At 43.6% G+C, this 121,896-nt stretch overlaps 2 protein-coding genes across 3 annotated transcripts; one reads left to right on the top strand and one right to left on the bottom strand.

The window, feature by feature from the left end:
- Positions 1 to 405: 405 nt before the first annotated feature.
- On the bottom strand, positions 406 to 59,617 carry LANCL2 (LanC like glutathione S-transferase 2). Of its 2 annotated transcripts, none has more exons than XM_012438880.3 (9): positions 59,414 to 59,617; positions 39,127 to 39,244; positions 32,492 to 32,699; positions 31,057 to 31,204; positions 29,556 to 29,702; positions 22,004 to 22,186; positions 8,405 to 8,581; positions 5,569 to 5,641; positions 406 to 2,944 (listed from the first exon to the last, which is right to left on the bottom strand). In XM_012438880.3, the coding sequence occupies exons 1-9, from the start codon at positions 59,615 to 59,617 to the stop codon at positions 2,850 to 2,852; spliced, it is 1,353 nt and encodes a 450-aa protein (XP_012294303.2). In that variant the 3' UTR covers positions 406 to 2,849. The 2 variants fall into 2 exon arrangements, with proteins under 2 accessions (XP_012294303.2, XP_012294304.2); XM_012438881.3 differs by lacking the exon at positions 59,414 to 59,617 and adding an exon at positions 41,086 to 41,107.
- Positions 59,618 to 70,850: 11,233 nt separating this feature from the next.
- LOC105707828 (glutaredoxin-1-like) lies at positions 70,851 to 71,171 on the top strand. The gene has a single exon (XM_064366639.1). The coding sequence runs from the start codon at positions 70,851 to 70,853 to the stop codon at positions 71,169 to 71,171; it is 321 nt and encodes a 106-aa protein (XP_064222709.1).
- The last annotated feature ends 50,725 nt before the right edge of the window (positions 71,172 to 121,896 follow it).

The raw sequence follows: 121,896 nt of genomic DNA, 5'->3' as shown, positions 1-121,896 counted from the left end.
GGAGCATGCAGGGGAAGAAGGAGTGGGCGTAACTTAGCACCATGAGCGCCACGTGGGTCTGACCCGACTGTCCCACGCGTGGGCTGAGTGACGCTGGGCAAGTCTGGCACTGTGTCATCTGTGAGGAAGCGGTAGTAACAGTCCCCACTCCCAGAGCTGCTGTGAAAACAAAGGGCCCGTCATAAGGAGAGAGCTCGACAGATGTGGCTGTTCTTACCCAGGGTTCCAAAGGTCTTGCTGGAATCAAAAAGAATGCACGCATAAAAACCCGCCACTAGAACACGGTGCGGCGAGCAACTGCCACATTTTTAAGTGAAGAATCCAACCTTCAGAAGAGTCGCCATTGCTCCTAACCAATGTCACTCTCAAACACAGAGAAATGAAAACAAATGACAATTCCACGGGTCAACACAGAACTGGCTTTTACTAACAAAAATCAAAGAACCTCAAACACTTTTTGTGGACATCAAATTCTTTCCTTCATGTTTTAAAATGATACTATGCATGTACATATTTTTAAAATTTAGACACATTTTAGAGAGCACAATTGTGAACACAAATCCAAGAAACGAATGAGATATCTGGTCTGACTCAACACTTCTTTTAAACTGACTTCTGTCAATCCTCTGTCCTGTGAAGTGCGTCCCGTTTCTCCTTTGCCTGCAGGGACGGAGCTGGAATTACCGTCACCCAGCAGCACATGTGACAGACGTGAGGCAGGGATTAATGCAGAGCCACAGAACAGCACCTCTGTTGACATCCAGTGGATAAGTAAGAAGGCGTCAACCCTGGTGGCTTAAAAAAAAAATCTGTAAACAAAATCTCCTCTACTTATTCCACAGATTTTTAAAATCTTTCCCTCAGTGTGTTAGAAAGACTAGTGTTTTTCAAACATGTGCGTGGATGGACTCACCTGGGGAGACACCTGGACCCCTTGGCCACCCTTGCGGCTGCTCTGCAGACACCTGGCTATGCCATGAGCCGCCGCCTCCTCTGAGAGGGGCCACTCTGGAAGCCCCGTGCTGCCTGTGCTGCCTACTGGCTTCCCTTGAGAAACGGGCAGGCAGGACCTCACTACTGAGCTCTGTGATGTGTTACGTTTTGATGAGGTGGGTGGGGAGGATGGGAACAATGTTATCTGGATGAGACTGGACACCGTGTGAGGTCTTCCGCAAAGCGGCTGCCCTTAGCTTGTTGCCGATAGTATCCTGCCTGCAGGTGTGGGCTGCTGGACTGCCTGTGAAGCCCATCAGCAGGCCCAGGAGGTCAGGTAAAATAGGACCAGGATGATTTATATTCACAGAATTCATCAATCTAACATGAAAGAAAATCATCATGACTCAGGCGCAAGGGTGTCTGCAGCAGAGACTCTCCAGGCATCGTTTGGAAGCTGAATGTCACACATTTAGAATGCTGGCCCCACACATAACCACACACGTACAAAGGAGACTTTTCTCCTAAACTGACGTTTTTCTTTCTCCTTTCTGAGAGGGAGTCGACACAGGCTGGGAAGTGCTCAGAGCGCCCCCTGCAGACAAGGACTGGGCTGTCTAGAGAGTCCTCTTGTCTTTCATGACACAAGCCTTAGCTCACAACTTGAGAAGTACGTAGTCCCAGACCACGTGTTCCATGATGACAGAAAGCCTTCCAAAACCTGAAATCTACACGACAGAATTAATGAGTGTAGGCTAACCCAGCTTACTGCCCACATTTTTTAAAATTAAAAAATGTCAAATTTTAAAATTAAAAAATGTCACACAAATACCATAATGTTGTTGGTTACAACATTATGTCTCTCTTGTCTATAAATGAGGGCTAATACTTTTTATCACCCAAAAGTAGACAAAAAATATGAAATGCATTCATTCCAAATTTAGAATTTGATAACTTTCCAAAAGGTTGCAATAAGTTTAATTGCAGGGACATGAGTCCAGTTGAGTGTCTGTTCATCTATAATAACCCATCTGGAATGTATTTACTCTTCTTATAACACTAACTTATCATATTGATAAACTGAGGTGGAGCCTGTCTTAGTAACAGATACCTGGGGAAATGTTCTGTATCTGCCAGCACTCAGTCGCTGCTGCCTGCAGTGTAGCCACCAAAGGCTTCTTGGGAAAGCTCCCTTTGGGTGCAGAAGTCTCCTCCCCAGGGCTCTGGCTGCCCTGGACTCTACACAAAGCACCTGAAGCCTCTGCTGGGAACAGAGCCCTGACAGAGCTGCAGTGCACCGAGGCTTCTTTAGAACACTAAGGTGAGTGCACAGCCCAAACAGGAAGCGTTCAGCTGTGCATCCCAAACCACCCCAGCAAGCCCCTGCAGACTGGCTGCTCCTGTCCATCCTGGAGTGGTCATTCCCTCATGCTCATCTGGAAGGTGCCACGGAAAAGGCTGACAATGTATTATCACTAGGATAGACCCTAGATCATCTTTCTGATATACAAGATAGACATCACCTGTTCTCTCATTTGTCAATATGGAAGAAATCCCACTTTACACATTTTATATGGAAAAGTGGACACGGCCATACACTCATGCTTGGTCAGCTCCGAGTTCCATGAAGAGAAGGGCCTTCCACTTAAAACAGCTTACACCTGGAGACAACAAACACCAAGAAACATGCAAACACTACAGAGAATCTGGGTGTGAAGAAGTCATATTTTATACTGGTGAGGGCGCTGTTACAAAATGCTGATGGATGGCTTCGGTCGCTCATGCTCTAACAGAGGGGCCTGTGACGGTGTCTGCTTTTTTTCTCTTTCAGGATTCCCAGTTGTTTCTGTGTCAGGCACTAAGCAATCTGGTGGCTTTTGGTCCAAATGGGTATTTTAGTTGTCTTTTTGCACCTTTTAATCCCTCTTCGAAGAGTCAAGTTCAAATGCTGGAAACCGTGATGCCTCTGGTCCCAGGACATCGGAGAGAAAGTGAATAGCGCCAGCCATACCTGCAACGTAAAAGGAGGAGCCTCTTAGGAATGGCACAAGGGTAGTGTCTAAAACAGTGGCTTTTAATCATTTACTTTACCAGGGGCTGCAAGCATCTGGGAAAGGTGCTGAGGACTCTCAAGATGACTTCATTAAAAAAATGAAGATATCCTTTTCCTCGCTATCTTATATTTTAAAAATTGGTTACTGGGCTTTAATCTTGTATCTTGAAACTTTAAGGTGACATCACAGAATCGCTATGAAAGTTATGGATGCTGCTAATTACGATATTCCTACACACAGAGCTTCCCCTCAGAGCCTGTATATGCTCAAAGTTGCATTTTGTCTTCTTTATATTTGAAGAATGTTATTTTTAATAAACCTTAATTTGGTCAAAATCCCCACCCCAAATCATTGCAGTAATTAAGCAGTGGGTTTTCAACTAGACTCACAGCAGCATGGGAAGGGTGTGGGGTGGGGAAGGTGCCAGCCCACCAAGGCCTCCAGGTCTCCTGTCCCCACTCAAATCAGAACAATTTCCCTCTTACAGAGTTTTGCTTATAGTTTTTCTTTTGATGTAAAATTCACGCACAATGAAACACACAAATCCAAAGTGTACTTCTCTGAGTTTTGTCAAATGCATACACTGTGCAAACAAGACCCAATTAAGACCTGGAACGTTCCCACCACTCCAGGAAGTTCTGCGTGCCCCTCTCCAGTCCTCCCGCCCTGTGGTCCCCCCAGAGGTAACTGGCAGCCTGGTCTTGGTCCACCATGGATGAGTCCGGCCTGCTCTGGCACTCTCATGAGTGTGGCCACAGTGTACGGCTCCTGTATCTGGCTCCATCAGGGTTCCTGCGATTCATTCACATTCTATACGTGTTCGTAGTTGGCCCCTTCTTACAGGTGAACAGCACGTCACAAATTGTTTCCCCATTTTTCCTACTCAACGTCATCTGGGTGTTCCAAACCTTCTAAGTTTTTTTTGAAGAGAGGGTTCTAGAAACCTATTTTTAAGAAATTAGAAAACAACTGACCATGAGAAGTAAACAGGGACCCATAACAACCACAGGAAGCCCTACGGCAGGCCCTGTGGGGATGAAGCTGCCTTTCCTGCTTGGGTGTGTGGGCAGCGGACCCGCTGGGTGGCGCACTCACGGCAGGAGTGAGCTCCTTTGGAAGGCGTGCCAGGTGCCAGTGAGCCCTCCCGGTGGTTCCTCCAGCTGCCCAGTTTGCCACAGTGGGCTGCACTGCTAGGCACACAGCCTAATGATCCCTCTGCCCCCTGACGGGAATTTGCTGAGGGTTCTGTCTGGCGGGCACTGGCAAGGCACAGGAGAAGGAGTGACCTATTAACTTCCCGCCTTTAGGGAGCTGCACTGGAGCTCCGGACGTGCTATTATAAACTTGATGAACTCCATTTAGAGTTCAGGCATTCACTCGGTTACATCTGATGCAAATGCACTGCATTGCTATGACAGAGTACTAAAACTTTTATTCTAATAAATACCTTTCCTTATGATTCCTTTCAATATTAAAAAGATCATTTTCTGCAAAAGATCTGACACATGCTCTATTTTCTGCTCATATTTCTAAAATGTGATTTAAAAATATTGCCAATATGAAAACTGAAACAGGACATACCACCACAGACAATGCAGACATCAAGAGGACGGTGAGGGAATACAGCCAACAGCTCACACACATGAATTTCACCACATGTACACAATGAACCCATTTCTCAAAAACTACAAACGATGGCCACTCACCCAATGTGAAATAGGTAACTTCAACAGCCCTACAATTATTTTAAACATTGAATTTGTTTTAAAAGTCCAGAAAAATAAATCTCCAGACCTAGAAGTTTGTACTGGAGAATTCTACCAAACATTTAAGTTACATTGATACCAATTCTTCCACCAATTAACACACAGTATGTCCCAGAAAACAGAAGAGAAGATACTTCTCAATACGATTCATTAGGTCAGTATGACCCTGATGCCAAAACCAGATCAAGACAGCACAAAACAGAATAACTGTAGGTCAATATCCTTCATGAATACAGACGCAGAAACCAGAAAGCACACCCACAGAGAAATCCAACGAATAACTGGGTCTGTTATGGGACTTGGGTCTGCGCTCCTGTCTGACCTTCCCTTTGCTTGTCTGCAGTGGACTCAGGGGAATTCTTGTTGCTTTCACTGACTGTCTATCATTGCTCTTCTTTTCAGAACTTTCTTTAATATTCACACTTGCCATTTTTTCTAATTACTAATATTTCTAATTGCTAATATTATTCACACTTTATATTAAGTATATTCCTCTGAATACACCAATATTAAATACACCACATTACAGATGAAATGCGGAGGAGGAAACTATTTCTTCCATTGCTAACAGCAAGACTTCTATGTTCTATCTGCATAGACACCTCACAAAAGATCTGAGAACACTCGGAAGACATTCACAGGAGCAAAAAACAGGTAAGGTTGAGAGAGCTGACAGAATTTTCAGCAATAAGCTAATTTGCTGACTGTTACTTTACAGTTTGCAAATATTACTTGAGCAGAGCCGGTCCACAAGGACAGGAGGACCAAGTTCACTCGTCCAAACGTTTAAACCATAGCATTTTTCTCCCTCTTACCTTCAAAGAGCGAATAGGGTCTGTCAGGGATGCGGCACCCATGTGCTCCATAATCTAGACACCACTCTGCAAACTGAAAAGAAAGGGATTTCTTTTTAAGACTGGAGTTTCTACTTGGTGAAAAGGCAACAAATGAGAACGCAGTGTCTTCACAGCAATCAGGAAAGTGGGCCCCAGCTGTAGGGCATTCGGCGTGGGCTCCTGCGCCCCCTCTTCCGGGGCTGAGGCTCAGCAAGTCCCCTTGCCTCTGTCTGTCGCTGCGTCAGCTGTAGGTGGGGTCTGCCTTACGGCTGCTGGGAACTCTGAGGTGGGAAATGAATGACTCAATGACACTCCATCTTCCCTGGCACCTGCCTCCTGCCTCTTCAGCTAACGATTCCAGAAACAACTTGAAACGCCTATTCTATCCTAAACAAAAACCTGGCTCTGAAACAGCCCTCAGCAGCAGCCACGGGCTCCCCTGGCCCCAGCTGGGAAACAGGCAGCTTCAGCCCTGGCTGGGGCGCCTCCTCTCACCGCAGCCTCTCCGCCTTCACAGCCCCTCAGCCCTCTCTGCGCTCTCCTCTGAGCTCCGTGACCCTTTCTTCTGAGACCTCTTCACTGGGTGTTTCCCTATTGTTTTAATACACTTTCCTTTTTCGCCTAAGCTAACATAATTTGAAGGGTCATTCGTATGCTATGAATCCTCAGTAATAAACATGAGGAGTATCAAGTTCAGCACATGTAAAATGAAACTCGCTCTGCTTTTACCCTCCCAAGCCGCTCACTCTTAGCTTGTTTGACGGCGCACCTACCCAGTTTTCCAAGTCAGACAACAGGAAGACATTCAGATATTTCCATCTTCTCCACATTGGAAAACATGCTTTAAATTCTGTGGGCTTTACATCCTAGGTGTTTCTAAATGTCTCATCCGTTATCCCAACCAATGCTTTGGTTTATGACTCAACATTTCTTGCATTAATTACTAAACTGCAATTTGGGGAAACCCAAGCCCGCCTCATTCTTCCCACTGGGACCACAGCAATCTTTCTAAAAGAGGAGTCTGAATATGGATTCTAAACGCTTCCATGACCCTGCATCTTCCACATCAGTATCCAATGCTGGCTGACTATTAAAATTACTGGGGGAGCCTGAAAACTATTAGTGCTGAGGCTTCCTCATTTAACTGCTCTACAGTGAGATCCAGGCATGATTAGAAAGCTTCCCAGTGGTACAAGGTTGAGAACTGGCTACAGGGGAGGACTAACTTTCTCTGTCCTCTGCGCACCTGTCTGACTTCACCTTTTGCCACACCTTTCCTTCCTTTTGCATTCCAAAGGCTGAAGTGTCTGCGACGTCAGGAACACACTGAGCTGGTTCACGCTCTGCGGCTCCGCCCAAGCTCTTCTCCTCATCAGAACTGCATTCCACCTCTGCAGGCCACCCCTGCCTGGCCCACCGGAAAAACCCCTCATCTTTAAAAAACTGGCTGTGTCTCAGCCCTCGTGCGGTCCTCTCGCATTGCCCATGTTTGCATAATCATGTCCCATCATCACATCATCAAGGCTGGCCCAGGCCTGCGGAATCTCGCTGTTCCCTGCTCCCTGGCTCCTGTTCTGCCCCATCCCCGTGCTCTGGCCACAGGGCAGTTCGCACAGGCCCTAGGCGCTCACACCTCCTGGCCTTTGGAACAGCAGCATCTTCTCCTTCTCGCATCTTTCCTCATCCCCCTTCGCTTACTTTCAAGCTTTCCTTCAGGTCTTGTGCATTTTCCGGCACACCAACAAGGGGGAGCCCATTCCGCCTGGGCTGAGGAAAGGCTTCTAAAGTAACAGATGTTCGAAAGGGATAAAGAACACATCAGCTGCAGTGCCTCCATCTATCAAGGGCACAGTACACACTTTGGTGCATTTTCTTCCAAACTTTTCTGTGTGCACACAACTATATTTTGTGAAACGTGCAAATAATAAAAATACCAGCAAACGTTTACTAAGTCCTGCTCTGTGCCATTCATCTTGACATGTCCAGTGCACGTTTACTGAGTTTCTACTCGGTGCTATACACTGCTCCAGGTGCTAGTGTAGAGTACTGACCCAGACAAACAAGATCAAGGGGCTTATGTTCTACCAGCCACACTCAAGAAACAAGCAAAAACATGCAACGAGCAACTGGGTGACCACCCACTTTGGGGGTCTCAAAGGTCCCTCTAAGAATGTCACAGTTCTGATCGGCATGGCAAGGAGCCACCTGGCAGGGGAAGAACACTCCTGCAGGGATGGTTAACGACAGGCCCAGCAGAAACAGGAGTGACAGACTCCGTTCTTAGAGGGGTGGCGTGGCTGTAGTGTGGCGGGCTAGGGAGCAAGGTAAGGTGAGGAGACCGGGTGGAGACGCAGACAAGGTCTGAGGGGCACAGGGCTCTGTCAACCCGGCGGAGGAGCGCGGGCTCTGTCTGAGTCGATGGGAAGCCACCGGCGGGTTTTGGCAGATTAGCTCAGCTCTGCTTGGAACACCCTGGGAGGTGGGTCATATTTTTTTTTGTCTGTACAAATGAGGAAACTGAGGCTTGAGGAAGAGAAATGTCCAAACTCATAAACAAATAAATGGCACAGGTGGTAATTCTAGTCAGGCAGTGACTCCAGGACGCATTTTCTTCAGAAGCCATTGACATGTGTGCTCCCCATTCCACAGACAGGGACCCTACGGCCCAGAGAAGCCACGGACAAGGCTGTGCCGGAAGAAAAAGAGGAAGCTACAGAGTTGGGAGAAACAGGCTAAAAGAAGGAACAGGAGCTGCACTTCCGGACTCTGCACACTCGGCTTTGTTCGGAAGCAGTTCCGACAGAGCCGCCCTCACCTTGCAAGCTCGGTAGAGGTACTTCTTATCCTGCGTGAGACGGTAAAGGGACAGGAAGGAGTAGCCGTTGCCAGCAGTCCCGTGGCAGATCCCGTAGCCCTTCCGCAGCAGACCCCGCTGCCAAATCACGTCGCTACACTCCATGGCCTCTTTCAGGTACTTCTCCTCCTTAAAGACCTGGGCAAATTAAAAACAAAGCAATGCTAAGAAGACGGCTTCGATGAAGAGTTTGCAGAATACTTTCCTTTTCTGATTAGAACATGGCATGATGTTAGGAAAACCGAAACGGCACTGGGGGCTAAAACAAAAAACCCACCAGCAACACCGTACATAGAATCTCACAATTTCAGTCCATTAGCCCAGCGGTCTCCAATCTTTCTGGCACTAGGGACTGGTTTCCTGGAACCATTTTCCCACGGACCAGGAAGCGGAGTGAGGATGCTTTCGGGATGAAACTGTTGCACCTCAGATCATCAGGCATTAGTTAGATTGTCATAAGGGGCGTGCAACCTATATCCCTCGCATAAGCAGTTCACGATATGGTTCACTCTCCTATGAAAATCTAACGTGGCTGCTGATCTGACAGGTGGCAGAGCTCAAACGGTAATGAGTGATGGGGAGTGGCCGTGAATACAGACGAAGCTTCGATTGCTCACTGCAGCTCACCTCCTGCTGTGCAGCCCGGTCCCCAACAGGCCGCGAACCAGTACTGGTTCACAGCCTGGGGGGGGCTGTGGACCCCTGCATTAGCCTATCCCCCTTCTCCTCCTTCTGTTTCAAGGTTTTACTAAAGTAATCCTAAAATTTAGTTTCTAAAATTAAAATTAAAGCTGCCATATCTTTTTGGTAAAATGTTTTCCTTCTTTCTTGAGATGTACATCCCACAGCTCTAAAACTTCTGCTCTTGGAGAAGGCAATCGAGAGAGTGAGGCCCTGTCAGCAGGGCAAGAGTGTCCAACACGGTGGTCAGTACACGTCAACAGGACCCGAGGACTTTGCACCACCAGGCTGGCAAGATCCATCTTCACCCATCCCAAGGAAGCTGGCACGAAGCTTTCTGGGGTCCAGGAGCAAATGCTGCTTATATGGTCAGCTGCGGGGACAGGCAGGCTCAGTGAAGGCAAGACATGGCAAGAGGAAGCTGTGAGTTTTCACCTCTTGAGATTCCCTTGTGCGTTTTCTTTTTTCTCCTCACGTGCCAGGTACTGTTTTCCTGATCCTTTCTTCAGAATCTGTTCTTAGTTATCCCTACCTGCTGCACTCATCCCATTCTAGTGCAAATAGGTTTTGGACAATGAATCAGATCCACAAAGGTCATCACTACTTGGGTGGCAGGTCAGGTCTCTCTACTTGTGACTGATGAGCTGGGCACTTAGCTGAGAAGGGCTCTGAGGCTGCAGGAAAAAGGCGGGAGTGGGGGTGAAGAGGGAGACCCAGGCTTCTCAGATCAACTTCCCCTTTGACTATCATGCTGCATTTCAACAGAAGAAAAGGTTGACCGACTGGCGCCTCCGGTTTTACCTTCCTGTAGGTGACAGGCTAGGCCTTGGGGAAACTCTCCAGAAGGCACTATTTGTACTTAAAACAAGATCAAACCAGAAACCTTTTCACATGTGAGTCCTAAACTGTAAACCGGAACCCTTTCATATGTGATTCCTGAAACTGTAAACAGAAACCTTTACACATGTGAGTCCTAAAACTATGAACCTAAGATTCTTCCACGTGTAACATCTAGAGTATAAGCCTATATAAAGGCAGAACCTTCCTTTGTTAGATGAACTGGGTTTTTGACAAATTACTGCCTGGTCTCCTGGCCGAATAAACTCCTCCCTCCTTTATTCAGTGTTCGAGAGATCCGTTTCCCACGGCCACTCCTGCTACAGGAGGACAGGGCACAAACTGTGACCAGTGTCTAGAGACGGCAGAGCAGGAAACAGAGGTGGAGCAAATCACCAGGGCGATTAAATGTTCCCAAAGTTAAGACTGTTAGGGAATCAGAAACAGGGCCCCTTCTGTCAGACACAAAGGCAGCTAAGATGTGGGCTCTGGGGTCAGACAGCCTGAGCTAAAGTCCCTACTGTCACCATTTAACTATGTGACCTTGGATAAGTCACTGAATCTCTATGTCTTAGTTTTCTCAACTATAAAAGGATGACATTCCTTCAGCTCAGTGGCTTGCTGTGAGGATTAAAAGGTGATCACATCCATGGAGCTCCTGGAACAGTGCCCAGCAGGTGGGGAGTGCTGGCTATTGCCCAGCTATGATTGACCATTACTCTTTCCACTTTATCGTGCCAGCACACATACCTCACCCTGTCACTTGCATCTTAAGCCTCTGAAAATGAACTGTAAAGGAAAACCTGTTTTCCCATCCTAAGAAATATTTGGTCAAAGCTAATGAGTGAGAAGATAATGTGTTAGAGGCTGTCCTGAAATCACACAGAGTGAGGCCAGCCCCAAAGTGAGCTGGAGCTGCCCCTGCTGGTGGGAGCCTGGGTGAGTGAGGGTCCACAGGGAAACTGATCAGGGTTGCTTCATGCTGTCCCTGTGCTGTGAGGCTGAGGCTGCTGGAGCCATGCCCACAACAGCGCCTACCCTGCCGCTTCTCGGCACCAGCAGCCTACCACGCCTGCCCCCGCCCACCACATACACTCATGCTCTAGGCAAACAGCTACTTCTAACAGTGAGATATCTGAGAATCCAGAATTATGGAAAAAAGCTCCAGGACTTAATCACAGATTCATCTTCTCCACACTGTATTATAGCAATCCTACATGGGCTAGAAAATCCATGTACCTATCCACATTACCTCTCCCAAATGGGAAGTTTCCCTAGGCAGTGTAGGACAGAAAGTGTGGAAAGACAGCGCGATGCAAAGGAAAACCTGAAGGCTCTGGAGTCGGAGGACAGGACTAGGGTCCCTGTTCCACCACGCCAGGCTGTGACTCTAGGCTAGCTGCCACACCCTGCCTGGGCCTGCGCACCCACGCTACAAAACAGATGGATCCCGAGATGACCCAAACGTCAGAAACAGAGACAAGGGTTTTAGGCAGTTGTTAGAAATATCTTCACAAATGAAAAGGGAACTAAAATCATCATCAGTGAACCCTCAGAAGAGAAAGACAAGGTAAGACTGAAACAAATGGCTATTCTGGACCTAGAAAAACATCAACAGGTAAAATTACTAAACTCGCTGGGTGGGTTTAAGAGCAGACTAGACATAATAGAAGAAATCACGAGTGAATACAAAGCCAGGGAAATAGCAATCATCTGATCCGAATTATAGAGAAGAACGAGAAATCTGGAAAACAAAAGCCTCAGGAACCTGTAGGAAAAGAGAGGCCAAACAGCCACCCAGGTACTAAAAGATGCACATTACAAGTTCAAGTTCAATGGATCTTAACCACGATACATACAAATACATCTAGGTATGTAACAATTAAACGATCGAAAGCCAAAAATTAAGAGGAAACCGTGAAAGCCTCAGGAGAAAAAGCAAACGTTCCATCCAAGAGAACAGTGCAAAGAATGCTTCAGAACATCAGAGGCCGACAGCAATGGAACACTGCCATTAAAGCACCTGAACGAAAATAAGTCAATCTAGAATTCCACACCCAGTAAAAATGTATTTAAGAATAAAGGTGAAATAAAGACAAATTTAAGACAAATGAAAATCAATTTGTTGTCACCAAATATGGACTACAAGAAGTGCTACGTAAAGTTCTACAGGATGAAAAAAATAATACCAGATAGAAATCAGGATCTTCAGGAAGAAACCAAGACCACTAACTAAAAATGGGAAATATGCAAATAAATATCAAAACTGTCTCTTTTGCTTGTATCAATTAAAATAAAATATTCAGGGCTATTTAAAGCAAAACTTCTGGCCAAGCACGGTAGCTCACACCTGTAATTCCAGCACTTTAGGAGACTGAAGCAGGAAGATCACTTGAGCCCAGGAGTTCAAGACTAGCCTGGGCAACATAGTAAGGACCCTGTCTCTTCAAAAACAATTTTAAAAAAAAATTAAAAATAAAGCAAAAATTCTAACATTATTATTACCGGTTTACCACATTTGTAGATTTCATAAATATGGTAGATGGAGCACAAAGCGCTGGACTAAGCAGAACCACCTTCCTATGAGTTTTCTACAGTTTATGCAAAGTGGCTCTGTGTTAACTCTATAAGGAGATTGTGAAAAGCAAAGGATATATATTACAATCCCTACAGCAATTACTAAAAAACATGTGCAAACAGATACAGCTAAAGAGTCAAGAGAGGGCCAGGTGCGGCTCACATCGTGATCCCAGCACTTTGGGAGACCAAGGTGGGTGAATCACCTGAGGTCAGGAGTTCAAGACCAGCCTGGCCAACATGGTAAAACCTCGTCTCTACTAAAAATATAAAAATTAGCTAGCTGGGTGTGGTGGCATGTGCCTGTAGTCCTAGCTACCTGGGAGGCTGAGGCAGGAAAATCACTTGAACCCAGGAGGCAGAGGTTGCAGTGAGCTGAGATTGTGCCACTGTACTCCAGCCTGGGTGACAGAGCAGGACTACATCTGAAAAAAAAAAAAAAGTCAACAGAAAAATTAAAAGAAAATCCTAAAAAACTCTCCCCACCAAAAAAAAAAAAAAAAAAAAAGGCAGGAAAAAAAGGAGCAAAAACACAAAATGTAATTGAAAAAAATTTTTAAATGGCAGCGCTAAAACCAACCACATCAATAATTACATTAAATATATATGAACTAATTCCAATTAAAACACTGAGATTATTAGACTTGATATAACACAAGTCCCATACAGGTTGAAAGCAAAAAGATATGTCATATAAGCAGTAATTATAAAATGCTGGAGAAACTGTATCAATATCAAAGTAGATTTCAAGACAAAGAATATTACCAGAGATAAAAGGAACATTACATGATGATAAGAGTCAATTCATACTTTGGGAGGCCGAGGTGGGTGGATCATGAGGTCAAGGGATCGAGACCATGCTGGTCAACATGGTGAAACACTGTCTCTACTAAAAATACAAAAAATTAGCTGGGCATGGTGGCGTGTGCCTGTAATCCCAGCTACTCAGGAGGCTGTGCCAGGAGAATTGCCCGAACCCAGGAGGCGGAGGTTGCGGTGAGCCGAGATCGCACCATTGCACTCCAGCCTGGGTAACGAGCGAAACTCCGTCTCAAAAAAAAAAAAAAAAAAAAAAAGAGTCAATTCATTAGGAAAACATAACCATCATAAACATGTATTAAGACAGAGCCTCAAAATACACAAAGCAAAAACTATGAAAATTAAAGAGAAGAAAATAAACATACAGTTAACAGCTGGGAGACTGTAAAACTCCTCCTCCCATGACTGAGTAAACAAACAGGTAAGCAAATCTGTGAGGGTCAGCAAACCACAAGCCCACACAGTCTAATCTGTAAACAAAGCTCCCTGCGAGTGCGGCCGAGCTGGGTCATTCACACACTGTCTGTGGCTGCTTTTGTGCTACAATGATAGAACCGAGTGGCTGCAGAGATCATGGACAATAAGCCTAAAATATTTTCTACCTGGGTCATTACAGGAAGCTTGCTGACCTCTGTAATTGAATATCTGAACAATACATTCAACCACAGGCCTAGCAGATATTTCTAGCCCTAGCACGCTATGCCTGACAACTAGAGAATATGCATTACATTCAAATGCATGTGGGATATTCACCAAGACAGACTAAATACTGGGCCATGAAATATGTCTAAGTAAATTTTAAAAGATCAAATCGTACATGATATGTTCTGTAACAACAACGGAATTAAATCAGAAATCAATGAAAATATCTACACAATTTATCTGAAAAATACACAACCCACTTCTAAATAAACCATGAATCAAAAGAGAAATCACATGGGTAATTAGGGAATATCTAAAAACCAAATGAAAATGAAAACAAGACATAAAATATTTGGGAATGGAGCTAAAATAGTGCTTAGAGGAAAATGTAAAGCTTTAAGTGTTTATATTAGAAAAAAAGAAAGGCAAAAATTGATTCCTCTTTAAAATGTTAGAAAAGAGCAAAGTAAATCTAAAGTTCATAGAAAAAGATTTTTATTTATTTTTATTTTTTATGTTTTTTGACACAGGGTCTCACTCTGTCACCTAGGCTAGAGTGCAGTGGCGCCACCATGCCCAGATAATTTTGGATTTTTTATAGAGATGAGGTCTCACTACGTTGCCCAGATTGGTCCTGAACTTGTGCCTAGCCTCTACCTTGGGCTCTAAAAGTGCTGGAATTATAGGAATGAGCCACCGTGCCCAGATCCGTAGAAGGAAGTTTTAAAAAGAAAAGGAGTAAAATCAATAAAATAGAAAATAAAGCTAAAATTTATAAATTTATTTCTTTGAAAGATCAATAAAACTTTAACAGGCTGCTATCTAGACAGATGAAAGAGAGAGAACAAAAACATAAATTACTAATATCAAAAATAAAAGAGAGGCTGGTCTAGTGGCTCACACCTGTAATCCAAACTTTGGGAGGCTGAAGCAGATCACTTGAGGTCACGAGTTCGAGACCAGCCTGGTCTACATGGTGAAACTCTGTCTCTACTAAAAATGCAAAAATTAGTCAAGCATGATGGTTGTGCCTGTAATCACAACTACATGAAAGGCTGAGGCAGGAGAATTGCTTGAACCTGGGAGGCAGAGGTTTCAGTGAGCCAAGATCATGCCAGTGCACTCCAGCCTGGGAGAAACAGTGAGACTCCATCTCAAAAAAAGAAAAAGAAAAAAGAATAAAAAAGAAACTATCACTCAGACCTTACTATACATTAAAAAAATGAGATAAGAATAACATTATGCCAATAAATTTGACAACTCAAACGAAAAAACATATAGAAAAATACAACTAACAAAACTGATGCAAAATGATTCCATTAATAAAACTGAATTCATAATACAAAACTTTCCCACAATCATTTAAGCAAGTAATAATACCAACTGTACTCAAAATCTTTCTGAAAATAAGAGAAAACACTTTCCAATTCATGTATGTGACCAACATAATCCTGATACCTGATACCTAATAAAAACAAAGATTTTATAGAAAAAGAAAATATGGACTAATAGAGACATAAAAATCTTTTTTTTTTTTTTTTTTTTGAGATGGAGTCTTACTCTGTTGCCCAGGCTGGAGGTCAATGGTGTAACTTCGACTTACTGCAACCTCCGCCTCCCGGGTTCAAGTGATTCTCCTGCCTCAGGCTCCCGAGTAGCTGGGATTACAGGCACCTGCCAAAATGCCCCGCTAATTTTTGTATGTTTAGTAGAGATGGGGTTTCACCATGTTGGCTAGGCTGGTCTCGAACTCCTGACCTCAGATGATCGGCCCACCTCAGCCTCCCAAAGTGCTGGGATTGCAGGTGTGAGCCACTGTGCCTGGCTAAGACATAAAAATCTTTAACAAAATATTAGCAAGCTAAATCTAGCAATATTAATAAAAATAAAAGGATAAAAACCACGTCCAAGTGAGGTTTATACTAGGAATACAAGGTTGACTCAACTTTTAAAAAACCAATCAATGTAAAATCATCATATTTTAATAAAACAAAAGAGGAAAACCACAGGAGCATTTGAATAAATGCAGGGGGAAAAATGACAAAATTCAACATCCCTTCATAATAACCAGTTAAAAAAAAATGATGTCAGTTAGTTCTACCCAAACGGACCTAGAAATTCAGTAATTCAATGCACTCTGACTCATAACTTCTTCAGTCGGATAAGCGGAATCTAAGAAAAACGGTTAAAGCTTATTTGATGGTGAAATATTTAATTTTTTTTCTATGACTGTGTATAAAGCAAAGATGTCCACTCTGACCACTTCAATATCATACTATAGATCCTAACCAATGTAATAATGGAGGTAAAGGAAGAAGAAAACTCAGAGATATGTGTACACAGAAAATCCTAAGTAATCTATAAAAAGCTACTAGAACTGATATGTGAATTTAGCACAGAATATAAAGTCAACATACAAAAAGCAGTTGTGGCCCGGTACAGTGGCTCAAGCCTATAATCCCAGCACTTTGGGAGGTCGAGGTGGGCAGATCCAGAGCTTGGGAGTTTGAGACCAGCCTGGGCAACATGGCAAAATCTCATCTCTACAAAAAATAGAAAAATTAGCCAGGCATGGTGGCACACGCCTGTAGTCCCAGCTACTCGGGAGGCTAAGGCAGGAGAATATCTTGAGCCTGGGAGGTAGAGGCTGCAGTGAGCTGTGATCATGTCATTGCACTTCAGCCTGGGTGACAGAGTGAGACTCTGTCTCAAAAAAAAAAAAAAAGCAATTGTATTTCTATATACTGGCAATAAACAATTGGAAAATGTAAATAAATAACATACTTAGGAATAAATTTAACAAAAGATGTGCAAGACCTGTGCAGCAAGAACTATAAAGCACTAACAGAAATAAAAGAAAATATAAATGGAGAGAGATATCACATTTGCGAGCAGAAAGACACAACATTATTAAGATGTCAGTTCTGGCTGGGCACAGCGGCTTATGCCTGTAATCCCAGCACTTTGGGAGGCCAAGAAGGGCAGATCACTTGAGCTCAGGAGGTGGAGACCAGCCTGGCCAACATGGTAAAACCCCCGCCTCTACTAAAAGTACAAAAACTAGCCAGAAGCCGGGCATGGTGGCTCGCACTTGTAATCCCACACTTTGGGAAGCCAAAATGGGCAAATCAGGAGGCCAGAAGTTCAAGACCATCCTGGCCAACATGGTGAAAGCCCATCTCTACTAAAAAGACAAAAAATTAGCCGGGCATGGTGGCAGGTGACTGCAGTCTCAGCCACTCGAGAGGCTGAGGCAGGAGAATTGCTTGAACCCAGGAGGTGGAGGTTGTAGTGAGCCAAGATCATGCCACTGCACGCCAGCCTGGTGACAGAGCAAGATTCTGTCTCCAAAAAAAGAAGAGATGTCAGTTAGTTCTACCCAAATGGACCTAGAAATTCAATGATTCAATGCACTCTGACTCATAACTCCAACAGGCTCCATTTTTAGAAGCTGACAAACTGACTCTAAAACTTATATGAATATACAAAGGACCTAAAATATTCAAAGTGATTCTGAAAAAGAACAAAGTTAGAGGTCTTAAGTTACCTGATCTCAAAACTTACAATAAATGCAGAATAAGAAAAACAACATGGTAATATGACATAGATAAACAGGCCAAAGTAACTCAATGGAGTCCAGAAACAGACCCAGGCTTATTAGGTCGTTTGATTTTTGACAGAGGAACCAAAATCAACCAAACGGGAAAAATAAATGTCTTTTCCACAAAAAAAATGTGGGAAAAGTCAGATATCCCTATGGTTAAAAAAAACCTCATTTGTTACCTCATGTAATATATAAAACTTAATTTGAGATAGATCACAGGCCTAAAGGCAAAATCTAAAACAATAAAGATTAAAGGAGAAAATTATATAACCACAGTGGCTCATGCCTGTAATCCCAGCACTTTGGGAGGCTGAGGCAGGCAAATCACCTGAGGTCAGGAGTTCAAGACCAGCCTTGGGAACATGGCGAAATCTTGTTTCTACTAACACGAAAAATTAGCTGGGCATAATGGTATGCGTCTGTAATCCCAGCTACTCAGAAGGCTGACATACGAGAATTGCTTGAACCCAGGAGGCAAAGGCTGCAGTCAGCCAAGATAGCACCACTGCACTCCTGCCTGGGGGACAGAGTAAGACTGTGTCTCAAAAACAACAACAAAAAAGATATACATTTATTTAAGTGATGCTTAAAATTAGGAAAGTGCCGGAATCTTCAGTAATGAGGAAAAGAAGTATATATATATATTTTTTTGAGATGGAGTTTCGCTCTTGTCACCCAGGCTGGAGTGCAATGGCATGATCTCGGCTCACCGCAACCTCCACCTCCAGGGTTCAGGCAATTCTCCTGCCTCAGCCTCCTGAGTAGCTGGGATTACAGGCACGCACCACCGTGCCCAGCTAACTTTTTGTATTAGTAGAGACGGGGTTTCACCATGTTGACCAGGATGGTCTCGATCTCTTGACCTCGTGATCCACCCGCCTCGGCCTCCCAAAGTGCTGGGATTACAGGGTTGAACCACCGCGCCCGGCCAGAAGTATAGTTTTAAAAAATCTTTTCATGTAATTCTGATACCCCTTGAAAAACATTCCATGTTTCAAATAACCAACTTGCAAACAAGCTTTGGAAACAGTTTGTATGAAAGCATTTTCTGATATATGCCACCGTTGACCACCAGGGGGCACTCCCAATGCAGTTCTATCGGGGCTTCCCAGGGCAGGTGTGTGGGCGCAGCAGGGATGCTGTGGCTGCTGCCACATTCAGTTCAGCATCTAAGGACTGCACTGGTGTCGCTCTGGTGAGGGTGTTATATGGTTTTCTTGGACAACACATTTACCTTTCCAAATACGATCTCATTTAACAAATGTATTTGTTTACAGTGGCTAAACCTACACAAATTGCTCATGCCCTAGGGCTCAAAACATGAATAGAAAGAAGAATTTGCCAGTTACCCATAATTTTTTGTCAGATAATCAACAGCTGGCTGTAACTACTCATCCACATAGCTTCCAGTTACAGGGTCCACAGATGTAATTTGTTAGAAAATCATTCACAATAAATTCCCAATAAAGTGTAAAATACTGTTAAAACCTTTCCTTTCTTCTTTTCTTTTGAGGCAGGGTCTTGCTGTGCCACCCAGGCTGTACTGCAGTGGCTGGATCACAGCTCACTGCAACCTCCTCCTCCCGGGCTCAAACCATCCTTCCACCTCAGCTTCCCAGGTAGCTGGGACTACAGGTGCATGCCACCACACCCAGGTAATTTTGTTTTTTTTTTTTTTAGTAGAGATATGGTTTCACCATGTTGCTCAGGCTGGTCTCCAATTCCTGGGCTCAAGCAACCCTCTTGCCTTGGCCTCCCTAAGTGCTGGGATTACAGGTGTGAGCCATGGCGCCTGGCCAAACCTTTACATTGTAAGGCCATCTAAGATACCATATAACTTTAAATTAACAAGTAATACATGTTCCTATACAGAAAAGCACACCTACTAAATACTAACACATTCATGAGCATCTACAGGGAGGGAAAATAAATCTTGTGATTGTGGATTGAACTTATGGTTTTCTTTGAAAAGGATAATTAATAATATTTTTGCAAGTACTTGGACACTTTACACCTTCATAAGCATGCCTGAACAACTTAGGACTTCATATGCCAGGAGAAGAAACTGTTAGAGCTTGTTATTACATAACATTTGAGCATTCCCTAACTAATTTTAAGAGACAGTTTTAATAAATGGAGGCCCTCTCCATTTAACTGTAACTTGAGAGAAAATAGAGTGTGGAGCTGTGCTTTCCTAGCTTTGTCTCCCCCACCACACCCCGTGCCTTGGTCAAACACAAACCCTGCCCTCTGCTCAGGGACGCAGACAGATATGCAGATGTGCCCATGGTCAGTTTCCCCGCAGGCAGGGAGTTTCAGTCTACACTTATTTTCTGCAGTTTATACTATGAAGAAGATGTAGTTTTACCCCCAGTCGTAAGACCATATTACATATGCTTTTTCCTTTTTAAGTTTTTCATTGATACATAATAATTGTACATATTTATGGGCGCATGTGATATATGTGCACACAATGTGTAATGATCAAGTCAGGGTATTCAGGATGTCCATTACTTTGAACATTTATCATTTATTTATGCTGGGAACATTTCAAATCTTCTCTTCTAGCTATTTTGAAATATAAAATATATATGCTTTTTCAAATTACCACTGATGCTTTCCTGCCCCCAGAAGATTCTGATATTCCTCCTCATTCCTCATGTTCAAGAATCTTAATGTAGAGGACACAATTAAGTTTTAAAGACTAAGTATCTTGACATCTTTGGCCCTATGCTTTCTGGAGGAGAGAAATATGTTTTGGAACCTGCAGGGCAGGGCAAGGTGTTCGAATGGTATTCTGTGCAGAAGTCCTGCTGGAAGGAGTCGGCCACAGTCCCCTGCAGCCTCTCCGTGGCAGAGCCGGGCTGGCTTCCTCCCGAGTGACTAGCAGTGGTGGAAACAGATGGTGGCCACTGTCAGCAGAACTCATGAAAATGGAACTGCCCCGGAGGAAGGGTCCCCACAGGATAGCCTGGTCCTGGCACCTGCTTGCTGTCCACAGGACTCCACTGTTGAAACACAGTGGAAAAGCACACCCAGTAGCAGAGATCAGCCACCAGGAACACCCAGCTGTGTCGGCTGAGCCTCTTTAAAGTGAAGGGAAAAGGAGTTTAACAAAAAGCAGCTTCCACATTTTAGCGGTAACACGTCTGTTTTGAGTATCAGTGGGCTCCTGTCTGTATAGTCAATATTATGCTTACACATTATTGTTGGACATTTACATTACATATGTTCCTCTAAGACATTGAAATTATAAATGCTCCAAACTCTAAAAAAGGGAGGCAGTGATTTGAACAGAATTATGTTTTAATTTAAAAGTGGGGCTACTGTTAGGAAGATACATCTTATTTTCAGAGAATACATTTCATTGTGTCTCACTCTGACCAAACATCGTAATATTCTGAGTTGTTTTCTCGAATGCTCATATCTGACTTTTATATGATTTGAATATTTTTGGTATTGTTGTAGGACTAAAAATTTATGAGAAATTAGCCCAAATCACAAGAGATCATTCTCCCCAATTTTTCTAAGTAATTTATTATGGTAGCTGTAAAGGAAAAATAAAATTGACTCAGGTACCAGTTCTTCTGTTATTTCCAGGTAGAAATATGAGTTCTGCTCCATTAATTCCATCTATCTATCCAAAACAAAGAGACCTTGCCAAAATACTGTGTTGAACAGGGCAATCATTGTGTTATGGTTGTATACTTCGATATATAACTCCAACATCAACTACTACAACATCAACTACTATAAATAAAGATGTATTAAATAAAAAATAAAATTGCAAAAGAAGCATCATTTGTTTTCAACTTACATGACAAATCTTAGTCCAGGACAGAAATCAGTAGTGTTCTTATATTGTGCCTAAATATATTTAGAGCCTAATAGAATTAATCAGTGAGGGTATGGCATATTTTCCTATAGTATCCCAGACGTACACAAATTTGAGTACCACCTCTCTCTTGTGAATAACAATTTTAAACTCAAATTTAAAAGCTCTTGGACAATCATAATTATTATTATTAATGATACTCAAGCAAGAAAAAAAAATGATGTGAAACGAACAAAAAAGCACTTTGGTTATAATCCTGCCCGCTCCCTTACTGGATACCCATACTCATTAGAATGAAAATCCTTTAATCACTGCTCTGTCATCTAGCACATTAATATAAACCCTGTTAACATACATAATCACACACACCACACACACACACACACTTGTAGCACTAATGACAGTGGTGATGAGCATAAAATACAGAGACCTTATTTTGTAAAAACATTCATTCTAAAAGGTTTTTAGTGTACAGTCAAATGTCCTTACCAAACCCAAACCGAAAACCTGGTGGTGAAACCTGGCTCCCTGCACAGGGGATGGCTGTGACGGCGGAAGCACTGACCTTGTACGCCTGCATGAGCATGTGGATGACCCCCGGGGCGCCGTGGCACCAGTGCACCAGCCGGTCTGTTTCATTGCTTAATGACGACGGGTAATTCCCAGATCGAAATTTTTTGTGGCGCACGTAATCAATACTGGGTTTCACCATTTCTGTCAAGGTTTCTTGGTCCACTTTTGCTGCTGGCTTTAAACAAACAAAAATAAAACACAAGTTATTTTTTCTGAAGTTATTTCTTGTAATGATCGTATCGTGGCTAACATAATAAAACATAAATTACTTGGAAAACTAAAGAGCACATAAAATTAGAATTAATTCAACTATCCGCTCATTGAAGATTTAGGCAGAACTTGTTTCAACTTTTTGAAATCTTTCTAAAATATCTTAGTGTTCTAATGTCTTTTGTCTCTTTGGTGGATGAGGACCACCCTCCTAGAGAGTAGTAAAGGAAATGACTGAATGGCAGGTGAACCTAGGAGTAAGTGGGTTTTGTTTCGTTGATTTGCTTTGTTAAAATGTGAATACTTGATTTCATTCCATGTGACTCATGCCTCCTAAAAAGCCAGGTACCCTCTTTTCCCAAATCTATATACTGGCTTTGTTACTCAGCCCAATTATTTAACCTCAGTTTCTTTATTTCTAAAATAGGATAATCATAGTACTCAGCTCCTAAGGTGTTTGTAAGGAAAAGGGGAGAAAAAAATGCATGCCTCACTCCTTCACCCAACAATTTGTGGCAATACCGGCTTTTACTAACTGAAGGCACTCATTAAATGTTACCTACTAGAATTTACTGAGTCTGTGTTAAAATTTTACTACAGAGACTAAGACTAAAAACACTCTTCACAATATTTGCTAATTTTGAGGCATTTTTTTTTTAAAATGACTTAAAACATTCAAAGAGTCTCAAGTTACTGTACAGATTCCCATGAAAAAACCTGGTGAGGAGTCAGACGACAAGGCTGGGCTAAGTGAGTATCTTAGGGTGACATGCTAATGCCACAAATGCCTTTAGGGTAACATGTTAGCATCACACAATGTCTTAAGGTGACATGTTAGCACCATATGATAGCCTTAGAATGACAAGTAAGCACCACAGAACATCTTAGGGTGACATGTTAAACCCACATGTGTTTAGGGCACCATACTGGCACCACATGACATCCTTAGAGTGACATGTCAATGCCACACATCTTTAGAGTGACAGGTTAGCACCACACAATGTCTTGGGGCGACATATTAGCACCACTGAACGTCTTAAGGTAACAGCTTAATGTCACATGAAGTCTTCAGGGTGACATATTAGCAACACACGACATCTTCAGAGTGATAGGTGAGCAACACACAAATGTGTTAGGTGAATATTAGCACCACAGAACGTCTTAGGGCGACATATTACCAAACAATGTCTTTAAAGTGACATGTTAGCACGACATAAATCTGCATATTGGTAAAGTCTGAGATAGAGAACCCGTCTCCGGCCACTGATTTTTCATTTGGCTTTAGTGGCAAATGTCAGGGGTGATGTAAAATACTCTCATAACTGAAATAAAATACAGTATTGCTTTAAATTCTCATCATTCCATTAGCATCGAAGTCTACAACATGACATCTCCTAAAGAACAAAATAAAAACCTAATTTCTTCAAAAAAAACTTAATTTTATTAAAAATGAAGGAAAGATCATTTAAGGAATATCAATACTTCCAAACTTCACTGAAATACAACTATATTTACTCACTAGAAAATCTTTGGGTGTTTTTCCTGATACACATTTAAAGAATGTATTAGCTTTTAAAAAACTATAGGTCATGAAGTTTATTTCCAAAAAGCTACATGGTACAAATTACTTTCATACAGGTAATACATAACCAGTTTAAAGTCAAAAAATGTTTAAGAGCTTATGTCAAAGACCAACAGCCCGTGTCCTTCCTAGGACACAGCTGAGTTCCTTTCGGTTGTGGTGGTTGTTAACCACTTCTTCATATTTTGGCGATATGTGTGAACAGCACATGCATGGCTGTGCCCTGAGCTACTGATTTTAGGCCTCCCCTTGTGGCAGATCACAGACACTTTCCTTCCTCTAATCTTCCCAAGAGAATTTCACTCTGGTCATCATTTTTAGTTATATCCGTATTCCTGTGTTCTTTATAGACTATAATATGCAAATACTGTTTGCTCTTGAAACAGGAAATACACTGAATTACAGATACTCTTTTACACCTTTTAGTTTTTCCTGGAGCAACTTTCTCACTTTTTATTTGCTTAGTTTTCTTTAAACCAGTACCTAAGCTTTCTCGTACCCACCAACAGCTCTGTAAAAAGTCTCTCAATATGATTTTCCACATGATCAAATCTACTATGACTTTGTTTCCCCTGGAGGTGACTCTCCATAATCGGCTGCTTTCCAGGTCTTCTGTGCCACTGCTGTCCTGGGTCTTCCACGTGCCAACTCCCTGGGGATTCTACTCCCCTCTCTTGTACGGGATCCCCTCTTCCCTGGATCTGATCTTCTTTCTTAGAACGCTCCCTTGTTGTGGCAGACAACACACTCCAGTAGCTTACTGAGATGGAGTACAGGGGAATTAAATTTGGGGGACTGGATGTTTTAAACAGTCTTTGCTCTACTCCGCATTTAATTAGTAACTTTCTGGGCAGAACACAATGGAGCTCATTTTTACTCAAAACTTGGAAGTCATTTCCATGTATCTTTTAGCATCAATGAAACTTTGCAAAGTCCAATGCCATTTCTGGACTTTGTATATAACCTGTTTTTTCCTCTCTAAAGTTAAGCACTGTCTCCTTATCCCTTATCTTAAGCTTTCACAATGATGGACATGATGTGGGTTTGCCTGTCTCTACTCACTGTGTGGGAACCTGCTGGGTCTTTCCAATATGCAGCTATGTCCCTCATTTCTAGAGCATATCCTTGTGTTCTTTTCCTCTCTCCCTAGGTCTCCCACTAGTCAGATGCTGGACCTCCTGGATTAATCCTCTTATTTTCTTACGTTTTCCTCTCCCACTGTCTAGTTCTGCCTGCTTTCTAAGATATTTGACTTTGATTTCCAAACATTTTCATGAATTAAAAATTCAGCTATTATATTTCTTATTTTCAAGAGCTCCCTCTTGTTCCCTCAAATGTTTCTTGTTTCTTGGAGGCAACAGCTTCTCTTATTTCCCTGAATATATTAACTATGAATTATTATTTCTTCGACGCTTTCTTCCACTTCCCTGCCTTTCCTTTGTTCTTATTCCTACTTGTTCAGGTCTCTGTCTTTCAAGCTGGGGCTTTTCTGCCATGTCTGTTCATCTCCGGCCACTGGTCTGTGCTCACGCACAAGGCACAGCTCCTGGCTGCCCTCGGTGCACAGGAGGGGCTGCAGATCAGTGGCAATCACTGAAGGCTGGCTGGATGGGGAACTGCCAGCGGTCTCCAAAGAAGCAGACCAACGGGATGTGTAAAAGTAGAGAAAGAAATTCACTTCAAGGAACTGGCTGTAGAGGTCTCAGGAGTCCACAAACTGCCTGCGGGGGCCAGCAGGTTGGAGACTCAGGAAGGAGCTGCAGCTGGAATCTGAAGGCAGAGCGCTGGAGAATCCTCTCTTGCCTGGGGTTCCAGCCTTTTGTTCTAGTCAGACCTTCAAGTGACTGGACAAGGCCCCCGCATCCTATGGGGCAGCTGGCTTCACTCAAAGTCCACCCGCTTAAATGTAAATCTCATTCAAAAACACCCTCATAGAAACAACCAGAATAACGTCTGACCACGTCTGGGCACCAGGGCTCAGCCAAGTTGACACATAAAATTAACCATCCCGGATGGCAGACTAACTTTTTAATGGGGGCTTTCAAATATCTGTGCCTATGAAACTTTTATCTGAGCCAGTTGTTTCTCCAGAAAAAAGACTTCAAGCTCCGAGTGGGGTGGAGGTGGCGCTGCCCCTTGGGGTGAGGGAGAAGTGACGGTGCCTGAAGCTGACGGTAGTGGAGGGGCGGTCTCACCCTGGACCACGGACACTCACTTCCGCCCCGTTTTTAGTTCTGTGCTTCACTCCATCTGTATTCTACATCTAGCTTTGCTGAACTGAAAGAGCCTGCTCAGGTTTGCCAGACCTAGCTCCTTTAGTCTCCAGCAGGAGTTGAAGGATAAGCAGTTCCCTCCCTGTGCTGGATGCAGGTGCTCACGGAGGTCCAACTGCTGTGCATGTCCAAAGAAGCCTCCTGTGCCAGAGCACCCCCGACGCCCATGCGTGGCACTGCCTGCTGGGGACATGGCACTTTCCCGTCCTGAGTTTCGGAGTTCTGTATAACAAACTGGCTTGCTTCTTGCGGGCACTCTCCTGTCACACACTGACGCCATCTTCCGTCCCCGCAGGTCAGCTGTCATTCTCTCGCCTGCTTCAGTTCACAGGTTTGCAGCTGGGGCTCCAGATGTCCCGTAGCTTCATCAAAGAACTTCGGTTTCTGTTTTGTTGTTTTTCTGGTTGTTTTGAGATGATTTTCAAGAGAACTGTTTTTATTCTGCTATCATGAAAGTGGAGTTCTGTTTAAGCCATATTTTAAGAGTTTTTGTATATATCGTTCTGACAGCCTTCCAAACGACACCGTCCGGTGGAAACACTACCTTTACACAACTAAACTACTAGACAATGAGAAATAAGAACCAAACTCTAAGTCCCCAAGTCACTGAGCAGACCCTTTCTTGGCCAAGGGGGCCCAAGGCAACCATGAAGCTAAGCTCCTGGTCATGATGGGCTAAGAGGTGGGGCTCACCTCACTCCACCCCTCCTGTGCTCACCCCATGAGGCTTTCCGCCCTAAGGGTGAAGCGGGTACCAGCCCTTTCAGCAGACTCCGCAAGGGCAGCGACAACTGCCTGACTGCTCTCCCACCTTCTGTGGTTTCAACAACCCAAGCAGCCAGCACTTGTTCCTGAGAAGGCGCCAGGGAGGCTCTGGCCAGCCTACGGAGAACACCCAGGGAAGGGTTTTGTTCCTGTTTCACCTTTTGATTCAGAGGGCGGAAAACACTACCCTCGGATCCCACTCATGCCGCCATTTTCTGAACATGGGTCCCAAGAAGGAGCATGAAGCTCAACTGTGCAGGCACACACTTCCCCTCTCACAAAGATCCACTCCTGCAGCTCACCGAGCACAGACATTCGGCCACGTGGCTCGGCATGTGTTCCTGCTCCCTTTCCACTCCCTCAGAAGATCTGTTTTTGGCTTCTAGCCCAAGGCTATGATTATCAGCCATCAGAACAGCCACCCTGCAGGCTGCAACCCAGTATGAGAAACAAAGCCCTCCTTTCCACATTTCTGAACCGTCATTCTGCACTGACAACCGCCATGACCTGTGCAGCCGGGAAGAGACGCAGGCAGCTCCCCAGCAGGCTCCACCACACCACTGTCTAAGGATCTTGAAAGAAAACCTGGGTCAGTCTCTAAGTCAAATACTCACTACACAGTGTTCCACGTTCTTCACTTTAAAAGCAGATCAGTGGAAAATTTTATGATTTGTATTCCTCCCAAGGAAGTCCCTATTATACAGCAAAATCAGCCTAAACACATGAACCACACTGGCATGGTTCTTACATTACTATGTTCCCCTAAGAGAATTCACATTAAAAAAAAAAATTTCAGCCCGGTGTGGTGGCAGAGGCCTGTAATCCCAGCTACTCAGGAGGCTGAGGCAGGAGAATCGCATGAACCCGGGAGATGGAGTTTGCAGTGACCCGAGATTGTGCCACTGCACTCTAGCCTGGGCAACAGAGTGAGACCCTGTCTCAAAAAAAAAAAGTTCCTGTACCACTGTTAAAACATTTTTATGGGAAAATAGAGAAGACACTATGATAGTTAATTTTATGTATCAAATTAAACATGGTGTCTGGGTGTGTCTCTAAGAGTGTTTCCAGATGAGATTAACATTGAATGGTGGACTCAGTCAGGCAGAGGCCCCTCCCCAAAGTGGGTGTGCCTCATCCAAACCATCCAAGGCCTGAATAGAACCAAAGGCGGAGAAAGAAAACATCTGCTCCATCCTGCCTGCCGGCTTCAACTAGAGGAACAGTCTCCTCTTGCCCTTGACCTGGGGTTTGGCTACTGTGGGTCTCAGTCTTCTGACTCAGAGTAGAGTTACAGCCCTGGCATTCCTGGATCTCCTGCCTGCAGACGACAGATCAGGGGGCTTCTTGGCCTCCATAGCCGCATGTGCCAATTCCTATAAATCCCATCTCATATATAATGTTTATCTCCTACTGGTTCTCTGGAGAACCCTAACACATGTACAAAATCTAGCTGCTGAGAATAACAGTGCCATTTTTAAATAAGGTGTGGGATTCTGGTTACTTTGGAAGCGTGTACTTACATCATGAAGAAAATTCACATGCCTGTAATCCCAGTATTTTGGGAGGCCAAGGTGGGTGGATCATCTGAGGTCAGGAATTCGAGACCAGCCTGGCCAACGTGGCAAAACCTAATCTCTACTAAAACTACAAAAATTAGCCGGATGTGGTGGTGCACACCTGTAATCCGAGCTATTCGGGAAGCTAAGGCAGGAGAATGGCTTGAACTCAGGCAGAGGTTGCAGTGGGCGGAGATCGCACCACAGCACTCCAACCTGGGCAATAAACCGAGACTCCATATTAAAAAAAAAAAAAGAATTGAACTATATGCATGTTTTACTTTCTACAACAATCAACAAAGACAAATAATAACTAGAGAAAGAGAAAGTCTTAGTCTTGTATAGATATGAATTTCCTAGTTTCCTTTAGTGAGTAGGAACATGATATAGTAGGTTAGACATAAAAAGAATCTGAAGTAAAATTTTAAAAACTAATATTTGGGTTTTCCAGTCTAAGATATCTAAATTCTAATCCATATCCCTTGACTTACTAGTAATTTTGTAGAATAAAGAAAGGTTTAATTTAAAAGAAGGAGGAGGAGAGAAGAGGAGGAAGGAGGGAACAGTGGAGGAGGAAGAAGAGGCGGCGGCGGCGGCGGCTGTGTGCCTGGCAGGGAAGAGAACCTACGCCACAGGCTCGGCTGAAGCCTATGTTCAGGCCAAGCACAGGCTGAAGCAATGTTTAGTGTGGGGTCTCTACCAGCCTGACAGAAGAGTCAGTACTTTATAGGTGTCAGGGATGACTGAGAGACAAGATCATAACCACAGCAATAAACTCATTAAAAATATAAAGACAACTGACAGCAAGCAAGGTTATCAGGACATGACAAAGTCTCTGCCTCAGTTGGGTTCTGCAGGCCCTGTTGCTCCCTGAAGATTTTTCCCCATCAAGAGTTCCTACTGCAATCAGCAAGAGGACAAGCACAGAAGAAAAGTGTGCAAGAGACAACTAGTCTGCTACAAGACTCCATACCAAATACACTCAGGAATTCACTGCACTCTTAGAATTCCACTGCCTGTGGTTTATGAGGCAGAGTTAAGCATCTGCGATTCGAAGTAAGGTATTTCAATCCGGCCTGCTTTGTTTGCATGCAGGATTCATTTCCCATTTCATGTTTGATCGAATATGCTGCAGTGTGTAAGAATATTCTTACCTACCTGCATTAACATATAGTAGATTCCAGCCATGCCATGGGCTGCTCCAACGTACTGCTTCCGGTGCCACTGGTACAGCAGTGGGCAGCGCTCTGTTTTTCTTTCTTCCCTTGACAGAGTCTTACCCGATTCAATAATAGCATTGACTACCTACAGAGATAATGAGACAGCATCAATCTAAAACTGTATATGTACCCTGTTGTAGTCTAATTAACAGTGTGTCATATATATGACATAGAGAGAGAGACAGAAAACTTAATCTAAAAGTCTTTAAGCAGTTAGCAGCTAACATAGTTATTTATTTATTTATTTTATAAGTTAATAAATGAGGGCAGAAAGAAATCAGAAGCCAATGTCAGAGTAGGAAAAGATATTAAGTTAAGAAATAAAAAATTCTTTGTATAAAAAGTCAACCAAAAATCTAGAAAAACTTGTTATAAAAACTGTTCTGGATTTTTTTTTTTTTGGAGACAGAGTCTTGCTCTGTTGCCCAGGCTGGAGTGCAGTGGTGCGATCTGGTCTCACTGCAATCTCCACCTCCTGCGTTCAAGCTATTCTCCTGCCTCAGCCCCCCGAGTAGCTGGGACTACAGGCGCACGCCACCACACCTGGCTAATTCTTTTGTATTTTTTGTAGAGACGGGGCTTCCCCGTGTTGCCCAGGCTGGTCTCGAACTCCTGAGCTCAGGCAATCCCCCCACCTCAGCCTCCCAAAGTGCTAGGATTACAGGCGTGAGCAAACAGCCCGGCATGGATTTCTTAGTTGCTCCATAGCTGCAGTATTTTTCCAAAAAGAGCAGCACATACACCTACCAGGAAAGGCTAGAGGAACTGCTTTATTTATGAAAGGCTAATGATATGAGCTCTGCTGTGGCATGAAGGATTTCAGTTAGATCAAAAGAATAACATGTCTGGGATGACTGTTTCCTCACGTCTATCTCCTCTCATCCTTTTTGGGAAAGTATTCCAAGTTTTAGCTGGGCATCTGGCCCCCTAGTTGGAGACAGCTGAACACAGACGCTTGATGAAGTTCTGGCACTGGGACGGGAGCAGAAGTAAAGTGGGCAACTTGGAGACGGAGTCTCTAACAAGGAAGCTGTGTCGCCTCCACCTCCTCTTTTCCCTTCATAGGCTGAGGGGCTAACTAGCTTTGGTGCTGCAAATAAGGGTATGCACCTAGCATAAGGCAGAATGAGACAGAAGAAGCTGGTCCCCACTCGTACCAGCCTGAAATGCTCAGACATCTCATGAAAGAGAAATAAATATTCTAACTTTCTAAAGCTGCTGTTGTTTAGCTTCAGTAAAAACAGATGAATTAATAAAAGATGAGAGAACAGATTTTTTTGTTAATGTCCCTAAAAAAAAAAGCTATTTGTTATTTTTAATGAGTTGCTTTAAAAAAAGTAATGCTACCTAGAAGCAGAGTCCAGCTATTAATATAGCTCAATGCTAGCAAATAGGTTTGAATGACAGACATGCCCACAGTTGCCCATACCCCACAGTACCTCTTTAATAGCTGACTCACACACAGTGCCTGGACCTATCTCCGTGTTCAGGTACAGTAAGGCATACAGATAACCTGCCCGTCCATAAAGCAGCTCATCAGGAAGGTCTGATTCTTGGCAGACAACCGCTTTCTGGAGCTGTAAAAGTCTAACCAACAAGAAAAATTCATTTTTTTTTCCCAGGGGAGAAGTCTAAAGTACTTCTTCCTGAAACACTTACCCTATTATTTATTTCAAGTTTAAAACTATGATTTTTAAAAATACTTCCAAATCCAGAATACAACAAAAACGTCTCCAATTCACTAGTCCCCTTTTGAATGTCAAAATTAAAAATCAAACATCATTCTGTTATTTTCTACCTTTACATCTATTTTAAACCATAAAATTTTATTTTGAAATCCAGATGTAAAACAAAGTGATTTAAAATTTAAATAAAAATGGTACTGTAGGCTGGGCATGGTGGCTCACGCCTATGATCCTAGCCCTTTGGGAGGCCGAGGCTGGTGGATCACCTGAGGTCAGGAGTTCAAGACCAGCCTGACCTACATGTCTACCAAAAATACAAAATTAGCTGGGTGTGGTGGTGCATGCCTGTAATCCCAGCTACTTAGGAGGCTGGGGCAGGAGAATTGCTTGAAGCCAGGAGGTAGAGGTTGCAGTGAGCCAAAATCACATCATTGCACTCCAGCCTGGGCAACAAGAGTAAAACTCTGTCTCAAAAAAAAGGTATTGTAATATCACCAATGCTTGGGAATTAGATTGTCATTCTGTCTTTTTCTTTCTTTTTCGTTAGAGACAGGGTATTGCTCTGTTGCCCAGGCTGGTATACAATGGCAGGATGATGGCTCACTGCAGCCTTGAACTTCCGAGCCCAAGCAATCCTCCTGCCTCAGCCTCCCAAGTTAATGAACCTACAAGCGCGTGCCGCCATACCCAGAAGTTATTCTGTCTTTCAACAAACATTAACTGACTGGCATGTGCCAGATACTCTACCAGACCCTAGGAATGAGCCCTCATTTCTGTTTCTTCAAGAAACAATGTAAACCAATAGGTGCAATAAAAGCTTACGTTCCCTAATTGTTCCATCATTAGCATATCTGATTAGTTACTTAAAGGTTGACTCTAAGATCAGTTTCATTATTATGGTGAATCTAAAGCACGTAAGCTGATTTCCATGCACTGAAGGGAACCCAAAATTGCTTATGAAAGATGGTGGAAATGACTCAAAGAAACATATTTATTCCTCCCACAACCACTGCACACACATGCTTGGATAAGAAGAGTGCATATGATCCCTATGCTCAAGATTAACATTTGGGAGAGACCTGTTTACAACAATGGATGAACTAAAGAATAATTTCCTTTTTGAATATCTTTCTACAGCAAAAGCGTCCACTGGGAATTGGGAGAAAATGTTTCCAGTTCTAAAACTCACTTTGTGACGCATTCCTGGGACTCACAGTCACTTCTGAGTTTGTGATAAATCACAGCTCCAACAGCCAGGGGCCCGGCATCCCCACAGAGGAAGGTGACCCTGCGGCCATTCAGATTCCGAAGGGTTCTTTTTACATAATCCAGGGATCGGAGCAGGTAGGTCTGGTCACATGTGACGCGGTACAACTGCAGGTATAAAAGGGCTATGCCTGGAATAATTTCCCACCCCAAAAGAAAAGCATGATTATCTTTTCCTTTTATCTTCAGGACATTATTTGTAATTACATGAAATACCTTCTTCTACATACATCTTATGTTTCCAAAGGGGTAACAGCAAAACAATACATATCATACATTTCTTAAAAATGAATAAACAAAACAAGACCAAGACAGAGAAATTAGGGAGTAAAGAACAGAACAGGTTTGTACATGTTATCCTGCTACTTGTCCTGGCACAGTGATTTAATACCTCTTACAGACAAGGAAAGATACATCACTTCCTACTCATTGTCACTTACTTTTCATTCATTCCAAGGTTAGATTCATTCTCCCTTGTACCTTCGGCTAACTTGGATCTTCTTTTACTTCTCATAAAACCATTTCTCCTATGTTATCTCAAATGATTATTTTTCTGAACTTTATACCCTCTATTTTTTTTTTCTATTTTCCCCAATTTTTTAATGTTCTTCAGTGAACAACCCTCTAACGGACCAACCAACTGGTGAGTGCACTTGCCACTTCTGGGGCAGTCACATGGTACAGAGTAAGACGACTAGTACAAAGGGCACATGTGGTTCATCACCCATCAACCTTTCCATTCCAGATAAAGAACAGACTCAGATCTTCAAATGAATCCGAGAATCGCCAGAGAAGGGCCTATACGGCTTCTTAATGAAGCATATTCTTATGTCTGGGTTTGAGAAGACAATATGACAGCTAAGTTAAAAAAAAAAAGATTCAGTATAAATATGTATTTACTAAAGTCTTTTATAGGAAGAAGTATTGACAGAGATGATATGCTGATGAAAAGGCCAAACGAAACATTTCTTTCATATTTAAGTTGAGGTTTTTCAATATTCTAGTCTTTGTCTAATATCCTACTCTGATTTTTACTATTTTTCAATTTGCTTTTTAAATTTATCTATATATCTAGCTGCTTCTTTCTTTGATTCTTCTATTCAGGGTATATCACTTCTCTTTCAAATTAATCCTTAACACTTTTTGAAGTCTTTCACCATTATCCATTTCTTTAAAGACGCTGAGTCAAACAGATATGAAAGTTGCATATTTGGAAGCTCTGAAAAAAATTCTTCTGCATGAGTTGCTTATCATCTCCTTGAGTGATGTTTTCTGTATTCGAAAAATATAAGCATACAGGAAACAGTAAAAGTTAAATACCTATAAATTTTAGACATAATAATCACTATAAAGGCTTACAAATGAGTATTCCCTGATTGACTCAGAAATCTGTAAAAATAGGATGCTGATCTGGTAAACCCATGAACCTAAAAACCAATAGTTATATATACTTAATGCTTCAGTATTTTAAAGTAAATGATAACAGGTAAAGTAAAAAACAAAAAGGGTGATCATGCTTTGTCATTTCTTGTTGGCAGGTGTACACGTTGCACTAGGTAAAAGGAGCTGCAGCGAACAGGCCTTAAGGATGTGGTGGGAGGCTCTGGGGAGTGTGCACCTGTGAACAGGCCATAGGGATGTGGTGGGAGGTTCTGGGGAGTGTGCACCTGTGAACAGGCCTTAGGGATGTGGTGGGAGGTTCTGGGGAGTGTGCACCTGTGAACAGGCCGTAGGGATGTGGTGGGAGGTTCTGGGGAGTGTGCACCTGTGAACAGGCCTTAGGGATGTGGTGGGAGGTTCTGGGGAGCGTGCACCTGTGAGCAGGCTCAACCTTCCAGCCAGCCTGTGCCTTTGGACTGTGAACTACACCAGTGCCTCCCATCCCCACGCCCTCAGTTGGCTAGGATGGCTAGTGGGAGCTGCAGCTGATTATCTCCCTTTCCCAATGCTGAAAGCTACAGCCAGTTGGAGTTGGGCATCTCCCTTGCTCTGGGTAGGTAGGGTTGCAATAAACCCCTTGCAGGAGAGGATCTGGTAAAGCAGTTTCTCCTGAGGGCAGGCCTTGTCAAGAACAGAAGGCTCTGATGGAATTCAGTATAGTTCTTTCCCCCGAACCTACTAGAAGAATGAGGGGAGTTTTCTCTGACATTCACTGCAGCCTCGACTTCCTGGGCTTGAGTCATCCTCCTACCTCAGCCTCATGAGTAGTTGGGACTACAGATGTTTATTACTGCACCCAGCTAATTTTTTTTATTTTTATTTTTATTTTGGTAGAGATTGGGTCTTGCTATGTTGCCCAGGTTGGTCTCAAACTCCTGGCCTCAGACCATCCTCCCACCTCTGTCTCCCAAAGTGCTGGGATTATAGGTATGAGCCACTGTGCCCAGCCTTCTTCTTAAACTGTACACACAGTTTAGGGGAGGTATGGGTCTATGTGGATTCCATGAAGACCTGGTGGAGCTCCTAGAGGTAAAGTTCACAAAAGTGTGAGAGCCCCCGTGACTGGGTCCCCATGGAGTTTGGTCTCTCTGGCTTGTCCACACTGAGCCCCTGCAATTCATCATTAGCGTTTCGGTCTCCTACCCTAGCACTGGTTCCCACAGCGCCTGCTGCTCCTGTTAGCTGTGCGGTCACATGGGCATATGGGATTGGTCAACAACAAACTGCATACTCGGTCCCGCAGAACATAATCATAATAGCATGTTTTTCTGTACCTTTTCTATGTCTAACTGTGTTTAGATACAAAAACACCATGTGTTACAATTGCTACAGTATTCAGTGCAGTAATGCTGTACAGCTTTGCAGCCTAGAGCAACAGGCTGTATCACAGAGCATCAGGATGTGTAGCTGGCTGCACAATCTAGGTGTGTGTGAGCACCTCTACGATGTCTGCATAATGAAACTGCCCAACGATGCGTTTCTCAGAACGCATCCACAACGTGAAGCGACGCACGACACTGATTCTCGGCATTCACCTGTTTCGCCAGTTTTTGGTGCAGCAGTTTGCCCCTGTGACCTCACTTCTCTGACAGAGCTAAGAAGAGCTGTTAAGTTTTCACTTTGTTCAGCCTCTTATTTGCTAGGATGCAACAGCGACTTCTAAACTCCTTATATGCTAGACTGGAAGACTGAAGTCTCTCTTTAACTTATCTTTGTTTCTTTTTCTTTGCTTTTTTTCCTTTTTAGTTTCATTTAGTCACTTATTTATTAAGCAAGCATTTATTGAACCCTTCCTAGACAAGGAGGACACTTTGCCCCTCTGCTTTCTGTGGGATCACCTCTTTCTTTGGCTCCCTGCACTTTGGTCTCATTTCTGAAATAATTTTGTATTTTCCTTAAATTTCTTTTCTTCGTCTGTCAATTCTCATTTCACACACTCTTATTGTCTAGCCATCTCTTCTCTGAGTTCCTTTACCTCTGCTTTGTGAACTCACTGCTTAGCTAAGTTACAAAATGAATGTTGAAAGTACTGCCAATTTGTCTCCACCTTGTAGTGACGTTTTCCTGGTGCGTTTTCTCCTTCCATTGAGAAATGTTGATTTTTCTTTTTCTTCCTTATATTATGGATACAATAATTATGTTTTTTCTTAAAATTGAATTTTTCTATATGAACTATTAACAGGACAAATCCCTGGAAAGGGAAAATGATTAGGGTAGCTTTCCCAATTTTTATCCCAACAGTGTCCTCTTGCTAAGTGGTAACAGTGTATTTAACAAGGGGATTCTGGTGGCCAGATCTCCTGACTCTCAGACCCTTCCTTGTTTCAGGAGTGCCCATCGTTGCTGCTTCCTTTCTTTCCTAGACCGTCAGCCGGGGCCAGCAAGGGTGCTGCTCTGTGTTGCAAGCTTACCCCACCGCTCTGCAAGTCATGCCTGTTCTACAGCTCTCCAACCTCATTCCCTGTGCACTTTCCATGCCTTTATTCCTGGCTTCTCCTGGTACTGCCTGTCTGCTCGGCACTTGGATATGCCCACAAAAGTTCCCACTGAGACTGGTGCCCACTCCACCTAGAATCTGATTCTGGAAGGATGGGTGTGGTCGGGAGATTTGGCCACGCCTGGATCCACGCTTCCTCGCCCACACACTGTGGCTCTCCACACTGGTTCTGAATGCTGCTGGTTTTTTACCCAACATGACTTGTGTGTTTTCTCTGTCTCAAAATTTTGTTAAAGGGATAAGTTGTGGGTGCTTCATTTATTCTTCTTCCATTTTCTTTTGTTGACACACGGTATCACTCTGTCACCCAGGCTGGAGTATAGCAGTGCAGTCATGGCTCACTGCAGCCATGACCTCCTGGCCTTGAGCCATACTCCTGCCTCAGCCTCCTGCGTAGTTGGGACTACAGGTGTTTACCACGGCACCTAGCTAATATTTTTTTTAATTTTTATTTTTGTAGAGACGAGCTCTGGCTAAGTTGCTCAGGCTGGTCTCAAATCCCTGGCCTCAAAGCATCCTCCCACCTCTGTCTCCCAAAATGCTGGGATTACAGGTGTCAGCCACTGTGCCCAGCCTACTTTTTATATTGTACACACAGTTTAGGGGAGGTATGGGTCTAGGTAGATTGCATACATCTACCTGAACCCCTAAACCCTATTAATTTAAATTACTGAAACCAAATACTTCTGTGATTATTCCCAGAGACAGCAACAGCTAGGGATTTTTTTTTCAAGCCAGTCAAATTTTCAAGCAATACTGATTTCTGGAAGCCCCGTCTAGAGTTCCTAATGTAACTGTTCTGGGCTGGAGGCTGAGAACTGTAGTTTCTTACAAAGCTCTCATGGTAATTCTGATCCACAGCCAGTTTGGGACCTAATAATCAGGGGTTTAAAAACCCCTTTTCAACAAATGAAAAAGCTGTAAACAAAAGGCTTTTTAGGTGAAACCGTGCAACTAATAGCGATGCTATTTTCCTTCCAAAATATCCTTATTCTTTGTATTTTACTTCAGGTTAACCACAATTACCTAATTGTATTACACTTGAAATATCTTTGGCCCCATAAGTGAACTGGCTCCATGTCTTTCTGTGTTTATAAGCCAGCCTTCCCAGTAGCTAGAACTATAAGCACACGCCACCACACCCAGCTAATTTTTGTATTGTTAGTAGAGACAGGTTTTACCATGTTGCCCATGGTAAAACTCCTGGTCTCCAGTGATCTGCCCTCTTTGCCTCCCAAAGTGCTTTGGATTACAGGCTTGAGCCACTGCCCTGGTCTATGCTGTTTATTAATTAAACTCTAAGAATCCAGCAAGAAATCACTCTAAATGTGTATATAAATTGCCATTAGGAATTTAGTCAGACTTCTGTCTAATCCCTGAGAACAAGGTCATCTTTTATATTCTTTCTACTCCTCAAACAGTTATTAAAATATTCTGGGTACCTGGTAAAATAATAAGAATGCAAAGGTTAGTTAAGGCAAGTTAATTTTTTAATTACACTTTTTGATGTGAGGTGTATTACTGGTTGTTTAACCATTATCATTAAAATAAAAAAAAATTTATGTGCACAAATGAATCAAATAAATACAGGCAGTAGGGTAGATAGTCTATATCACAGAACAGAGAGACCACTCACCACAGCCTGTCACAATGACCAGAGCAGCAAAGAATGCTTTAAAACTGACCCTAGGGCAAGTTTGCTCTTGACAGTTACACATTTTCACAGACAGCTATATATTAGGTTAAATGAATAACCTAGTGTTATTTATTTATATAAAAATATATTAAAAAAATATAACACACTAGATATAAAAGTTCAAACTTCAGGCAGAAAGCCATTTCTTTAGAAATAAAATTCCAAATAATCTCATCATTGAAGACACAGACCAAGACTTCAATTAAAAGGCATAAAATCAGTCAGGCATGGTGGCTCACGCCTGTAATCCTAGCATTTTGGGAGGCTGAGGCAGGAGGATCTCTTGAGCCCAGGAATTTGAGACCAACCTGGGCAACATAGTGAGACTCCGTCTTTACAAAAACATAAAAAAATTAGCCAGGTGAAGTGACACATGCCTGTGGTCCCATCTACATAGGAGGCTGAGGCAAGAGGATGGCTGGAACCCAGGAGGTCAAGGCTGCAGAGAGCTGTGATTGCACCACTGTACTCTAGCCCTGGCAACAGAGTGAGACTCTGTCTCAAAAAAAAAAAGGGTATAAAATCTTTACCATTTTATTTTATTTTATTTTATTTGAGATGGAGCCTTGCTCTGTGGCCCAGACAGCAGTGGCACAATCCTGGCTCACTGCAACCTCTGCTTCCTGGGTTCAAGCGATTCTCCTGCCTCAGCCTCCCAAGTAGCTGAGATTACAGGTTCTGACCACCATGTGTAGCTAATTTTTGTATTTTTAGTAGAGACGGGGTTTCACCATGTTGGCCACGCTGGTCTCAAACCCCTGACCTCAGGTGATCTGCCTGCCTTGGCCTCCCAAAGTGCTGGGATTACAAGTGTCAGCCACCATGCCCAGCCAAATCTTTAGCATTTTAAAAAAGAAGAAAATTTCAAAGTCAGGTCTTATATCTCATAATCTAAGAATCAGTGACTTAGACCCCACAGTCTCACCTGTCCAGCCAGTATAAGCAGAGCAGTCATGGGGATCAGCTGTCTTCAGCCCTTCTTCCATTTGCTGTAGAAGATCTTTAATTTTGGTCTGGATCCGTCTTATGAAATTATGAATGATCTGAGATCCAAAAGAAGAGATAACTTTAACTGCACAAGAATGGGTCATGCTGTAATAAATAGTTTAAAGTCTAAATTATACACACGTAACAGACAAAAGTTACTTTCTTCAGTGCATCATTGGTTGGAGTCTACCTTGGTTTTTATAAGGTTACTTTTTAAAAAATGAGATAATACCCTATCTAGACTATAGCTCATAAGCAGAATCACAAAAAACAACTTGCAGAAATCAAGTAATTTAAAAAAAACAGAAAATTAAAAAGGATGAGTTTAACTATACAAATATTTCAACTTCTATAAGATAACATCAGAAAGATGGTTTAAAAATTAATGACAAAGGGGATATATATACAATATAAGCTATAAATCAACAATAAACATAATACGTAATTACATCCCAAATTATTAACCTCTTCATACAAAAGAAAATGATAAGCATATGCAAAAAAAAAAAATTCACTCAGTGATTAATGAAATGCAAATAAAAACAAGTACTATGGTTTTCTTTCCAGATTAAAAAAGAATACTACAGAAAAAGAATTAAGTCCCAAGGCTGCTAAGAGCAAACAAAACAGGTATTCTTATTCATTGCTGGTAGTCTTTCCCAAGAGAAGTATGTAACATTCTTAAATAATGTAGCTGATAGTGTTGTTAAGATCTTTCCAACCTTTGCTGACTTTTTTTTTTTTTTGAGACGGAGTTTTGCTCTCGTCTCCCAGGTGGAGTGCAATGGCACCACCATCTTGGCTCACTGTAACCTCCGCCTCCTGGGTCCACGCAATTCTCCTACCTCAGCCTCCTGAGTAGCTGGGATTACAAGCTCCCACCACTGCACCAGGCTAATTTTTGTATTTTTAGTAGAGACGGGGTTTCACCATGTTGGGCAGGCTGGTCTCAAATACTGACCTCAGGTGATTCACCCGCTTTGGCCTCCCAAAGTGCTAGGATTACTAGTGTGAGCCACTGCGCCCCATCCACCTTTGCTGATTTTTAAAAATCTACTTGCTCTATCAATTGCTCAGGAGGTATTAAAACCTCCTGTTATTATTATGGAATTGTTTATTTCTCCCATTAACTCTCTCTCTTTTTTTGCTTTCATGTATTTTGAAGTTCTGTTATTAGGCACAGACAAATTAATGACTATTACGGCTTCCTGACAAACTGACTCATTTTCATAATGAAATGTCCTTCTGTGAGATGTAAATACTTCTAGGTTTCTGCACAATTAGGACTTTCAGAAAAAATTCTACTGAAATTTGGGATTCTTGACTAAAAGTAAACCTTAGGAGCAGAGGTGTGCAGAGTGTGAAGTCCAGAGAGGTTTCCTTAACCCTGGATGTACATGTTCGCATTTCAAAGTGTTTAAGGCCCCAGAACCAGGAGACATTTCTGACTTGTAAAACTGAAGACAATGGGCTCATCTTTTCCATACAGAGATTTATGTACATTATGAAAAGATTAAAGAAAGATAGTTATCTTTCTTTAAAGACTCTCTCAAAAAGGTAAGGGGAGACAACTGCCTTTTTCCCTTTTATAAAAAGCACAGAACATTTACTTTCCTTATCTACAATACAGGCTTTGCTGATGAAGGACATCAGACCCTGCCTGCACTGCATTGCACCACAGGTAAGAACTGGGACCCAGGAATTGCCCACTGGTTATTTGCTGTCAAGTAAACAGGAAGAAATTCCTGATCCAAAAACCTTTTGCTACATTCAGGACAAAATTAATTAACATAAGCATCAAAACCGAACACCCTCTTTATCTGCTCGTCCTAAGAGCTAATTTATGGGACATTTCACACATAGTCACCAAGTTTTCAGATGCCCGCTACTTGCTTACTTGGTCATCCATTCACTTTCAGCCTTCCTTTTTATATTTAAAGTGCATCTCTTGTGTAGCATACAGTTAGGTCTTTGTTAATTTATTCTGATAGTCTTAGAGTCCCTCAGTGGACATGAGCAGAACCCTCTTCATTGGCAGGATGCCCTAAGAGAAAGTGTGGTTCAATTAGCCCTGAGTGGCACATTTTCTAGTCTCACTGTGGAATGAAACCTATCTATTCCTGCAGACTCACCTCTAGGCTGTATTTTTTAAAAACTGGAATGAATTCAACCCCTCAATCCTCACTTTCTTGTGTAATACAGCATGGCTCCTATGCAGAAAATCAACAAATTTGCTTCCTCAGTCTTTTATAACCAAAAGCAGAATAAGGAGGACAAGGGGGGAAAAAAAGAAGAAAAGAAAGAAAAACACAGAAACAAGAGGCACAGGCAGGCTGAACCGTTGGCTGTTGTAAAGCCCCCAGCCCCCTCCAGGTTTCCCTGAAGATACTGCTCCAAATGACTGCTACCAGTGAAGGAGGCCAGGATACTCAAAGGCAAACTGCCCCCAATGAGATAAACACGAAAAGCCACACCCAACTTGTGCCCTCTGCCACCGCTGAGATCCGAGGACCAAAGGGCTCCCAGGACGGAATCCCAACCCCTGAAAGCCTTGAGCTGAAGGGGCTCTCTGCTCTGGCTGAAAACAGCTCACCTTAAGTGGTGACTTCAGGAGGCAGGAAAAATTCGTCTCGCACCATGTAGGTCTGGGGTGCCAAGGCTCTCCCTGACTGAGGGGATAAAGCAATAAAGGAAAGTAGTGAAGGGGCTGGCCCCACACCTTGCAGTGGCTGGATGGTTTATAAGCTCTCCTGTAAAGCTTAACTCTTTCCTCTCTATTCCTTTCTTCTCTTTTCTTCTCTTTTCCTTTCTTTTAAAACAGAGTCTTCCTCTGTTGCCCAGAATGGAGTGCGGTGGCACCATCTCGGCTCACTGTAGCCTCTGCCTCCTGGGTTCAAGCCATTCTTGTGCCTCAGCCTCCCAAATAGCTGGGATTACAGGCATGCAACACCACATTTGGCTAATCTTTGTATTTTTAGTAGAGACAGGGTTTCACCATGTTGGCCAGCCTGGTCTCAAACTCCTGGCCTCAAGTCATCCACCTGTCACAACCTCCCAAAATGCTGGAATTTCAGGTGTGAGCCACCATGCCTGGCCCATTCCTTTCTTCTCTTTTCCTCTTTATCTGTTCAATCAAGGGGTCTAGGCTTAAAAGAGAAAAAGTCTCTAGCATCCTAACCCCTGATTTTGTTATTCTCTTTAAAATTCCAGCTGGTTACATATTATGGTCCATTTTTGTGCACATTTTAAACTGATGGGCAAGCTACAAGAGAAATTCAGAGCTCAAATGGTTAACCTGCAATGTAGAGTTCAAAGTGGAGTCTTCTAAAGCTCTCTTCCCCTCTTTGTTTCCTGACTGCTTTAAATCTGCTGTTACTGAGTTGCTGGTGCTAAGATAAATCTCATTATTTATGGCCCAACTAATATGTAAACATTGAAAACTCACTAAAAGTTAAAGAAGAAAAGGAAAAGAAGTATTTTTATTAAGGAAAGTTATAAAAACAAATTTTATAGAAGAAAGAATCTTGTAATGGTAAATTCTTATCTTAAAGTAAGGTAACCAGTTGTAAAAAACAAACAAACCAAAGAGATGTTTAGAACAAGCAAGAAAGTCCAAGCATGTCATAAATGGTCTGTATAAGTCATGAAAAAGTTCATGAAGGAGAATCTATAAAAGGAATTTTGTATAGTGTTTCTAACATTAATCCTCAATGTTAAAATAAGGTTTTCTTAAAGTATTAATCTGCTCTTAATAAAACTGCAACATATTTTACTTAGAATTTTATAAAAATTTTAAAAAACTCCTCAGAATCATATCTCTGAAGTTCAACATTTGCTGTGTCCCACTGCCTTCAGCTTCTTCTCCCTTGGAAAAGGCCTAGGATAGTAACTCTCTTCAGTCTTTGTCAGTTCCTTTAACTTTTTCCTTCAGTCCTGTTATTGTGGCCTAATGCTAAAATGTTTCATCTTGAAAGTCAACATTAACCAATGTTTTCCTCTAACATAATTCTGTACTCCTGGCTTTTCTTGATATTGATCTAAATTCTGAATGTAATCAAAAACGTCTCATGCTGTTCCTGTGAGTCATGTGTTCCCCTGCTATACTCATAACCTCATAACCCTAAACACACTCTTCCTGTGTCTAATTAAATTCAAACACTTTTTCATCAAGTTTAACTTCCAAGTTAACTAAATGGACACCCATCAGAAAAAAAGTCACACTGGAAAAGGTCTTTCTTTGCCTTTTTGGAACTGGCTTTAAAAAAATCCCAAACTTTTATCTTCTAGAGATCATAAGTTTCACCTTCAAATGATGCTGCAAATGACATAGCAATCTCTCCCCAATAATGGCTGCTACCTTTACGAATATCCCCAGGATTCAGCTGAACACCAGTTTCATCTTAACATAATCCCCCCTCTAAAGAGTCCCTTCTTCCAGTAAGGTCCAATATCCTACATCCCACAATCCAAAACAATAACCTGTCCAACTTCTCGACCAACTAATAATCCTAAGTAGGGCCAGCTCTACAACCTGGTCAGCAGGAAGCAGTTGGAAGATGAGACCTTCCTCCACATGCCAAAGATCTGTCATTGTTGCTCTGTCACAGGGGAAATGTGGAGTCCTAATTAGAAAAAGGAAGTCATGCTGGTGGGAGCAATGGGAAGCCAAAAAAAAAACCAGATAAGCTAAAGGTCCAGAACATGTACCTCTCCTGTGCTCAACTTATGAGCAGACACCTACAAGTTAGCTCACTGCAGCCTTGGCATTATTGGTACTGCACAAAGCTCTCCAGCAAATCCCATAGCACCATTCTATAAAATCTCCAGCAATCCTTTGTTTCCTTACAGTCAGCTTCTCTTCACTGGCCTGCCTGTCACCTCCTTGCAATGTCTTTTCCTTCTTTCTCTAATAAATCTGCCTTTCTGTACTTACAACTGTCTTGGTAATTTCTTGCACCCCCATGCCATCAGCCCAGATAGTTGCCACTCACCCATGACAGTCTCCATCAGATATCAACCTCTGTTGCTTTTTTTTCAAATAGGGTTTCACTCCTGTCACCCAGGCTGGAGTGCAATGGCATGTTGTTGGCTCACTGCAACTTCTGCCTCCCAGGTTCAAGCGATTCTCCTGCCTCAGCCTCCCCAATAACTAGGATTACAGATGCATGCCACTATTATAGGAGTCATTAAGAAATTATTTTATGCAGATACAGAGGATAAAGGGTCCTTGGTAAGGTTTTTTTTTTCTCGTAATAAAAGGAGCTCTAGAAATGTTTCTTTTCTAGCAGAAAAACAGCTTGAAGGGCCAGGCTGGCAAGTTTTGGTATGCTAATGTGGATTTAAAACTAGGTCTGCCCAACATGCTGTCCCCAGATATCTCTACCTATGCAGGACATCATAGTGGCCCACATTTGCATATTAAAAGGCTAGGGTGGGCCACCCAGTTATTTCGAGGCCTATGTAAATGACATACCTGGTCAAACCAATCCCTTGGGTCCTGCGTAAATCAGACACCACCTCCTCCAGCTTCCCAATATAACCGACCATTCCTCCCTACTCACCACATACTGGGTTTCCTCTCTCTGCTTGGAGCCTCCCTCTCTCTGTCTCTGTAAAAGGAAGCTTCTTCCTTCTTTCTTGCCTATTAAACTCTCTGCTCCTTAAAACCACTCCACGTGTGTCTGTGTCATTTTTTCTAAATCGGTGCAAGACAAAGGACCCTGGTTCCTGGTTCCTCCAGTCATCAGAGCCATATCCACTACATCCAGTTAAATGTTTTGTATTTTTAGTAGAGACAGGGTTTTGCCATGTTGGCCAGGCTGGTCTGGACCTGACCTCAAGTGATCCACCCACCTTGGCCTCCCAAAGTGCTGGGATTACAGGCATGAGCCACCGTGCTGGCCAAGAGGAATTTCATTTATGGTTTAACTTTGAAACAAAGATAACAGCCCTTTCCCAAAACAATCCCCCTTCTTGCCTGGGGACCAGACTGCCTTTGTAAGACTAACAAATTTAGCCACAAGATTAGAAATTATGGTGTAGGAGTCATGCAACCAGAGGCCACAAGATTCCAAACCTCCCCAGTTGCTCCTCAGGATAACATCACCATTGTAAAACCTAAGAATGGTGCTCGAGATATTTTTTGAGACTCTGCATTCTGATGTACCAGCTGGTGCCATCCAGACTGATAATCTGGCTCAACCAGTTCTGTGATCCCACCTGGGAACAGAAGACAGCAAGAAAAACCCTCTTTGACCACCTATGATTTCATCTAGGATCTGACCAATCAGTACTCCCACTCCCTTGCCCCTACACGCCAAATTATCTTTTAAAAACCCCAGTCCAAGTTTTCAGGGAGACAGATTTGAGTAAAACACTCCGGTCTCCAGTTCAGCTGGCTTTGTGTGAATTACCTCCTGCACTGTGATTCCATTGTTTTGATAAGGTGACTCTGTGTGGGCAGTGGGCAGGCAGAACCCACAGGGCACTTACGGTCTTCTCCATTCCCCTGCTAAGGCCATGCAGTAACTTTTGACTGTCAGATAGTGTATTTATCAGTTCCAAAATAACCATGAGACTCTTTTTTAATGGTCTTTACTTCCCTACTGAGATTTCCTCATTTTTCATTAATTGAAAGATCGCGCCATTGCACTCCAGCCTGAGCAAAAAAGAGCAAAACACCGTCTACAAACAAACAAAAAAGAAATTCACTACTCCTCCAATCATGCACTGTAACGTACTCTATAGAACCTCCCTCCTCCTCCAGTCATGCACTGTAACACGCTACAGAATCTGGATATAATACAAAAAAGCAATTACATTCTGGTCTGCTTATTCCCTGGTGACTTTGAGCAGTTGCTTTTTATATTATATCCAAGATTTACATTTGTTTTATACAGGGAGTCCTCCAGCAGGATCTTCGTCCAGCATTAAAATACAAATTCTTTAAAACACATTTTACGTTTAAAAAAAAAAACCCAGTACATGTACCTTCTTTTGTTGTACTCCAGCTGTATATTATGCCATAAAACCCCCATCCTTGTTCACATTTTTTTTTTGAGATGGAGTCTCACTCTGTAGCCCAGGCTGGAGTGCAGTGGTGCAATCTCAGCTCACTGCAACCTCCGCTTCCTGGGTTCAAGCGATTCCCCTGCCTCAGCCTCCTAAGTAGCTGGGACTACAAGTGCGTGTAACCATGCCCAGCTAATTTTTTGTATTTTAGTAGAGACGGGTTTTCACCATGTTGGCCAGGATGGTCTTGATCTCCTGACCTTGTGATCCACCCACCTCGGGCTCCCAAAGTGCTGGGATTACAGGCGTTAAGCCACTGCGTCCCACCTATATTTTAAAGTCTTTGAAAGTAACAGGTGAGCATTCAGAGATGGGCAAATCGATTTTAAGAACAACCAACTGTGACAAAGAGGATTTAAATGTGGATATTTACAAATATAAATTTTTGCTGTAACACAGGTACTGAATATGACTTTCCCCTTAGACATTATATCTATTAGTTGCCCAAGACTAAAACAGGTAGGCAAGACAACAAATTCTACTAAGTGACTAAAATACAGCATTAGCTTTCAAAATTGTATCTTTTCATTAAATGTTATTCAAAGTAATAAGTACATTACAATAATTCCTACTCAACCATGGTGGTAAAATGCCTTCTCTTATAGCAAAAGCTAAGTTAGAAATCTAAGGCCAAGGAAAGCTTCATGAAAATCTTTATAATTACGCTCACCCAAACATAATGATAAAGATGGCACACCAAAGAACATAGTATCAACATTTCACCCAACTTAAAGGTGATATAATGAGTTAACTAGACAAACACATTCACTAAACAATCTTTGCTTACTAGCAATGCTTTCCGGATTTGCCATTTCCTGTGGTTTGGGTGATGTGCTTGTAAATGTATTTAACTTTGCTTCTGTTAATGAATGCACCAAAAAGAATAACTGTCTGTTCTCCATCCAGCTTCTTAAGAACTTTTTGACTCCACATTAGTAACTTAAGCCTCCTGTGTCTTGACCTTGGGTTTCTACTATAATCAAAGAGATGCAGAATCATTTACATGAGAAGGAATAAACAGGGTATACCTCTTTAACACCTGTGGTGGCAGAACCCATAAGGTAGTCCCTAGCCCATACTAGTCCCCATACCCTTCTTTCTTGTAAACAGAAATCTGATTATAATTCAGAATAGAGAGAATACAACCCCAGAAGAGACACTTGGTTTTCCCGGCCCCGTTACGCGCAAAGGTGGCCACGTGACAATGAGACCTAAGTGCAAGTCTTCTAGGAGGTCCTAGAAGGTTCTTATTTTTCATGATAAAGAAGAAAGAACTTCTCTGATTTTTCCCCCTGCTGCCTGCTGATTAAAGTACCTCTAAGTTGAGTTTTCCAGGCCTAATGCACACTCATATGCAGTCTTAGCTCTATCATGATTACCTAATTCTAAAGCATGTGCTATTAACTCTTCACTCCTCATAAATGCTACTAGAGTATATTTTTAAGATTTAATGATTGCTTCCTCCAATTTGCCAAAATTTCATTGCAAAAACTATTCATTTCTCTGCCCTTTGCCATAAGGAACTTTTTCTAGTTCCCCTTTTCCTATTTCTCATAAAAGAGGCTTCTAATTTGTTTATACTGAAACCAAATTCTCATGAATATGCTGTAATTCTATTTACATTTGATGGAGATTACCGTACCAGGAGAAATTTTAACAGGTTTGCCTCATTTAATAATGGTATTTTTTATATATATATGCACATGCGCGTATACATATATACATATACATATATGTGTACATATATATATATACACACACAAACTTTTTTTTCCTTTTGAGACTGAGTCTCACTCTGTCATCCAGGGTGGAGTGCAGTGGCACGATCTCAGCTCATGGCAACCTCCTACCTCCTGGGTTCAAGTGATTCTCATGCATCAGCCTCCTGGGTAGCTAGGATTATAGGCATGCGCCACCAGTCTGGCTAATTTTTGTATTTTCAGTAGAGATGGGATTTCACCATGTTGGCCAGGCTGATCATGAACTCCTGACCTCAAGTGATCCGCCCACCTCAACCTCCCAAAGCCCTGGGATTACGGGCATGAGCCACTGCACCTGGCAGTATGGTATTATAAAGATAACTAACAATTATTGAGTCCTTACTATTTACCTGGCACTACGTGCTTTACATATTTCAATTAATCTTTACATCATTCAGTTTTTTAGGTAAGAAAACCAAGGCTTGAGATTTCATGACAATGAGAGATGAAGCTCTTAGAACTCTGTCTACTTATAAAGTTCCTGGGCTTTGCATTCTCTGCTTATTGTGAAATTTTTTGCTTAATTCTATATTTATATTTTACTTTTGGATGTTCAGGACTTAAAGCCTTCACTCAATCATACTCTATGAATAGAAATATGTACCTGCCACATAGCCTAGAAACAGCAGGAGCAGTTAAAGACCTTTGGAGGTTTTATGTCTTGACCTTGAGATTGATTTTTAGCAATTACATTGCAATCAGGAAGAAAATGTTCTTTTCCTACATGTTGAGTAGGCAATTTTCCCAAACAAGAATGCCCAAGTGTATTATAAAGCAAAAATATACTGGAGTAGATATTAATCACTGGTTGTAAAACCCCTTGTGAAGTGTCACTGCATCTACTATTCCAAATGATACACAATGCATGTTTATAGCCAAGATTTATTTCTCTTCCTCACAATGTTTTCATGGTAATAAATCTTAGAATCGAACAAGAAAGCTTTTTTCTTGGGGAGGGGAGGGTGGGAAGAAGAGACAGAAGAGAAAGGAGAAGGGGGAGTAGGGGAAAGAGAGGGAAGGAAGGAGACAGAAAGAAGAGAAAGATAAAGAGCAGATAGACACTGGGTGATATTTACGCGTACAAATTACTCCAGTTGTGTCCTTGAAAAATGTTTCAAGATATTAAATTCCTCTTTATTTGTGATATTTTTCCATGTACATCACAGGAATAATTGATGGGAGTAATTTATTTCCTAATTTGTCATTTGCTAGAACATATTCTGTACCTCTCTGCCTCAACTATAGATTTTAGACAAGGTATGGGTTCAGATCAGTATGTTCATAAGCCACATTTTATATTGCATATGGAAAAAATAAAAGGCAGATTTTACAAATTTTTATAATTTTACAAGTATTTTAGATGATATAATCAACACTCTAACAGCTGTTACAGGAAGACACAGGATGAAATTTTCTTTATCTTGGCATAAAGCTTAGCAAGCATAATATAACTGGCATATTAACAACTTCATATATGATAAAATACTCAGTGATATGATATTATGTATTTCTGTAACTTTCAGATACTTTTGAAATAAATGAGGAAGAAAGAAATAAAATGTAGACGATTAGCAAATCATGGGTATAATACTATTCTTTAAAAAAACAAAGTCAATGCTTTCCAGGTACCAAGCACTGTTATTGGGACAAAAAGCTGAATAAGATTGGATACTTCCCAAAATCTTCCTGGTCTAATGAGACAAACATAAAAATAATTATACGGACTATATTATAGTCCATATAAGTGCCTGACTAGCAATATACAATATGGTATATTCAAGAAAATATATAAACATATGTAGACTGATATCTGAAGACAATCTTACTTCACCCTTGTGGAAGGCATTCAGGAGTTTACTGGGATTGTCACCAGATGCCCGCTCACAGAGGCAGGCAAGTGTGTAGCTGGGGCGTTCAGAAAAGTGGAAAGGGAATGGAAAGGCATCGACGACCACTGTAAGCCCAGCAGGGGGCTTCCTGGTGGACCCAGGAGAGTCTTTCTTTGATTAGGGAGTATCATCAGTGGGGCACTGTGTGGACTAGAAGGCCCTAAAAGCTTGCTCCTCAATGAGCTAAAAGCTGAGAAGCTTGCTTTGCAGGGCTGTCCGTGTGGAATCTGGTGGATCCTAAGCCCTGTGAAAGGAATACACTGACTCTGTGTAAGTCTGTTGTTGCCTTTCACTGCCATCATAAATACTCTATGGTGAAACTACAACTATTATCCCCATATCACAAACGAAAACTATGAAGCAAAGGAGAGAGGTAAAGTAACTTGCCAAAAGTGATATCAACGTTAAGGGGCATACTGGAGTTTTGAGCCAGGCAGCCAGCTCCAGACTACAAGCGCTAGAAACATTTATGGTAGGCAAAATGGCCCCCAAAGATATCCTGGAACCTGAAACAGGTCACAGACCACAAAATAGGGGGAGGATGCTGGATTATCTAAGCAGAGCCCATCTAATCCCACAAGCCTGTAAAAGGAGAGAACCTTCACCTACCAAGTCAGAAATACAGGAAAGAAGGTGAAATCAGAGAGATGTGAAGTGTGGGAGAGACTTCATCTGCGGGTGCCGGAAGGACCGTGTGGAAAGCATGGACAGGGCTCAGGTGGCACTGAGGAGCAAAGGCCAGCTAGCAGGGAAGTGGAGAACACTCCTGCAGCCACAGGGAATTGGATTTGGCCAACAGCGTCAATGAGCCAGGAAGCAGATTTGCCCTCAGGGCCTCCAGGAGAGAAGGCAGCCTCGAGGATGCTTTATGAAATTCTAAGCAGAGGAGCCAGCAGAGCCAGACTGTACCTGGACTTCTGACTTCATTTTAAAGATAAAGAAATAGGTGCTGTTTTAAAATGTAAAATTCGTATTATTTATGGCAGCAATGGAAAAAGAATATAACTTTCTTAGCCAATCCTTCAAGTGGCTTTGGAATGGCCAAGCAACAGAGTCTGCCTGGACAACTCTGAGCAAGACCCTGGAGGAAGAAGCCTCTCACAGGCATCTCAGAGAAAGATAGGAGCTCACTGTGCAGAAAGCTGGGGGCATTCTGTGCTGAGGAACAGAGATATTTAAAATGCATTTAGGAGAAAGTCATGGGATTCCTGAAGAAACAAGTCATTCCATCTGAAAACTACGGAATATGCAATCCTTCTCTTTCTAAAATACTTGTGTTCTTCTGTACTCTTTATGAGAAATTTAGTGCTAGTTTGAGGAAACACAACTGTCTTATATAAAAATGCAGAAAACTTAAAAAAAGATTGACAAATAACTTGTAAAAAATTATATTAACTTCAAATAGAGGAGAGTGAAAAGTCTAAAAACAGGTGTTCAAAATGCACATAATAAGTAACTCCTAAAAAGAAAAAGGTATGTTTTGAATAGTTATGCATAAATTGAACATTTAGGTATGAATAATACTTGAAATGCACCAGGACAACTTAATAATAAAATCTACTACACTCCTAATAAATGGGGTATTTGAGACACTTAATCTAATTTAATCCTCTTTATAATCCTAAAACAGCATTATCATCATGGTACACATGCAGAAACTGAAGCTAAGAGAAAATAAGTTGCCTACATTTAAAAGATGATAAAAATAGCTTTTTGACTCACGTCTTATATATGTGATGATGTGCAAAATTTGCAAACTGTATACCAGAAAGTAATTCTTTTCTTAGGAAAGATTTTGACAAACCTGTCTGTTGAGGAAGATGGGTTGGGGAAACGGATTTCCTAATTCAGCTCTCCTATGCTAATGATCACTTGTAATGTCAGACAAATGAAGATAACAATGTTATACCTAGCAAGAGTATGGGCTTTTTTTTTTTTTTTTTTTTTTTTATAACACTCCATTCTGCAAACAAAAGGAATAAAACAAAAGTCCCCCAATCCTTACCTCAAAGCTAATTACTACAGGGGAAAGGTAGGCAGGGGTGGGGAAGCTATAGCTTCTGATAGTAAAGAATTAGATGGTAGTGAAAGTATCTACCTTCATTGGTGGTTATTTTCACTAAACAGGTCGTTACCTAAACTAACTCTATCAAGATAATGCTATTTTGCTGAGGTGTCTGAAAATAGTTTGTTCTGCTAAAAATAGTCATAGATTTACATAATCTGGTCTCCTTCTGTTTTCTTATTTCAAACTCAGTAATATAACAGAAAATATTCTAGATTACATATCCTAACCCACACACCTTAATCCAATTTTGATGTGTATCATAAAAATTCATCTGCTATGTATGCTTTGTAGGGGATATATAGCATTACCACAAGGAAGTTTATAAGTGCAATAAAGAACCAAGGACAAACTGCTAAGTGACAATATATTAATAAACTGCACACAAGGACTCAAAACATACATATTTACACTTCAAGGGACAAGGAGTCCATGGAGATAGTGGGATTTTGTGGTCAAATTATGTTTAATTATGGAAAACTCTCAGTGAAAAGTTAGGTTTCATTTTGATTAAACAATTGCTGCATGGTACTAACTAAAATCTATAAAAGACAGGAAGCTTTTCTGAAAAAAGAAATTCAGTTTGTTACATTCAACTTAATTCAAGGAAAATTTGCTCAAAACCTAGTCTGGCCCTAGCCAGCTGCTAGTTGCCCTTACAGAGTACACTCCTCACCAGGAACTCCCAAAGCATATTACACAGTTCTTGACTTACATACAATAGCCTGGAAGGTTATCTAAGAGTCCAAGATATTAACAATGTATACCTAACATTCTAGAAACAGAATAGCTTTTAAAATACAAAATTACATCGTTAAATAATATGCAAAAAATGTTTCCCATAAAAAATAACAATTTTTAAAATTTCAGTAGATTTATTCATTCAACAAACATTTACTACCTACTGCATTCTTATTTCAGTATCAAGCAGTGAGAATGTTTAAAAATAACTCCGTGGGTGCAATGGCTCACGTCTGTAATCTCATTGGGAGGCTGAGGCAGGAGAGGAGAATCACTTGAGCCCAGGAATTCAGGACTAGCCTGGGCAATATGGCAAGACCCCATCTCTACAAAAAAATATTTAAAAATTAGCTGGGTATGGTGGAATATGCCTGCAGTCCCAGCTACTTGGGAGGCTGAGGTGGGAGGATCTCTTGCGCTTGGGAGGTCAAGGCTGCAGTGAGCCATGATTATTGTACTCCAGTCTGGGAAACAGAATGAAACCCTATCTCAAATTATTGAGACACATCTCAAATAAATAAATAAATATTTAAAAAATTTAAAAATAATAACTCAAGTATATTTAAGAAAAAAATCCTGTTCTCAAAAAGCAAAGTGGGAAGAGAAATAGAAATGAATTACAGTAAGCCCTTGGTAATCATGAATTAAATGTTTAGAACTCCTGTTTGACGTTTCAAGCATAAACTTATGTATCTGGAGACCCAGGCTATGAGAGATGACAATTTTCAATCTTGCTGAGTCCCAAAGGCGCACAGCATGAGCTGGTATGTTCTGCTCTGGGTAGAATTCCCAACCTCCACATTTCCAAGTGGTTTGGTTATTCTTTATCATCTTACCACTACCATCAACAGAAGTTCCTGCCCCCTTTCAGAGACGACGAGAATGAAGGAAATACGTGTATGGAATTCAGAAATCTGGAAACTGTTGGCAAACTGAGGATATATCCATATGAATATTGTACATCTAACCATATTTTTCTTAGAAGGAAAAGGAGACAAGAATAAGCATTTCTTTAAGAGGCAAAAAGTAAAAGCTATGTAATTTTTATCTGTCATTCCATTGAAAATATATAAAGAAATTTTTCATTATCATATTTTATACTCTAATAAAAATAAGCTACTCTGTAATAATGTTAATAGCTATCATTAACTGAACTCTTACTAGTCACCTATATATCAGTAACTATGTGTACCTAGGTACTAACTGTACTCAACACCGTTCTGAATGTTTTATGTATTAACCCAATTAGCCATTACAACAACCCAGTGAGGACGGGGTGGTTATATTACACCTACATTATAAAAAGTTTTCACAAATACATTACAACTATGTTACATTAAGAACCTCAGCCTTTCAATTTAACCATTTACATCAAGTTGATGAGGTAAGAAAACCAAGGTTCAGCGTGTGATTAAGTTACTTGCTCAAAGTCTACAAGTCATAAATGGCAGAAAAGTAGGAGTCAAACACAGGACTATTAAAACTCTTACCTGCTCTATACTACAATTTATTTCCAAAAGATGGAAAATGCTCATGTGTATCTTAGTCTCTTCTCCATAATCTTATCATTACCCTTCTACGTCAATCTCTTTCCACATCAGGAACTGAAAATTGGCTGGAGGCTAATTAAGTTCTTACTGAAAGAAAACTTAACAAAGCTGTATGTAGAACAGTTTTCCTCAATCCATCTCAAATTTATGAGTACTCTGGCATGGAGATCGTGTTAAAATGCAGGCTGTGATTCCTTGGGTCTGGAGTGGGAACTGCATTTCTAACAATCTTTCAGGAACTGCTGATGATTTTGGTCCACAAACCTCAAGTTTGAGAAGTGGTATATTCTCCTACCTGACACACACACACACACACACACACACACACACACACACACAATTTAGTTCACTTTGAATAAAGAGAAAATTTTCTCTGGGTATTAGGGTAGTAATAATTTCCTTATGCTTCCATAATACATTATGATGCTGAGCAGATTTTAAAGTTTCAAAACAAAAATATGGAAAATTAAATAATTATAAACTACATTATTTCCCATAGCCCAAGATTATGTCAAATTATAGAAAAGTTTTCCTGATTTTTTTCTGAGGAAGAAGTTGTAAAGTTCTTTGGATTGACCAGAAACTATAAAACTCCTAGAAGAGAACATGGGGAAAAACTCCTGGACACTGGCCATAGCAATAATTTTTTGGTATCACATCAAAAGTTCATGCTACAAAAGCAGAAATAAACAAATATTACTATATCAAATTAAAAAGCTTCTGCACAGCAAAGGAAACAATTCTTAAAATGAAACAGCAGCATATGAACTGGGAAAAATTCCTTGAGCCCAGGAGTTCGAGACCAGCCTGGGCAAAATGGCAAAACCCTGTCTCTACAAAAAACACAAAAATTAGCCAGGCGTGGTGGTACCTGCCTGTGCTCCCAGCTACTGAGGCAGCTGGGAGGATCACCTGAGCTCAGGAGGGAGCCACAATTGTGCCACTGCACTCCAGGCTGGAGAAGCCTCCAGAAAACACCTAGCAAGCCTGACTAACAACCATGTGAATGAGCTTGGAGCAGCTTCTCCTGCCCCAGATTAAGCCTTAAAATAACAGCAGCCCTAGCTGAGAAGTTGAGTGCAGCTTCTCCAGAGACTATGAGCCAGAACCTGCAGCTGGATTCCTGACTCTGAGACACTGCATGAGGTCCTAAGTGTCTATAAAAATGCTAAGTGTTGGGATAATTATTACACAGCAACAGAGCTAATCGCAGGGGCCTTTACTTGAGTGCCCTCTCAGCCCTAGGGGTGGGGTTGCTCCTTTTGTCTGCTATTCCTATACTCTTCAGAGTTCTCTTTCCTTCTCATGAGGCAATCTCTCGTTACTCCAGTCTCACAGTTAATAACGATTCTTTATGTTCAACTTTCCCTATTAAACTCTGTGTGGTAGCCATCTCCTGGTTGGACTTGAACATCAGATAAAGCTGCTGCTGCTGGTCAAAAAACTACACTTTGAGAACCACTGGCATAGACTAATCATGATCCAGCTCCTGCAGCTGGGTTCAATTCCCCTTAAGTCCATAGGCATAACAAAATCAAGTAAAAAGGAGGAAATGGTTGTTAGGTGAGTAAGAGTGTCTGCTTCAAAGACCTTCCATAATTAAAAACAACTGCTACTACACTGGTTCACTGCTTTTCACAATATTTGCCCCAATATTGTAAAAAATGTTATAAACACCAAGTTATAGAAATATGGTTCAGGGAAGTAGACTTGAGTGGTTCTAGAATTGGAGGCTAATTTTATTGACTGATCACACCACACATCTAGGCAGCAGACCTAAAATGAAATAAAGTAAATGACTTAAAGAATACTTAGTAATAAACTGTTACAGTGTGTTTGTAGATTTTTGCAATTTTTACTTAGTAACAGCACACATCATGGAGAGAAAATTATTCAATGCTTAATTTACAAATTAACAAGTTACCCTATGAGGGCCACAAAGTTCCACAAACTGGGTGGCTTAAAACCACAGAAATTTATTTTCTCATAGCTCTGGAAGCTACAAGTCCAAAATCCACATGTCAACAGGGTGATGCTCCCGTCAAACCTACAGAGGAGAATCTTTCCTTGCCTCTTCTGGCTTCTGGCGTTGGCTGGCAATTCCAATCTCTGCCTCCATCATCATATGGCCATCTTCTCTCTCCCTATGTTTCTGTCTTCTCAATTTTTTTTTTTTAAAAACAGACAGAGTTTCACTATGTTGCCCAGGCTAGTCTTGAACTTCTGCCCTCAAGCGATCCTCCTGCCTCAACCTCCCAAAGTGCTGGTATTACAGGCATGAGCCACCACACCTGGCTCTCTTTTCTTCATATTAGAACACCAGTCATATTGGATTAAGAGCCCACCATATTCCGGTATGACCTCATCTTAACTAATCAGATCTGCCATGACCTTACTTCCAAACGTCACATTCTGAGGTTCCAGTGGGTTAGGACTTCAACCTTCAGTACCTTTTTTTTTTTGGTGGGGGACACAATTAAACTCATAACACCCTCATTTTCATGTCTATCAAAAAAATGCATAATTTTATATCCTATAATTGCATTCTTAACATATTTTTAAAATTAAAGTTTTTTTGAGACAGAGTCCTGCTCTGTCGCCAGGCTGGAGTGCAGTGGCATGATCTCGGCTTACTGCAACCTCCGCCTAATGGGTTCAAGCAATTCTCTTGCCTCAGCCTCCCAAGTAGATGGGACTACAGGCGAGCACCACCACGCCCAGCTAATTTCTGTATTTTTAGTAGAGATGGGGTTTCACCATGTTGGCCAGGATGGTCTCGATCTCTTGACCTCATGATCCGCCCAACTTGGCCTCCCAAACTGCTGGGATTACAGGCATGAGCCACTGTGCCCAGCCAATTAAAAATTTAATCATCTGTCAATCATACAAATATTAATAGGGAGGATAGTGGAGTTCAAATCATATTAATTGTATCTGATGACTTTCCAATAACCAAAAAGCAGTCTTTCCACCTTTTAAAACCACTGCCCCCTCTTCCTTCAATGTGCTCTCATTTTCACATTCAAGAACAGTATGATGTCCACTTCTCCCTTTCTTTAGCATATACTCATAACCACTAGCATAGGTCTCCACCGCAACTTATCATTTCATTGCAGAAATATCACAAGCCCTATTAGTTACCTGTAGTCTAATTTTCTTTTAAACATAAATCAGGTACATAGCTGAGATCAAAATCACATTTATCCAGATAAAAAGGGTAAAAAGAAAAATATGCAATTACAGAACTTTGAGTTCAATTAGTGTTTATCTCCTGTGAGGTTGCAAATGAAACTCACCTGCTTCTCATGTCTTTATCATTACTATTGTATTATTATTATTCTCATATCAAGAGTTCATTTCACTCATCTTTCACTAAACATTGCAGTAACCTACTTACCCTAAGGATGGTATTGAGATGGCAACTGGTAATAAGAATGAATGATGGATAGTTTTTTCAATGCTTGCCAGAGATTTGTCTTTGTTATTAAAAAAATTAAACACTAAGTCACAAATGAAATACATATTTGTATGTAAAAATAGAAGAAATCCAGAGAAAAACCAATATTGACATTTGAATTCCAAACTGAGTAACTTTAAATCATCAAGAGGAAAAGGTTAATATTTATTGAGACCATGCTTAAGGTAACATATCAGGCAGTTTGCTAGGCAATTTATACATTTCATCTAATTCAGACACATCCCCATGAGTTAGATGGAGTGCAGTGGCGCGATCTCAGCTCCCTCAACCTCCCAGGTTCAAGCAATTCTCCCTCCCGAGTAGCTGGGACAATAGGCATATGACACGACACTCAGCTAATTTTCGTTTTTGTAAAGATGGGGTTTCGCCATGTTGGCCAGGCTGGTCTCAAACTGCTGGGCTTAAGCAATCAGCGTGCCTCGGCCTCCCAAAGTGCTGGGATTACAGGCGTGAACCACTACACCCGGCCTGTTTCCAGCTTTTAACCACATTCAAGAAAATAGAAATCATTTGCCTTAGATACTATATGCAGACCAAATGGCTCTTTCAAAATTACCTTGTTTTAGCCACCTTGTCCCTCTACAAATATGAAATACACGGGGATCCAGGGAGATGAAGTGGACCTTTGAACACGTACTTCAGTGGATAAAGAAAACATGGTAAAGGTACAGTTTTACCAAGCACGAAAATAGTTGTGCTGATAATCTTCAATTCTGCTTTTTGTCTTCCCCGTTACATTTTGTTCAGATAGACCGTGAAGGGTGACAGGGTATGCCACCCCAAAAATACGTCTCTCTGGCATAAAGATTATTTTGAGCTAAAAGCACTTGAAAAACAGAAGAGTGCTCTAAACTGCCCCCTTTTCTTCCTAAAAGCAGGAGACAAAACTCCTGTAAAAAATGGCCTCCCTACACCAGCAGCGAAGAAACACTGGGCACCAGAGCCGGGCAGTCAAAGCGGAGATTTCTACCCAGACGCGGTTCAAACGGTTCCATCTTCCGCTAGTCTCCCCGCACACCTCAGTTACTGTCCCACAGCTGCCGCTCTTGGTTCCGCCTAGCATAAAAGCATTTGGGTTTTACCACTTATGTGTGTCTTTTTCACATAAACCATATGCAAGAGATGTGCATGTTTTTCTCCTGTTAACGTTTTATGTCAATGTAACTCTGGTCCAGCTCCGGACCCTCAGAGGGTGAAGTTTGGCCTCTCCTACACCCGCTTCCTATTCCTGGGCACACAGTAATGAATCTACAAGGACAACGTTTCTGTGACGGCGGGGGCCCAGGGACCAGACATGGCCAAAGAAAGACAGCCTCCGGGCCAGGTGTCAGGAGCAGGTCGCCCTCGGAGCGCTCCGCCGCTCAGGGGCGGGGGGTGTCCGCGGGCCTCGCAGGGGCACAAGCCTGCACCGCTAACCGCCGCTCGGGCCTCGCAGTCACCTCCAGGCGCCAAGCTGCGGGAACGCGGCTCATGCAGCTGACGCCCACAGTCCCTGAGCGCCATTCACCGCGAAGACCCGAAGCCAGGCACCGGGCGCTACCGTCCTGCGCCCTGCCGCCCGAGGCCCTCTCAAGCGCGGCGCGCGCCTGTGACGTCACACCTGGCGGAGAGTGGACGCTACCACCGCTGCGCTCCCCCTCCGGCGCCAGTGCGTCCCCGCCGCCGACTCACCTTCCCATCCTGATGAAAAGGGAGGCCGGGCTCGTCCGTGGAGGCCGGGGGACGAACATAGCCTGTCTCTTCGGCCGCTCCGGCGGCAAGCAGCGCCCCGGCGGCGGCCTCGTAGTCCGGGAAAGGGTTGGCGAACGCCCGTTCCTCCATCTCTGCCTCCCCTCCCAGGTGCAGCTTCAGCCTCTTTGACATGGTCTCGCCCATCTCCGCCGCGGTACGGCGCGCGGGCGGGGACAAACCTCCTGTCCCGGCGCTGCGGCTTGTCCCGCCGCCGCCTCCTCCCGGGGCTCGCGCTGAGAGAGTCCTCTAGGAGGAGCGAGGCCGCGCGCTCGCGGGGGGAGCGGGGCCTCTGCGCGGGGCCTGCCTAGTCGCGGGCGGCTCGCACATCGGGTGGCCGCGGAGGCGCGGCGCGCGTGTCTCTGCCCTGCGCCCGGCGGGGAGGAGCGGGCTCACGGGAGCGCCCCGAGGCTCACAGCCCGCTCGCGCCTCCCCGCACCTTCCCGCGGCTCGCAGAGCCCGTCCGCGGCGGCGCGCACCGCCCAGGGCTGTAGTCCCCGGGTCGGGATCGCTGCGCCCGGCCCCTCTCCTGAGGACGAGCCCCCTCGGCGATTTCCAGAGAAAACCGAACGGCTGCGAGGGCCACGCTCCCCCAGGGAAAACCTGTAGAGAAGAGCTTGCTGTCACTCAAGGTGTGTGCGCGTCGCCGATCGGAGCGAGCGCAGCCGCCGGCGCGCCATCGTCAGCCTGCATTTCACCGGCCCCTGCTGCACCAGCCCAAAGGAATAGCAGCAACTCTGTTTGATATTAAGAAAAAAAAAATCTCTTCTAAAGAACAGAATTTCAAAACAGCCTAAAACACTGCAAGGCTAGTCTCCCGGGGGTTGGGGGAGGGAGACAGTCCCTCCTATTCATCACTGTTGGAGGGGGGTGTCTGGGAGGAGGAGCCACAGGCCCTTTTTTTTTTTTTTTTTCTTTTTGTTTTATGTTCAGTCCCTTCGTTTTGAATAAATGGACATCTTTGGTACCGGGACATAAAATGAAAGCATACTTAATTATCCAAATATGTTGTTGACCAGAAAGAGTCCTCCAGTGTTAATTGACCAAGAGCATAGTATCTATTATAAAAAGGACACAACCAGATCTTTGCATTTATATAATCGTGATGTAATTTACTTCACTCTTCATTGGTTCTCTTTATTTTCATTATTTGTTTAGAACCAAGTACATGTATTGATTTCTGCTCCTTGAGGAAAATGTCTTATTCCCGTTTTCTTCCACTCAATAAACATTGATTGGGCGCCAAATGGTACTAAGTGATGAAGAAATAGATTAAAAAGATAGTTTTTGCTCTCTGGGGATTCCCAGTTAGTGGGTGAGAAAAGCAAGGATTACAGCATAGCCGATATAGGTGCTTTTCTGGAAGCAAGCAAGATAAACGTTAATGTAATGTAAAAAGTGACATGATGAAGAAAAACACAGTGCCGAGCACAGGGAAGGCTCAGTCCCTCTTGCCTCCGTGACCTCAGTGGGGTGGTGTGGGGAGGTCTGGTGTCATCCCACTACCTCTTCTAGTGTCCCCCAACCCCAAAGGGCTGGACATGAGAAACACACCTTTCCAAGAATAGGACCATGGGAAAGTACAGTGTAGAAGAAAATAATTTTAAAAGGGTTACTCAGCATAACTATCTTCAAAGTTCAGGGAAACAGAACAGATACAACAGGATGACTATTACAGCAGCATCCCTTTAGTTCTACTTTCCTGCTTCTTTCCTCTTTCCCGGCATCCTATCTCCCACCAAATTTTCATACCTACACGGTGTAGGAAAATCCAGTCCAGGAGCTATTGATGTGGACATGGCTTTAGGAGCCACCCCTCTCCCACCGCAGGGACTTAACTAGACAAAATAACCCCCAGTCGATGTCTCAAAGCCTCAGTTTAGACTTCCACGCCACAGCGGGCTTTGTTAGGCTAAGCCGAGTGATCTCTGAGCTCTCCTACCCGGAAGGGAGGTGAAGACAGTCTCTTTTTCCTTCAGTCTGTTGGTGGATAATGTGTAACTGTTGGCAAATACACAAACCTGCCCTAAAGAAAATCGAGATTTTCAAAAACTGAAAAATCGAAACCGAATTTAAGGAATCGGCATATTTTCCTAAATGCTGTCTGATCGGCAGAACCCCTGCCCTCCTGGGCAGCCACTGACACTATTTTATGGAGAAGTGGCAGGTTTCCTTTTTTCGGCCTCCTGTCTCCCGGGGGCTTTTTTAATGCAGAGCACGTGGGATCCCTTCTGCGGCCCTTTCACACCCAGGGCTATCTTCCCCCATGGCAGCTCTTGAGCTCTTGAGTAGTACAGAGACCTTGGTCAGTGCCTTGACATTATAACTTTATTTTCCTTAGGTCAAGCCAAATTCTTAGGACACCCTCCCCCCTCTTCTGTGTAAGACAAGGGCAAGAGGACATACATGCCGGCCCAAAACACACCCGAGGAGTCGTGAGGACCCCTGGCACCCGACCTTTCTCTCAAAGACAGTCAAACGACACGTTGTGGGAGAGGGTGGCATCGTGGCACCAGGTTGAGATCTGGGGCGCCACTGAGGCTGCGGGCGCGGGGCGGAGCAGCACCCGGGGAAGCTGCCGGGTTCGGAAGTGGCTACCAAGGGAGGGTGTTCTCATCCTGGAAAATCTGAGTCAACATAGGCAGTGTCATCCTCTTCCATTCCCCAGCACCGAACGTGGCTGCCCCAAACGCCGCCGAGCGTGAGCTCGGTTCTAAAGCGACAGCAGGCAGCGAGGCGGAGAGGGGCCCGGAGGCGGGAGGTCACTGGGGGGCGCGGAGGGGTGTTTCGGGGCGCAAGGCAGCGGTGACCACTGCAGCGGCTCCCCACCGAGTGGGGCCTGAGGAGGAGGGGCTGAGCTGGGCGCCTCCCTGCGAAACACCACCCACCCCTCAGGACAGCTTATCTGGATTGCCCCAAATGTGAGAGACAGGAAGATGATGGAAAACCTGGGACGCGGAAGGCTCTCACTGTGGGGTTCAGCCATCGCTGAGCCCTGGGGCCCCGCAGACAGCCCCGGCTCTTTTCTTCATCCCAGAGTCAGGCACTAGCCTCTGTCCCGGGAACCGAGCCTCAGCTGCCTGCAGGGCTAGAATGCTGTGATGCTGAGAACTGCGGGGCGCTGGGTGAGAACCACGTGGGGCCTGTACTATGTATTTCAAAACTTCATGCTTCCCTGCAGCCTCAACACCAAAAACAGGCAGTGAGCATCCGCTACTTTCCCCCAGCCCAGGTGGCCAGGTGCCCCAGCGTGGTGAGCTGGCCCTGCCACAGTTCCCCTTCCTGCCCTCCCGGATTGTAACCTAATGACAGAGATCCTTTGCTCTACCAAACTAGTCAGGTTCCTGAATCTTCTCCAAGGCCCATCTGCACACTTTCTTATAAAATCCAGTTTTAGCAAAGAGCCTTGCTAAGTCACTTGAGCAAAAACCACCCCCTAATATCTGATCACCCCTATTATTTGACAGATTCCCCATCCGTCACCCTCCCCTAGGTGATTTCGGATCAGCCTGGCCTGCGTTCAGCAAGAAGCCTATTAGATAAGATTAGTCAGAACCCACCTTGCCCCTCATGTTATCTCTTAGTAATTTTCCATGCAGTCACCCCCACCCTGCTTCTTGGCTATCCATTTCCACTTGCAATGGGAATTAAGCTCAGTCTTTCTCCCCCGACTGCAAAATCTCATTGTGGTGGTTTCCATACCTATCACCATGGACCTCAATAAAGTCAGCCTTACTGTGTGCTGTGAATGCTGTGAATATTTCTTCTCTCCAAAAGTCATGTTGAGACTTAATCTCCAATGTGACAGTAATCTATTCGTGGATGAATGGATTAGTGGGTTGTCCAGGAGTGGGAGTGTGGCTCTACGTGAAGAACAAACACCTGAGCTGGCACACTCACCCTCTCGCCGTGAGGTGCTCTGTGCCACCTCGAGACTCTGCAGAGACTCCCTCAGCAAGAAGGCCCCGCCAGGTGTGGCCCTTTGACCTCGGCCTTCTCCAACTCCAAAACTGTAAAAAAGAAATTTCCTTTCTTTATAAATGACCTAGTGTTGGGTATTATAAGGAACAGAAAACAAATTAAGATCCTTTGCTTTAACAATTGTCATTGAATAATTTTCCTGTAATATTAGTGACACTCAACACACCACTGAAGGCCTGCCTGCTCTTTGCTTGTGTCCACCCTGACCCCCAGTGGCAGCACTGGCCCGCAGTTCCCCACTCCCTCTGCTCTCCTCCATGTGGTGGAGCCCCTGGCTTTGCAGGGTGGCCCCTTCATGGTGCACAGTGACTGCCTTTCTAGGACCTGGAAGCACAGTCACCTGTTTTTCTGTGCCTCCTTGATGTCTCCATTGTGGCCGCAGCTGACTGGTCATGAAAGACTAGAAAACAGGGTTTCTGTCCCCAGTACCACCTGTGGAGGGGTGGTAGGAGAAGAGAAGGTAGTCATGCTGAGTGAAGGAACTGCTCTGCCAATAACAGTGCATTTTCCCCCACCTCTCTGCAGACCACATGTGCGGGGACTCCTAGGGGTCTGGTGCTGCGGCTGTCATGCCTGTCAGCGTGGCAGAGACAGTATGGTGCCCTGCAGAGCAGTGGCAGCACTCAGGGAGTAGACTTGCTCATGAACGTACGACATATACCAGGACGACGTTAAGATTTGGGAGGAGACTGGTTTGCAGGTGATGAGCCAATGAAATATGAGTTACTGTGCTACTGTTCGCATGACTGTATTCGTAGGTTAGCGGAATCCACTTTACCTGGCACAGAGAGCAGCTGCAGAGGTCAGATCTTTCCTCTAAAACATACAAAAGTATTTTTCCGTAGCAAGTGCTATAAGGTACCATCTCAGGTCTCAGTTTGCTGCTTCTGCCATTATCTATGTGATTATTTTCTTACCTCTTCTCCATGCAGAGAAATAGCCTTCTTCTGATACAACCTGGACTTCATTTGGTGTGGCTTCTCCTTTTATAAAGAATGTGTTGGCTAGCTACTTCACTACCTGGCTTCTCAAGCAGATAATAGCACAGAAGCCATCCCCCTCTCTGCCATGTGTCCATCTCTTATGGGATGTCGGGCTTAGTGTGAGGCATTTTGACATTGTTGAGACTATGGGTAAGGCTGCCCTCTACGAATGGGTGGGATTTCCTCTTAAGTGAGTGGATGTCTGTCTTGCTAGTCTCCCAGCTGGACCATATAGACAGGAGTTGGGACTCCCGCCCACTCAGAGCCCCACCCTCTTGGTCCAGACATGGAGGAATCCCGTTGTGTCTGGGGAAACACTTGGATGCCCCTTGCCTCGTGGAGGCAAGCCTGCAGCTAGGCTGGAAAGGACGGGACCCCTGTTTAAGGGGAACACATTGTGCATTTTAAACCACATTATTATGTAGATGCTATCTTGATGGGTTTCCATTTTCCTTTGAAGCCCGATGGAGTTTGACTTCGTGTCCCTGCCCGAATCTCGTATTGAAATGTAATCCCCAATGTTGGAAGTGGGACCTGGTGGAAGGTGATTGGATCGTGGGGTGGCTTTCTCATGAACAGTTTAGCATCATTTCGTTGGTGCTGTCCTCATGACAGTGATTTCACGAGATCTGGTTGTTCAAAGTGCGCAGCACCCCCGCTCACTGTCTTGCTCCAACTCTGGCCATATGATGTGCCTGCTCCCCCTTTGTCTTCTGCCATGATTGTAAGCTTCCCAGGGCCTCCCCAGAAGCCAAGCAGATCATCATGCTTCCTGTACAACCTGCAGAACCGAGAGCCAATTAAACCTCTTTTCTTCATAAATTACCCAATCTCAGGTATTTCTCTCTAGCAATATGAATACAGACTAATACAAGCCTTAGTGAAGTCTTATTTTAACCATTTCAGTTTGCACTCACATCACAGGAATGGAATCCATCTGGGGTCGGAGCATCAAAGAGAGGGAGCTCTGCCCAGTCTGCCATCAGCAGGGGGTGGCTGTTGCAGGTTAAGAACCCCCAAGAGGGTGTCAATCTTGGGGAACAGGAGTTGGAGACACAAGATCCAGTTACCCTCCCCATGTGGTACTTCTCCATTTATTTTCATGTTTGGAGGATCTGTCCTGGTTATTTCAAGGATACAGTGAGTTCCTTAAATTTCCTAAGAAGCTGTCCTGTGACTGTAGGTCCTAAATTGTTCTGTTCTTATAAAGACGCAGTGGGCCACCTAGGAGAAAAATATAAAAGGTAGAGACTCCATGTCTGGGTATATGCCCAAGAGAAATTAAAACATAAGTCAACGTGAAGATTTATACATGAATGTTCATAGCAGCATTGCTCGTAACAGCCAAAAAGTGTAAACAACACCCATGTCCCTCAACTGATGAATGGAAAAATAAAATATGGCACTGTATGTCTCTACCAGAGAATGTTATTCAGCACTGAAAAGGAATGAAGTATTGATACTTGGTACAACATGGATAATCTTGAAAATATACTAGACAAGTCAGTCACAAAATGGCAAATATCGTCTGATCCAAGTTATATGAGTTGTCCAGAATAAGCAAACTAATAGAGACAGAAAGCAGCTTAGTGGTTACCAGGGGCTGGGAGGAGGAAGTAAGTGACGGGGAGTGACTTCTTTTTTTTTTTTGAGATGGAGTTTCGCTCTTGTTACCCAGGCTGGAGTGCAATGGTGCGATCTCGGCTCACTGCAACCTCCGCCTCCTGGGTTCAGGCAATTCTCCTGCCTCAGCCTCCCGAGTAGCTGGGACTAAAGGCGTGCACCACTGTGCCCAGCTAATTTTTTGTATTTTTAGTAGAGACGGGGTTTCACTGTGTTGACCAAGATGGTCTCGATCTCTTGACCTCGTGATCCACCCGCCTCGGCCTCCCAAAGTGCTGGGATTACAGGCGTGAGCCACTGCGCCCGGCGGGGAGTGACTTCTTAATGAGTCAGGGTTTCCCTTTAGGAATGACAACAGTGTTCTGGAACCAGGTAGTAGTGACGGTTGCATAACATTGTGAACAAACTCAGTGCCACTGAATTGTACACCGTAAAAGATTTTAAATGGTGAATTTTGTGTTATGTTTATTTTACCACACAAAAGGGAATGCAGTATTGAGACACACAATAACATCAATGAAAGAAACTGGAAAACATTGCGTTGGGTGAAAGAAGCCAGTCATGGAAGATCACACATTGCATGAGTTATATGAAATGTCCAGAATAGGTTAATCTATTAACACAGAAACAATAGTCAATATCAGGAGCTGATGGGAGTGTCCAATGTCCATTGTAAACCGATGGCTAGCAGCTGTGGGGTTTCTTTTTGTAGTAATCAAAATGACCTAAAATGGGTTACGGTGATAGTTGTACAACTCTGTGTACACTTAAAAGGAATGAATCATACGGTATGTGAATTATATCTCAATAAAGCTGTCACACACACACACACACACCAGTACCTAGATAGCAGGGTTCCATGAACCGCCTCTCAAACAATACAGGTAGAAAATACGACTGATCTAGCTTGCATAATGCTAGGTGAGGTGGAGAGACTCAAAACACCTGGGATCCACACTAGGACATAAATTTTCTACTAATTAGAGGACAAAAAGAAAAGTTTGGATGTGGGCATTGGATCCTTCCCTCAAATGTGCTGTGACTTTTTCTCCATGAGACTTAGAGTGCTGGGCAGAGGAAGAAAGAGAGAAGGACAAAGAGAAACAGACATGGATGGCATAATGTCACTCTAGGCTCTTCCTCAACCATGTCCAACTTCTTCTCCCATCCCTGGGATTGGCCAAGCCTGGCAGTGCCAACTGGGTGGGATGCCCCAAGCCCTATGGAACATACAAGGGTTCGTTCCCATTTCTTCTCTTTGGAGAACTCTCCAACCCTCTACCTCCTGCCTGTAGATACCCCAGGAGCTCTAGGACTTGTATCTCTGGAGTGTTCCTGGGGTATCTGTGGCTGGAACTTGTGGGGTTTTCCAGGAGAGCAGCCTGGAGAGAGATCAAGACACAAGCATGCTGCAGTCACACTGACTTGGGGTGATGCGAATTGTTTATGTAAATAGCCACCCTGCAAAACATTATTTGTCCCAGGCCCTACACAGCGCAGGGTGCGTTCTCCCCAACTTCATAAATAATGCCAGTGGGGAAGGAAGAAGAGTATGTTTACCCCAGTGGCTCTGTCACAGGCAAAGCCCTGCTGGTTCTAAACCCCTCGGTAACCATTTCCCTTTCTCCTATGTGATGCCTGGCGTTAGGAGCATCAGAGGCGCCTACTGAGTGGGAGATGATGAGCCCCATCAGTGATGAGGATGCTTTGAGGGGAAGTAGCAGGTGTGCAACCACAGTTATGATTTGAATCAGATGAATTTAATTGTCTTCAGCAAGTCAAATAAAACATTTGCTTGTGTTCCTATTATTTATGTTTTTCCCGATTATTAAGTGTTTATAGAGAAGTATTTGAAAAAGATAGAAAGGCACGAGAAGCAAATGAAAGACACCCATAATTCTACCAACCAGACACAACCTCCTGTTGACCTTTCCTGTTCAGATGATTCACGATATCAAGGAGAATTGCTACTGGAAAAAGTCTACAAATTCAATTATATCGGGATAAAAATTTCATCAATTGTTTGATAGAGACTTTAATATAAAAAGTTAAACTAAAACTTGTGAAAAATATATTATATTTATATTAAATTTCACATAAGGTGGTAGAAAGTGCAGCTACATTCTAATTCCTAGAATGAATAAAGATGACTTCATCACGTTCTTTGGCATAAATGTATAACAGCGTAAGACGACTTTGACTTCACACTTGTGCTGCACGTTTTAAGAGTATTGTGCAAAGTATATGAGGCCTTTAAAAGTTTTTCTAAAGCCCCCTCTTAATTCTTAGATATCAAAATTGTTTTCTTTTGCTGCCTATTTTATTGTTATCCTATTTAAATTGTTTTCTCTTCTTCAGGCAAATGCTTCAGTTTGTGTCACTATTTGCATTTCCGTCAGTGAGCACTATTTCTTTAGGCAGTTCAATCAGGAGTGGACATCTGGGGGGATTGTAGCAATTTCAGGAGCGAGGGTCAACATAAGGGCCAAGTGCAAGGTGTACAGTCATGATGTCTGGGTACTGTGGGGACCCTGGGTTCTGAGGAGTACTTGGACTGCACTTGACAGCACTGAAGTTTCTGGAAGCAAACCTCCTGTATGAGCTGCTGGCCAGAGCTGTGTGCTCCATCTCCTGGGTAGAGTTTCCCTTTCAACTCTTCTCTCTCAGGCTTCCATTCTCACATGGCTGCTCCTTTCTGGCCGTTTGTCTGGAAATATAGATCAACCTACAAAACAGCAGATTTCCAAGACATCTACCCTGAGCAAGGCTTTGCTGATTTTTCTTCTTGCCAGCACCATTTTGCACCTTATGTATATGAACAAACTTGGCTGAATAGTTATTTTTTTTGGGACAGAGTTTTGCTCTTGTTGCCTAGGCTGGGGTGCAATGGCATACTCTCGGCTCATTGCAACCTTCACCTCCTGGGTTCAAGTGATTCTCCTGCCTCAGCCTCCCAAGTGGCTGAGATTACAGGCATGGGCCATAACACCCAGCTAATTATTATTATTATTGGTATTTTAGAGTCAGGATTTCACCAAGCTGGTCAGGCTAGTCTCGAACTCCTGACCTCAGGTAATCCTCCTGCCTTGGCATCCCAAAGTGCTGGGGTTACAGGTGTGAGCTACTGCACCTGGCCTGAATAGTTCTTCTCTTAATTGGGATGCAGGGGATAAGAAAAATATTTTTATCTTTTTCACCTAGATAAGAGTTCTCCAGACATGAATTCAGGAATACATGAAATTCTGTCATATTTACACAAAGTCACTACAGACTTTGATTTTGTATTCTGGTGGAGAGCCTAGGAAAAATTTCTTTCCATCCTGTTTGAGAACCACTTTGTAATGAGCATTTATTTAATAAGACCTCTGCCTTCCACTAAATGTCATTGTTTGTCTTCCGAATAAAAAACACCATGCTACTCTTCGAAAGAAAAAAAAACTAAGCTAAAATTTATATGAAACCCAAAAGGACCTCAAATTACCAAAGCAATCCTGAGGGGTTAAAAAGAAAAAACCAAAAGCATCACACTACTTGACTTCAAAATATACTACAAAGTATAGTAACCAAAAACAGCATGGTCTGGCATAAAAAGAGATACATAGAGAAATGGGATAAAATAGAGAAACTAGAAATAAATCCGCACATTTACAGCCAACTGCGTTTTGACAAAGGCATGAAGAACACTCATCGGGGAAAGGACAGCCTCTCTAATAACTAATGCTGGAAAAAGTGAATATCCACTGCAGAGGAATGAAACTAGACCCCTACCTCTTGACATATATAAAATACATTCAAAATAGATTAAAGGCTTAAACGTGAGACCTGAAACTGTGAAACTACCAGAAGAAAACATAGGGGAAGCACTTCAGAACATTGATGTTGGCAGAGATTCATGGAAAAGACCTCAAAAGCACAGGCAGCAAAGAAAACGATCAACAAAGCGGAGACCACCAGCAGAATCGGGGAAAATATTTGCAAACTCTTCATCTGACAGGAGATTAATATCCAGAATAAACGGAACTCAACAGCCAAAGACAAAATAATCCAGTTTTAGAATGGGTAAAAGATCTGGATAGACATTTTTCAAAAGAAAATGGCCAACTGGTATATGAAAAAATGCTCAACATGACTAATCATCAGAGAAATGCAAATCGAAACCTCAGTGAGAGAGAATCTCACTCTAGTTAGAATGGCTATTACCAAAAAGTCAAAAAATAACTTGCTGGTGAGGATACAGAGAAAAGGAAATTCTTATAAGAGTGTATACACGCGGTGGCTCACGCCTGTAATCCCAGCACTTTGGGAGGCTGAGGCGGGTGGATCACAAGGTCAAGAGATCGAGACCATCCCGGTCAACATGGTGAAACCCCGCCTCTACTAAAAATACAAAAAAAAATTAGCTGGGCACGGGGGTGTGTGCCTGTAATCCCAGCTACTCAGGAGGCTGAGGCAGGAGAATTGTCTGAACCCAGGAGGCGGAGGTTGCGGTGAGCCGAGATCGCACCATTGCACTCCAGCCTGGGTAACAAGAGCGAAACTCCGTCTCAAAAAAAAAAAAAAAAGAAAAGAAAAAGAAAAAAGAGTGTATACACTGTTGGTGAGAATGTAAATTGGTACAGCCATTATGGAAAATGGTATGGAGATTCCTCAAAAAACTAAAAATATAACTACCATGTGATCCAGCAATCCCAGTACTGAGTACTGGGTATATGGTTAAAGAAAAAGAGGCTGAATACCCCCAAGCAATACCTGCAACTGAGGATTCTTCCCGGAGAGACCCACAGCCCGTCATTATGGCTCAAGAGTTTGTGAACTGCAAAATCCAACCTGGGAAGGTGGTTGTGTTCATCAAGCCCACCTACCCATACTGCAGGAGGACCCAAGAGATCCTCAGTCAACCGCCCATCAAACAAGGGCTTCTGGACTGTGTCGATATCACAGCCACCAACCACACTAACGAGATTCAAGATTATTTGCAACAGCTCATGGGAGCAAGAATGGAGCCTCAAGTCTTTATCAGTAAAGATTGTTTAAGCGGACGCAGTGATTTAGTCACTGTGCAACAGAGTGGGGAACTGCTGATGTGGCTAAAGCAGATTGGAGCTCTACAGTAACCACAGGCCCCATGCTGATGTCCCTCCTCAAGGGCTGGATGGCATTGCAAATGATGACAGCACTTCCCGGTGGATGAATTTGGGAGAACGAACAGCGTTTATCTTCTTTCGGCTCAGTATTTAGACGTGGATCAACTTTTCCTAACCACAAGGCCAAGAAGAAGGTTAACAGGCTGTCTTGGTTTTTTTCTGCATGCGCTCTTTGGTTTTTGGAAGACTGTGACAAGTTCTGGCCTAGGATTCGCTCACTGACCCTCAATTGTTCTTTCTCTGTTGCACACTTTTCTTACTGTTCTCTAGTGTTTCTCAGCTACGTTTATCCAGACTCCTTCTCCACAATGATGAATCCATAGCTGTTTTTCTGCTACTGCTCATTAGCTGAAATCATTTTGCTGCTTGACTTTATGGAGTCTGTGTTATGAAATCAGTGGGTATTTTGAATGTGTGTTTTCAAACTACATGAATCTCTCCACTCAACCCCACCCCATCCCATCCCACCTTGAGAATCACTGCTCTGAACCAGTGTTCTCCAGCTTGTCCTCTCACAGATCTTATAGGAAATGTTCCACAATTCTGTGAAAGGTCTCAGGACCCAATTGGAGAAATCATATGAAAAGTTAAGCATAGTTGGTCTTCGTGTCACATGGATCGGAGGCACAAGTGCAGACGCTGTGGTCATGTGGAACACTCTGATATTTAAGGTGGACATCCAGATAATCCTGAACACTGTATTTATTTGATTTAGAGTACCGGCAAAAAAAAAAAGACACAAAATGTAAAACATCTGAGAATACCCTACCCTAAGAGTGTATCTGTGGAAGCACCCCCACCACACTTTGAAAACAAGAATCCCTGATGAAGTTTGCCTGTTCTAGGATTGTAAGATTGTTAATTTCCTTCTTCAGTCTTTAGTGAGAATGCTTAATTTCTTTTCTAATTTAAAAAAACATTTTTTAAAAAAGAAAATGAAATCAGAATTTCAGAGACAACTGCATTTTCATGTTTATTGGTGCATAATTTACAATAGCCAAGATATGGCCCCACCCTCTGTCTATCAACAGTCAAATGGTTAAAGAAACTATACTACATATACACAATGAAATACTATTCAGCCACAAAAAAAAGAACAAAATCCTGTCATTCATGGCAACATGGACAAGCTTGATGGACACTATGTTAAGTAAGATATCCAGGCACAAAGACAAATACTGCATATTCTCACTCCTATCTGGAAGCCAAAAAAGTTGATCTCAGGAGGATGGAGAATAGAATAGTGGTTACTAAGAGGCTGAGAAGAGTGGAGGAGATGGGAAGAAGTTGGTTAACAGATATAAAATTATGGCTAGATGGGAGAAATAAGTTCTAGTGTTCTATACAGAAGCATAGTTATCCTATGTTGTCAACTCTACTTGACAACAATTTAGTGTACATTTGCAAACAGCCAGAAGAGCAGATTTTGAATGTTCCCCACACAAAGAAATGATAAATGTTTGAGGTGACAAATACGTGAATTATACTGATTGAATCATTATACATTGTATGCATGTATCAAAATATAACACCATACTTGGTACATATGTGTTATTATATGTCAATTAAAAAGTTTTTAAACTAAAAACAATAAATCATAACTAAAACAAAAACAAAAGCAGGGTAGCTATTTCTTTACTGGCATATATGTTTCTTTCACTCCATGTCCTTCATGCTATTTTCACCTAGTACAAGCTGGCTTCATTCACATTGAATTTTTGTTTTGAAATTTTACTTGTATTTTACCATATTTGTAAAATAAAATTTCTACCATATTTTACTTGTATTTTGAATTCCGTAAGAACTATTTCAGTAACTTCTGCCAGTGGATCTAGACTGTGAAGATGTTGGGGAACAGAAGATGAGGACAGAAGCTCAGGTGGGCGGGAAGGGTGAGTGCAGACCAATTTCTTCTTTCTTTTTTTTGAGACAGAGTCTTGCTCCATCGCCCAGACTGGAGTGCTGTGGCATGATCTCAGCTCACTGCCATCTCCGCCTCCTGGGTTCAAGCAATTCTCCTGTCTCAGCCTCCTGAGTAGCTGGGACTACAGGCACATGCCACCACACCCAGCTAATTTTTGTATTTTTAGTAGAGACGGGGTTTCACCATGTTGGGCAGGCTGGTCTCGAACTCTTGACCTTGTGATCCGCCACCTCAGCCTCCCAAAGTGCTGAGATTATAGGTGTGAGCCACCTCACTCAGCCAGACTAATTTCAAATGTAGTCAGTTTATTAATTTTTTTCTTACATTGTGATTACTTTTACTTCCCTGCAAATATGGGGCTCTTAATAAATTTATATTCTTCTTTTCCAACATTTTTTCTGTACATGTATATTTGTAAATTTGGGACCATAGCATATATACCTATGCATAGTATATGTGTAAATACTATGACCTACACCTCGTATAGATACATATATGTAATATGACCTCAAATTTGCAAATATACATGTATAGAAAAATATTGGAATAGAAGTACCTAATAAATTAATAAGAAGTGCATACAATAGCATAGATATGCTATTAAACATTATATTTGTTATATATTCCCAACGTATTGATGTTTGCATTATTGTGCAATGTCTCGAGATAATTCTTGACTTGAAGTCTATTTCGTCTGATATTGTGATTGCCACTTCAGCTTTGTAATGTTGTTTACATAGCGTATCTTTTCTCACGTTTTGACTTTTGACCATTGTGTCCTTTGCATTTAAAGTGTGTCTCTTGTAAAACTTGAGGTTTAGTTCTGGTTTCTTTGCCTACTTTGGGAAAATTCTTTGACTTCTCAATGTATTTGTATTGCCATATATAAATAAAGGATATTGGACTAGATCAGTTCAATCACATGTTATCAAACAGCTGCTCTATCCTTGGTACTGTGCAAAATGTCCTTAGTACTAGGGGCTTTCACAGTGACTTGTCAGTGCCCTTAACTAGTTACAGTTAGAAAATAAACATTTAGTAGAGCTCTGGGCCTGACTTCTATTTAATTAAATTGCCAGATTCACTGTTATTTCCCTTTTTCTTTTTCTTTTTATTTTTGAGACGGAGTTTCACTCTTGTTACCCAGGCTGGAGTGCAATGACGCGATCTCGGCTCACTGCAACCTCCGCCTCCTGCGTTCAGGCAATTCTCCTGCCTCAGCCTCCCGAGTAGCTGGGATTACAGGCATGCGCCACCATGCCCAGCTAATTTTTGTATTTTTAGTAGAGACGGGGTTTCACCATGTTGACCAGGATGGTCTCAATCTCTTGACCTCGTGATCCACCCGTCTCGGTCTCCCAAAGTGCTGGGATTACAGGCGTGAGCCACCGCGCCTGGCCTCTATTTTCCTTTTTCTTTATAAACATACTGAAAATAAGTGGTGGGCAGATTATAAAGGATCTAATATGGTATATCAAAAAGTTTGTACTTTATTATGTATTGTATGAAATAAACCACTTAAAGTTATCAAAAATTAAGTGTGTCTCTTATGGGCCTTGCTGTTTTATCCATTATCAATCATTTAATTGGAATGTTTAGTCTATTTATGTTTAGATAATTATGGATATGAATGGATTTAGGTATAAAATTTTGTTGCTTTTATTTGTCTTATTCACTTTTTATTATTCTGGTCCTCCTTTTATGTCTTCTTTTGGGTTAACTGAATTTCTTTTTTTTTTTTTTTTTTTTGGTATTCCATTTTAATTCCCCCATAGGGTTTTTAGCTATGCCTCTGTGGGTTTTTTGTTAGCTTGTTTTTTGACAGACTTTCTCACCTTGGCATCACTGACATTTTAAACTAGATCATGCCTTATACTATGAGGAGCTGTACCATGCCCTGGAGGACAGTTAGCACCATTACTGGCTTTTACCCTCTAGATGCTGGTAACAAGCTTTCCTCCCTAAATTCCCCATCCCACAGCTGTGACAATTAAAAAAAAAGTCTTCGGATAAATTTATTTATTTATGTATTTATTTATTTAGAGATGGAGTTTTGGATATATTTATTTATTTATTTTTAGATGGAGTTTAGGATTTATTTATCTATTTATTTATTTTGAGATGGAGTTTCACTCTTGTTCCCCAGGCTGGAGTGCAATGGAGTGATCTCGGCTCGCTGCAACCTCCACCTCCTGGGTTCAAGCAATTCTCCTGCCTCAACCTCCAGAGTAGCTGGGATTACAGGCATGCACCACCATGCCCAGCTAATTTTAAAATATTTTTAGTAGAGATAGGGTTTCTCCATGTTGCTCAGGCTGGTCTTGAACTTCCGACCTCAGGCGATCCACCCTTCTCGGCCTCCCAAAGTGCTGGGAGCCACCACACCCAGCCAAGTCTTTGGATATTTCTGACAAATGTTGCCCTGGAGAGAAAAATTACCACCAGATGAGAACCGCTGCCCGAGGATTACAGCATGCATCTTTAGTTTAACATAGTCTACTCAAGTTAATGTCCTCCTTCACATAAAATAAAGGCATATAGCTCAATATACACCTTCTGTAAATTGCGTTGTCAGCATATACATAACATCTACCTGTTCTAAACATCACAATGCACTGATAAAACTTTACTTTAAACATGTCTTTTAAAGATATTAATCAAATAAAAAAGAATTCCAAACCTCTGTGTCCCCTTGACAGAGTTGCTGTCTTTGATCAAACTCTAGATAATCTCCTCTGAGTTCTTTTTGGACTGAGACCCCAACTGGGCCTTGTCCTCGAGAACCCAGTTGCAGCATGAATCAAGTCACTTTACTATCAAATTCCTCATTCTCCACCAATTTCCCTGTGCCCTCTGATCACCCTGGCCTGCCTTCAGCAAGAGTCCTGATAAACCTCTGTAACCAGGACCTTCTTGCCTCTGATGCTTTTTCTTAACACTTTTCCACCCACTGACCTCCACCCTGCTCCTTGGCTATGTACACCAATAGGCATCAGAGACAAGGCTCAATCAATTTAAAAGTGTATTCTGCCGAGTTTAAAGATATGCCTGTGACACAACCTCAGGAGGTCCTGACAGTATGTGCCAAGGTAGTTGGGCTAAAGCTTGGTTTGATACATCTTAGGGAGACAGAAGACATCAGTCAATACATGGAAGATGTACACTGGTTCTGCCTGGAAAGGCAGGACAACTTGAAGTGGGGAAGGGGGTTGCTTCTAGGTCATAGGTAGATTTAAAGAAGGTTTCCTGATTGGCAATTCATTGAAACAGTGTATCTAAAGACCTGGAGTGTCTGGGTTAGGAGAAGGGATGTGGAGACCAAGGCCCTTATTATGCAGGTGAAGGATTCTGGTAGCAGGCTTCAGAGAATATGTTACAAATGTTTCTTATCAGACTAAAAAAGCTGCCAGACACTTCGATAATTCTTTCCTGGATCAGGACAGAGACCTGGAAAGGGAAGGGGGTTTTCTACAGAATGTAGATTTTTCCCCACAAAATACACCTTGCTTTTCAGGCCATTTCAAGATATGTTGAAGAAATATATTTTAGGGTAAAATACTTCCATTTCTTTCGGTGGCTGCTGTCTGTCAGGCGATGCCATACTAGAGTCAGGCTGGAATTTGGGATCTTATTGCTACAAAAAGTATTAAGATCTCTGTTTTAATGTTAATGCTGGTCAGTTGTGCCTGAATTCCAAAGGGATGAAGATAATGAGACATAGCCAACCTCCACTTCCCATCATGGCCTGAGCTACATTTTTAGGTTAACTTTGGAATGCCCTGCGCTAAGAGGAGGAGTTCATTTAGATGGTTGGGGGGCTTAGAATTTTAATTTTTAGTTTACAGCTGTAAATTCCCACTTGTCTTTGTTGTATTCAGACGTGAGCCCAGTTCTATTCTGAGGCCCCTTTTCCCCTATTGCAATAGTTCCTGAATAAAATCTTACTGCTTTAACTACCATCCAGCTCAAGTTTTTCTTTAACAACCTGAAGTGGGAAGTAGATGAAATCTCTATTCTTTTTTTTTTTTTTTTTTTTTTTAAGACAGAGTCTCGCTCTGTTGTCCAGGCTGGAGTGCAGTGGCACAATCTCGGCTCACTGCAACCTCCACCTCCTGGATTCAAGCAATTCTCTGCCTCTGCCTCCTAAGTAGCTGGGATTATAGATACCCACCACCACACCTGGCTAATTTTGTATTTTTAGTGGAGACAGGTTATCACCATCTTGGTCAGGCTGATCTTGAACTCCTGACCTCATGATCCACCTGCCTCAACCTCCCAAAGGCGTGCATGAGCAACCCTGACCTGCCGAAATCTCTATTCTTTTAGTTTTCATTTGTTACTTTTTTGCTGTCCCCATGGAGATCTTCCCCACATTTATGTAGTGAGCACTAAGCTCTGATTTTTCATCTTGCCCAAATTTTTACCTAAGGGGTCTAGGGAGTCATGCCCTACAACCATACATTCTCATCAGATTGGTTTTATTGGACCCTATATATCATGACTTACTTTTCAATTTGACTCTGGCATAACATTATAAGACAAGGAAAAAATATTTAACCCAAAATATATTTCCCTGCTGTACCTTGAAATTGCCCTTCAATGTGTCTTTTGTGGGAAAAGTCCACATCCTATAGAGAATCCCCTTTCCCTTTTGTTTTCCTTCCTTTCTTTACAGATCTAGGAGATAATCAGCTAAGAGCCTGGCACCCTTTTAGGTCTGATAAGAAACATTTTACAACTTGCTCTCTCTCTGAAGTCTGCTATCTGAGCGATTCCTCTGTACAATAAAACTTGGTCTACACAATCCTTTATCTTTTTTTTTTTTTTTGAGATGCAATCTCTCTCTGTCACCCAGGTTGGAGTGAAGTGGTGCAATCTCGGCTCACTGCAACCTCCACCTCCTGGGTTTAGCCTCCAGAGTAGCTGGGATTACAGGCATATGCCACCATGCCCAGCTGGCTAATTTTTGTATTTTTAGTAGAGATAGGATATCACCATGCTGGCCAGGCTGGTCTCAAACTCCTGACCTCAAGTAATCTGCCTGCCTCAGCTTCTCAAAGCATTGGAATTACAGGCGTGAGCTACTGTGCCTGGCCCACAATCCTTCATCTTCTTAACCTGAATATTTCTTTCCATTGATCCCAGGTCTTCAGATAAACTCAACCAACTGTCAACCAGAAAATGTTTAGATTTACCTATAGCCCAGAAGCTCTCACTTGGAGTTGTCCCACCTTTCTGAACCAAACCAATGTATTTCTTAAATGTATTCGATTGATGTCTCATGCCTTCCTAAAAATATGTAAAAACAAGCTGTACCCCAACCACGTTGGGTACATGATGTCAGGACCTCCTGAGGGCCATGGTCACTCATTTGGCTCAGAATAAATCTCTTCAAATATTTTACAGAGTTTGACTCTTTTCGTCGACTGTAGTTTACCAAATCAGCCCAGAATTTGGGTGAAGTTTATAATCAGATGTAAGGGTTTGTCCCCTCTGTGGTTTTCTCCTTTCCAGGATTTCTTCATAACTTTTCAGCTGTTCTGCCAGCCTAAAGTTTGTCATCTGACACATCAAGCCAGTAAGACTGAGGTTTCCAGCTGCACTGAGCTCTGTGTGGATTGCCAGGGACCTGGAGGCCAAATGCTGCACGTGGCAAATCTTACGCATGGTCATTCCTGATTCTCATGGCCTGACTCCTCTCTAGTTACTGCCTGCTTTTGGTCATGCTCCAGTGCCTGTAATCAACCTAAAATAATAATAGTAATTAAAAGGTCAGACTGTAGTTTAAAGAGAGTTTATTTAAGTGCGAAGATTGAGAACAGGCTACCCAGGAAGCCCAGATTTCAAAGAACAGAAGTCAGTGCTCCAGAGTGTAGACGTTCGGGATCACTTCCATGGACAAAACTTAGGGTGGTTTAACAAAATTTCAGTATCTTTCTATGGAAGACTTAATGTGTAGTTAAAATTCAATGATGTGATTAGTCCAGGTGGTATGTTTCTTTCAGAGAAAGGTGTGTTTAACATTCCACACTGAAGCTGTAACTGTCGTGGGGTCTTGGGTGCCGTCTGGTCTGGGTTAGCAACTGGATAATAAAGACAGTTACTCTATAACAAAGATCAGTGGTTGGAAGGGGGAAAGTCTGGTCTCTGGCCTCTCCTAGGCATTTACAGGATAAAAGCAAATACAGTTAAGCTATAATCTAAGAAGCAAAATTGCAAACATGCTACTGTCTCTAGGGCTTAACTTCCTCCTTTGGCAAAACAAATTTAGAGCGTTCTGAAATTTTATTTTACACTATGCATTTTTTTGTCTTTTTAACTACTATGATCAAATTTTATCAGTGTTCCTAGCAATAAATCACGAATGCTTTTCTGTCATTAAATATTCTGTAACATAATTTTATTGGTTGCATAGGCCATTGTATGATCTATGAGAATTTACTTTACCTATTATTAGACATTTAAGTGTTTCTGTTTGTTTTAGTAAATAGTGGAAAACAAGAAGATCACAATGGCTACCAGGTGGCTGCCAACTGCCCGTGTGGGCAACACTTCCGTGCATGGCTCTGGCAGCACTCACACTGGATTGTGCAGGAGCACCTCTGGGAGCACAGCTGAGGATATGTGTGGTGCTCCCCATGCTGCATTGTGCTGTGGCCATGGCTGGCAGCCCCTGGGACCCTGTCAGGGAAAAGGAGGACATGAAGTGCTTTGCTTGTGTGACCAGAAAGGGGTCCCACTCCAGACCCCAAGAGAGGGTTCTTAGATCTCAACAAGAAAGAATTCCAGGCAAGTCTATAATAGAGTCATGGGAAAGCAAGCTTTTTTTTTTTTTGAGACGGAGTTTCGCTCTTGTTACCCAGGCTGGAGTGCAATGGCGCGATCTCGGCTCACCGAACCTCCGCCTCCTGGGTTCAGGCAATTCTCCGGCCGGGCGCGGTGGCTCACGCCTGTAATCCCAGCACTTTGGGAGGCCGAGGCGGGTGGATCACGAGGTCAAGAGATCGAGACCATCCTGGTCAACATGGTGAAACCCCGTCTCTACTAAAAATACAAAAAATTAGCTGGGCACGGTGGCGCGTGCCTGTAATCCCAGCTACTCAGGAGACTGAGGCAGGAGAATTGCCTGAACCCAGACGGCGGAGGTTGTGGTGAGCCGAGATCGCGCCATTGCACTCCAGCCTGGGTAACAAGAGCAAAACTCTGTCTTAAAAAAAAAAAAAGAAAGAAAGAAAGAAAACAATGGCTACTCATAGGCAGAGTACCATGTAGCCAGTGCCTGGCTACATATGTGTATATATATATAAGTATTTTATTTTTTTGATCCAGAGTCTCACTCTGTCTCCCAGGCTGGAGTGCAGTGGTACTATCTCGGCTCACTGCAACCTCTACCTCCCGGGTTCAAGCGATTCTTCTGTCTCAGCCTCTGGAGTAGCCGGGATTACTCCGGATTAGCTGGGAGGAGGTGTATGCCACCACTCCTGGTTAATTTTTGTATTTTAGCAGAGAAGGAGTTTTACCGTGTTGGCCTGACCTGGTGATCTGCCTGCCTTGGCCTCCCAAAGTGCTGGGATTACAGGCCTGAGCCACAGCACCTGGTCTTACTGGCCATTTTTATGGTTGTTTCTTGATTAAATGAGGGGTGGATTATTCATGAGTTTTCCGGGAAAGGGGTGGGCAATTCCTGGAACTGAGGGCTCCTTCCCTCTTCAGACCATATAGGGTAACTTCCAGACACTGCCATGGCATCTGTAAACTTTTATGGCGCTGAAGGGACTGTCTCGTAGCGTGCTAATGCATTGTAATTAATGTATAATGAGCAGTGAGGCATGACCAAAAGTCACTCTTGGTTTTGGTGGGTTTTGGCTTCGATGCCATCTGGTCTGGATTAGCTGATGTATCAGCAAGGTCTTTGTGACCTGTATCTCGTGGTGACCTCCTGTCTCATCCTGTGACTTAGAATGCCTAACTTCCTGGGAATGTTGCCCAGTAGGTCTCAGCCTTATTTTACCCTGCCCTGTTCAAAGATGGAGTCGCTGTGGTTCAACGCCCCTGATACTTTTAGGATCCCAGTGAAAATGTGAGTTGAAGACTCAGAACTAAATAATATCTTGTTAATATTGAAATTATTAGTCATGCCCTAATTATTTGTCACAGATAGTCTATCTACAGCTGGGGTTGCTGAGGAAAGCGTGGATTACACACATTTCTTTTACTATTCATTTCCGCTTTGTGCCTAGGTACTGTTGATGAAAAAAGTTAAACTCTGTAAAATATTTTAACAGATTTATCTGAGCCAAATATGAGTGCCCATGGCCCATGACACAGCTCTCAGGAGGTCCTGAGAACATGTGCTCAGTGTGGCCGGGATACAACTTGGTTTTATCCATTTTTGCCAGGCATGAGATATCAATCAAATACATTTAAGAAGTACATTGGTGGGCCGGGCGCTGTGGCTCATGCCTGTAATCCCAGCACTTTGGGAGGCCGAGGCGGGTGGATCACGAGGTCAAGAGATCGAGACCATCCTGGCCATGGTGAAACCCTGTCTCTACTAAAAATACAAAAATTAGTCGGGCATGGTGGCACACGCCTGTGGTCCCAGCTACTCGGGAGGCTGAGGCAGAAGAATCGCTTGAATCCAGGAGGTGGAGGTTGCAGTGAGCCAAGACTGCGCCACTGCACTCCAGCCTGGCAACAGAGCAAGACTCCGTCTCAAAAAAAAAAAAAAAAAAAAAAAACAAGAAAAGTAAGTCACAATATATAGGGTCCAATAAAACCCATCTGATGAGAATGTATGGTTTGTAGGGCATGACTCCCTAGACCCTTTAGGCCTAGGGAATTTGGGCAAGATAAAAAATCAGAGCTTAGCGCTCAATGCTTTTGTCTCTCGTGATCCCTTGCCCGTGTCAGATCACACTGGCCCTTCTTCCACTGCTCTCTCAATATTTGCTGCAGTCAATTGGCAGATGTTGTGTAAGTCTCCCTGCCCAGAGACGGCAGCTTGGCAACAGGGTATTTGCAAAAACTTGCCTAGCGAAGAGGAGAACATGCTTTACTGCTGATTTATATTTAGGAAAACCTTCCTGCTGGGTAGAGCTTGTGTTAGAAGAGAAGGCATCTTCACAATAAATTACATAGTTACAGTTTCTTTGCTGACCTGGAGATTTTAGAAATTCTTAGTTTGCTTGAAAAACTGTTAGATATAATGAGACAAAAAATTATTTATACTCTTTTCTAGGATATTTTGACTGAAATTTTATACATAGGATTATAAAAATAAAAATAAAATCCCATCTGTTGGAAGGAAAGGAATAAAGAGAAAGAAAGAAAACAGAAAGAGAAATAGAAAAGAGAGAAGGGAAGGAGGAACGAGGGGAAAGGAGAGGAAGGAAAGAAGGCCTGAAAAGAAGGGAAGGAAAAGATGAAGAGAGAGAAGTAACTCCCATGGACTCCTCCTGGAGTTACCGAGCTTTGTCCTCTGGGTGGGGGCAGCCTGGGGTCCCACAAGCAAAACCCTTGATGTGTAATGAGTGTTAATATTGCGTTCTTATGAGTGACCAAATTTTAGAATGTTAATCCCTCATAGACACAGTTTTAGATCTTTTATCTCTCCATCTGTCAGTAAAAGAACTGGCAAGGGTAGTGGTGAGTCATACAATGATAATTTCTTCTAGCCTATGTCATTTCCCTGGCAATGTGAATATCACAGACATTCTGTCTGCTTGGGCAAAAGTTTCTCTTTATGGCCTTTTATTATTATTTTTAGTAAACGTTACATACCCAGAATGAGTTCTTAGGAAGAACTGAGGATTAACTAAGATTGGCTTCATCTATCCTGGGTCCTGTCAAACGTGGATTTACCCTCCTCATAAAGTAACACGCAAAAGAAAAATGATAGGTTGGTCACCGTGGATCTCACTGATGTAAAATTTATTATGGCCAGGCATGGTAGCTCACGCCTGTAATCCTAGCACTTTGGGAGGCTGAGGCGGGTGAATCACCTGAGGTCAGGAGTTCGAGACCAGTAACCCCAGCTACTCAGGACGCTGAGGCAGGAGAATAGCTTGAACCTGGGAGGTGGAGGTTGCCGTGAGCTGAGATCATGCCACTGAATTCCAGTCTGGATGACAAAGTGAGACTCTGTCTCAAAATAAATAAATAAATAAAATTTATTGTTACCACCACCAAGGGGGTACCCATGGCTTTTTTGGATTCACAGATTCTTCAGACATTTTACCAGCTACCACCAACATAATACCTGCTGGTATCACTGACATGGGCAGCACCAAGGAGCAAGGCTAGCTAAGGTTATACATCATGACGAGGCGTTATTTAAGTCTGAAAACAATACTCCCATAAGTTGAGTTGGCAAAACCTTTTCCCATCACCATAACAATGACTTTGTCCTGATTCCTGAGATATTTATCCTTAGGAACTTTAGCAAAACTTCTTCTTGTTATGTTTTGTATCTTGTGATATGTAGCACTGAGAAGTATCCAGATGGATCCAGGGGCTCCTGGTATGTTTTCCAAAGGCATCCTACATGCCCTCTTCGGGTTTGCTATCTGTCTAAGTTAAGTGGCCTCATTATATAAAATCCAATGCCTCTAATGGGGGTTAGGCGAAGTCATTAAGAGCGTTGGCTCCGGAGCCAGACTGCCTGGTCTGCAGAGCAGCTCTGTCACTTACTAGTGGTGTGAATAATCATAGGCGAGTTAATTCAACAGTATGTACCTCAGTTTCCTCATCTGTAAAATAATGATAATATTAGTAATTGTTAAATGAGACAAGACATTTGAAACTCAGTAGGGTGCTTAATGTATCGCAAATGCTCCATAAATGATAGTGATATTATTAGTATGTTATCATGCAACCTATTTCTTGTAACTTTGTTTTGTTTTTTTTTTTACCACTTTCAGACACTAAAGCAACCCAAATCTTTTTTTTTTAAGAGGGAATTTTGCTCTTGTCACCCAGGCTGAAGTGCAGTGGCATGATTTTGGCTCACTGCAACCTCCACTTCCCGGATTCAAGCGATTCTCCTGCCTCATCCTCCCGAGTAGCTGGGATTACAGGTGCCTGCCACTATGCCTGGCTAATTTTTTGAATTTTCAGTACAGACAGGGTTTCTCTATATTGGCTAGGCTGGTCTCGAACTCTTGACCTCAGGTGATCTGCCCCCCCTTGGACTCCCAAAAAACAATCCAAATCTTAATGTCGTCCTATTATGGTTAGTGCTATTTGATAATAAGGAATTCTTGCCTGGCTCAAAGCCACAAAAATATTTTCATATGCTATCATCTGGAAGCTTTGTTCTTTTACGTTTCACATTTACATCTACAACCCACCAGGAATTACTTGTGTGCACAGCATGAAGAGGGGCTAATTTTCATTTTTTCCAGTTGACTCTCCAACTGGCCCAGCATTATTGCCTTTATTCATCATTCTGCACTGCCAACTTTGTCATAAGTCAAGCATGTGTGCCCATGGGAGTCTGTTTCTGTTCTCTATTCTTTCCTTTGGTCCATTTGTCTATATTTACCCCAATACTGTTTTAATTGTACTTTTACACTTAGTCTTGAAGTTGGATGGAAAATTCCTACTATTTGGTTCTTCTTCAAGATTGTCTTGGCTATACTAGGTCATTTGCAATTCCATATACATTTCCAAATCCACTTGTCAGTTTGTGTTTTTTTTTTAAACCCTTCTGGGATTCTGATTGGGATTGTTTTGACTCTGGAGATCCTTTTGGGGAGAACTGACCTTTTATAATACTGTCTTCCAATTATTGTTTATTTAGGACTTTTAAATTTTGTTTCTATACTGCTTGATGACTTTTTCTGTAGTGATTTTGCACATCTTGCATTAGATTTACTCCCAGGCATTTGAATTTTTGAGGCTATTGTTTGTAATTTTTGCTGGTGAACAAAAATACAATTTGCTTATGGACTAAAAAAGACACCACTTCAGAGTGTAAAGGTGAGCCATAGACTGGGAGGAGATACTGGCAGCGCTTTATACTGACCAAGGCTTTTATCTATAATGTATAAAGAGCTCCTGCTAGAGAGAAAAAAACACAGTGGAAAAAATGGGGAAGAGTTCTGAAGTGATTCTTCACCAGAAAGGTTGTTGGGGTGGCTAACAGCTATGTGAAAATTGCTCGACGTCATAAATTTTCAGATAAATGCAAATCAAAATCACACAATAAGAGTCCCCTGCACATCCATCAGAAAGGTAAATTTAAAAAGAATTTCAATACTAAGTGTTGGCAAGAACGTGGAGTAACAGTGTAAACTGGCATAATTTTTATTTTGTGCTTTCTTTTTTTACAGCATTTATTTAAAGCAGCCTTTATTCTGTCCATGCAGAGGGGAAGGGTTGGTGAAGCAGAAGGGGTACAGAGAAGCCCACAGAGGAGGCATGTGCTCCGGCAGAAAGAGCATCCGGAGGCCGGGGGGCACTGGGGCACGGACAGCAGGCCGTGGGGATTGGCGAGGGGCTGGCTTGGTTCTCAGAGGTCACGGAGGTGGGAGCCGGTCCCTGCAAAGCGGGCCAGTCCCAGGAGCCCCAGAGGCGGGTCTACCCCACGCTGGGCCGCTTGTGGCGGTGGTCCCGGCTCCAGCTTGGGTCTGTCCCGTCCCCATGCCTCGGGAGGTAAGCCAGAGGCGGGCCCCTGCTCCCCTAGGTGGGGAAGATACTGTGCAATTCATCAGGTTTACGTTAAAAATAATACAAATAACAATACAGAATTTAAAAAGCCTGTCTCCCACAAGCCCGAGACCAGCCCGCCCGGCGCCCCGCGTGAGAGGCAGAGGCGCGGGTCGCAGCCAGGAGCGGAGCGGGAGTGAGGGCCTGGCTGCAGCCGCAGGCTGGCGCGAGGGTGTCCGGGCTGCTCTCGGCCGCGGGTCTGAGACTGCCACCGGTAGGGCGGGCCGGTCGGGGGGTGCCGGGAGGCACCGGCAGGCAGGGGCTGCCTGGCGTGGCGTTGGGGGCGCCCACTGGTCCGCCGCTCTGGGCCGCCTGGCGCAGTGGCCTAGTGGAGACGGATCGTGCTGTTTCGGAAAAGGCCTCGGGCGGCAGGAGAAGCGCGCGGGCGGGCGCTAGCGCTTGGTCTTCTCCGAGCTTCCAGGTCGCCATGTGCAGCAGGAGCGGTGCCCCCGCGGTGTAAGGCTGGTTGCGTGCCGAGACCTCGGACACACCCCCTTCCCTCGTGGGGAGCTCAGACACACCCCCTTCTCTCGTGGGGAGCTCGGACACACTCCCCCTCCCTCGCGGAGAGCTCGGACACACCTCCTTCCCTTGCCGGGAGCTCGGACACACACCGCTACCCCTCCCCGCCCCCCACCCCCGAAGCCCGGGAATAAAACCCCGCCAGGACCTACCTGATAGCATTTTGTCCCATCCAGGCCACACTCCCTACCATTTTGTCCTATCTGGGCCCCACTCCCTGCCTACCATTTTGTCCTATCGGGGCCCCACTCCCTGCCTACCATTTTGTCCTATCCGGCCCCCACTCCCTGCCTACCATTTTGTCCTATCTGGGCCCCACTCCCTGCCTACCATTTTGTCCTATCCGGGGCCCCACTCCCTGCCTACCATTTTGTCCTATCCGGCCCCCACTCCCTGCCTACCATTTTGTCCTATCTGGGCCCCACTCCCTGCCTACCATTTTGTCCTATCTGGGCCCCACTCCCTGCCTACCATTTTGTCCTATCTGGGCCCCACTGCCTGCCATTTTGTTCCATCTGGGCCCCACTCCCCGCCATTTTGCCCCACTCACCTTGGGCACAGCCAATCATAAACACCTCCACTCCCTATAAAACCCCGTGCCTGAGAGGAGTCCGCGCTACTTCTCCGGCCCCTCCTGTCGCGCTGCAGAACCTAGTCCGGGAGCCTGAATAAATTCCTTTGCATCAGATCTTCTTGTGCTGGCCTCAGTTTCTTCTCTTTAAACTCGGCGAGAACAGACCTTACACACGGGAGCTGTGCGGTCTGCGTGGCTTTGAGTGTTGATCCGAGGTGGTCCGCCGTGAGTCTCCGCAGGGAGCACGTGCAGCGGCGGCGCAGGCGCTGGGTAGACGGACGCACCCACCACGGTGCTGCGGGGCTCTTCAAGGCCACAGGTCGCTCTCCAGGCGGTGTCGGTGACGACGGAGTCGGCGCCCCGCGGAGCACGCTTGGCAGGGCGGCCTGGACAGCCCGCGGCTGATGCTTGTGCAGGCGAGATTGGCCTCTGCCCCCGAAGGCCGTCGTGCTGGTGGAGGCGTCGCACACCAGGCTGTGCGTGGTGCAGGGTGCCCGGCAGTCCAGGGCGTGGGTCGGGGGTGTCCCCCAGAGCTTTCGCAAACGTCCTCGCGAAGGCTTCGAGGCGCCCCCCCCAATCTGGCACGTGAATTCAGCGACCTGATGGCTCCACATAACCCAGGTCTCTAGCCGCCCTCAGTGGCACTACTCCTCGTTGCGGACACAGCACCCGGGGAGGACACGCGGGACTTGATGGGGCTGCGGGACTGCAGGTCCTGTAGGAGGAGCCCTTGGGCCTCTCGTAGGAGTGAAGGTGACGGCGGTGCGTGACCGGGAGCCGTTCTCCCCAAGCCGGTCCTGGGTTAGCAGGAGCTCCTCGACGGCTGCACAGGGCGGCCCCGTTCAGGTTCCCCACTCGGGGCTGCTCCAGCGGCTGCGCGAGGAGATGGTCCTGGCTGCCAACCTGCCCACCGACATCGCCTCCTGGGACGCAGGCCCCTGAGCTCTGGCCAGCTGTCTGCGGCAGTTCAGGTAGAGGTTCTCCCCAGTGCTGCGGTCGCAGGTCACTCTTTCCTCCTCCAGCGCCTTCTCCACGGCCTCCTGGTTGGAGGCGCAGGACATGAGATAGTTCTGGATGAACAGGTTGAGATGGCGTTGGCGGATGACAGTGGTGACTTTGCCCCTAACTCCTCGGGGATAATGGGTCTCTTTACACTCTGTAAGGATGGACTGTGGGCGAGTTGCTTTGCGGTGACCGTGGTGGTGGTGGTCTTGGACGCCATCCCCGACGACCTGCATGTCTCAGGAAGCTGGCTGAGGGGCTCGGGGCCGTTGGGGGGGCTGGCTGCCGCTAGCCACGAGAGTCTTCTTGGCACCTGTAGGGGCTGCAGCCAAGCGGGGTTTGGGGACGTGGGCGATCCTCTCGGAGGGAGAACGGAGTCTCTGCCAGCCTGGGGACGGCCTGCTGCGCGCTCACCGACTTTCTCTGTGCCTCCTGGGCCCTTTTGTAGCCTCCTCCTGCGCTGTCTTGCCTGCCTGGGCACCACGGGACTCCTCCTCCAGGGCTCTGCCTCCTGGCCTTGCTTGGAAAGGTGAGATCATCCTCTTCTGAACAGAGTGGGGAGACCCGAAGGTTCTTCCTTGGGCGGCTGAGCTGGCCTTTGTCCTCCATGTTGAGGCCGGTGGACCTGTTGAAAATCCACAGGCATTCCTCCAAGGGGTGGGAGTGAAGTCCACCTCTTCCTTTAGGGCAGAGTAATTCACATCCTGCCCCCCGCTGGAGGAGTTGTAGGAGGAGAAGGGGGAGAAGGAGGAAGAGGAGGGGGAGAAGGGGGAGAAGGGGGAAGAGGAAGGAGAGGAGGGGGAGGGGGAGGAAGGAGAGTGGGAGAAGGGAGAGGAAGGGGGAGGAGGGGGAGGAAGGATATAGGCTAGGGAGGTGGGTGGGGAGTCCTTTAGCCATCTGGGCGACCGCTGAGCCTCCCCAAGCCCAGGCTAAAGACCGAGTCTGAGTCCCATCTGAGGCTGAGAGGGCTGGGGGCCACACCCTCAGCACCACCGATTCTGGGGCCTCCTCCTCTCTCTATTCCCCAAAGGGGTCAGGGTGGTGTTCAGGGCCTGCTTCTTCAGCTTGGGGCTTCCTGGGAGGCATCCAGCAGGCCTTCCACTCCACCGGTTTCCCCACAGGGGCCCTCGTGCCCTTTCTGTCTAGGAGAGAGAGAAGAGCAGATGGACCTCTGGCAGGTCAGGCCTCCCCTTCCCAAGTGGCCAAAGATGGCTTTTTCTTGGTCTCTTCCCCATGCTCTGCCTTGGTGCGGGGGCTGATGGCCTGCAGGCCCTTCTTGTCCACACCAGGCGTCTCCCAGGGCCACCCTCTGCCTTTGTCCTCGGTCTTGCCCTCCTTCTGGACACTGTCTTTGCGGCTGGGGTTCTGCTTTTCTTCCTCTTGGGTTTCCCCTCCTTGAGGAAGCCCCCATCCTGCCAGGCCAAGCCTGGGGAAGCGCACATGGCCGTGGACTCCCCAGCGGCCCGTGTGCTGCAGGGCCGTGTCATTGGTCTCCTGCAGGCCACCCCCCTCGGCCTCCAGACCTTCCCTGGAGGAAGGCTGCCTGGCGGCCTGGCTCTTGGGGCTGGTCCTGGCTTTGGGGGTGGGGGGAGGTGGCTATGGCAAGCTCGTTGGCGGCATCGCAGCTGCCAAAGGGGTGTCAGGGCTTCTTGAGGGAACGGTAGAGGGCTGACTGCTGCAGAAGCCGGGGCGCTCCGTGGCCCGCTGGTCCTGGAAGCCTGGTGGACTGAGGTGCCAGGCAGAGTAGCTGGAGAGCAGCCTGGAGTCATCCATCACCTAGCTGCCTCTAAGGACAGGGAGGCTCAAGCCCACTGGGGCTGGCTCAAGGCCTTGGGGACCAATTCCAGGGCATTGCGCCCCCTCTGCCTCTACCTTGACCCCTGTCCAGGGAGGCCAGCGAGTACTTGCTGCCTGCCTAGGTAGGGGCTTCCAGGCAGTGGATGCTGGGGCTGTAGTCAAAGGCCAGAAGGAAGACGTCCTGGTCGAGGCCCTCAGTGGCACCTGCATGCTCCAGATGTCTCCAGCAGCTCTCCTTGCTGGGCACGGCCCCCACGGACCATCCCCAGCTCCAGCCCTAGCCCTACTCCAGCCCCAGCCCCACTCCAGCCCCAGCCCCAGCCCCAGCCCCAGCCCCAGCCCCAGCTCCAGCCTCAGCCCCAGCCTCAGCTCCAGCTCCAGCCCCAGCCCCAGCCCTAGCCCCAGCCTCAGCCCCAGCCTCAGCTCCAGCTCTAGCTCCAGCCCCAGGCCCAGCCATAGCCACAGCCAGAGCCTCAGCTCCAGCCCCAGCCCCCAGCCCCCAGGCCTAGGCCCAGGCCCAGCCCCATTCCAACACCAGCTCCACCCCCAGCTCCAGCTCTAGCTCTAACCCTAGTTCTATGCCAGCTCCAGCTCCAGCCCCAACCCCAGCTCCAGCCCAGCTCTAGCTCCAGCTCCAACCCCAGTTCCAGCTCCAATTCCAGCCCCAGCCCCAGCCCCAGCCCCAGCTCCAGCATTGCCAAACTCAATTCCTCCTCCAAGCCCAGGGCTCTGTTCTCTCTCTGGGCACCCAGGGCTCCTTTCTGTCTCTGGGTGAGGTTGGGGTAGGGCTTGGGCAGCTTGGGGTTGTAGGGGTGGTAACCAATGTCAGAAGTGGCTGTAGGTAAGCGGGCAGGGCCCTCCAGTGCACCAGAGCGGTAGGGGCAGTCCACAGTCTGGAAGAAGCCAGCGGAGCGGAGCACAGTCTGTCCTGCAGCTCCTCTGCACCTCACAGACCCATAATTTATTTTGTAAACTGAATGATAGTAGCTACTGAAGCTAAGTTTACACATATCCTATTGTCCATCGTTCTATTACTAAGTATATATGCAGCAAAAACGCATGCATGTACCAAAAGACACATACGGGAATATTCACAGCACCATTACTTGTAAAGCCTCAAACTGAAAACACCAAAATATCCGTCAGTTTTAGAACAATCAGTGAGCTGTGGTTTTAAACGTGTGATATAGCTGAAAAATGACTCCCCCAAAGCCATGAGATCCTAATCCCCGTGATACGGGAGATAGAAATTATTTGGGTAGATAGTTAGGGTGAAATAGTCCCTGCAAAAAGTTTCTTTTTAACAAAAAGCAGCTTAGAAATTACTTTCTTTTTAACCACACACAGTTTAAATAAATTATTTTTTTTCTAACAAAGAGCAGCCTGGAAGATTGGTCTATAATACATAAATAAGCACTCCGGCACAGAGGGGGAGCTTCCTGGGTAATCACGAAACTCCACGTACATATACTGGGTTCCAGTAGAAACAGTAGGCTTAATGAGCACATTTCTTTCCCTTTTTTGGGCACACTAAGATAGGGAAGCTGAAAGCCTACATGGGTAAGGGCTAGCAGCTTGCCAATAGAAAAGGGGTGCTGGGGGCCAGGTGTGTTCAACATGGAGGCTCCATTTTCCCTTTTTCATTACCACTCATACAGTAAAAAACCAGGCAATATGGCACTGACCCTGTAAAAAACTCATCTGCAAAATAAAAGATGAGGGTGGGGCCGCCAGCTTCTTCTTGCACTATGCAAATGACACACTTGGTTCAACCAATCTTTCATGCCCTATGTAAAGTAGACACCGTCTCCTCAAGCTCATCTATAAAATCTTCTGCATTTCACTGTGGAAGTGGCAACCCATTTCTCCAGGACCCCTCTCTGGAGCTCTTTTTCTTTGGCCTATTAAACTTTCATTCTAAACCTCACTCGAAGGGTCTTTACAGCTGTGATTGAGCTAAAGAGCCTCAGAGAGGGAGCCGATCCTGGAATATCCAGAGGGGCCATGAATGCCCTAAAGGCAATCACGTGTGTTTTTACAGGAGGGAGCTGGAAGGAGATTTAATACACACGGAAGAGGAGGTGGCAGAGCGGCCAAGGAGCAGAGATTGGCCACAAGACAAAGGCTGCTGGCAGCTCCCAGAAGCTCCTGGAGGTGAGGACTCTCTTATAGCCCTCGGACAGCTGTGGCCCTGCTGCGACCCTGATTAGGGCCCAGCGATACTGACTTAGCATTTCTGGCCTCCAGAGCTGTGAGAAAATAAATTTCCATTGTTTTAAGCAGCTGAGGTTGTAATTTGTTATACCAGTCATAGGAAACACACCATGCAATGGTGTGTAGGTAATAAATAAAAATCAACCAAAAATAAATGAACTGCTCTACACAGCACAGATGAATCTGAAGACAGTCACCTTGAATGAAAGAAGGGAGAGTCGAAAAGGAACTTAACATAAGATTCCAGTGACGCAAGGTTCGAAGTAGTCAAAACTCATCTTTGTTATTAGAAGTCAGGATAGAGCCCGGCGCGGTGGCTCACGCCTGTAATCCCAACACTTTGGGAGGCCGAGGTGGGTGGATCACGAGGTCAAGAGATCGAGACCATCCTGGTCAACATGGTGAAACCATGTCTCTACTAAAAATACAAAAAATTAGCTGGGCATGGTGGCGCATGCCTGTAATCCCAGCTACTCAGGAGGCTGAGGCAGGAGAATTGCCTGAACCCAGGAGGCAGAGGTTGCGGTGAGCCGAGATCGCGCCATTCATTGCACTCCAGCCTGGGTAACGAGAGCAAAACTCCGTCTCAAAAAAAAAAAAAAAAGAAAGAAGTCAGGATAATGATCACCTTCCTGGGAGGGGCAGTGACTGGGAGGGGCATGAGGGGTCTCTGGGGCATTGGTAATGTTCCGTCATTTAGATGCAAGGCTGTGCTCACTTTGTGATGGCTCATTGGACTGTGATCTTACCATTTATGCATGTTCTCTATGTGTTTCCCTTCAACAAAAAATTATTTTTTAAAAAAAGCCTGAAGGAAATCTGCTGCAGTCATATTCGCTGCGTCTTCCCTCCCTGGAGTGGTGTCAGGGCTACCATCTGCTCTTATATTATCCTCTGCCCTTGCCTTCTGAGCCTATTCTGGCTTGGATTGTCTCAATCTGGTGCTGGTTGGCGCTTCTCCGTTATGCTGTATGTATGTATATGGTGTATGTGTTTTAGGGGGAGGGACACTGTTCAGCTTCCCCCTGACCTACTCTTTATCACAGAGTATCCCCTCAAAAAGGGGTTTCTCCCTTTAGGCACAAAGCAATCCACATCTACAACATCTCTTCAGGGTGGGGCTTGCACCGTCTGGCCCTGTGCCCTCCTCCAGCATCTGCTCTTCACACAGGGGTGGCTTATGCCCCTGAGACCTTCCAAGACCTGGGATGGATGAAGAAGCAACTCCCTCCTGCTCTTGGGCACACCCCACAGTGGGCCCTTCTCATCTTGCTGACCTGGGTTCTCTGGGGAACTTCCCACCTGCAGAAAGGATTAACCAGGTAGAGAGAGGCCAGTCCTTCTTCCAGGCACCTACAGTCTCCATAAATGATTCCTCTATCTGCCCTCTCCTCTCTTGGCTTTGAGTAAGTGGGTGAGAGAAGCACCTCTTTCTTTTCTGTAAAAAGAGAAGAGAGAAGTCTCTCACTACCAAACTGGGCAAAACCACAGGGTAATTCAGTGACCCCCACCCCCACCCTTCCTCATTCCACTCCTACCAGTGAGGCAGGTGGAGGGCTGCTGTTGAGTCTATTTCTTCAATCCAAGGCTTTGGGACTACTTTCTTTCTCTAATGGTAGCGGGGGTACTGAGTGTCTTTCTGTCCGTGGCTTTGGACTTTGTAAATAACTCTGGGACACGTGGAAAAGCCCCGCTCAGTGATTTGTCATCCCAAGATGCCCGCCCCAATCTGCAGACAGAAGAAGGCTCTAGAGATGGACCCAAGCAAAGCATGCAGACAAGGGGCCCTACCTGAAGTATGCAAGGATGCCTGGAAGATTAGCTCTAATTTTTAGTGACTTCTGTGTTTTCTATGCTTGTATTGTATAGTGTTTTTTTTTGTTTTGTTTTGTTTTGTTTTGTTTTGTTTGAGATGGAGTCAGGCTGGAGTGCAGTGGCATGATCTCAGCTTGCTGCAACCTCCGACTCCTGGTTTCAGGTGATTCTTCTGCCTCAGCCTCCTGAGTAGCTGGGACTACAGGTGCACACCACCACACCTGGCTAATTTTTGTATTTTTAATAGAGACGAGGTTTTGCCTTGTTAGCCAGGCTGGTCTCGAACTCCTGACTTCAGGTGATCCATCTGCCTCAGCTTCCAAAAATGCTGGGATTACAGGCATGAGTTACCATGCCCTGCCAGCTTGTATAGTTTTGTCTGGTTGGATCCCACCAATTGCTTTGTAAGTGAGGAAGAAACTGTATTTCCTTGATCCCTGGTAGTTTGCTTGTAATCAAAGACAAACTCTACCTGTCTTTATCTATATTCTTAACCTGAAAAGGTGAAACTTTTTTTCTCATATTTTTCAATCATTTGTAATTTTCCCTTCATGCCAAGGCAGTTGCGGCTCTCTAATAAGTGGGTGATATCCCATCACCACCCACTAGTTTGATATTTTGCTGCAAGTAACTCACCCAACTCAGCCATCTGCCTAACAGTGTGACTTGGTCCGAGGCATGCGCAGTCATCACAGAAGATAGCTGGATTCCTTCTCTCAGCCCTAGTTGCATCCTCCTCCTATTGAACGTAGTTGCAAAGCTCAGACCCCTTGCTGGGCAGGAAGTGGTGAGTGGCGCCCACTCTGGGTGGAGGCGGTGGGGTGGAGGTGGTGGGGTGGAGGCTGCCATGTTTTCAGGTGCTGATGGTCAGGGCTGGAAATGAGAGGCCTCTGTGCAGCACACCCTGTGTCGCTTCTTCAGTGGTGGGAAGGCAAAAGGCAGTGGCTGAATTGGCATTTTCTTGCCTTTTTCCTTTCTTTCTTTCTAAATTGATGCAGAATTTACCTAGAGTGATAGACACAAAGGTTAAATAATTTTTACATATGTTCATACTCAGGTAACCACCACCCAGGTCAAGGTGCAGACATTTCCATTGCTGAGGAAATGGAATTAAAAACAAATTATCCTGCTAACCCAGAAAGCCTCTCCACAAGGTTAGAAGAGAAAGAAAATAGTTTTATCATTGAATACGCACTGAACCCATGTGAAGCACATGACAGGCAATCCATGAAAGAGATGGCAAAGATAGAAAGAAATCAGCCATGAATACAACCTGACAGACACAACCTGTCACATACTTGTTCTCAAGAAAAATAACTAGTCCTTAAGAGAACCTGGCAGCACCATTTGTCACATACGGGTCATACTACATTTGATAAGGACAGGAGGCACGGAAATATTGGGTAGAGGAGGGAGGTTCCCCAGCAAGGGCCCCACCCTCAAGCCTGGGAACTCGCAGCCCTTAATGGGATCAGGCATTCCTGTTTTCATGCCCAAATGTTGCCTTTTGGCCTATGACACCCTCCTGTCCTGTACCTGTATAAACCCAAACCCCAGGCTCCATAAGCAGAAGAGCAGGGGACCAGAAGAGTGGCAGAGTCGAAGAGAAGGAGCGTCTGAACATCAAGAGGAGTTCAGCTGGGGACAGTTGGAGAGATCAGTTGCAGGACGGCTGAACTCCAGGGGAAAGTCATCTTCCCACTTCATCCCCTTTCCAGCTCCCCATCCATCCCACTGAGAGACACCTCCATCTGGCAATAAAATCTTCCTCATTTAGCATCCTTCAATTTGTCCATGTGACCTGATTCTTCCTGGATGCTCTACAAGGACCCAGGTATCAAGAGGGCACTGATCTGGTTAACACATAAGCCACCTGTGGATGGCAGAGCTGATATAGCACTGTAACATGCCCATTGGAACTTTGGGAGTTGCAGGTACCCACCCCTAGATGCTACTGTGGGGTGGAGCCCAAAAGCACTCATCCTGGCTCCTGCATCTGCCCATCTGTGGGCTCCCTGTCCTGTAAGGGGTTTGAACCTGTGGTGGCCTAACAGATGAGCCACACCCTTATTGCAGGTCCTGTGAGGGGGGTCAGGGAACTCTTCTGTTTCATATTCACCCGGTAATTGGAGTAGTCACTTGTGCTTGCTCATTGCCTTTATCCAAAAGAAAATAAAATGTGGAGCCAGGTGCCTGCTGAAGTTGGACTCCTACCCTCCCTTGGAATCTGCGGATAGGATGTTCTCTTCCTCGATGTTTACATTTCAAAGAGATGGCTCCCAGGTACTTGAAAAAAGTATCCCTGGGTTGTAAAACTGGCAAGAAGCTTATTTAGCTTTTAGAAAGATTTGCATAAATCCATCTGAAAAGGAGAGAGAAAGAACTTATGATAAGGCATTTTCTTTTTTCTTTTATTTTTTCTTTCTTTTCTTTCTTTTTTTTTTTAAGATGGAGTTTTGCTCTTGTTACCCAGGCTAGAGTGCAATGGCACGATCTTGGCTCACTGCAACCTCCGCCTCCCGGGTTCAAGCGATTCTCCTGCCTCAGCCTCCTGAGTAGCTGGGACTACAGGCATGCGCCACCACGCCTGGCTAATTTTGTATTTTTAGTAGAGGCGGGGTTTCTCCATGTTGATCAGGCTGATCTTGAACTGCTAACCTCAGGTGATCTGCCCGCCTCTGCCTTCCACCTGGGATTACAGGCAAGAGCCACTGCACCTGGTCTGAGGCATTTTCTAAAGTAAATCCTCTAAGCTTGAGGCCATTATTCTGAGAGAAGTAACTCAGGAATGGAAAACCAAATGCCATATGTTCTCACAAGTGGGAGCTAGGAGGATGCAAAGGAATACAGAGTGATATGATGGACTTCGGAGACAAGGAGGAAGGTGGGGAGTGAGGCATAAAACAATACATATTGGGTATGGTGAATACAGCTTGGTTGCCCTGCACACTAAAATCTCAGATTTCACCACCATAGAATTCATTCCTGTAGCTGTGAAAGGACAATATCTTGGCCCCCAAAATCACTAAGAAAAACTCCAGCTAGAAACTGCTTAGGGTAAACCTGCCTCCCGTTGTACTCAAAGTCACCCCTCTACTCACTGAGATAGATACATACCTGATTTCCCCCTTTGGAAAGGCTAATCAGAAACTCAAAAGAATGTACATCGTTTGTACATCACCTGTCTGTGACCCGAAAGCTCCCTCCCCACGAGTCTTCCTGCCTTTGCTTCAAGTTGTCCTCCCTTTCCGGACCGAACCAACGTACTTCTTACATATATTGATGGATGTCTCATGTCTCCCTAAAATGCGGAAAACTAAAGCTGTGCCCCAACCAGCTTGGGCACGTCTGGAACTCCTGAGGCTGTGTCGTGGGCGCGTCCTCAACTTTGGCAAAATACACTTTCTAAATTAACTGAGACTTGTCTCAGATCTTCTGGGTTTACATAACAGGAAACCAGTTGTATCCCAAAAGCGATTGAAGTAAAAAAATAAATAAAAAATAAATCCTCTAAAGAACAAAGGTGGCAGGGGGTGGTCTCTTTTGCTTCTCGCTCTGGAGAAAATTCGAGTTTTCTTTTTTTACATTTGTCTTTCTTTCCCTTTACACCAGAGCCCGAAATGGTTCCCACAGGCCTTTTTGTTTTGAGGTCTCATCCCTAGCTGGATGCCTTGCTGAAAGCTTCACCTGACCCAACAGAAAGTTATACTCTCGGTTAAACTTGCTTGCAGCATAGCTTCCAGCGCAGGAAGGTTAGGGAAGGCCGGTACAGTCTTCTAAATCCTCCTTCTGCTCCTTGTTCTCCAAAGGCAAACCACAGACACCTGTCTCCATCCAGGCACAGCACTTGAATCCTGCAGTCCGGAGTCCTCATAGAAAGCTAGTTGCATGGGCACACACCTGCTGTGTGACAGGCTGTAATTGGAGCTGAGGACGTCAAGTCTTCGTGTTTGTGTGAGACACTGCTGACTGAACATCCTGCTCCCGCTGCTGTGGGACTAGTTATATTTCCCAGTAGTGCTCAAAACTTAAATGTTCTCCAGCTAGCATCAAACATCTAAATAGCAGTTACCTAACTTCACCTGCTGTTAATACTTTGTCACCTTTTCACTATCAGAAAGTATGTATGTTTGTATGTATCGTTAACCCAAAATATCTAAGACAGGTCTCGGTTAATTTAGAGAGTTTATTTTGCCAAAGTTAAGGATACGCCTGAGGAGACACAGCCTCCGGAGGTCTGACAGCATGTGCCAAGGCGGTCAGGGCACAGGTTGGTTTTATATGTTTTAGGGTGACATGAGACATCAGTCTACATGTAAGATATAGGTTTGGTCTGGAAAGGCGGGACAACTTGAAGCTGGGTGGAGGCTTCCAGGGCATAGGTAGATAAGAGACCGGTGGTTGCATTCTTTTGATTTCTGATTAGCTTTTCCAAAGGAAGCAATCAGATACGCATCTATCTCAATAAGCAGAGGTGTGACTTTGAATAGAATGGGAGGCAGGTTCCCCTAAGCAGTTTCCATTTTGACTTTTCCCTTTAGCTTAGTGATTTCGGGGTCCCAAATTTATTTTCATTTCAAAGTATGTTTGTTTATATGTATATATGTGTCTATCTATATCATACATTAAAAAATGCTGAACAATTTGAAAGTCATGTCACTTCGCATGCTTCTCTTAAGAATGAAGTTCTTTATAACCACCACACCATATTCAAGTTCCCCAGTTGTCTCCAATATATAATTTAAAGCTGCTTTTTAAAAATCCTAGATCCAGTCATGCTTATATATTGAAACTGGTTTAATGACTGTAAATCTCTTGAACGTATTCCTCCTGTCTAACTGAAGCTTTGCATCCTTGGACCGACACTTTTCCAGCCCATCCCCCTCAACCACCCAACCCCTGGTATCCATCCTGTTTTTCATTAGTATGAGGTCAACTTTTTAGATTCCACGTATAAATGAGACCATGAGAGTTTGTCTTTCTGTGCCAGGCTTATTTCACTTAATATAATGTCCTCCAGGTTCATCCATGTTGTCATGGGTGATGGGATTCCCTTATTTTAATATGTCAGTTACCTAGATTTAGTTACTCCACAATGTATATATACTTCAAAACATTATGTTTTACAAAAGAAATACATGCAGTTTAATGTGCCCATCTAAAAAGTAAAAAAAAAAAAAAGAAATGTGTTGTTCAATCTGATGTTTACATTAATTTTGTGATGGCTTAAGTGAGACTTTCGTTACATCAGTTTTAAACATTTTTCAAGCTATAAATCTTATGGTAGAACTTTGTGTATTTTTTCTCCCTTTATTTCTGTGTTTGAGCAGAATCATAATTATTTCCTGAGGAAAATCTTCTGGTAAAATGATTCAAGAGCCTTTGTATGTGTGTGTGTGGCCGAGTTTCGCTTTTGTTGTTGAGACTGGCATGCAGTGGCGTGATCTCTGCTCACTGCAACTTCTGTGTCTCAGGTTTAATAGTTTCTCCTGTCTCAGCTTCCTGAGTTGCAGGGATTACAGGTGACTGCCACCACGCCTGGCTAATTTTTTGTATTTTTAGTAGAGATGGGATTTCACCATGTTGGGCAGGCTGGTCTCAAGCTCCCAACCTCAGGTGATCTACCCACCTCTGCCTCCCAAAGTGCTGGAATTACAGGTGTGAGCCACTGTGCCTGGCTCAAGAGCCTTTACAATTTTATGTCATTTGATCCACTGATTATAGGAACACTTATAGAGGAAAAGTTAGACGTGCAAAGGGTTATAAATAAGAAAGTTTTCCAAATTTTAGTAATAACATAAAAAATAGATACAATTTAGAGTCCAAAAATTGGGAACTTCTTTTTATTTTGAGGCAGAGTTTCACTCTTGTTGCCCAGACTGGAGTGCAATGGCACCATCTTGGCTCACTGCAACCTCCGCCCATTAGGTTTACGCGATTCTCCTGTCTCAGCCTCCCCAGTAGCTGGGATTACAAGCATCCACCACCACACCCAGCTAATTTTTGTATTTTTTGTAGAGATGAGGTTTCACCATATTGGCCATGCTGGTCTTGAACTCCTGACCTCAGGTGATGAACCTGCCCCAGCCTCCCAAAGCACTTGGATTATAGGCATAAGCCACTGAACCTGGCCCCAAAATTGAGAACTTCTTATGAAGTGTTTCCATTAGAAGGAATATGACACAATGACTAAAGTCATATTTTGGCAGACTATAGCCCAGCTTGGGAAAATGCTCATGATGAAATGTTTATGAGTTAAAGTCAGGATATACATCTATATACATATTTATAAATGCAGATAATAGCTGCAAAACAGTGGTAAAAGCTAAACATTTGATGTAGGAACAAAAGGTTTGAAGAAGCAAAAGCAAAAATAAGCATTTTGCCTCCTTGGCCTGCTGTTTGGATAGATAACTAGAGCATTGTCATATGTTGTAATATGTTCTTTTATAAGGGAAGAGAAGAATATGTAAGAACTAAATTAGCAAAACAAGACCAATCATTAGTAATCATTAGTAATATTGCAGTTCTGGAATTCCTCGGCAAAACCATGAACAATTTCTCATAGATTATTAAAGAACAAAATACAAAGTATCAGTCTTAAATCCAAATTATAAATGTCACCAGCAGAAAAAATCACCAGCAAATACTGGCAAATATTAAAACTGCACATAAAAAAATGTTTGTTAGAGATTTTCTAGAACTGAGGGAGGGGGAATTAAAAAAAAGAGAGAGGTGGCGTGTGCCTGTAATCCCAGCTACTCAGGAGGCTGAGGCAGGAGAATTGCCTGAACCCAGGAGGCAGAGGTTGCAGCGAGGCGAGATCGCGCCACTGCACTCCAGCCTGGGTAACAAGAATGAAACTCCATCTCCAAAAAAAAAAAGAGAGATTTTCTAGAACTGAGGAGGAATTGTGATTTTTCTGTAAGTCTTGACTTTGTAGAAATTGACAACAAAAAGTGAACTCTTAATTTCTAGATTTTGTCACAAAGGCTCCCTTTTTTTAAAAAAGGTGTCCTGGTCAGTTATCTGTTGACGTAAGAGAATACTACAAACTACATGATTTATAAAGAACAGGAGAGTATTTTTGGCTCAAGGTTCTGGAGGCTGAGAAGTCCAAGAGAATGGCACCAGCATATGGCAAGAGTCATGCCATGATATAAAGGCATCCGACTGAGACAGTGAGAAAACCGAGGCCAAGCTTGTCCTTTTGTCAGGAGCCCACTCCTGTGATATCGGCATCAGTCCATTCATGTGAGTGGAGACTTCATGGCCTAATCACCTCTTAAAGGCCTCACCTCTTAATCCTGTTACAATGGCAATTAAGTTTCCAAAACAGAAACTTTGGGCGGATATATTCAAACCACAGCATGTGGGAAAAAACCTTTAAGCAGGAACCCCATAGCACAGGAGAAAGCAGAAGAAATGCCCACCTTCTAAGATCCAGAGTGACGGGAATAGACTGTAAACCAATGGGCTCTTCTGGAATGATCTGGGTCATTTGCACTCTCTGAGTAGAGGGGACGCTACCTGTGCTGGTGATGCTCCGTTCTTCCCCACCTGACCCCTCAGTCCACTCTCTGCTCTCTGCTATTCTGCTCTGTGCCTTGTGATGTCACTTCCTGTGGACATTGTCCCTCCTGCTCTTATGCCCTTAGATTTCCCAAAGGGTTGGGCCAAGGGGAGGCACTGACTGATACGGGGTCAGAGAGTGGGAGGAGAGGAAAGTTGGGTATGTTTTTTTCTTTCTTTCTCCCTACTTTGGCATGGTTCTGGCAGGGAATGCAGCTTGTATGGGTAGATTCTTCTAGAACTCTAGTTTTCACCCAGGCTCTGGTAACGCATTGCCTGGGATGATAAAGCTTCCCACAGTACCTCAGCACACACTTTGTGTCCCTTGACCAGTCTATGTAATCGTTCCCTTCCTTTAAAAGTGTCTTCAAGGCTGGGTGTGGTGGCTCACACCTGTAATCCAAGCACTTTGGAGGCCAAGGAGGGCGGATCACCTGAGGTTGGGAGTTCAAGACCAGCCTAACATGGTGAAACCCCATCTTAAAAAAAAAAAAAAAGTGTCTTCAAAAATCCCACATGATTGTGAACCACTGGCATAAACCCTGAGTCTGAGTGACAGCACTGGGTTCCATCTGAAGAGACTTCTTTTTTTTTTTTGGAGACAGAGTTTTACTCTTGTTGCCCAGGTTTGAGTGCAATGGCGTGATCTTGGCTCACCTCAACCTCTGCTTCCCAGGTTCAAGCAATTCTTCTGCCTGAACCTCCTGAGTAGCTGGGATTACAGGCATTCACCACCACATCCGGCTAATTTTGTGTTTTTAGTAGAGACGGAGTTTCTCCATGTTGTCAGGCTGGTGTCGAACTCCTGACCTCAAGTGATCCACCTGCCTCAGCCTCCCAAAGTGTTGGGATTACAGGCATGAGCCACTGTACCTGGCCTGAAGAGACTTCTAAAGGGCACCATCACATCACTCACAGGTGGAACAGCTTAGGAAAAAGTCTTGAAAGCATGATTACTCTTTGTATACTTGGCTGTTGTTTACCTGCCTTTGCCTGCTTTAAAACTGAAGGCTATTCTGGGAATCTGTGGGAGCTGTTATATCACAGGACTTGCTCTAAACCACTGCTCCTTCGTGCTTTCTCTGTAGAAACTGGTATCAAGCAAGCGATCTTTCTTTCTCATAGAGAAGCAATGGAGTTTCTCCATGCACTGATGCTGCCTCTCAACTAAGCAAAAATGGAAATCGTGTCTTCAAAAATAGGGCACTTATTCCTTCTTTGCAGCATGCAGCACATTCATTTAGACCCCTAAAATAAACTCAATGTGTCTATGCAGAGCTAAGATGACCAGAGTGAAAAACAGAGAGAAGCTGTTTTTATTGGAAAACATTCTGATTTGTGTGACGCATATTGAAGAGAAATGATTTCATTAACTGCTTCTCTAGGAAAAGGAAATGTTATTCAGAAAAGGAAGGAATGGGTAACTAGCTCAATTACAGTGGCATGACGTTTGGACCTCTGAATGTCTCTGTATGTAGGAATCCCAATTTAGCCAGAATTCCCAGAAACAAAATTTTACCATTACCATCAATGACAAAAAATATTGGATGTATTAATTTAACCCTGGATTCCCTAAGGACAGTGATTTGATAAAAGTGTAGCTTACTGAATTATGAGCCAACAGTCAAATTTAAATGGAGTTTGAAATAACAAAACTTGAGGTTTTTTTCGTGTATTTAATTATGCTTTTATTGACTATAAAGGAAAAGGCTAGATATTTTGGTGACATTTAAGAAAATAAAAAAGATTTTTTCATCACTGCTGTATTTTGAATGTGTCCCCCAAAGTTCAAGTGTTGGACACAATCCCCAATGAAACAGTGTTGAGAGGTGGGACCATTTAGAGGTGATTAGACCCTGAGGGACCTGCTTTCATAAAGGGATGAAAGTTGTTACTGAGGGAGTGGATTCACTGTCTCTAGAGTGGGCTTGTGATGGATGCGAGTTGAGTTTGCCATCATTCTCTTGCCCTTCTGCTTTCCACCATGGGATGACACAGCAGGAAGGCCCTTGACAAATACCAGCAGCATGTTCTTGGACTTCCTGACCTCCAGAACCGTAAGCCAAATACTTATCTGTTCATCATAGGTTACTCAATCTGTGTATTCTGTTATAGCCACCCAAATGAACTAAGACAATCACTTTTACATGTCAAAGGTCAGAAACTACTAAAATTCAAGTAATGATGTGTAACTTTGGTTTGGTTTTGAATAACATATAATAAAAGCCAAAGCGGCAATGTTTTAAGCTAACAAAGAAAATATCTTGGCTGAGTGGGCAACGTGTGTCCATCAGGACCCCGGCTCATACAGACCTCAACTGGTGCTTCCATTCTGGCTGCGTGAGGCACTGAAGCAGATCAAATATGATGTACAGAAGGAAAACAAATGTAATATTCACAAGAATCCATTCCGAATAAAATAATTTCCATGAAATAAAAATGAAAACAAACACTTTATGTGTTAAATAAATTATCAATGAAAATAGATCAATGGCTTTTGCTTTGGTAAACATTTTCTGAAGTAAAATTTATCAGTAGTTATATAATTTTCAATAAGGTATTTGTGTTCATAATCACAGAGTCAAAAATCCATCAGGCTGGAAAATAGTGGCATCAAAATGTCACAAAAACAGAGGTGAACGTAAATCCTTACTTTTCTGAACTCCATTCCATCCTACCATTTCTAGCATGAGAAAGAGCAGCACATACAGAGATACTAGGCTCACCCAGTGTATCAGCCTATTTTGTGTTGCCGTAAAAGGAACACCTGAGTCTTGGTAATTTATAAAGAAAACAGGTTTGTTTGGCTCGTGGTTCTGCAGGTTGTACAGGAAGCATGGCTCATTCCATGATTCCAGGCGCAGTGGCTCATGCCTGTAATCTGAGCACTTTGGGAGGCTGAGGCAGGTGGATAACTTGAGGTCAGGAGTTTGAGACCAGCTTGGCCAACATAGGTGAAACCCAGTCTGGTAAAAATACAAAAAATAGCAGGGCATGGTGGTGGGTTCCTGTAATTCCAGCTACTTGGGAGGCTGAGACATGAGAATTACTTGAACCTGGGAGGGGGAGGTTGCAGTGAGCCAAGATTATGCTGCTGCACTCTAGCCTGGGTGACAGAGTGAGACTCTGTATCATAAACAAAAACATAAAACCACAAAAAAGAAGAAGCATGGCACCAGCATCTGCTTCTGGCGAGGCCTCAGGAAGCTTCTAATCATGAGAGAAGGCAAATGGGGAGTAGGCATGGCACGTGGAAAGGAGGGAGCAAGAGAGAGAGGAAGGAGTGCCATGATCCGTTAAACAGCCAGCTCTCGTGTGAACTAACGGAGCACAGACTTGCTTGCTGTCATGGGGAGGGAGGGCACCAAGCCATTCATGAGAGATTCGCCCTCATGACCCAAACACCTCCCACCAGGACCCACCTCCAACATTGGGGATCATATTTCAGCATGAGATTTGAAAGGGACAAATATCCAAACAATAGCACCCAATGGTAAAGATTTTAGAATGGGGCACCGTTAGCACACAAATAGGTACAGAGTGTGGAGGAAAAGATGAGCTGTGTTGTACCGAGTTGAACTTTCATGTGGGCAAAGAGAGTAGCAAGGGGGTTGGTTAAGTATGTGTTAAGAAAATGTGTTAAAATGTATTTAAATTTTTACAAAATGTGTTAAGAGTGTTAACACTAAGTGGAAAACTTGGGTAGAAAATACTGGAAATAAAGTCGGATCTGTTTTATGGTGGCAAAGAAAGAAGGTTGCCCCGTCACATTAAAGATCAAGTGCCAAATTTGAGTGGTCTGAGGATCTGTACACCAACCAGTCCATGGCCCTGTCTGAGGAAGGCTGTTCTCTGAGAGCCACAGGACCAGCTGATGAGGTCAGGGTGCATATTGGCCTCCAGGACGGTCCTTCCAAAGCCTGGCTAGCAGTCGTTGGCCTGGCAGTCAACGATGAGCCGTGCCAATCTGATTATATCCCAGTGATGTTGAAATTCAGACTGAGAAACTCAGTTTCTTGGGGAAATAGGATTCAGATTCATTTATTCTTGGGGGCCGAAATGGCCATTTTTAGGCATTTAAAAGAGGAAGAAGCAGAGTTAACTGGGGTGAAAGGCACAGAAAGCAGCAAGTAGAGGTGAGGAAATCCCTCAGGCAGGGGAGAATGTGTTGCCCTGGACTGCCTCCCTGTTTTTCTTTCTACTCCTTGAGTGTTCCATATATATTTCCCTTTGTTTCCACCCATGTCTATGGATAGTCTGTTTATTGACCCCACCCACTTCCTCTACATGCTCAGCGTGAATGGTCTCTGTCACTCTCAGTAGGGTTTTCAAATAAACCTATTGACAGGGATTGGATTCAAATCTGCTTGTGCATTATCTATGCCATCCAGAGGTCTAGGCATCATGGCAGGAACTTCTGCAGGATTGCTCATTAGCTTAGCAATATTCTCCCACACACCAGATTGAGATTTGTGCCTTGTAGAGGTGCAAATTGGAGTTACCAAGGAAGAGCTGAAATTGCAAATGTTTACCCCATGAATGCCAAGATTTCAGCATGCATGTGTGCCTGTGTATATTTACGTGTATACTTATCATATGTGGTGTTATAATACAGTAGGTATCGCCGATGGTAGGATTGTTGTCAATTTGAAATTTTTATTTCTTTTTTTTTTTTTTTTTTTTTGAGACGGAGTTTCGCTCTTGATACCCAGGCTGAGGTGCAATGGCGCGATCTCGGCTCACCGCAACCTCCGCCTCCTGGGTTCAGGCAATTCTCCTGCCTCAGCCTCCTGAGTAGCTGGGATTACAGGCACGCGCCACCGTACCTAGCCAATTTTTTGTATTTTTAGTAGAGACGGGGTTTCACCATGTTGACCAGGATGGTTTCGATCTCTTGACCTCGTGATCCACCCGCCTCGGCCTCCCAAAGTGCTGGGATTACAGGCGTGAGCCACCGCGCCCGGCCGAAATTTTTATTTCTTAAGCTTTCGATAGCATGTGTTATTATTATATTTTAAAAAGCAACTGCTACATTATTCAAGAAAAAAGTAGGTGAGCCTTAATTGGAAGATCTATACAATTAATGTGTAGAGAGCCTGGGTTGATTAAGAAAATGTTCATCTGTAATTTATGTAAACTGTGCCAAGAATTTTGCCCTGAGGTCTGCATACAATGTCACATAATGGCTCTGCTTGTCAATGCCTGTGTGTATGCTCTCCTGGGAAGAAATCGTGGGAGGGTAGAAGTGGAAGAGAAGGCAACAGCAGGAGCTGGCTTCCTGGGGAGTCCTTCCCTCTAACTATGGCGGAGCCACATGTCGAGGGCCTCTGTCCCTGGAGGACAGGCACTTGCTGGCTCTCTTCCCTCTAGTGAGCACCTTTTTATTTTATTTTATTTTATTTATTTATTTTTTCGAGACAGAGTTTCGCTCTTGTTACCCAGGCTGGAGCGCAATGGCGCGATCTCGGCTCACCGCAACCTCCGCCTCCTGGGTTCAGGCAATTCTCCTGCCTCAGCCTCCTGAGTAGCTGGGATTACAGGCACGCACCACCATGCCCAGCTACTTTTTTGTATTTTTAGTAGAGACGGGGTTTCACCTTGTTGACCAGGATGGTCTCAATCTCTTGACCTCGTGATCCACCCGCCTCAGCCTCCCAAAGTGCTGGGATTACAGGCGTGAGCCACTGTGCCCGGCCCATAAGCACCTTTTTAAAGACTTATGTTGGAATGTTATATATTAGAGTTAGCACAAAATAACGAAAATGACCATCACGGTGAATGCCCCCTGATCTTGGGGACCAGCAGTTTTCCTGTATGAGCTCCACGTTTAAAATAACATGACCTCCCCCTACTCCAGGTTGTTTATCCTAGAAAAACTCCCTCTTCTCCTAACTTGTGCTGTGCTTTGTAAATCAGAGGAAGATAATATTTGGTAATATTTTATTCTCAGGTCTGACTTTCTTGGCTCACACTTGGTGGCAGACCCAGCACAGATGTCCTGTGGGCCCTGGGCCAATGGCTGCATGGCTGGCCGTCTGTGAGCCCTTACATCTTGGCTGAAGTGACAGCCACCTGACGTTTGTTTTAGCAGGACAGTTTTGGATGAAGGAAAACTCTCTAACTACTGTTTAACATTACATTTTCAAACAACATAGAGTTTCATACGTGATTATTGTTTCTTGGCCAGTCTAAGAAAAGACAATAATGGAAAGAGGAATGAATTGCTTTTCTTTCTTTTCTTTTTTTTTTTTTTGAGACGGAGTTTCACTCTTGTTACCCAGGCTGGAGTGCAATGGCGCGATCTCGGCTCATCGCAACCTCCGCCTCCTGGGTTCAAGCAATTCTCCTGCCTCAGCCTCCCGAGTGGCTGGGACTACAGGTGCACACCACCATACCCAGCTAATTTTTTTTGTATTTTTAGTAGAGACGGGGTTTCACCATGTTGACCAGGATGGTCTCAATCTCTTGATCTCGTGATCCGCCTCAGCCTCCCAAAGTGCTGGGATTATAGGCGTGAGCCACCATGCCCAGCCTGAATTGCTTTTCTTAGTAACAAAACCAATGCTTACTGGAAGCCCAGGCCACCCTCCTCCTTTCACTTTAAAGGAAAAAAGGGGTAAAGTGAGAGGAGAGAGATCTGGGTTTGTGGGTGTAGGACTCACAAACTATTCTTGGTGGTGGAAGAATGCCTTAGCATCCTTAGATGCGTACTGATTATGGGTGTCTGGAATTTGCTACCAATACTGTAGGGAGCCAGAGTCTGCATCCTGCTGTGGGTGCTGAATTCCTGCCACTGCCCCCAACAGTGCCCTGTATGCACCTCCTACTCTGGCAAGACACTGGCCTTAGCAAAACACCAGGCCAGGATACCCTGGCTGCGTTTCCCTGCAGCATCACCTGGCGGGGCTCTGTTCAGAAACTGCACACAGGCTGAGTCAGCCTGACCCATTTCCCTCAGAAATAGCTCATACTTTGGAATTCTGGAGAGTACAGTATCACAGTCACTCATATGGTGGAATCACATGTGTCCCAGGGGCCAGAGAGGGCCAAGTGTGGTTTCCTCAGCTTGCCAATTGCCGGACAATGTGTTTACTCCATTACTATGCTCCTGCTTTCTGCCAATCATGGCAGGAAATAGTCTGTTCTGCTGGCGGTTTTGATCCACACCGGCCGACAGGAAGTGTTGCAGGGACGTTGCCAAAGATGCCACAGGATGCAGATGCTGGGGCTGCTTGAAATGCAGATTTTGTGGCATTTTAACAAGTTGATGTAAAATCAGAAATTTGGATGACTAGAAGTTCTTGAACATTCAAGAGTGATTCTTATCCATCATCCAGCCGGTGGAGGGACCATCAGTTGCGTGGATGTAAATGGAAGGAGAGTGGGAAAGCGCCTTATCACTGCAGGGATCTGACGCAAATGAGGCAGAGGGATGCACCTGTGTTCTCATGACCGAGGGGGCTCCTAGCACCGAATCATGAGGCCTCTCACTCCCAGCAGAAAAGCTCTTAAAGCTCTTGGCCCTAACGACAGTGCCAGGAGTCACAGCATGGCCATTGTCCTGAAACCCCAGTTACCTCTTCCTGCTGCCCATCTGGCCATAAGTGAGCGCCGTCTCCTTGAGCATGGCTCCGCCCTGGCAGCCTTCTCAAGGGCTCTTTAAGCCAGCGGCCCTCCTTCCTTTCTTCGTCTCTTCCTTTCATACTCCATAACAGGATTTTAAAATGCTGTCGAATACCTTCAAGTTACCTAGGAAGAGAAGTTAACACAGTCCCTCAGAAGGCTCTCGCTTTCCCTTACCTCCCTTCACCCCGCTCCTCCAGCTCCTGCAGATTTCAGTGCAGAGACCCCCTCACCAGGGAGGCCTCTCTTCACTTCCCAGACTGACTGTTTGGGAACATCTAGTGGCAGCACTAGGTGTAATTAACCAGTGGTGTAACTGGTTGTTGAAAGTCTGAATCTTCTGCTAAAACATCAGCTCTGCCCAGAGCCTAGTGTGGGGCTTGCACCCAGTAGGGCCTCAAAGGGTTATAAGCAAATGAATGGAACATGTGATACATAACGAATACCACTTCTGGCACACGTAGGCACTCAGTAAATCCTTGAGGAATGGCTGACTATGTAAATGTCCTTGTCTCTATTTTATTCAACTTGAGTGAACAAGATTTTCAGAATCTGTGTCCAGTTCCTGTTCTAGCAAATCAGGTCACAGGCATCATGCTCTTCTGAGCGTTGTTTCTTCACTTTCCTTTGGTTTCAAATGGATTTGTAATGACAAGTAAAAATGACAAGCTACACTACTACCAGAGTGTAGCTGGGGATTTTCTATGGCTCTGACTTCAGACAGCAATTAGATGCTCCCTGACTCCTGAGAAATAACAGTTCCCATCTGTGCTTCATTCCCCTTCTTTTGACTCTTACTTTTCTTAGACAGTCTTATTCTTCAGTATTCCTGGTGGCGTGTTTAACAGGCTTCCTGGTTTCTTGAGCCCACAGAGCAGAGCAGCCAAATCACAGAAAGAGTGACTTCTGAGTCCCAACTTAGAGTTGTAAGTAAGAACACGTGGCACCAAAGGCATGGGAGGAGGAGCACGGGACTCTATCAGAGCTGGGGAAATCGTGTCTGGAAGGTCCAAATGTGCGGGGACCAAAAGCCTACAGATTTTTAGTGCATTTATTAAAAAGTTGTCTTAGTGTGAGTCATCAGTTTGTGAGGTACCTGCCAAAAAGAATGAGCTCAGACTGCATTAATCCAAGGATAGAAGTCAGCAGGCAGAGAGTGATAGCTCCACTTTATTTCGTGCTGGCTAGCCACACCTGGAATAGTGCGTTCATTTCTGGAAGCCACATGTTTAGAAAGCTATAAATAATCTGGAACACAAAAGTATGAGTCAGGTGATGGAATGAGAAACATGCCAAAGTGACAATTTACTGAGGGACTAGGGATGTTTCGCCTTCGGGAGGAAAGGTTTAGGGGATATAAAATATGTCTTCAAGTGTATAGAGGGCTAGCTATAATATAAGACTTCTTTGTATGATCCGAAGAGGTTGACCCTGAAACAATTTGGCAAGAGCTTCAAGGAAGAGCTGCCCCCAAATCAAACTGACGCCAAAATGGAATTGTCTGCTTTAGCAGGTGGAGAGTGTCCCTGTCATCGCAGATATGTAAGCACTGGCCAGATGACCACTTAGTTGGGTTGTGGTGAATGCAGATCAGGCATCAGGGGAATTTGGGGTTATGGGATGTTTACAGTCCCTTCCACACTCAGATATTTACAAACATTTTTATTTTAGATTCAAAGTGTGTACGTGTGCAGGTTTGTTACCTGGGTATAATTTGTAATGCTGGGAATTTGGGCTTCCAGTGCACCCATCACTCAAATAGTGAACATTGCATCCAATAGGCAATTTTTCAGCCCTCATCTCTCCACCTTCCCCCTTTTGGCCTGTTATTTTCCCCCAGTGTCTATTATTTCCATCTTTATGTCCATATGTACTCATTGTTTATCTCCCACTTGTAAGTAAGAACATGTGGCATTTGATTTTCCATTTTGGATTTATTTCACTTAGGATGATGGCCTACAGCTACATCCATGTTGCTGCAAAGGACATGGCTTCATTTTTTTTCATGGCTGTATAGTATTCTATGGTATATATGTACCACACTTTCTTTTCTTTTTTTTTTTTTTTGAGACGGAGTTTCGCTCTTGTTACCCAGTCTGGAGTGCAATGGTGCGATTTCAGCTCACCGCAACCTCCGCCTCCTGGGTTCAAGCAATTCTCCTGCCTCAGCCTCCTGAGTAGCTGGGATTACAGGCATGCGCCACCATGCCCAGCTAATTTTTTGTATTTTTAGTAGAGATGGGGTTTCACCATGTTGAGCAGGGTGGTCTCGATCTCTTGACCTCGTGATCCACCCGCCTCAGCCTCCCAAAGTGCTGGGATTACAGGCGTGAGCCACTGCGCCCGGCCTGTACCACATTTTCTTTATCCAGTCCACCATTGATGGACACTTAGGTTGATTCCATATCTTTGCTATTGTGAATAGTACTGTCGATAAACCAAGAAGTACAGGTATCTTTTTTGTGTAATGATTTTTTTTCCTTTGGTAGATACCCAGTAGTGGGATTCCTAGCTCAAACAGTAGTTCTATTTTTAGTTATTTGAGAAATCTTCACACTGTTTTTCATAGAGGTTGTGCTAATTTGCATTCCCACCAACAGTGTATAAGCGTTCCCTTTCCTTTGCATCCATGCCAGCAACTGTTATTCTTTGATTTTTAAAATAATAGCCATTCTGACTGGTGTGAGATGATATCTCTTGTGGTTTTAATTTGCATTTCTCTGATGGTTAGTGATGAGGAGCATTTTTTCATGATTCTTGGCCACATGTATGTCCTCTTTGGAGAAATGTCTGTTTACGTCCTTGGCCCACTTTTTAATAGGGTTGTTTGTTTTCTTGTTTAGTTGTTTTAACTCCTTGTAGATTCTGCAGATAGTCTTTTGTTAGAGGTGTAATTTGCAAATATATTCTCACATTCCATAGGTTATCTGTTTACTTCGTTGATTATTTATTTTGCCATGTAGAAGATTTTTAGTTTAATTATGTCATATTTGTCTATTTTTGTTTTTGTTGCATTTGCTTTTGAAAACACAGATATTTTGTGATTGTAGGTATGTCCCTTAAAGGCAGAGCTTCATTTGAAGAGAAGAATGTGCAAAGAAATGAATATTTCATGAATGTTAATGATACAAGGATATTTCAAATATATTATTTCATCTGTTGTGGGCAACAATCCCATGGAATGGATGTTCTCATTTTCAGAAGAGAATATTGTGGTTAAAGAGATTACATATTTCGGGGCTGGACGCGGTGGCTCACGCCTGTAATCCCAGCACTTTGGGAGGCCGAGGCAGTGGATCACGAGGTCAAGAGATCGAGACCATCCTGGTCAACATGGTGAAACCCCGTCTCTACTAAAAATACAAAAAATTAGCTGGGCATGGTGGCGCATGCCTGTAATCCCAGCTACTCAGGAGGCTGAGGCAGGAGAATTGCCTGAACCCAGGAGGCGGAGGTTGCAGTGAGCCAAGATCACGCCATTGCACTCCAGCCTGGGTAACAAGAGTGAAACTCTGTTTCAAAAAAAAAAAAAAGAGAGATTACATATTTCATTTAGGATCACACAGATGAAGAAAGGTGGGATCTGGAATGAGCTTAGGTTTGCAGGACTCAAAAAGCTTGTACTTATTTTACAAAATGATTCAATAAGCAAAATTTCTAAAACTTTGAAGATCTGTGAGGATTGTTCTGTTGATCTTTGTCTTGAAGTATGCCATGAGGGAAACAGTTGTGTCCTGAAATTCAGCAGACGGGATCTAGAGCCAGTTTTGCCAAACACATGGTACAACATTCATCCTTGATTTTGTAAATGGTAAAATAGGGATATTGAGTGAGATGATTGCTAACATCTGTCTAAATTTAACATTTTATAGTTTTTAAGTGGTATTTAGTTAAGATAATTAAATTGAAGTGCACTTTTTTTCCTCCTAATGTTCTTAGAGTCTTGTTTTCTGGAAGTATCACAACATCAGAAAAGTTAGTAAGAAAATCTCCTATGCATCAAAGGAAAGTGATAAATCACTCTTCTTTGTGTTACTTGCAGAATTATTTCCTTGAAGTGTGAAGATCTTATAAAGTTTGTGAGGTTACAACATGTTTCTCCTATTCCCTTAACCATAGGCAGTCTCAGTCCTATAGAACCACATTCCTAGACTCCCTTCTCTAAACCTCCCATTTCTTTGCTGAGCCAACTCATGATAACAAGTATTGCAAAAAGCATCAAAGACAGTTGTCATCACCAAAATGCCATGTGCTTCTTTCCATTCTATCTTGCAGTTACATTGGAGATATATGACTAGATCAGGCCAAGGATCTATGAGGAGAGAGGCAGTTAAAAGTAGGTGTGTTTCCATTCTAATTACAGGAATGTGATTCTAATCACATTCTAATCACCTTTGGCAACTCACAATCTCTTTCTCTTTCCTTCTCTATTGCTTCTCCTTCAGAGAAGCACCAGCAACAGCCAATCAGTGCCGGGAGCCATAACTGCATGAGTTCTTACATCACCATGATTACTGGAAAGAAGAGCGTGGTTGCATTCAACTCTATCCATGGTCATATGATCAGAGGCCCAGGAATAACAAATCCTGCCCTGTCATCACATCTGTTCCCTAAAGAAGGATTCCAGGAAGATACATGCAAGGTGCAATAGCAGAATGAGAATAAAAATTCATTTTATTTTTTAAAAAAAGTAGGTGTGTTTCTCCATGTCTCTCTTCTTCTGCCTTGACTAAGCTAGCAGCATGGCAACATGAAGAGTCTGGATACCTGAGTCACTGGATGGAGGAGAGCCCACTGACTGCTGTAAATGTTGAGTGAATAATGTACAGCTTTTACCAAGACAAGACACTGAGGTTTTGAGTTTGTTACCACAGCCTATCATGACAGATTTAGTTCCTCGTGTACTTCATATTGATTTTCATTACTGCTGTGAACCCTGAATATCTGAGACAGGTCTCAGTTAATTTAGAGTTTATTTTGCCAAGGTTGAAGATATGCACCTGTGACACAGCCTCAGGAAGTCCTGATGACATGTGCACAAGGTGGTCGGGACAATTAATTTTATACATTTCAGGGAGACACGAGACATCAATCCATATATATAAGATGCACATTGGTTTCACCCAGAAAGATGGGACAACTTAAAGCACAGGGGGAGGGGGTGTGTGACTTCCAGGTCACAGGTAGGTGAGAGACAAATGGTTGCATTCTTCTGAGTTTCTGATTAGCCTCTCCAAAGGAGGCAATTAGATATGCATTTATCTCAGTGAGCAGAGCAATGATTTTGAATAGAATGGAAAGCAGATTTGCCATAAGCGGTTCCCAGATTGACTTTTTCTTTCAGCTTAGTGATTTTGGGGGCCCCAAGAATTAATTTCCTTCATGTTTCCCTCCTTTTCTTTTTGAAATCTCTGGAGAAAGCATTTTAGAAGAAAATGAGTCTCTGATCTCAGGTTTTGTCTGATCTCTCATGGCTAGGATGGTTTCTTCCTAGACAGGTAGGTCCTGAGTTTTTAAGAAAGTTCATTTTTAGCAGGTTGTGAAGTCTTATGTCCTATCAAGAGAAAACAGGGGGAAGAAGGGAGAAAAACAGCAACAAACAAAAGAACTATCCTGGAAAATCGATATCATCCACATTACTCTGAAGTCCACACATTAGTAGACAGGTATGAAAGTGGCTTATGTATGTAAATAAGTTTCTGTTCTTTTCTTCTGAAGTTTAAGTTGTCCTACTTCAGTTTGCAGGGCTTTAAAAAAGCACAGCTTAGTTTTCAGTGATTTCAAATTGTGAAAAATGGGAGAAAACATGAAAAGGAAGAAAAAAATCAGAAACATTATTTTAGAGACTTGTAGCCAGGAAAAATTATAATTCAGTCCAAACTGTAGAAAATAATAAAAAATTGAAAAACAGGCAAGACTAGAATCTAACAAGTGTAATTTAGTTTTTGAAACATAATTTTTCACTCTCCAGCTTCTCACTTTTACTAAAGATGGTAGGACCAACTTGCTTTGTTATACTTGACCAGATTACTTGAATAAATGCAGCAATAATAATTATTTTTCACATAGGCTTTTAAATTGGCTTTGATTGAATTTTGCTCCATAGAAGAAATCTCAGTTAAGACTTTTTAGAAGCTGAGCCCAGCCATGGGTTTGTACTGTCGGTTACCTATGAGTTGGGTAAATTCCTCTCCTTTTGAGGTACCAAGATAACTTGGACCTCCTTGACTTTTGGTTACTTTCTTTATTAACCACAGGTCAGAAAACTGTACAGGGACTGTGTAGACAAAATATGAGTCCAGTTTTCCCAAGGGGCTTTTATTGGCTCTATGAGTCAAGTTTGATTCCTTAAAGGAAAGCACACCATTCCAGTCAAAGTCTTGTTAAATAACCAGTTTCTCCAATTGTGTTCTGTTACAAAATGATAACAGATTCTTACTGCATTTATACAAATAACTACATTGCCATAAGTTAACAATACTCACAAACAGTTTCCAAATTCTGGAGAAATCAGGTAGAGAGCAACAAATATGCTCCAAATTTTGTTCATAGGAGTGTACTTTACTTAATTGCGAAAAGCTGTCAATAGCTCAAAAGTTTTCTTAACTGTGAAAAACAAAACAAAAAATCAGCATGTTTTAAGCAAAAAGTCAGATTATTTCAGTCTTCTATTAGTTCAGTCTGTGCACTTAATTCCTGTTGTGCTTGATATTAATGAACATTTTAGCTTTCCATGAGTCCTGAAACTTTTTCTCTATTCTGATGTCACAGTCTCCAATGTCATCAAAAATGTGCCTTTAAGACTACCTATTAGAGTTTTATAGCTGATTATAAAACCACCTTTTAAAGAGGACCAAAACAAGACAACAATTGTCCATGGATGACCCAAAGATCTAGGGTAGTCATAGTCAAAGACACAATTGAGGCCGGGCGCGGTGGCTCAAGCCTGTAATCCCAGCACTTTGGGAGGCTGAGGCGGGTGGATCACGAGGTCAAGAGATCGAGACCATCCTGGTCATCATGGTGAAACCCCGTCTCTACTAATACAAAAAATTAGCTGGGCATGCTGGTGCGTGCCTGTAATCCCAGCTACTCAGGAGGCTGAGGCAGGAGAATTGCCTGAACCCAGGAGGCGGAGGTTGCGGTGAGCCGAGATCGCACCATTGCACTCCAGCCTGGGTATCAAGAGCGAAACTCCATCTCAAAAAAAAAAAAAAAAGACACAATTGACAATGAAATTTGTTATTTCCATGGAAAACAATTTAACATAACAATTATAATTATTACTCATACTGTACACTAAGTCATACCAGAATTATGAGAGTTTCCCACAATTTTGGAACACATATCAATGACATATTTATACAAATACAGCCCAAAGAAAATCAAACATCATTTCATATTTAACAATGCTTCCTGTATAATTTTTATACTAAATAAGCCAATTACATCATTTTTGGACTTTAGGAAAACTAATAACTTAAAGGATTAATTAGGTCAGAAAAAGACATACTTTATAATTCGATTTTGGAAAATTTGTCAAATATCAAAGGCTTAAAACACTTGATATCATAAAATAGGATAACAGGTCATTGTAAAGTAAATCATTTAATCAAAGTGATATTTCAAGGATTTCATAAAAAGGCAAAAAATCTCATTATTTGAGAGAAGACAATTTTCCAAACAATAAACACTAATAAAAACAGCATAAAGCCAATTAGATTTGTTTTTCAAAATATTATAAAAAATCTATAAAATTTTTAACCTTGACCATAAGATATAACTTCCATAAGCCTTTTATAACCTTTATAGCCTTTATTAAAGAGTTGGTGAATGCTTCAAGAAAACCTTGTTAGTCTGACACAAGGGCCGATACGCTGGTCTTGCATCAGTGTGCCTTTGACATTATGGTTAATTTATAGAGAAACCATACTTACTTTATCTCTCAAAATCAGCCCTTACAATCTCACACTCTTGCATCTTCCATGAAAGTCCTTGGGCCTTGAGGAGTTGAATAGCTTTAATTTCTGTCTCTCATGATTGCAGTTTATTTTGATTGGCATCTTCTACTGGACCTGAAGATGAGGATTTTTTTTTTTTTTTTTTTTGAGACAGCGTCTCACCCTGTTGCCCAGGCTGAAGTGCAATGGCACGATCTCAGCTCACTGCAACCTCTGCCTCCCAGGTTCAAGCGATTCTCCTGCCTGAGCCTCCTGAGTATAACTGAGCCTCCCAAGTAGCAGGGATTACAGGCGCCTCCCACTATGCCCGGCTAATTTTTTGTATCTTTAGTAGAGACGGGGTTTCACCATGTTGGCCAGGCTGGGCTCGAACTCCTGACCTGGTGATCCACCTGCCTCAGCCTCCGAAAGTGCTGGAATTACATGCATGAGCCACTGCACTTGGCCAAAGATGAGGATTTAATTTCTGTTAGTGTTTAAGATTTAGCAGGACTTGTGTGTCGTTTTTAGATTCCAGGAGTCAGAGCCCATAACACGATGTCACAGGGACTTTAAAAGCACACACAGAAAGACACATGGATGTAATAAACTTAATTAAAATTTTTTTTTTTAGTTACAGTTATTTTCTAAGCAAACCAAACTTAATAATAATAGCATCAGAATTATTTTGATGAAACATAACATTTGTTAGGCCATTTACCGAAAGTCAAAAGAAAAGATCTTCTTCAGTGCACAGAATATTTTGATGGAAAAAACCATTTTCTTTAGGGCTTTAAGAAAACATTGTTAACATTAGGCCACAACAAACAGAACCCAAGGGGAAACAAAGTTTGTATGAGCTGAAAATGAGTTGAAGAAGAGTGTTACTATTTCACAATTTTTAAAAGGGGAGAGAAAACCAATGGTGAGATGCAATTAAAAGTTCAACTTTGGGTTAAAAAAAAAGCCATTATAATTTCCCTTTAAATTTAGACAACCTGATCATATATAAGCTTTTTTTTAAAAAAAGTTACTCCTCTTATTGTGACTTACAACCATTCATGACATGATTGAACTTACTGTTTTTTTCTGAACATCCCCCTTTCTTAAACAATCAGTCATTTTGTTTTAGGACTAAATTTCTGTACAAGATTCTTTCTCATATAAAATTATTTCTCTGTAAGCTTTCTTACCAAAAAATACTTATTTTTTTCTATGACTTTCTTTACATCTTTCTTATTTCTTGGATACTGTTACCTTGTTTTATACATAAACTTTAAATAAGCTTTGAATTAGAAAAATAATTCATCATTTTTAAAAGGACACTTTTTGTTCAGAAAAACTGTTTTTCTATAATACATTTTATTGGAAAATAGCCAGATAATAAAATATCTATTAAATTTAATATAACTTTAGATTCTAAATTATGACAAGTTTGTCAACAAGTATTTATCCCATTACATTTACCTAATTATTTTATTTTAATTATTTACATAGATTATTTATGGAAAACACAATAATCATTATTTAAGGTTATGAAACTGCCATTGCAAAATTATAACTGAGACAGTGAAAACATCTGACTTAACTGACTCCATCTTGCTTCTAACCTTCCAGCTGTCCTTGTTTGTTCCTGGGCATAGGCCAAATTAACTTTGGGAGGAACTTAGTTTATAGTTTAGCTTTGAAACAAAGATGGTAACAGTCCTTTCCCAAAACAGACCTCCTTATTGCCTGTGGACTAGACTGCCTAAAGCCACAAGATCTGAAGTTATGGTAATTTTACCAAATAATTCAAGATGTAGCTATTTTCATTAAACCAATATCAATACCTTATTTATTAAAAATTGCACAAGCAAAGATCATTCTATTTTGGGCTGAGTTTACAGATTTGTAACCCCTATGCAAAATTGGGACAGCTTATAGTATTTGGCAGGGATAATTATAAAATCCCTTGATCAATAAATGCCAAAAAAAAGTATGCTGGCAGTTTTTAAGACATCCCTAATACTACTTTACCAAGAATTTTAAAGCTAGCTTGTTTATTAATGATTTTACTTAAGTAATCTTGAAAAAACATTTGACTAGTCTTTCTTTTTCCTGATAAGGCATTTCATTTAAGCATTTAAAATTTTATACATATATATATATATATATATATATATATATATAAAATACTTCAAGTTCTGGGGTGCATGTGCAGGATGTGCAGGTTTGTTACATGGGTATACATGTGCCATGGTGGTTTGCTGCACCTATCAACCCATCATCTAAATTAGGTATTTTTCCTAATGCTATCCTGCTCCTAGACCCCATCCCCTGAGAGGCCCCAGGTGTGTGATGTTCCCCTCCCTGTGTCCATGTGTTCTCATTGTTAAACTCCCACTTATGAGTGAGAACATGCAGTGTTTGGTTTTCTGTTCACGTGTTAGTTTGCTGAGAATGATGGTTTTCAGCTTCATCCATGTCCCTGCAAAGGCCATCAACTCATCTGCTTTTATGGCTGCATAGTATTCCATGGTGTATATGTGCCACATTTTCTTTATCCAGGCTATCATTGATGGGCATTTGGGTTAGTTCCAAGTCTTTGCTATTGTGAACAGTCCCTTGCATTGGGTTAAAACATGCTCCTTTATCTCAGGGGAGTTTGTTATTACCCACCTTCTGAAGCCTATGTCTGTCAGTTCGTCAAACTCATTCTCAGTCCAGTTTTATTCCCTTGCTGGCAAGGAATTGTGATTCTTTGGAGAAGAGGTGTTCTGGTTTTTGGAATTTTCAGGCTTTTTGCATTGGTTTTTCTTCATCTTTAAGGATTTATCTATCATTGATCTTTGATGCTGGTGACCTTCAGATGGAGTTTTTGTGTGGATGTTCTTTTTGTTGATGTTGATGGTATTCCTTTCTGTTTTTTAGTTTTCCTTCTAACAGTCAGGCCTCTCTGCTTCAGGTCTGTTGGAATTTGTTGGAGGTTCACTCCAGACCCTATTTGCCTGGGTATCACCAGCGAAGGCTGCAGAACAGCAAAGATTGCTGCCTGTTCCTTTCTCTGGAAGCTTCGTCTGAGAGAGGCACCTGCCAGATGCCAGCCAGAGCTCTCCTGTATGAGGTGTCTGTCAACCCCTGCTGGCAGGTGTCTCCCAGGCAGGAGGCATGGGGATCAGTGACCAACTTGAGGAAGCAACCTATCCCTAAGCAGAGCTTGAGGGCTGTGTTGGGAGATCTGCTCCTTTCTTCAGATCCAGCAGGCAGGAACGTTTAAATCTGCTGAGTTGCGCCCACAGCCATCCCTTCCCCCAGGTGCTCTGTCCCAGGGAGACTGGAGTTTATCTAGAAGCCTCTGACTGGGGCTGCCTGCCTTTCTTTCTTTCTTTTTTTTTCTTTTTTGAGACGGAGGTTCACTCTTGTTACCCAGGCTGGAGTGCAATGATCGCGATCTCGGCTCACCGCAACCTCCGCCTCCTGGGTTCAGGCAATTCTCCTGCCTCAGCCTCCTGAGTAGCTGGGATTACAGGCACGCGCCACCATGCCCAGCTAATTTTTTGTATTTTTAGTAGAGACAGGGTTTCACAATGTTGACCAGGTTGGTCTCGATCTCTTGACCTTGTGATCCACCCGCCTCAGCCTCCCAAAGTGCTGGGATTACAGGCTTGATGCTGCTTCTTTTCGAGATGCCCTTCCCAGAGAGGAGGAATCTAGAGAGGCAGTCTGGCTACGGTGGCTTTGCAGCACCATGGCAGGCCCTGCCCAGTTCAAACTTCCCTGTGGCTTTGTTTACACAGTGAGTGGAAAACCTCCTACTCAAGCCTCAGTAATGGCGTATGCCCCTCCCCCCACCAAGCTCAAGCTTCTCAGTTCGACTTCACACTGCTGTGCTGGCAGTGAGAATTTCAAGCCAGTGAATCTTAGCTTTCTGGGCTCCATGCTGATGGATCTCCTGAGCTAGACGACTTAGCTCTCTGGCTTCATCTCCCTTTCCAGGGGAGGGAATGGTTCTGTCTTTCTGGCATTCCAGGCACCACTGCGGTATGAAAAAAAACTCCTGCAGCTAGCTTGCCATCTGCCCAAATGGCTGCCCAGTTTTGTGCTTGAAACCCAGGGCACTGGTAGTATAGGCATCTGAGGGAATCTACTGGTCTGTGGGTTGCGAAGGCCATGGGAAAAGTGTACTATCTGGGCTGGAACACACCGTCCCTCACTGCAGGGTCCCTTGTGGCTTTCCTTGGTTAGGAGAGGGAGTTTCCAGACCCCTTTCACTTCCCAGATGAGGCAATACCCCACTCTGCTTCAGCTCACCCTCTGTGAGCTGCATCTACTGTCTAACCAGTCCCAATGAGGTGAGCCAGCTATCTCAGTTGGAAATGCAGAAATCACCCGCCTTCTGCATCGATCTCGCTGGGAGCTGCAGACTGGAGCTGTTCTTATTTGGCTATCTTGCCAGCCTGCCACAAAATAAATTTTGTAAATTGACTGAGACCTGTCTCAGATATTTTGGGCTCACAGGTATCAGAAAATTACATATAATCTATCCCAAGTATGGATGCTGTCATATGATGACAAGGGGAAGTTTAACTCAATTGACCAGAAACAAACAATAAAACCAGAAAAGACAAAATTCAAATTACCAAAGTAAGAAATAAACACCATCAACCTGAGAGAAGTAAAAAGGATTACAAAAGAATAGTGTGAGCAAACCTATTTCAACAAACTAGATAACTTGGATGAAATGAACAAATCCCTAGAAAGGCACAAACTACCAAAATGGAAACAAGAAAAAATAGAAAATTTGAGGAGATCTACAGCAGGTTGTATCAGAAACTAAAGAAAACCTCCCAAAAAGGAAACTCCAGGATCAGATGTTTTCACGCTTAGCTCAACTATGCAGCTAAAACAGAATTAGTACCAATTATATATAACTCTTTCAACAACATGGGAGGTACTAAGACTTAACAATTCCTTCTACGGGGCCAGTATTAATCAGATACCAAAACTGGACAGAGACCT

This window comes from Aotus nancymaae, unplaced genomic scaffold, assembly GCF_030222135.1.
Source record: "Aotus nancymaae isolate 86718 unplaced genomic scaffold, 86718_ANA_hifiasm-v0.15.2.pri h1tg000065l, whole genome shotgun sequence".
Taxonomy (NCBI): Eukaryota; Metazoa; Chordata; class Mammalia; order Primates; family Aotidae; genus Aotus; species Aotus nancymaae.
This window is presented reverse-complemented; position numbering and strand designations above follow the sequence as displayed.

What these genes read in the sequence shown, in the direction of transcription:
- LOC105707828 (XM_064366639.1), top strand. Translation starts at nt 70,851, where the DNA reads ATGGCTCAAGAGTTTGTGAACTGCAAAATCCAACCTGGGAAGGTGGTT.
- LANCL2 (XM_012438880.3), bottom strand. Translation starts at nt 59,617, where the DNA reads ATGGGCGAGACCATGTCAAAGAGGCTGAAGCTGCACCTGGGAGGGGAG. An exon ending in GTGAGTCAGCTATTAAAGAG is followed by an intron (nt 29,703 to 31,056) that starts GTACTGTGGGGT and finishes TTATCTCTGTAG; the next exon opens with GTAGTCAATGCTATTATTGA. An exon ending in ACCCTATTCGCTCTTTGAAG is followed by an intron (nt 2,945 to 5,568) that starts GTAAGAGGGAGA and finishes TTTACGTTGCAG; the next exon opens with GTATGGCTGGCGCTATTCAC.